Source organism: Silene latifolia, chromosome Y (assembly GCF_048544455.1).
Source record: "Silene latifolia isolate original U9 population chromosome Y, ASM4854445v1, whole genome shotgun sequence".
NCBI lineage: Eukaryota > Viridiplantae > Streptophyta > Magnoliopsida > Caryophyllales > Caryophyllaceae > Silene > Silene latifolia.
In genome coordinates, this window is record NC_133538.1 from 241,330,144 (window position 1) to 241,474,322 (window position 144,179).

The 144,179-nt window shown below is 37.6% G+C and overlaps 1 protein-coding gene across 1 annotated transcript; it reads right to left on the reverse strand.

Moving 5' to 3' along the window:
- Positions 1–98,063: 98,063 nt before the first annotated feature.
- On the reverse strand, positions 98,064–98,931 carry LOC141630344 (putative mitochondrial protein AtMg00860). The gene is made up of 2 exons (XM_074443178.1): positions 98,561–98,931; positions 98,064–98,133 (listed from the first exon to the last, which is right to left on the reverse strand). The coding sequence occupies exons 1-2, from the start codon at positions 98,929–98,931 to the stop codon at positions 98,064–98,066; spliced, it is 441 nt and encodes a 146-aa protein (XP_074299279.1).
- Positions 98,932–144,179: the final 45,248 nt, after the last annotated feature.

Genomic DNA, 144,179 nt, shown 5'->3' on the forward strand with positions numbered 1-144,179 from the left:
CACTCACTCGATCGAGTGACCTGTACTCAATCTAGTGACCCCTGTTTTGGGTCATATGCTTATCTTTTGACTTTGTTGCTTATTATGTTTAATTCAAAGGTGTTCTTTTGCTTCCTTGTGCATTGCTTTACATGTGTGTCGGTCTTGATGCGTAAGTTACTTAATCTTATGATGTAAGGAGTGGCACCTGTGGTGAGTATGATTTCGGTGGGGAGAAAATGAGTTATATGTGGTTGTGATAGGTTGTGGGAAAGAAAAGGAAGATTGGTTAGGCTTATTACGGCATGGAGCATGTTTTGTGAGATGAGTTGAGTGATATGATTGTGTGTTGAGTAAGGTAAAAGTAAGTGAATATGGGCAAGGGATGATGTGAGTTTAAGGAACGTGAGAATGAAAAGATTGAAAGGACGGATGTGGATAGTGGCAACTTGAGATGTGTAAAGAATTATGGAGGGAGATGGTTAGGAATCGTGTGGGTTAAGAATATATGTAGTGAAAGGTCGTTCTAGAGGGATTGAGAAGAGTGGTATATAGCGAACTTAATGGAGACATGTCGCGACGTGGATTTGTAGATAGTGAGTGAGTTTGGAAATTTGCATTATCAAAAGGTGAAACTAATGTGTGATTTCCTTGGGCAAGTAACGTTATGAAATGAGTTTTGGGATTCTAAAAAAAAAGGGTGATTGCAGATCAGTGTGAGTGATAGCATGAGGTAGTCTGGACTGATTATTGATAAGTGTGAGTGATAACATGATAAGAGAATATCTATAGTAAGAAAGAGTGAGATGATACTGATATGAAATAATGGGATTTGAGTTTTGGAGCAATGAGAAAGTAACCAGAGCACTAAAGAGTTAGGTAGAAGGAATAAGGACTTGAATCATTAATTGGTATTGTTGAGTGTAAAGAGATAAGAAGGATAAAAGCAAGCCGAGAAAGATGTCGATCGGAGTTATGTAATATAGAAGTCAGGAATCGTCCAGATGTATGATACTATCATGAGGATGTTAGTTAATGATTATACAGGAGTTTCAGGACAATATGATTAGTCCTGAGTTTCGGGGAATTAAGAAAAGTAAGAAGCCGGGTAAAGAATTTACATGATATGAGATCTTGGTGGTGAGTTGGGTGACGATGCAATTAAGGATGGAATTGGGAATAGTGTTGAGGTAATTTTTGTTGATGGATTTAATGTTCGTTATTTGGGATGTTAACCAAAGATAGGAAAGAAACCGTGATGTTTAGAGATGGGTGTAAAAGGTTTGTTATACGAGCAGTGGGGGTATTGTGGTGTTGTCACTAGTGCTTAAGGGTGATGATAGATAAGAAGGATAGCAATTCTGAAGAGGTTGATTTTGTAGAGGACGGATTGGTATGTATGTTTTGGAGGAAGTATAAGATGTGGTGATATGAGGCGGGTCCTAGTAGTTGAATATTAATGGTATGGATATACTTGGCAGGAGGTGATGGTGATGCGAATGGGAGAATATGTTATGAAGGGCATACGAGTTAAGCTCGGGCGAGAGGTAACCTTTATCATGTGGTAACTTATGTGATCAGGATTGACTAGTTGGATGTGATTATGGGTCTATGATGTGTATAAACGTTTGTGTGAGGTTCTGACCTCACGATAAGTGGTATGGTATGATAGTTATAAAGTTTTTATGTGAATGTTTTGTGATATATGTTGGGTACGGTGCAATGGTATGGGTGATATTTGGAGTAATTTGCCATGGCTAGTTATACTTGTGTGTGTGTGTATTCATGATATATGTTTACTCCGTGCAATGGTATGGGTGATATTTATAAGGTTGATATCTGTTTATTCCGTATAATATGTTGTGTTGTGATCTAGTAAAGCAGTTTTGAGTAAGTTTTCTTGTCCGAAAAATTATACTGAGTCAGTGTTTATGGGAATTGTATGTGGTTATGATGTCTATCGATGTGGTTGTTGTGCCTCGGGTGGTGATACGGGCACGGTACTTCGTGTTGTGATGCGGGTATTTTCGCGTTGCGGTGCGGCTGTTGGTGGCGGTGTTACGATGCCATCACTGGTTGTGGTGGATTAGGCGGGATGATTACGATTCGAGTTTCGAAAGAACATACCAGTTATACATAGATCATTGTTTTGTTTGCTGCTATTTTTAGTGAGTTTCAGTTTGGACAGATAGATGGTTGTCTTGTTTATTGATGTTTCGTACCAGTTTCAGCTTGGGTGTGAGGTAAGAGTATGATATGAAAGAGAGTTGTGTATGTTTCTGTTGCCGACATGGTATAGCGATATTCTGTTAATAGGACACTGTTGTGTGAGGTTGTTACAGTAATTTTGATCTTGTTTTAAGATGGGGCATTGGTAGATATAGTAAGGGCAAGTGAATGGTGGGACATGTGTTGTACTGATCTGAAAACTGCAAGTGGTTCATAATCTTTTATTGGGATAGTGAGTATAGAGTGTTGGAAATTAGTATCATGTTAAGTTAGGGATGAGTTTTGCGGTAATGAAAGAAAAGAACTTGAGGATCTAGTGTGAGTGTGTGTAATAATTGTGGATCGTGAGTTCTGAGTATGGAGATGAATGCAAGTATAGAGGACTATGTCGTTTTGGCGGTAATAGGGAACAGTTGAAGTTTTGGTTAAGCTAAATATTTTGGGGTATAGGTTAGGTGGTGTGCCGAGTGAATTGAGTTATGAGAACTGTTAAGTAAGAGAGCCTTAGATATAGGAATGGTGAGTGTTTAGATTATAGGCGGTTATCTATGACATGTGATGGTGATGAGGATAATGAGAAGATATACCTAAGGATTTAGTATTAGTGAGTTACTAGGACGTAACATTTGTCTTAAGAGGAGTAGGATGCGATAAAAGAGAGTTTCATGGTTGTGCATGTTGTAGTATATTTGGAAGTAGAGTGTTGGTGTAGCATAAAGGATGGATCTTTGTTGTGATTGATTTTATTAAAGGTCATGGCCGTGCTTGTAGTAGTGTGATGTTTAGGAGTGTGAGAATACTTCGATAGTGTTGACAGTTGGATGATAATGTTTAGGAGTTCGAGAGTGTTGACAGTGGGATGATGATGTTTATGAGTGTGAGTAACTTCGAGAACGAAGTTCCTTTTAAGGGTGGTAGAATGTAACATTCCGTTTGATGTTATGAGTGTCTTGATATCGCATTTTCTAGTGGATGATATGTTACGGAGCTAGCAGCGTTTGTGGATAGTAGTTGGTAGTGTTTGGAGTTGGTGTCGAGAGAGACTATGATGTAGTTGATACGATATCGTGAGCCGTGTTGTGGAGGTAGGCATAGTTGGTGAAGTTGGTGTTAAGAGTTCATGTTTTATAGGTTGGGGTATTGTTTTGAGTTCGTAGTTGCGTTGTTGTGTCTTAATCGAGTTAGTATGTTTGTTTTTATGTATGGGTTGAACTTCTGGGACGAAGTTCCTTTTAAGGAGGGAAGACTGTAATACTACGGTTTTCTATGTCTATGGGTACTCTATCGAGTGGGGCTTACGCAGTCAAGTAAGTATGTTTTTACGCAAAACAGTAGTCTGCCTGATGGGTACTCGATCGAGTACGTGTGGCACTCGATCGAGTAAGGGGCACTCGATCGAGTATGTCATTTACTCGATCGAGTAAGTGTGTTTTACGGCTGTTTTTGACGGGTTTTTTTAATGATGCGAATTAGTATAAAAGGATTCCGTCATCCTTCTTAATCAGTTTTCACTTTTCTAAAAACCATTCAAGTGAGTAAAAGAGTTACGTCGTTCTCATTCTTCGCGTTGTTAACAAATCCCCAAGGCTAGGAGTGTCGGATCGTCTTGTTCTTTACGCCGTTGTGATCCTTGTGTCGAGGGTAAGTTTTATATATAATTTTTATAGCGTTTTGTTAAATTTGGTTGAAGCTCTAATTGGGTAATTTCGGGATTTTGGGAAGTATTGTTGATGTTAGATTGTGATTGTATGAATGTATGTTTGATAGGAAGTAATTTCAATGAAGGACGATGTTGATTAGCTGATTGTGACGAGCTTAGTGATTGTTGTTCCAGGTAGGGTTTTCCCTACTCAGTATTAATTACATAAGTGTGGTTGGTGATTACTGTTGTTGTATATCGTATGGGCATTGGATTCTGATTTGGTGATTGTTGGTAGTGTTGTTTAATTATTGTTGTGTAACTGTCTGTGATCTTCGGGGCGCGTCCCTGGCTGAGTGGACTCACTTGCGAGAGTGGCTTCACGCCCTTGGTTCGCCCTCTGTGGAACCCGCCACAAGAGGGGATGTGCACATTAAGGAAACTTGGGTTTATCGCTCAGTGGTGATGAGCGGGGATTTGGTGGGTACGGCTGCGGTCCCCCACTGGTGGTGTGGAGTACTTGTTGCGATGGGTACTCTGGCAGGGCTACACACTTTAGTGTGTAGTCAGTTGTGTGGAGATTGGAGATGGAGACTGGAGATTTGTTTGAGCTGTTTGTGATATTGTTCCTTTATGGTTTTTGTTTTCTGTAATCAGTATTGACCCCGTTTAAATGTTTTAAAAACTGTGGTGATCCATTCGGGGGTGGTGAGCAGTTATTGAGCAGGTATGAGACGATGCGCATGGGATAACTAGGATGAGTCATCACGTTGCAGTTTTAGAAGTCTTCCGCTATGTCGAACATTTTATAGTTGTTTGGTAGTTGTCAGTTTTGAGAACCTTGTATTTCCTTTTAACAGTTTTTGGAGTTTGGCTTGTATTAATTAAACTTTATTGTCATTTAAATACTTTTCGTTATTGTCTATTTGAGTATCATTGCCTCGGGTAACCGATATGGTGACGTTCTCATACCTTAAGTGGTCCTGGTAAGGCACTTGGAGTATGGGGGTGTCACAATAATATAATACTATAATATATATATCTGATCACTTTTTTTTTTAATCCAAATTTTTTCACAAATATTGGACTCTCTATATTCGCTCGAAAAAAAAAGCTTCCTTTAATAATAATATATATATATATATATATATATAAGTGGTCGGATCAGGTGAGGCCGTTAATTATGGCTAGGCGGCCGAACTCATCAAATTATTTTATTAACTTGGGCGGACTAATTGTAGATTTGAGCTGAAAATTAGGGGTCATCACTAATCTTATCATTTGGCCCAAATATTTTGTCTATCTAAAATAAACTCTCTCTCTCTCTCTCTCTCTCTCTCTCTCTCTCTCTCTTATTCCGTCTACAAACTCCAAGCGTAAAGCACAAGCAAAACCGTTAGCGACGATTGTAGCGATTTCCAAAATCAAATCAGCAAGATCAATTGCAGCAATTTGACGGAAAATTGTTCGTATATTTCATCAAAACAACATACAAGAACGTGATTTGATCAATTTCAGAAGACTTTATTCGATTAATTTGCAGGTAATTTCATAATTTTGTTTAAAATTGAATATATTCAAATAATTTTGTTAATTCAATCATAAAGTGATGATATAAGGTTCGAATTTGATCAAATTATTGAGCGATTTCGTAAATATAACGTTCGAATTTGATCAAGATTGAGCGATTTCCTTTACCTAGCGATTTTGTACTACTTATTACATTGTTTTTGACCATTTTGCAGCTCTAATTGCTATGGAGATTGTAGATATCACAATAGTTGATGATCATAGTGCTATTGAAATAGGTATTTCTTTTTTCTGAAGCTCTAATTATTGTTTTCTATTTCAGTTTTAATTTGTGAAATTTTGCGGATTATATGTTTCGATGTTGTGAACCTTGAAGGTGATTTTGTGAATCATAGAGCTTCTTTTGTGAACTTATATGGTAATTTTGTGAGACTTGGTCATAAGTGATTGGCCTCGCCTATTTTGCTCTTTCTCTTATCTTGTGAATCTGAGACCTTGTTTAGTGAATCTTAAAGCTTGATTTGTGAACATAGAAGATGATATTCTGAAACTTGATCATAAGTGGTTCAAATCACGTACTTTGTTCTTTGCCTTATTTTGTGAATCACAACCCTTGTTTTGTGAAACTTAGAGCCTGTTTTCTGAAACGCAAAGTTAATATTTCTTAAACTTGGTCATAAGTTGTTGAAATCACCTATTTTGCTATTTCTCTTATTTTGTGAATCTTAGGCCTTGTTTTGTGAATTTTACAGCTTTTTTTGTGGACCTGGTAACACTCCCTCTGTTGTTAAAAGTTTGATGTATGTGTTTTTTATTTGAATTATTGTTAACCCGTGACATGATTAGTGAATGTGAGACGTGAGTTTGTGAACCTCTTATCTTCTTAGGTGTTGATTCAAATGTCAACACTGAGGGTAGTGTGACGCCTCGTGTCGGTTGTGGTGAGGGTCCTTGCTCTAATGTTGGTTCTAGTCAGGATGGTGAGGGTTCTACTGTCGTCTTCACAACCCCTACAATGCCATCTGTTTCCACGCCTACTACTTTGGTAACTTGCACACCAAGTGGCAGTGAGCAATGGATGAGTAGGATTGAATAGAACTTTACACCCGTGATTGGCAAAATATTTGTGGACTTAGAGTCAGCGATGATGTTCTATAAAATTTATGCTATTGCTTGTGGGCTTAAAGCAAGGAAGTCTTCAAATAAGGGGTTTCGTGATGGTATTATTCGAACAAAATGTATGGTTTGCCATCGTGAAAGTTTTAATAAGAGGAAAAGACGTCCTCCCCAAGCTGGTGCAAAAACAACAGCCGTTGAAAGTGGTGACAAAACAGAAACTGGTGCTAAAAGTGCAAAAACCAAAGCAGGTGCTAAAACCGGTATGAAAAAGGGTGGAGGTGCAGATGAGGCTGAGAGTTCCAATAAGCAAACATTTACAAGGATAACCAAAATTAAAATGTGGGGTTATGAAGCGATGATCAAATTCAAGTTCCATCAAAACATGTACAAGATTGAACAGTTCCGCGAGGGTCACAATCACCCACTGACTTTGGTGAAAAATTGGGCATTTGAGAAACTTGCAAAAAATATAAATGAATATAATATGAACGAATATCATAAGAAGTTGATTATCCTGAATTAGAGAGCGAATGTTGGGGCTAGTTTAACAAACAACTTATGCAAGGAGCAAGCAGAGGGCTTTGAAAATGTGGGAGCTTCCCTTATGCAATTCAAGAAATTCCAACGAGATGTGAAGTGTTTCATTAACGGGAAGGATTGACACATGTTCGTGTCACGTTTAGAAACCCTCAGTGAAATGAAGGGGTTGGAATTTGCATATGAAACAGATTCTGACAAAGCTTTGACAAGGATTTTTTGGACAGATGCGGAAGCGAAGAGATGTTACTCATAGTTTGGTGATACAATTTCATTCGATCCAACTTATGCAACTAACAAATATAACATGGTCTTCACGCCTTTCATTGGCATTGACAATCATAAAAATTCAATAACATTTGGATGCGCGCTTTTAACACATGAAGATGATGATTCATTTATTTAGGCATTTCAGTAATTTCTGAAATCAATGGGTGGCAAAGAAAAAAATTACATCATCACTGACCAAGACAAGGGAATTATAAATGCAGTTGCAGGTGTGTTTGTATATCAATGACTCCTACTTTTGTGAATCTAGTTATTTTTTTGCTTAATCTAGGGACTTTGTTTGTGAATCTAGTTATTTATTTGGTGTTTGTAAATTTTATTCTCGGTATGAAGCGGCATCTTCAATTTGGTTTAGTTTGGTCAAGCGTAGATTTCTTATCTTGTGAATCCTAGATTTTATATTGTGAAACTAGAAGGTAATATTGTGAAAGTTGGTTATTTTGTGAATCATAGAGCTTATATTGTGAAACCTGGACCTCATTATGTGAAACATGGCCTTCAAATTTGAGAAATCATTTAGTTATTTTTTTGGTGAATCTAGGGACTTTATTCGTGAATCTAGGGACTGTTTTTGTGAATTTAGTTATTAAAAAAACAATCTTGACAATAGATAATGTGATTTTGTGACTTGCACTCGTGTTCAAAAAACCAAGACATCGCTTTTGCATGTGGCACATTATGAAGAAAGTAACAGACAAGGTTTGGAGCACAATTTCCAAAGACACTGAATTCTTAAGCCGTCTGAACAATGTTTTCTGGAGCGACGACGTGGAGCTTGAGGAATTTGAAGATAATTGGGCTAATGTCATTAGCAAGTTCTCATTAGAAGGAAATAAATGGTTGATTGGCAAGTTTGCCGAACGAGACAGTGGATACCCAATTATTTCAGGAATGTGCCGATGGGCAAAATTTTAAAAACCACACAAAGATTAGAGAGTATGAATAGCTTCTTCAAGAGATTTAAAAATAAATATGGGACCCTCGAAGAATTTTGGATGAGATTTGAGAGTGCCATGGACCAACAAAGGCACAATCTGAAGGTTCTCGAAGCATAAAGCGACAATTCAATCCCTGAAACCCTATTCGGGTCAAACTAGAAGGCCCATGCAGTAAAGGTCTATACACATGAAGTGTTCTCTGAGTTCCAACAGAAGGTTAAAGTTTCGGTAAATGTGTGTAGTGTTTGTGGATACACCTCATCAGATCCAGTAACTAATGAACAGTATCGATCCGAAATACTCAGGGGGGGGGGGGGTGGTGAATTGAGTATAGATAAATATGCCCACTTTTTCGATTATGTCCGTATAAAACGTGTGTGTAGTAATTAGTATGAATTTATTGATCAAAACTCGATTGTATGTGAAATGAAAAACAAAACGAAACAAATGAAAGAGATGCAAAGGACACACAAATTTTTGAAGTGGTTCAGTTTCACAGGTCGAAACTTACGTCCACTATTCTCGATTAATAATTTTAGAACCTTTCTATAGATTACAAAATTATCAACCCACTCGTACAACAAACTCTAGTTGTAACTCAATTGAGTATCGTTAAATAGTCGATCTATCTAACTTACGTTAATGTAAAAGTGTTTGATTGTTCTTTTGATGTTCACACAATTGAACGTATAAGAAATAAATCTAAGCAGTGTTATCCAAGAACGATATCAATAAATGTAATTGACAAATGAAGAACTCGACTTTTCAAAATTGAAAATAAAGTAATACCATTTTAAAAGCGTTTGCAATCAAAAATAATTTTACTCTATTTGCGTGATATATTTGAGAATGTTTTATGCGTGAAAAGGCTTAACCCTAAATAGAAGAGTGAAGTTAGTATTTATAGAAAACGTAAACTAGGGTGTGAAAAATCAAAACCCTAGGGCCGTGTATTTTCGTGTATGAGAAGAAAAGAATTCTCCTCTAATATTTTATCTGATCTTAAAGAAATAATATCTTGGTAAATTATAAAGAAGATATGAAATCTTTCTTTAATATCTGTTACAAGATATATTCTCATGTTTATGGAAAAGATATCTTATTTAGATAATACTCCGTAGAAGAGATATGGAATCTTTAACAAATTATTATCAAATAAGATATGCTAAACTCTAACTTGCACAAGAAGGAAAACGAGAAGAGGATCATGACCAAAGTAGCCGTCCTCTTCCACGAAACCCTAGGTGGCACGAAATCCTAGATGGTTTCCCCTTTAGGGTTTATCATGAACAATAGTATATATTCTATAGAGCATAAAAACCCATAAGTTGTATTACAAACCATAGAATAATAACTAATTATTCATCCAATAATAAGTATAAGATATAATCGAAATAAATACTTTAGTTTATAAAAACATTTCGAAATATTTTAAGCTTTAAAAACCAAGTTCTTCATAAGTTATCCAAAGTTATAGTGAAAAGAGCTATAACCTTAGATTTGATTTAGTAAAGTTATAGATGAAATAGCTATAACTTTACTTCACCACAATCACATCTAAAGATACCATTACCGAATGACGACCTATACTATCTAATCTTCCTGGAGATCTTCAGTAGTTGGACATCTTCATATCTTGAATATAAGCTCTTCATCTTGAGCTTCAAAACTTGTATTTGTCTTTGTTTTGATATAACCAACAAGCTTTGTTCAATGCTCTTGTAACATACAAGAAACTATTACAAGTACCAAATATATAGACACAACATATTTTGTCATTACCAAAACTCAATAGGACATTTAACTAAATGGTCCAACAAATTTCCCCTTTTTGATGATGACAAGCCTCCTATGATTTGTGTCTAAAGGAGGTTCCCTCTCAATGTAATACCGTCATATTGTAGAAGGGTCAAATGCAAAGCAAGACAAATATATTCAAAAGTATGGCATCTTAGGACCTTAATAGACTAAAGGTCTTGACAAGAAGCAAGCTTAGGTAAATACTATAAATCAAGATCATTTCTTCCCCTTCTTGACATCATCGAAAAGACGAGAACAAGATATAAAATAACCAGAATAATATAATAAGAGGAAAGAAAATAAAAGCAAACACATATTATAGAACGAGAAAGTAATCAACATCTAACGAAGTTTACGATAATATGTCTTAACTAACAAACCAAACGATTAATGCCAATGGGCCGAATTTAGACAATGCCAAAATGAACCAAATTGACATAAGAGTGTTTAAGCCTATGGGCCGAATAAGAGATTATTATTGTTAAGACAAAATATAAACCGAAAAACAAGAAAAGCTTAACGGCGAGGATGATTAACGGTATGAGGGTTGACATAGCCGGGTCTAGTGCGGAATTCAAGGGATTCAAGATGACCAAGGCACAAACGAACATGGTTAGTTTGGGTGGTCAAACATGTATCAACGTTTAACACCTTGCGCGAGAGAGCCTTCGTAGCTTCGAAGATAAGTCCCATCTCCTCTCGCATCCTTCGACCCCCCATCATAATCACCGCTCTTTCGCTCACCAAATTTTCCATGGACGATGTATGACGAACCATGTTGTGAACAACCGTGTCGAAGTCCCTCCTCATTAGCTCGACCCATTCCTCTAATCCCGTAATCAAAGCAACAACTGCATCAATACCAACGGAGGCGTCACTCTATTTTGCCTCCCCTGACCTAGCAACAACATCCATCAACAACCTCGTCCGCGCCTCCATTTTCTCATTGATTCCAACCATAAGCTCCTCCAATTTTTTATCCATAGTCGCCAAAACATCGGACGACATCTCCTTAATAACTCCTTTTGAAACAAATACAAACTCCGGACCCATCACGCCCAATTTCATCAATTGTAAAAATTTATCACCCATTGTATCCCGAGTCATAACTCCATAACTCGCAACATCGATAACTTTCTTGACCTCCAAAAGACGAGATATCCACATGCCATAAGGCAAATCGTTGGTTGTGGATACCTTGTCCTTTCGAGCAAGGACACTAGTTTGAATAATCCGATGAAAAACAAGTAATGGAAGACTCACCTTTCGTCCTTCCAACAAAGTGAAAATGGTAACCATCTCATAACTCGATATTTTGTCACGACCACCACGTCTAGGGAGTATGATACTCCAAGGAAAATTGATGAAAAACTTTATCTTTGGCGAAAAAGACGCGGTCAACACATTACTATTACGAGTAGCATCTTTATCGAAAGATCACTTAATCACTATCTGAACCTCATCCGTCATATCACCCTATTCTTGACTTGGATTAAATTCGAGTTCATCATCAGGAACCGAAAACAGGGAACAAAAATAAGCAATAGAGATGTCGACTCCTTTTCCATTCACCACAGCATACATAACTCCATTTGACACTTCAACGGATGCATAGAACTGGATGATTTCAATGGGATAAACCGGACCCGAGAACTCACAAATTGTCTTCCATCCTTGAATGTAAGGAAATCCGAGAAAAATTGAAAAGCTTCAATTTTTCCATACCATTCACTTGGATAATTTCGACCTCCATGAATGCCATACTATAGCACTTGATCAATCAACCGTCTTTCATCTTTTATAAGACGGAGTTTATTCAAGCCCATCTCCGTTGCATGTGGCATATACTCTCAAAACATGGTCCACCGAACACCATCACAGACTACAACTCCACGATCAACCACCACCTCTTCATCGCCAACATTCACCTTCTTTTTTCCTTTCTCTAAGTTCCTCATTTTACCTCCAACACTAGACTCGCCATGTGCTTGGATTGCAAGGGGATGTTTTGGTTTCGGTTGGTTGAAGGAGGTGTGGTATTGGTAGTGGTTTTGTTGGATTTGGTGGTTGAACGAGTGGTAAGGGTGGTTTGGAGTCTTTGTGATGGTGTCATAATGAGGTGAGGTTGAGTGTTTGGCATTTTGGGTTTTTGGATTTTTGGGTTTTCGAAAAAGAAGAGAAGGGATGATGGTGATGATGAGTGACGTGAGGAAGGAGAGGTTATATAGTATACAAGATGTTTGACACTTGGTAGGATTAGGAAAGTAGGTGGTAGAATTATGGTAGGAGTGAAATTTGTAAAAATTAGACGGGTGGCACAAGGTAGTTAAAGGATTTTATTTCCAATTTTACAAAATATAATCTAATGCAAAATCTTAGATAATATATGATGATATTTTGATAAGATATTGTAAATATATGACAAGATATTTAGTATATGATATGGTAAATAATATGTGGAAATAACCGAAAATAGATTAAGAAATAAGATAGTGAATTGCGGAAATTTTGGGCCAAGATATTTTGTGAAGACGGAATTTGGTTTGTATTATCGACATAAAATATAAGCAGCCCATAGACGGAATATTCTAGTAATATAATAAAATATTTAACAATTATAAACTTGCAGCGGAATATACGGACACAGTCATATAATCTCGTCTAAATCTAGTCAGTCATAGAGATAAAAACAATATTTATGACAAGTTTAGTTGCCACCGATTAAACCAATTTCCAACCGCAAATTCTCAAAACGTTCTCTAGCCAATGCTTTTGTCAAAATATCTGCCTATTGTTTTTCCGTACTACAAAACTCAAGTCGTATATTGCCTTTCTCTACTTGGTCTCTAAGAAAGTGGTGCGTAGTATCAATATGTTTGGTATGCGAGTGCTGAGCGGGATTTTAGGATATAATTATAGCACTTGTGTTATCACGTAGAATAGGTACACAACCAACATTCACACCATAGTCAGATAATTGTTGCTTTAACCAAAGTAATTGAGAACATACGAAGGCGGCAGCAATATATTCAGCTTCAGTTGTAGATAAGGCGACTGAATTTTGTTTCTTAGAAACCTATGTTATGATGCATGGTCCAACAAACGTAGCGATACCGGAAGTAATTTTTCTATCAAGTGAACAACCTGCATAGTCTACATCTGAATACCCTATGAGATCAAAATTACATTCAAGTGGATACCATAAATATAATTTTGATATCCCAATTAGATACCTCAAGATTCTCTTAACTTTTATCATATGCGATTCTTTAGGGCACGATTGAAATCGAGCACACACGCATACACTAAACATAATGTCAAGGCGACTAGCAGTTTGATATAGAAGTGAACCAATCATACATCGACAAGTCATTTCATCGACAGACTTACCATCGTCGTCTAATGTTAATTTCTTATCTGTGACCATAGGTGTGGGCATAGAATGAGAATTTTCCATTCCGAATTTCCCGATTAGTTCCTTGATGTATTTTTGCTGGTGAATCATGATGTCTTCACAAGTTTGTTGAATTTGAAGTCCTAGGAAGAACTTGAGTTCTCCCATCATGCTCATTTCAAATTCCGAGGTCATCAAATCTGAAAAATACTTACACATTCTATTATTAGTTGAACCAAAAATAATAGAGTTATTTAATGGGAATACTCCAAACTATTAGGGTGCTTCTTAAAAAACTCCAAATTTTGATTTAAGTAGAAATATACCCGACTATTACACTCTTTTACTTTTACTAGAACAGGTGGAAGGGCTACCTGTTCTCCAGGTTTCATTTTTTTTTATAATCTTCTTTTTCTTTTCTAAAAGCACTTATCTTAAACTAATACACCATTAATCTGCTATCTTCTCCAAAACGCCACTGAAGATATTACCCTTCTTTTTCTCCTCATAAATCGATTTTCGCAAAGTTTACATAATGAAAGAGATAAATAAGATTTTGACATGCCAATTAGTTAAATAAGATTTCATACAGTACATGACCTTCTTTCTCACATCAGGCTCATTCTTTTTATAATACACTTGATTAGTAAAGATGAAAGAGTATGTCAATAAATCAGGTGACAACCCATGAATCAGCATTTCGTCGAACATCTTGAGTGCAGTGTTGAACTCATCCGCAATAACCAAAATGTTAGAGAAGATTATGATATATTCTAATACAAACCCATGAACACATCATTCATATAACATGTTCTTTTTGTCAAACCATGTTCCTCAACCAAAGCATCAATTAAGTCCAACCTCTTTAGAGCTATAATTACTTTAATTTTATAAGCAAAAATTGGTAGAGTCTTAGCTTTTCATCTATTTTTTTGGATTCGACTTTTCTCTTTTGGTAAGGGTAAAGCAGGTTTATGTAGTTCAAAAATGAAAAGAGGTTTGAAGTCAAAGGGTAAATGAAAGGATGAGAAGAGAGTAGTGGTAGAGGAGTTGATAAACTAAAATGGTAGGTTGGATTGATGATTAGAATCATCAGTGGAAAAATTAGAGGTAAAGAAGTTTCAAGGAGGAATTTAAAAGATGAGAGAGGGGATTTAAACTGAAAAAAATGCAGGAAAGTTTACTTTGTAACTAGAGGAGGAGGATGAAGTTGGTACTCTGTATAAGACTAAGCATAAGGAGGAAAGTGGGTCGTGCAATAGATTTTACCTACAACTTCAGGTAAAAAGAGGGACAATTCTATTAAAAGAGAAGGGGTACTGACACGACTGTCGCAACCCTATCAAAAATAAACCAACCGGCTCTAACTAATATAGCAGAGGTAAGTCGGGTATCGTACTCCACAGGGAGGCGGTCACTATCTACTTGTTATTATAGTCTGTCACGGTCACAAAATAGGGGGTTTTGAATTGTTTTCTAAACTACTGAATTGAATATAAAGCAAAAAGAGAAATAAGATGTGATCAAAAAGAGAGAAATATGCTAGGATGTTGGTTCACCATGATATCACACAATTCTGCTAAAGGTAAAGTCAGTCGGTCTGATGTGAGAAGGGTAAAGGAAAGGTCCTTCCGGTCCGCTATCCTCCCTAAAATACTACTAACTTAGCTTTCGCCCTCATTAGAGTAGTCTATTGCTCATAACAGGTCTATTCATTCCAATCTTCCGATCTAGGTCTGAATTTAACCGGGTTAACTAGTTTAGAAGCGTGCACTCAACTAAACGATTACAGTTATATTGCTATGAAACAATTTTCACAATTCTAACAAACTAACAGTAATAGAAGATAAGAGAATTAAAGGAGCAAAAGGAATTAAATTGAATAAAGAGAGTAAAGAGATTACACAAGTTCAATATCCGGAAAATAGAGAGCAAAGTAACGTCGTATGAGAAATGTCTACTGAATGATTAAGAGTAAAGTCTGAGATCATGAGGTCCATAAAACCTAATTAAGTCCCTCCTTTATATAGGCGAGATACTTATTTAACCTAAAAACGAAACTAGGATACTAAGTAAATAAGATTACACGAGAAAATCTCGCATCAAATAGAAAAGTGCTCGATCGAGTACTTTCAGACTCCTCGATCGAACACTCTTCCAGCAACACCTCTCGATCGAGTACTTAATATACTCGATCGAGGACCTCCAAAATAGCACCTCTCGATCGAGAACATCAGGGTCTCGATCGAGGTCTTCTCTGCATCCATAAGTACTCAATCGAACAGATAGGTCAGCAAAACCTCTCGATCGAGTATACTGCTACTGAATTCAGCAATAATCCGTTGATTTGGCATACAAAACATCTTTACGCTTCCCGAGGCAAAGGCAATCTTGCTCCAGTTCTTCCATCTCCAAAAATGCAGGCTAAAGGGACAGTAAAAGGCATGATTCTGCCTTCTTTGGTACATATCTACCATAAAAGACAAACAAACCAAAGTAGACTATTCGGGGGACATTTATAGCATAATACTACGTAAATTACATAGAAATGCATGCAAATAAGGCTTAGAAAGACTATGTAAAATGCACGCATCAAACCTTCCCAAACCAAACCTTTGGTTGTCCACAAGTAAACTATATGCAAAACTAATGGAATGGAATAGAAAACTCAGAGCTAGCTACAAGTTTTCCACTTAAACCGGTTTAATGCAAACAAATTGTTACTTATAGCATAAATTGTAAAATGCAAACGAGTTGTAAGATGTTTATAATAAAGCCGAACTGTCGACCTTGCCAGACCTTTAAAAATGGACTCTCACGGGTCACTCTTCTCTCATGAAGCAAAGGGTAAACATATGAATGTAAGAGAGAAAGAAATATAGCCGCTCACCTAAACTACGACCGACATAAACATGCATGCAACTAATATGATAGATAATTCTAGCTACCGTGGACATACACTCCAACCAAACAAGGTCCCGTCACAGCCGAGAGCTTACAAAACTATGGAAAAGTGAGGCAATGGGTAAGAAGGGCAAAACATATTTGGATATGTGAGGTAATAAGCCAAGCTAACTACCTAAACAGAACCAAATTAGACAATATCCACTTATAATCCATCTAAAAACTGAAACATAAACACCTTAACTTGGCATAGAAGCTCACTAACCAAACACAAACAACTCCTCATAAGATAAAGATAGGTGCATAGGAGTAAAACCGACTTTAGCAACTTCTTCATCTTCAGACTCCTCGTCATCTTCTGTTTCTAGATCTCCCCAACACGATGCCATCATGACTTGTTTAAATTCATTTTTGGTCTTTTCACGCTTATTCTTATCCTTTATTTTCTCCCATGAGAGACAGTCTATGATCATATGATCAGACTCTCCACATTTGAAGCATCCTCTATTAATTAACGATGTTTTTAACTCAGTTCCTTTCTTATTGAAGGATTTATTATTGTTATAGGACGGCTTTGTTTGCTTGTTTCTAAAGAGTTTGTTTTTGAAACGTCTAGCAAACAAGATCGTATCATCCTCAATGTCAGAATCAACGTTTTCACTTGCTGATGCTTGCAGAGCCATGCTCTTATTTTTACTTGGTTCAGCATCATCGTTATCTAGGACGAGCTTATAAGCCATGAGAGCTCCTATATGCTCTTGATAAGACAAAGAAGTAAGATCTCTTGATTCCTTCATTACTGTGACCTTAGGACGCTATTTTTTTGTCAGACTCGTAAGGACTTTTCTAGCAATGTCCTCAGATTCAAACTTTCTACCAAGATTTTCAATATATTTATAATGCTGGAAAATTGTGCACACATGCTATCAAGAGATTATTTTGGCTCCGTTGTAAAGAGCTCATATTTTTGAATCAGCAAGTCAATATGATATTTCTTAACAATTGTCGTTCCCTCATAAGCTAATTCAAGACCATCCCATATTTCCTTGGCCGAGGTACAAGAAGAAAAACGATCGAATTCATTTGACGTCATGTTGTTTTGCAGCAAGCTTATAGCTTTCGAGTTTTTCTCAACCTTCTTGTAATCAGCCTCCACATAGTCTTCTTCCTTTTTTCTCATAGTTAGTTCCTTCAGAAGATCTAACCAAAATTTTATTTTGTCCGTTTTGTATGATACTCCAGCACTCTCAATCATGTCCTTTTATATAATGTGTCATCATGTTTTTCCAAAGTCCATAATGCTTCCCATCAAAGACGGGACACTTAAGATACTTGGAATCCATTTCACATGTGTAAGGCAGCTGATTTAAAAGTAGATAAAATAAAACAAAGATAGAAGGATCAACCTCTTTGCGGTTAGGCAATCAAGAGCACGAGGCTCTGATACCAATGGAAGAGTCTATAGATCCGAAATACTCAAGAGGCCGGGGGGTGAATTGAGTATAAGAAAATATGCCCACTTTTTCGATTATGTCCGTATATGAATTTATTGATCAAATTCAACTAACTCGATTGTATGTGAAATGAAAAACAAAACAACACAAATGAAAGAGATGCAAAGGACACACGGACTTTTGAAGTGGTTCAGTTTCACAAGTCGAAACCTACGTCCACTATTTTCAATTAATAATTTTAGTACTTTTCTACGGATTACAAAATTACCAACCCACTCGTACAACTAACTCTAGTTGTAACTCAATTGAGTACCGTTAAATACTCAATCTATCTAACCTACGTTAATAAGAAAGTGTTTGATTGTTCTTTTGATGTTCACACAATTGAACGTATAAGAAACAAATCTAAGCACTATTATCCAATAAAGATATCAATAAATGTAATTGACATCGACTTTTCAAAATTGAAAATAACGTAATACCGTTTTAAAAGCGTTTGCAATCAAAAATAATTTTACTCTACTTCCGTGATGCTTGAGAATGTTTTATGCGTGAAAAGCCTTAATCCTAAATAAAAGAGTGAAGGTAGTATTTATAGAAGACGGAAACTAGGGTTTGAAAATTCAAAACCCTAGGGCCGTGTATTTTCGTGTATAAAAGATAAGAATTCTTCTCTAAGATTTTATCTTATCTTAAAGAAATAATATCTTGGTAAACAATAAAGAAGATATGAAATCTATCTTTAATATTTGCAACAAGATATATTTTCATGTTTATGGAAAAGATATCTTATTTAGATAATAGAAGAGATATGGAATCTTTAACAAATTATTATCATATAAGATATGCTAAACCCTAACTTGCACAAGAAGGAAAACGAGAAGAGGATCACGACCAAAGTTGTCGTCCTCTTCAACAAAACCCTAGGTGGCACGAAACCCTAGATGGTTTTCCCTTTAGGTTTTAGAATGAACAATAGTATATATTCTAGATAGCATAATAACCCATAAGTTGTATTACTAATCAATAGAATAATGACTAATTATTAATACAATAATAAGTACAAGATATAATCGAAATAAATACTTTAGTTTATAAAAACATTTTGAAATATTTTATGTTTTAAAAACCAAGTTCTTCATAAGTCATCCAAAGTTATAGTAAAAAGAGCTATAACCTTAGATTTGGTTTAGTAAAGTTACAGATGAAATAGCTATAACTTTACTTCACCACAATCACATCTAAAGATAACATTACCGAATGACGACCTATACTATTTAATCGTCCTGGATGTTAGAAATCTAGAATTCTTTACTAACATATTCATATATGTTGTTGTTAATTTAGTCATAAAATTAAATGGTGATCTTATGCATGCAAACAATAAAATAGTTAAAGAAGGAATCTTCATTCTTAATTTGTTATTTTCGGATCAAAGGGCACAAAAGAGTTCTCCTACTCTCTTGTTCTTGAGCTCTCCTTAAATGGATGAACAAAAGGATACAAGTATAGTATCCCTTCCAAGGAATAATACCCAAGATATACCCTTAATAAAATTAATATTATCAATACTAGAATAACATTAATCTAAATAAAATGACCCAAAAATGTTTTTGGTCCTCTCTGATTTCGGTTAAGAGGAGGAAGAAGGAGGAAGAGAATATTTTTATCTCTCTAAAAATATTTTTGATGAATGAAAAATGAATGAATTCTCTTTTGCATGTAGTGAATAATTATCTTATTGAGCAAAAGACCATTGGCTCTTTACAAGGGAAAACCGGGTAGGGTGTGGGAGGAAGGCCAATGCATGAGCTTGGTACTCGTCACAAGGGGCACTAGGTTTGCATGCCTAGTTATAGAAAATAATCCTATTTTCCACTATCTTAATTACCACAATATATATTGTTAATTACACCCAATATTTCGGTCCATTAGGAGATAAAATGGATTCCATTTTATCTTTGTCAATTTGTCACATGTCACATGTCATGTAAAATTGTTATATATTTTTAACATATTAAAAATCAACGCATTAATAAAAATACGTCATATACAAAATCGACTTAGTAATTCACAATTACTTGTACCAAAATAATTTACCAATTATAAATCACAACATCTTGTATTTATAATAATTCATTCAATTTCAATTGTTTCCTTAAACAATAATTTCATCCAAGTAATAAAACAATTCGATCACTTAGACCGTATCTTATTTAATCAGATTATAATGAGATACGTAAATTTTACTTCCAAAATTGTCCGTCAATTTTTCAAGTAATTTAATTAACTCGTAACGTTATACGATCAATTAAATGATCAATTAAGAGTAATATCCTTTAGGTATGACCTAGGGGATCAACTGATCACCACCGTCGCACGACAGTAATGTCAAACTCTAGTCAGCCAATCATTACCGATATGTGTAGACCAGTTGACAGTAAAAATTACTTCCCAATTGTATTCTTTGAAATGAGACTTAAACATGTGATCATTATGATCAACAGTTGTGATCGCATTATTGTCGGAGGACACATATTCCAACAATCTCCCACTTGTCCTCGACAAGTGTGTGTCACCAATTCTCTTGTCCTATTATTATCTCCCACTCAATGCAAGGTGTCTTTCAGGTCGTACTTGCAAGTGATCATATCGAGAGTGGTTTCCTCGATCTGGAGAATAACTGATTGACCGGACTTATCTATCATAGATACTTTCCGAGCGTGGCCACGCATTTCCAGTTCATTACTCCTCGAGTGGCCCTGAGATATTGTTATAACCCTGACTAGGGGTGGACAATTCCTATCACACTCATTCCCTTCGACTAGCCACAGCCATCATAACCCAAAATATGCCCATTTGACTCCATTTACGAAGGTCGTCGTAACACAAATCAAAGTTAATCTGAAACTGTGCCATCTTAGGTGAATAGTCTTTAGTCAAAAGAATCGACTCATTCGAATACTATAGTAGCTCTCGCCACGACCATGCTATATAAATTTGCCAGAACTCTATAAACGGTCATTAGGCCCGACAAAATGTTCCTAACAGTCTGCCTATGTGATCGACTAGTCATCTCACATGACTCTATGGCACTTGAACTTGCCATCAATCTCATCACACTCCAGTCACTTCGAGACGTCACCTCATATAAGTGACTACGGGCTAATACTATGTTAATCCGTGTTCACTTTAACGGGGTTCAATTGTCACTACAACCCGTTTGGATGTAACAATGTATAAATTAAAGATAAAAGACAAATGTGATTATGAACATGAACAAAAACAATACTTTTATTTCATTTCAAAATCTAACAAAAACTTGGTACACGTTTAAGTCCCATGGACGCAACATGTCCATCATGCTTGGCCTGCGAAAAAGGCTTGGTGAGCGGATCGGCTTTGTTGTCATCCGTCCCAACCTTACAAATCGCAATTTCCTTTTTTCAATGAAATCTCTTATTACATGATATTTTCTAAGTACATGTCTAGATCTATTACTAGACTTTGGCTCTTTAGCTTGGAAGATCGTCCCACTATTATCACAATAGAAAGTGATGGGGTCATTGGCGGTAGGTACTACTTTTAGACCTTCCATGAATTGCCTGATCCATACAGCTTCCTTGGCAGCTTCTGATGCTGCAATGTACTCAGCCTCCGTAGTTGAATCCGCAGTTACAGCTTCCTTGAAGCTTCTCCAGCTTACGGCACCACCATTGAGCATGAAGACGAAACCAGCTTATGATTTCATGTCATCTCTATCCGTTTGAAAACTCGAGTCCGTGTATCCATTAACACGTAGCTCAGTGTCTCCTCCAGACACTAGGATAGAATCCTTAGTTCTTCTCAAGTACTTAAGGATGTTCTTGACGGCTATCCAGTGACTCTCACCTGGATTTCCTTGATATCTACTCGTCATGCTCAAGGCATACGAGACATCAGGACGTGTGCATATCATGGCATACATGATTGATCCAACAGCGGAAGCATAAGGGATCGTCTTCATGCGTTCAACATCATGGGATTGAGAGGGAGATTGAGTCTTGCTCAATATCGTCCCGGTTACCATAGGTACCAATCCCCTTTTGGATTTGTCCATGCTGAACCGTCGAAGAATTTTTTCAACATAAGACTCTTGACTTAGTGCTAATATCCTCTTGGATCTATCTCTATGGATCCGGATACCTAATATGTGTTGTGCTTCTCCTAAACCCTTCATTTGGAAGTGGTTACCTAACCACTTTTTAACAGAAGACAACATTGGAATATCATTTCCAATGAGTAGTATGTCATCGACATACAAGATTAGGAACACAACATTGCTCCCACTAAATTTCATGTATAAACATGGTTCCTCAACACTTCGAGTGAAACCATTCTCTTTTATCACATGATTAAATCGATGATTCCAACTTCTAGATGCTTGCTTAAGACCATAAATGGATCTCTTAAGCTTGCACACTTTGTTAGTATTTTTAGAATCAACAAAACCTTCGGGTTGTATCATGTACACCTCCTCTTCTAAATGCCCATTTAGAAAAGCGGTTTTGATATCCATTTGCCATATTTCATAATCATGAAATGCGGCGATCGCTAACAAAATCCGTATGGATCTTAGCATGGCTACGGGTGCGAAGGTCTCATCATAATGGAGACCTTGGACTTGGGTAAATCCTTTTGCCACTAGCCTAGCTTTGTAGACATCATCATGTCCTTCTATGCCATTTTTTACTTTGAATATCTATTTGCATTGAAGAGGTCTTGCCCCTTTAGGCAAATCTACCAAGTCCCAAACTTGGTTTTCATGCATAGAATCCATTTCGGACTTCATGGCTTCAAGCCATAAGGAGGAATTTGGACTAGAGATTGCGGCCTTGTAGGTGGCGGGTTCGTCACTTTCTAAAAGCAACACATCAAGGGTTCCATCTTCTTCGATAAGTCCCACATATCGGTCCGGATGGCGTATAACACGACTCGTTCTTCTAAGGGGAGGAGAGACAACCGTGTTAGACGACGAAGGAACATCTTCTTGCGTCTCTATATCGGTTTGTGGCTCTTGAACTTCATCAAGTTCAAAATTTCTCTCACTCTGTCTCTTAGAAATAAAATCTCTTTCTAAGAAGACAGCCTCAGAAGACACAAACACTTTGTTTTCTTGAGGTTTATAGAAGTAATAACCTCGGGTGTTAGAATATCCTACAAAGGTGCATTTTTCGGATCTTGGGGCTAGCTTATTGTCATTTCTGGTTTTGACATAAGCATTACAACCCCAAATTTTCATGTAGGATAGATTAGGAACTCTTCCTTTCCATATTTCAAATGGAGTTTTCTCGGTGGCTTTAGTGGGAGAATTGTTCAAAGATCTTATTGCGGTTTGAATCGCAAAACCCCAAAACGAGTTTGGTAACTCGGTTTGACTCATCATGGACCGAACCATATCAAGTAGGGTTCGATTTCTCCTTTCGGCAACACCATTGAGTTGTGGTGTTCCGGGTGGAGTAAGTTGTGATATAATATCATGACTTTTCAAGTGTGAATCGAATTCAAGGCTAAGATATTCTCCACCACGATCGGATCGTAGTGCCTTAATCCTTTTGTTCAATTGGTTCTCTACTTCGTTTTGAAATTCTTTGAATTTCTCAAACGCTTCACTCTTGTGCTTTATCAAATAGATATACCCATATCTACTTAAGTCATTGGTGAAGGTTATAAAGTAGTCATAATTACCACGAGCGGTGATGCTCATTGGTCCACATACATCGGTGTGTACGAGTCCAATAGTTCACTAGCTCGTGTCCCTTTACCACTAAAAGGATTACGAGTCATCTTTACAAGTAGGCAATATTCGAATGTACCATATGATTGATAATCAAATGGTGTAATCACATTAGTCGAAATTAATCTTTTGATGCGATTCTCGTTTATGTGACCTAATCGACAATGCCAAATGAACGCTTCACTTGGGTCACTTGATTTGAGTTTCTTTGATTGAATGTTATAGATATCATTAGTCGGATTTGAGGTCTGTAAAATGTAAATGCCATTGATGGAAGAAGCTTGGCCTATAACCAAATCATTCCTTGAAATAGTACAACGATTGTTCTTAATGACAAAACAAAAACCGTCCATGTCTAGCATGGCGATTGAAATAATGTTTTTAGAGAGTGTAGGCACATAAAAACAATTATGTAAATACAACTCAAATCCATTAGGCAAAGCTAAAACATAAGTTCCTTTGGATTCGGCCGCTACTCGAGCTCCATTTCCAAGGCGTAGATCCACATCTCCCTTGCTAAGCCTCTTCACATCTCTTAAACCCTGTAAATGATTACAAAGGTGGGAACCACAACCGGTATCTAGTACCCATGTCGTAGTAGAAGTATAATTTATATCAATAACATAAATTTCCTTAGGAATTTTACCTTTTGGAGTAATGATTCCTTCCCTTATATTTCGCAAATATACGGGACAATTCCTAAGCCAATGTCCCATGCCATAGCAATAATGGCACTCATCATTAACTTGCTTGAAGTTTTTGACTTTCTTTCCCTTCTTCTTGAACCTTTTGCCCTTTGAAGCAATAACTTGATTGCTTGAGCTCCCACTAGTTTTGGCATCTTTATCTTCCAGAGACAAAGATCCTATAGATTGTATGAGGTGGTCTTCTTGAGACGGGCTCACACGGGATCTAGTGGTAGTGGGTGGTCTAGTAGAAGTGATGAAGTTAAGGTTTCCATCCGAACCTATCCCAAAATGAAGTTCTCTAGTAGTGTCGAAATCATTGTTGGAGCAAACGTCGTCAAAAACATTGTGGTATGACCCAATAGTTATCGGTGCGGTAGCGTTTGATGGATTCATTGTAATGAACTACAAGTATGGAGGAAAAGGAAATATTAACATTTGTCTTTTTAAATCATACTTGTAAATTAACAAAATATGAACATTTATATAGTGACTTCTACCCAACTATTATAAATGATTCCAAGACCCAAATTCATATTAACTTAGGCATCGGTAAAGCCGAAAACAAACCCTCATCAATATAACTCGGTGGATTAACATTTTAATCGATTCTACTTTTAGAACTCTTGGTCGATAAATTTTCATTAAAAATTATCTTTAGCCCGAAACACATCCGGCAACCCTCGAGAATACTTTCGTTGAGTTCAACCCAAATTTCGAATAAATGTGTCCATGATCCAAACTTACATCAACTTGGGCATCGGTAAAGCCGAAAACAACCCTCATATTTATAAATTCGGTGGGTAGACATTTATCACCCCACTTCACCAACGTAACAAGGTTTGTCTTACGGTAAAGCCGGCTCAACTCCCTTGCGAAACTGGTACTTCATGGGTTTCTAATTTTTGGTAAGGCTATATCTCAATTGTTTATTTTAGCGAGAGTTCATGTCAATTTATTATCTATCACGTTTTAAGTGAACTAAAGCGGTGAACTACGATAATTGTAATTGACATGGTCGATGAACTCGATAAGATGATAAAGCATGTTTTAGTTATGGCGATTTGGCGATGCATGCGACATATAATAAAATGCAAAGCATAAAATAAATCCTAGTATGGCCTTCCTAAAATAGAAAAACTATTTAACTATTACACATTCGGAAACCAACTCCATTGGTCCCTTGAACTTCGGTTGTGGCATGCATCTCGAGGTAACACCGTCTTTATGAATCGCCTTCTTGAAGAAATCCGTCTTTATGGAACTCCGGAATAAATAAATTACATAATAAATTACATAATTTCCTATTATACATTTGTAATTAAAATAAAAATAAATCTATTAAATTACAAAACGGTGATACGAGATCACAATAAATTACAACCGAATCGATATTCCCGTACATTTCGGGTAATATCAATTAAAAACTAAGGCCATACTAAGTAAAATTACATAATTTAAAAAACAATTACATAAAATAAAATTATGACAATCATAAAGAAAATGCAGCATTATAATATGTATGAACATGCCCAATTTTATGCTAAATCGCCTTTAAGTAGCCAATATCGTATATTACTCGGTTTTTACGGATTTGCGTGATTCAACGTTTTATAATCACAAAAATTACATAAATTCATATTTATGCATAAGTTAATTACCCTAACCTCTTAGGACTCAAAATTTAGTCTTCACTAATTATTTGACTATAAGTAACTCATATTTCTAAAAATTTGTTCATTAATGGACCCAAAATTACAATAAAAAACTATAAACTTCAAATAAATCACAAAATTTCAAATAAATTCAAACTTTGAAATTTAAACTCATGAACATTCTGGAAAAATACCATGACACTCATAATGTTCAAAAAACTTAGGTTAAATATTTCGAAATTTATCCGGAAAAACAATGTTGCGCTTTATCGGTTTTAATAAAAAATAATCATAAAAACATGAGAAAAATTATATTCATCAACTTTTCAATTTTAGATCTGAAAAAGATATTAAAATGCAACATGTGACATTTTTCCTTAGTCATGGAGTATGTTTTATTAATATTTCACTAATTAAATCACTATTTATGCTATTTTCCTTCAAAAAATCATAAATCATGCATAAAAACTTCAATATAGCCTATTATTTTACACACATCTTGTAAAATTGCATGTGACAACATACTAAATTTATATGACCAGATTCGAATTTTATCTCATATTAACCTATTTTTCATCTAAAACCGATTTTAAACATGAAAAATCCTTATTTCGAGCATAAGAAGTCCAAAAATTATGAAAATTTACAGATCATCTCAAAATAATATATGTGACAACATATGCAAAAATCACTGAAAATTTGAAGTTTAGCTAATTTTAGTCCGAATATGACATTTTATTCATAAAATCATATTTTTAATGCCATTATTATATAATATGAACAATAAAAAATCCATAAATTAACCAAAATATCCTCAAAACACTTTAGGACCAGAAACTTTAACATGCAAAATTATTTTCGTGATATATCATAATAACACAAATTAAACAAGTTTTATATGTTAATCGTATAACTCGGAAAAACTTTTAACCGATTTGCATGCAAACAACCAAGACTCTGATACCACTTGTTAGAAATCTAGATCTCTTTACTAACATATTCATATATGTTGTTGTTAATTTAGTCATAAAATTAAATGGTGATCTTATGCATGCAAACACTAAAATAGTTAAAGAAGGAATCTTCATTCTTATATTGTTATTTTCGGATCAAAGGGCACAAAAGAGTTCTCCTACTCTCTTGTTCTTGAGCTCTTCTTAAATGGATGAACAAAAGGATACAAGTATAGTATCCCTCCCACGGAATAATACCCAAGATATACCCTTAATAAAATTAATATTATCAATACTAGAATAACATTAATCTAAATAAAATGACCCAAAATTGTTTTTGGTCCTCTTTAGTTTCGGTTAAGAGGAGGAAGAAGGAGGAAGAGAATATTTTTATCTCTCTAAAAATATTTTTGATGAATGAAAAATGAATGAATTCTCTTTTGCATGTAGTGAATAATTATCTTATTGAGCAAAAGACCATTGGCTCTTTACAAGGGAAAACCGGGTAGGGTGTGGAAGGAAGGCCAATGCATGAGCTTGGTACTCTTCACAAGGGGCACTAGGTTTGCATGCCTAGTTATAGAAAATAATCCTATTTTCCACTATCTTAATTACCACAATATATATTGTTAATTACACCCAATATTTCGGTCCATTAGGAGATAAAATGGATTCCATTTTATCTTTGTCAATTTGTCAATTTGTCACATGTCACATGTCATGTAAAATTGTTATGTATTTTTAACATATTAAAAATCAACGCATTAATAAAAATACGTCATATACAAAATCGACTTAGTAATTCACAATTACTTGTACCAAAATTATTTACCAATTATAAATCACAACATCTTGTATTTATAATAATTCATTCAATTTCAATTGTTTCCTTAAACAATAATTTCATCCAAGTAATAAAACAATCCGATCACTTAAACCGTATCTTATTTAATCAGATTATAATGAGATACACAAATTTTACTTCCAAAATCGCCCGTCAATTTTTCAAGTAATTTAATTAACTCGTAACGTTATACGATCAATTAAATGATCAATTAAGAGTAATATCCTTTAGGTATGACCTAGGGGATCAACTGATCACCACTGTCGCACGACAGTAATGTCAAACTCTAGTCAGCCAATCATTACCGATATGTGTGGACCAGTTGACAGTAAAAATTACTTCCCAATTGTATTCTTTGAAATGAGACTTAAACATGTGATCATTTTGATCAACAGTTGTGATCGCATTATTGTCGGAGGACACATATTCCAACACTGGACATCTTCAGTAGTTGGTCATCTTCGTATCTTGAATATAAGCTCTTCATCATATAAGCTCTTCATCTTGAGCTTCGAAACTTGTATTTATCTTTGTGTTGATATAATCAACAAGCTTTGTTCAATGCTCTTGTAACATACAACAAACTATAACAAGTACCAAATATATAGACACAATATACGTTGTCATTATCAAAATCAATAGGACATATAACTATGTGGCCCAACAACAAAATTTGAAGTTTCAATGGTTTAGGACGCAAACTAGCGAAAGAGATATGCAGTTGAGTACAATAGGAGAACAATAGATGTAAGTTGAGGAAAAGTATTTTATGCAACCACATCATTTGGATTTTCTCGGAAAAGTTTAAGGAAATATCTGAGAAATACATTTTGTATAGGTGGAGTAAGAATGCACTCAGAAATCCGGTTTATGATTTGAATGGAAATCTTCTGGAAAACTGTGATCCTAAGTAGTAATAGTAAATTTTGAATGTCTCGGGTGTGGTGTGAGATTTACGCAACTGTTGGTATTGTGACACCCCCATACTCCAAGTGTCTTACCAGGACCACTTAGATATAAGGACGCCACCATCTCGGTTTCCCGAGGCAATGATAATCATAAGACAATACCGAAAAATACTTAAAAGTAAATAATGTTTAACATGATTACATGCCAATACCAAAACTGTTAAAAGAAATACAAGTTCTCAAAACTGTCTACTGCCAAAATACTATCAAGTGCCAGACACAGCGGAAGACTTCTAAACTGCAACGTGGTGACTCATCCCAGCTATCCCATACGCATCGTCTCATACCTGCTCAATGCAATAACTGCTCACCACCCCCGAATGGATCACCACAGTTTTTAAAACATTTAAACGGGGTCAGTACTATTTACATAAAAGTAAGCCACAACAAATCAAATGCCAAAACAGCTCAACACACAACAAACCCCAGTCTCCATAATCAATCTCCACACAACTGACTACACACTAAAGTGTGTAGCCCTGCCAGAGTAACCATCGCAACAGGTACTCCACGCCGCCAGTGGGGGACCGCCGCCGTACCCACCAAATCCCCGCTCTTCTCCATCGAGCGATAAACCAATGTTCATTAATGTGCACATCCCTTCTGTGACGGGTTCCACAGAAGGCGAATCAAGGGCGTGAAGCCACTTTCGCAAGTGACTCCTCTCAGCTAGGGACGCACCCCGAAGAACACAGACAGTTAAACAGTAACCACAATACAACATCAACAACCGTCTAAAACAATCAACAATATGAAACCACAACCGTCTGAATCAATCAACAATCACTAACTACAACACAATCACCACAAATCATGAAACTAATACTGAGTAGGGAAACCCTACCTGGAATGCAATCACACAATTAGACGATCTAGCAGCTGTCTCAAAAACTCTCCTCTACGAATCCTCCTCCTATACATACATGCATACAATTACTACCTTAACCACATAATCATAAAAACCCCCAAATCCCCAAATTAGGGTTTAACCAATATTAACAAAACAATATAAAACTTATACGTAAAGCTTACCCTCGACGCAAGGATCACAAAGGTATAAAGAATGACGAAATCCGACACTTCTAGCTCCGGGAATTGCTAATAATGCGGCGAGGATGATTCAACGTAACTCCAATTCCTCTCTTGAAAGTTTTTAGGTTGTAAAAGTGTTTTGAGAAAAGTGACGAAAGCCTTTTATACCATTCCCGCATTACTCACAAAACCCGTCAAATATCACCCGTAAAACCACTTACTCGATCGAGTAAGTCAGTTACTCAATTGAGTGCCCCTTACTCGATCGAGTGCCAAGCCTACTCGATCGAGTACCCTACAGGCAGACTATTGTTTCGTACACAAAACATACTTACTCGACAGAGTAATCCCCACTCGATAGAGTACCCAAAGACTCATAAAAACGTAGTATTACAGTCTTCCCTCCTTAAAAAGAACTTCGTCCCCGAAGTTCAACCCGTACTCAAAAACCAACATACTAACTCGATCAAGACACAACAACGTACTTAAGAACTCAAGACAAAACTCCAACCTACAAAACATGAACTCGTAACACCAACTCCACCAACTATTCCTACCTCCACACATGGCTCACGGTATCGTATCAACTACATTATATCTCTCTCGACACTAACTCCATACACTACCAACTACCGTCCACAAACGCTGCTAGCTCCGTAACATATCATCCACTAGAAAATCCAATATCGAGACACTCATAAACATCAAACGGAATGTTACATTCTACCACCCTTAAAAGGAACTTCGTCCTCGAAGTTTACTCACACTCATAACCTCGTCATCCAACTGTCAACACTATCGAAATATTCTCACACTACTAAACATCACACTACTACAAGCACAGCCATTTCCTTTAATAAAATCAATCACAACAAATATCCACCCTTTATGCTACATCAACACTCTACTTACAATTATACTACAACATGCACAACCATGAAACTCTCTTTTATCGCATCCTACTCCTCTTAAGACAAATGTTACGTCCTCATAACCCACTAATACTAAATCCTTAGCTATACCTTCTCATTATCCTCATCACCACCACATGTCAAAGATAACCGCCTATAATCTAAACACTTACTATTCCTATATCCAAGGCCTTCTTACTTAACCATTTCTCATACTTCAACACATTCTGCCCTCCATCCAACCTATACCATAAAATCGTTAGCATAACCAACACTCCAACTCTTCCACATTACCACAACACGACATACCTCTGTAGATGAAACACTTATCGCCAAAAACATAACTCACGATCCACACTTGCTACGCACACTCACACTAGGTCCTCAATTTCTTTTTCTTTTATTACCGCAAAACTCATTCATCACTTAACATGATACTAATTTCCAACACCCTATACTCACTGTCCCAATAAGAGATTATGAACCACTTGCAGCTTCCATACCAGTACAACACATGTTCCACAAATCACGCAACATTATTATGTAAACAAATGCCTCCTCTAAAAGAAGAGCACAAGTACTCTAACAACCTCTCGCAACTGTGTCCCACCAACAGAATGTTACTATATCATAACAACAACAAAAATATACACAACTCTATTCTACATCATACTCTACCCTCACTCCCAAGCTAAAACTATTAAGAAACATCAACAAACAAAACAACAGTCTATATGTCCAACCAAAACTCACAAGGAACAGTAGTAAACAAAACAACAATCTATGTATAACTGATATGCACTTTCGAAAACTCGTAGCGTGATCATCCCGCCTACTCCACCACAACCGGTGATGGCATCGCAACACCGCCACCAACAGTCGTACCGCAGCGCGAAAATACCCACATCACAACACGGAGTACCGTGCCCGGATCACCATCCGAGGCACAACAACCACATCGATATATATCACAACCACATATAATTCCCACAAACACTGACTCAATATAACTTTCCGGACAAGAAAACTTACTCAAAACTGCTTTACTTGTTAATAACACAACATATTATACAGAATAAACAGACAAGAATCTCATGAACATCATCATTACCATTTCACGCCAGAAACATGTATCATCAATACGCATACAAGTATAACTAGCCATGCCAGATCACCCAAACTATCACTTTTGAACATCATTCCATTAGTTTACCGTACCCAACATAAATCACAAAACTTTCATATAACAACTTTATACACATCATAGACCCGTAATCACATCCAACTAGTCAATCCTGATCACGTAAGTTACCATCTGATAAAGGTTACCTCTCGCCCGAGCTTAACTCGTATGGCCCTCATAACATATTCTCCCCTTCGCATAACCATCACCTTCTGCCAAGTATAACCATAACTTTAATATTAAACTACTAGCACTCGCCTCATATAACCACATCTTATACTTCCTTACAACCATACATTTCAATCCGGCCTTTACAAAATCAACCTCTTTAGAATGGCTATCGTTCTTATCCATCATCACCTTTAACCACTATTGACAATGTCACAATACCACCACTTGTTCGAATAACAATCTCTTACACTCACCTCTAAATATAACAGTTCATCTCCTATCTTCGGTTAGCATCCCAAATAACTATCATCGAATCCATCAGCAAAAATTACCTCAACATTATTTCCATTTCTATCCTTAATTGTATCGCCACCCAATTCGCCACCAAGATCTCATATCGTGCAAATCCTTTACCCAACTTTTTACTTTCCTTAATTCCTCAAAACTCAGATTAACATGTCGTCCTGGAACTCCTATATAACCGTTAACTCAAATCCCCATGATAGTATCATACATCTTGATGATTCCTTACTTTTATATCACATAACTCCGGACAACATTTTTCTCAGCTTACTTTTATCCTTCTTTTCTCTTTACATTCAACAATACCAATTAACAATTCAACTCCTTAATACTTCTACCTAACTCCTTAGTGCTCTGGTTACCTTATCATCGCTACAAAACTCAGATCTCATTATTTCATATTAGTACCATCTCAATCTTTCTTACCATCGATCTTTTCTTATCCTGCTATTACTCACACTTATCACAAATCAGTCCAGACCATCTCATGCTATTACTCACACTGACCTCCAATCTCTTACCCTTTTTTTAAGTCCCAAAACTCATTTCATACCGTTACTTGCCCAAGAAAATCACACATTAGTTTCACCTCTTGACACTACAAATTCCCAAACTCACTCACTATCTGCAAATCCACGTCGCGACATGTCTCCACTAAGTTCACTATATACCACTCTTCTTCATCCCTCTACAACGATCTTTCACTACATATATTCTTAACTCACATGATTCCTAACCATCTCTCTCCATAATTCCTTACACATCTCCAGTTGCTTGACAGGGCAGTCGTATACCTATCAAAAATAACCAACTGGCTCTAACTAATATAGCTAGGGAAGTCGGGTCGAATCCACAGGGAGATGGGAAATTGTCAGCTTTGTCTAAGTCCGTCAAGGTAACCAATTTGGGGGGTTTTTAATTGTGATATTCTAAACTAATGAGAGGATAAGGAAGAGAGAATAATATAATAAAGATTAACCAAGTAGAGAAAAACAGCTAAGACAGACGGTTCACCATAATCATTTAGTCAAGTAATCTAGGTCTCAGGTCAATGCAGATACGGTCTGAGGAGCAGTGAATATCTCCTTTCGGTCTCAATTCGCCCTAAAGCACAAATATCTTAGCTTTCGCCCTAACTATAATGCCCTATTGTTCTCTACTAGTCTCGCCTATTCCAACCTTTCGGTCCAGGTCAAGGGTCACTAAGATATAAATTCCTAATTGCGTCGACTCAATTAAACATATACAATTAATTGCAGCAGTTAACAACAAAGATTATACCAGCATTAACCCAATAAAGCGATTACTATCCCTTCATAATTATGGATCCCATATAGTCTTAGTAGAGGGGAATTAGCTACGCATCATCATTTAACTAACAATAATAACTAATATATAATCGAGACTAAACATGGTAATAAACCTAATAAAGATCGAATTAAAGTAGAGATGAAGTAATAAGAGGAGAATAGCAACACAAATGCAATAATTATGATTAAAGAATGAAAGAAGAATAATAATACCAATCGTAATCCAAATCCCAGTAGCAAAAGTGTAAAGCAAGAACAAAATCCAAGAACAGTAGCAAAGTATAGAGTAAAAGTCGGTGAGAGAGGAGAAGAGAGAGCAGTTACGTCGTTCTTTCCTCTACCTTATACGAAAAATCCATCTAGACCTAACCTATGGACTAATTATAAAAGCCCATACGAAAACTAGGCGGAAAAAGTTTATAGAAAGATAAACCACTCGATCGATTGGAAATAAACCACTCGATCGAGTAACTAGCCATCAAACCTCTCGATCGAGTGGAAATAAACCACTCGATCGAGCACTCCTTGCAATGTCTTCCTTTGTGTAAGCTTGAACTGCTCGATCGAGCAACTCCATTAAATAAAGCATTCAATCGAGTGATAAATCTACTCGATCGAGATATCTTGGCACGTAAGACATCAAAATACTTCCCGAAACTAGCTCACGCGTCTTCCAGGTGTTAGATTTCCAAGCTTCGTCTCCTTATTCTCCTTAAATTCATGCAATTGGGACAATATAGGCTCGATTTAGCCCCTCTTTAGTTTTTTCCTGCAAATTACATAAAACGAACCAAAGTAGAATATTCGGGGGTATTTGTAGCTAGATGCTACATAAATTGTACGAAAATGCGTGTAAAAATGAGGTAAAAACCTTATATAAAATACACGCATCAAATCTCCCCAAACCAAACCTTTGCTTGTCCCCAAGCAAAATATGAATGCAACTAAGAAATAACAGTGGAACGGGACCAACGCATCAACTACAAATCACCCACTAGAACCAGTTTAATGCAACAACTAACAAAGTGGCAAAAGAGAAGTGCAAACGAGTTAAATCAATGTTTCAGACTTACCGAACCGTCGACCTTGCGAGACTCAAAAGATATCAGACTCTCACGGGTCGCTCATCACTCAGAATTAGGCACAAGGTGAGTATATATGTGAAAGATAGAAAGAAGTAAAGACACTCACCTAACTCGACCTATAAGAACATGCATGCAGCTAACATGAATAAAGTCTCTACAACCATACATACGCATTCCAACCATACTAATGACCAAGACACATGCCGAGGACTTACATTTGGGTAAGTGAGGTAATGGGTAAGAAGGGGCTAACATGAATTTGGATATGTGGGGTTAATAGCCAGGCTAGCAACAACGGCATCCAAATTTGAACTGCATCCCAACTTCGTACTCAATATAACAAGATGAAACGGTGCAAAAACCAAGCACTCTACTCACGAAACACCAAAACAAACTCGTCAACTCCCCATAAGATATAAATAAAACATGGGAGTGAAAATCATTATACAATTTCTCATTTTTTCCTTCACATATGATTTTTCTTTCTTTTTCTTTTATTTTTCGTTCTCTTTTTTCTTTTACATTTTTTTTTCATCCATCATTTTTTTCTTTCATTCCCTTCAATTCTTCCACCGACTGCCGAAAATCAGATAAAATAACCATATTGCAATAAAACATTCCAACAACTACTCGTCACTAGCTCGGCTAGGGTAGGAAATATTATAGAAAGTAACTAATAGGACAAAAAGGCAATTTGGCTATGTGGGGCTCATGGGTAGAATGAAATAAAGGGAACTGCCTCTCCTAACATGTGTCACCATCCACAGACCGAATGCATATAGGTATTAAGAAGACTAGACTCATTCTTATGCAAATTGATGTTACATGCCTTAAAGAGAGTACTACTCACATCCTAGATGGAACCGGTCATGAATGTCACCAGTTTATAAAGCTCTAACCTCAGAATGTAATGTAGCTCGCCGATATAGGAGTCAAGTCTATTCGTTCAGATAAGAGAGAAACAAAAACTCGTAGATCATGCACATAATCATGCCAACTAAATGTCAAGAATATACAAGGCTCAAGTAAGGATTCAATGTAGCGTCAATGTTCAAACGTTCCGACTCAAATTAAACATGAAATTTTTTGAATTTTATTTTGAATTAATTAAAACAACAATGCATGCGAGAATAAATAAACGTGCAAGCAAAAATGCAAGAAAATCATGCAGACAGACACAGATATGGATGCATACCTCCCCAAACCAAACCGTACAATGCCCTCATTGTACCAAAAATAGGGAAAGAAATGCAAACTGAAGAGAAAAGGAGAAGTGGAGTCGGAAAACTTACAAAATGTCGTATAGAGGGACCTCCCCAAACCGACCATGAACATGGGAGGTCAAAGAAAGTCAAGCAGTAGCTCCATAGACGTAAAATAGCAGCTAGAATACATAACTGCTCGATCGAGCAACTTGGAACAGCTCGATCGAGCAAACTGGTATATGGAAGGACTCGATCGAGTAGAAAACCACTCGATCGAGTAAACGCGATTCTGGCTCTGGTCGATCGAGTAAGAAGATCTTTCGATCGAGTGAATAAAAACCAAAAAGTGCTCAATCGAGTAGAAAAACTACTCGATCGAGTAACTGGACCTGCAAAATACGCGTTAAAAGACAAGGAGAGCTTAAAAAGTTCGTAAAACAGCGTCTAAAGTTCAACAAAAAGCTAAAGAAAAATAAAGTGTTCAACAAAAGTACAATAAAACAGTCTGGGCTGCCTCCCGGAGAGCGCTGGTTTATAAGGTCCCGCACGACCTTTCTGGCATCAAATAACTGGCGCGTCAAGCTCGTCGAAGTATAAGACTTCAACACGATTGTCTGCTTCATTTGCCTCGTGGTAATGCTTCACATATTGCCCATTCACCTTGAACCTACTACCTTCAGAGTCTTCGAGCTCCACAGATCCAAATTTGGTAACGGCTGTCACCGTATAAGGACCACTCCACCTGGACTTCAGCTTGCCAGGAAACAATCTCAATCGGGCATTAAACAGCAGCACCTTTTGCCCAACATGAAACTCCCGAGGTAGAATTCTCTTATCATGCCATCTCTTCGTCTTTTCTTTGTATATGCGCGAGCTATCATAGGCATTTAGCCTAAACACTTCCAGCTCATCTAGCTGCAAAGGACGATTGTGACCACACAACTTAGGATCAAAGTTAAGCTCACGAATTGCCCACCAAGCCTTATATTCCAATTCAACAGGTAAGTGACATGATTTCCCATAAACTAACCTATAAGGTGATGCACCAATTGGTGTCTTAAAGGCATTTCTGTAGGCCCATAATGTGTCTTCTAATTTAAGACTCCAATCCTTCTGTGATTTAGAAACTACCTTAGACAAGATCTCTTTCAACTCGCGATTAGAGACCTCAACCTGACCACTAGTTTGGGGATGATACCCCAAACCACGCCGGTGTTGGACACCAACTTTAGACAGAATAGAAGTTAGTTTCTTTTCCTTAAAGTGCATTCCCCCATCACTAATGACGACCCTAGGGACACCAAATCGGGGAAATATGATCTTTTTGAACATTTTTATCACGGTCTTGGCATCACAATGGGGTGAGGCAATGGCCTCAACCCATTTCGACACATAATCTACAGCCACTAAGATATACCTGTTACCTTTACTAGACGGGAACGGTCCTTGGAAATCAATGCCCCAGACATCGAAAACCTCAACCTCTAGTATACCGTTTTGTGGCATCTCATGTCTCTTTGAAATGTTCCCTGATCGTTGGCAAGCATCACAAGCTGAAACAAAAGACTTAGCATCAGCAAACAAAGAAGGCCAGTAAAAACCAGACTGAAGTACCTTAGCCACGGTGCGCGATGGACCGTGGTGACCACCATAGGAAGAGGAGTGACAGCCTTCCAGGACTACTTTGGCCTCCCACTGCGGAATACACCGTCTGTAGAGACCGTCTGCATATTCCTTAAACAAATAAGGATCGTCCCGAAATATCGCTTAGCGTTATACGTAAAACGCTTCCTCTGGCGATGAGAAAGGTCGGGCGGCGGCTTTGCCACTGACAACGAAGTTAGCTATATCTGCATACCAAGGCTCTTGGTTAACAATAGACGATATAACAGCAATTAAAGTATCGTCAGGAAAAGAATCATCAATAGGTAGAGATTCTTCCCCTTCTTGTCGCGACAAGTGATCAGCTACAACGTTCTCAGCTCCTTTCTTATCCTTTATCTGCAAATCAAACTCCTGAAGAAGGAGTATCCATCTCAATAGTCGTGGTTTGGCCTCATTCTTAGCAAGGAGAAGCCTCAAAGCTGCATGGTCAGTAAAAACAGTAACTTCTGACCCAACTAGATAAGAACGAAATTTCTCTAAGGCATAAACTACAGCTAGCAGCTCTTTTTCAGTGGTAGTGTACTTCACTTGAGCCTCATCCAGAGTTCGGCTCGCATAGTAGATTGCATTCAAAGCTTTGTCTTTCCTTTGGCCTAGCACTGCTCCTAGTGCATAATCACTGGCATCACACATAATCTCAAACGGCAGGTCCCAGTCGGGAGGCTGTATGATCGGCGCAGAGACCAAGGCCTGCTTTAACCTGTGAAAAGCAGAAAGACACTCATCAGTAAACACAAAAGGGGCATCCTTAAGTAGCAACTGTGTAAGTGGTTTAGCAATTTTTGAGAAGTCCTTGATAAACCGGCGATAAAAACCGGCGTGGCCAAGGAAACTCCTCACCCCCTTAACATTGTGGGAGGTGGTAATTTTTGAATCACTTCCACCTTTGCTTTATCAACCTCTATTCCCCTATCAGAAACTAAGTTCCCTAAGACAACTCCCTCGTTGACCATAAAGTGGCACTTCTCCCAGTTCAGCACAAGATTAACCTCAATACAGTGCTGCAACACTTTCTCAAGGTTAGACAGACAGTTAGAAAAATCACTTCCATAAACACTGAAATCGTCCATGAAAACTTCCATAATAGACTCAATATACTCCGAAAATATCCCCATCATACACCTTTGAAAGGTGGCTGGGGCATTAGACAAACCAAAAGGCATCCTGCGATAAGCAAAAATGCCCTGAGGACAAGTAAATGTAGTCTTAGCTTGATTGTCTGGGTGTATAGGGATCTGAAAGAACCCAGAGTACCCGTCTAAATAGCAGAAAAATTTATGAGAAGCTAACCTTTCTACCATTTGATCAATAAAAGGAAGGGGAAAGTGATCTTTCTTGGTGGTGGCATTAAGCTGTCTGTAATCTATGCACATCCGCCAACCAGTCACTACTCGAGTAGGTATTAACTCATTCTTATCATTCTTAACTACAGTTGTCCCTCCTTTCTTCGGGACTACCTGCACTGGACTCACCCATTTAGAGTGACCAACAGAATAAATAATACCTGCATCGAGCAGCTTCATTACCTCAGCCATCACAACATCCTGCATCTTCTGGTTCAGTCTGCCCTGACCCTGTCTGCAAGGTTTGTGATCTTCCTCCAGCTCTATCCTGTGCATACAAATATCAGGACTAATCCCCTTGATATCGTCCAATGAATAACCCAGTGCTTTCCTGTTTTTCTTAAGTACAGCTAACAAAGAGGTTAACTGATCATTATCAAGCTTAGCACTAACAATGACTGGAAATTGCTCAGTATCGTCTAAGAAAACATATTTTAGATGAGAAGGGAAAGGCTTACGCTCTGGTAGCTTTAGCTCAATGGAGCAAAGAGTGCTAATCATCTGTTCCACTTGCTCTCCCTCAGCTTCGGTGAGTTTAGGCTCATCTAAATCATCAACATGCAAATCCAACACAGCGTCATCGTCGTCTGGGCTATCTGCACGCTCATCAAAAAGCATAAGAGCTTCTAGCGGGTCCTTCATAAAAGAACCCGACCAGAAGTCATAAATAGACTCGTCAATAATATCAACCGAATAGCAAGTATCCTCTATCATTGGCCGAGCCAAAGTACTAGGCAGACTGAAAGTGATCGCGTCATCCCCAACTGCAAGAGTCAAACGCCCTTGTTTGACATCAATGACGACCCCAGCTGTACAAAGGAATGGTCTTCCTAAGATAATTGGGGTCCGGGTGTCCTCAGCTATGTCTAAAACAATGAAATCCACTGGAATAAAGTGCTTGCCTATTTTCACAGGCACGTCCTCTAAGACACCTAAGGGCTTCCTAACAGATCTATCAGCCATCTGTCGGGTAATGTTAGTCACTTTAAGGTGACTCATGTTCATTTTCTTGCAGACAGATAGGGGCATGACACTGACACTGGCTCCTAAATCACAAAGAGCCTTATCAATAACCACATTGCCTATAATACAGGTAATAGAAAAGCTACCCGGGTCTTTCATTTTGGGTGGAGCCTTGTTTAAAAGCAAATTACTAGACTCTTCCATAAATGAAACTGTCTCAAATTCACTTAAATCTCTCTTACGCGTCACAATATCTTTCATAAACTTAGCATAAGTAGGTACCTGAGTAACAAGTTCGGTAAAAGGGACAGTTACCTGAAGGTTCTTCACAACGTCCACAAACTTACCTTACTGTCGCTCGATATTTGCATCCTTCAAACGACCTGGGAAGGGCACTCTGGTAGCAATGAGTGGACCCGCAACTTTCTCTTTACCTTTATCAGTGCGTGACGTCTCCACAGCAGGGGAAGATGACACGATAGCGGAATTAGATAGTAAAATAGGATCTCCGCCGCTTCTGGTACTCGATCGAGTACTTTTATCACTCGATCGAGTGATTTCATATTGAGAAATACTCGATCGACCACATTCCTCACTCGATCGACCATTCCCTTTTTCTGTCTTACTCGATCGAGCGTTTTTATCACTCGATCGAGTGATTTCTTCAGCAAACTTACTCGATCGAGTAAGTATATCACTCGATCGACCATCCTCGATTTGTGCACTGCTCGATCGACTATAATTATCACTCGATTGAGTGACAGGATGAATTAAATCACTCGATCGAGTAGATTTTTCACTCGACCGAGTGTCTGGAACACACGCAGCAACAATTTCGTCCAGAAACTCATCTATATCATCCTCCGGGGTATCTTCAGCTATCAAAACCCCGTCTTCTGGTACTTTTGGCTCTTCATGAGTAAGGCCAACTTGGAGATTCATTGCATTGGCTGAGTCGCATGTCGATAGAAGCTTGGCTTGGTCTTTCGCGAGTGTTAACTGCGTGACTTGTTCTCTCAATTCCGCTATGACAGTTTCTTTCTTATTGCACTTCTCCTGAAATTGTTGTGTTATGCTAAACATAAAGGATTTCAGTTCAGCAATTTGTTGATTTGCAGGAGGAGAGACCGGTTGCGGTGCTGGCATATAAAGAGTAGGAGTATTCCTTATTTCTTCGTACAACTGAGAAAAAGGAACTCCTTGCTTGTATTTATGATAAGCAAGGACACGCTCTGTACTCGCCAGTCATCCAATAGGGTCATTGCCCTTCCATACCACATCTACCACATCTACCACATACTCAGTAATCGAACAAACCTGAGCACTCTCGCCTGAAACTTATGTAATCTCCACATTAACTAGACTTTTGCTAGGACCTTCCAGTGCAGCAGCTGCTGACTCAATTACTTGCTCACTACCTCGGGGATTTCCATATTCAGAGATATGAATAGCCATCTCCTCAATGAGACGCCACCCTTGGTCGTTTTCAACATTCTTCGTGAATCTCTCCTTAGCTACGCTGTCAAGAATAGCTCTCTCGCTCCGATATAACCCATTGTAGAATTGGGTACAAAGGAACCATTTCTTGAACCCGAGATGAGGCACAGAATGGACAAGCTTCTTGAACCTAGTCCAAGCCCCATTCAAATCTCCAGTAGGTAGCTGCTCAAAAGAGCTAATCTGAGCTCTCAAGGTATTGGTGCGCTGCGGTGGAAAATATCGCCTGTAAAAGGCTAAAGCAAGGGAACTCCAGTCGGTTACACCGGCTGCCTCCCTATCAAGATCTCTCAACCACTCCCGGGCATCATCACCTAAAGAAAAGGGAAAGAGGGCTCTCTTTACTTTGTCCTGTGTCACCCCAGAAAGGGGAATGGTAGAGCAATACTCTGTAAACAGCTCTATATGCCTGCATGGATCTTCTTCTGGTACCCCCCTAAAGAGATTTCTCTCTACCAGCTGTATGTAAGATGGGTGGATTCCAAAGTTTCCCTGATCAGTAATGGATAATAGGAAACCTGTTGGAAGTGAGTCCACAGTAGGCTCTGAATGGCTAGCTAACTTAGGCATTCTGGCAAATAGATTTCACAAAGCAACAACTAACCTGCAAAGCTAATCAAAAAATTTGCAAAAATGAGATCAGTCTCAAGGAATAAATTCCTTGAGACGAGAAACAAACTTAAATAAAGCAACAAAATTACGCCACCTCCCCGGCAACGGCGCCAAAATTTGACAGGGCAGTCGTATACCTATCAAAAATAACCAACTGGCTCTAACTAATATAGCTAGGGAAGTCGGGTCGAATCCACAGGGAGATGGGAAATTGTAAGCTTTGTCTAAGTCCGTCAAGGTAACCAATTTGCGGGGTTTTTAATTGTGATATTCTATACTAATGAGAGGATAAGGAAGAGAGAATAAGAGAATAAAGATTAACCAAGTAGAGAAAAACAACTAAGACAAACGGTTCACCATAATCATTCAGTCAAGTAATCTAGGTCTCAGGTCAATGCAGATACGGTCTGAGGAGCAGTGAATATCTCCTTTCGGTCTCAATTCGTCCTAAAGCACAAATAGCTTAGCTTTCGCCCTAACTATAATGCCATATTGTTCGCTACTAGTCTTGCCTATTCCAACCTTTCGGTCCAGGTCAAGGGTCACTAAGATATAAATGCCTAATTACGTCGACTCAATTAAACAGATACAATTAATTGCAGCAGTTAACAACAAAGATTATACCAGCATTAACCCAATAAAGCGATTATTATCCCTTCATAATTATGAATCCCCTACAGTCTTAGCAGAGGGGAATTAGCTACGCATCATCATTGAACTAACAATAATAACAAATAGATAATCGAGACTAAACATGATAATAAACCTTATAAAGATCGAATTAAAGTAGAGATGAAGTAATAAGAGGAGAATAGCAACACAAATGCAATAAATATGATTAAAGAATGAAAGAAGAATAATAATACCAATCGTAATGCAAATCCGAGTAGCAAAAGTGTAAAGCAAGAACAAAATCCAAGAACAGTAGCAAAGTATAGAGTAAAAGTCAGTGAGAGAGGAGAAGAGAGAGCAGTTACGTCGTTCTTTCCTCTGCCTTATACGAAAAATCCATCTAGACCTAACCTATGGACTAATTACAAAAGCCCATACGAAAACTAGGCGGAAAAAGTCTATAGAAAGATAAACCACTTGATCGAGTGGAAATAAACCACTCGATCGAGTAACTAGCCATCAAACCTCACGATCGAGTGGAAATAAACCACTCGATCGAGCACTCCTTGCAATGTCTTCCTTTGTGTAAGCTTGAACTGCTCGATCGAGCAACTCCAATAAATAAAGCATTCGATCGAGTGATAAATCTACTCGATCGAGCTATCTTGGCACGTAAGACATCAAAATACTTCCCGAAACTAGCTCACGCGTCTTCCAGGTGTTAGATTTCCAAGCTCCGGCTCCTTATTCTCCTTAAATGCATGCAATTGAGACAAAATAGGCTCGATTTAGCTCCTCTTTGGTTTATTCTTGCTAATTACATAAAACTAACCACAGTAGAATATTCGGGGGTATTTGCAGCTAGATGCTACATAAATTGTACGGAAATGCGTGTAAAAATGAGGTAAAAACCTTATATAAAATACACGCATCATTGCTACTATCTGCATCCTTCCTTTCAATCTTTTCATTCTCACATTCCTTAGACTCATACCATTCCTTGCCCATATTCCCTTACCTTTATATTACTCAACACACAATGATATCACTTATCGCATTTCATAAAACATGCTCCATGCCTCAATAAGTCATACCAATCTCCTTTTTTTTCTTTTTCCACTATCTATCACGACCACATATAACTCATGTCCTCCCCTCCGAACTCATACTCACCATAGGTGCCACTCCTTACATCACAAAATGGGGTAACTTACGCATCAGGACCAACACATACGTAAAACAATGCATAAAGAAGCAATATAACACCTTTGAATTAAACATAATATGCAACGAAGTCAAAAGATAAGCAAATGACTCGAAACAGGGGTCACTAGATCGAGTATAGGTCATTCGATCGAGTTAGTGGCTTACTCGATCGAGTAAGTGAAAGTCAGAGACACGTAAAACAAATTACAGGGCTACTCGATTGATTAAGGGTTACTCGATCGAGTAACAAGAGGTGCACTTGATCGAGTGAGGGCCACTCAATCGAGTACCCTACGCATTTCTCAACACTGTCCAATTTTCGTAAAACGGTCATATCTCACTCGTTTCTTGGTCGTTTTAGGCGTGTGACCTATCATTAGAATCGTAACAGAACAAGCTATCACCTCCAATTAGAATCACATTAAAATCATTTATTAATCTCAAGTTATAACAGTTTAAAGACAACTTCGCTGTAATCAGACGACATAACTATTCGATTTTTCTCTTTCAAACAACTTAAACAACAACAAGGTAGACAAAAACAACTCAATACTCGTAAAATCACTATCCCTATCACATGTTACTATCTTCAAAAGCCAAGCAATAAACAACTCAATGCACATGTATCATTCAACTTACCCATCATATATTACCCGCGTGTTTTTATTCTATAACTTTACGTAAACAAAATCACAAATACATGACATCAAGTCCCCTTTTTACATGTTACTAGCATAACAACATCATAAAATCACTTTCATCATACAACATGCTTAATCATAAATCATATTATCATGCAACGATTATTCATCTTTTTCCACCAATTCATGTTGGGAAATGTGTCCTCAACAACAGTGCGATCATATGATTTAAATATCATTATTAAATCTCATTTTAAAGAATACAATTGGGAAGTATTTTTACTATCAACTGGTCCACACATATCGGTAATGATTGGCTGACTAGAGTTTGACATTACTGTCGTGCGACGGTGGTGATCAGTTGATCCCCTAGGTCATACCTATAGGGCAACACTCTTAATTGATTATTTAATTAATCGTATAATGTTACGAGTTAATTAAATTACTTGAAAATTGACGGACGATTTTGGAAGTAAAATTTACGTGTCTCATTTAAATGAGATACGGTCTGAGTATTCGAATTGTATCTTTTCTCAGATGAAATTATTGTTTAAGGAAACAATTGAAATTGAATGAATAATTATAAATACAAGTTGTTGTGATTTATGATTGGTAAAATATTTTGGTACAAGTAATTATGAATTACTAAGTCGATTTTTGTATATGACGTATTTTAATTAATACGTTGATTTTTAATATGTTAAAAATACATAACAATTTTATGTGACATATGACATGTAACATATTGACAAATTGACAAAAATAATATGGATCCATATTATCAAAATGCCGAAAGTTATGAAGACCAAAAGCCATGACCCCTCCTCTTGGTCCACACGTTTTGGGAACATCATGAGGTGTGGCTTTTCTTCTTCTTTTTGCCCTACATTGACTAATAAATTGATATGTCATGATTCATTTTATAAGCATGCTGAAAACATAAGTTTTTTGCGCAAGAAAAATCTTCCTCTCTTCTCCTTATCAAACCGTGGGATTGAGGACTATAGAGACCATATTTTTGGTTCAATTTTCTTACAAAATTAATATTATCTAGTATACATAATATTGGTTTTAATTAAGAGAAGCTTTGGGTATAAAGCCTTGGGAGAGATCCTACACTTGGGTCTTTGTTCATCCATTAAGGAAAGCTCAAGAACAAAAGAAAAGGAGATTTCTTTTGTGCCCATATAAACCGAAAATCAATGTAAGGACATGATTTCTCCTCTATTTTATCTTTTGTTTGCATGCATAAGATCATTAGTTAATTTTATGACAAATTAAATTATACATATATGAGTATGTTGTTAGGTATAAAGATCTACCTTTCCTTCAATTGGTATCAGAGCAATGGTTGTTTGCATGCAAATCCGTTATTGTTTTTCCGAGTTATATGATTAACAAACAAAACTTGTAAATTTGTGATATTATGATATATCACGAAATTAATTCATGCATGTTAAGTTTCTGATCCTAAAATGTTTTTAGGATATTTTGGTTAATTTACGGATTTTATTGTTCATTTTATATAATATTGGCATTAAAATGTGATTTTTATGATTAAAATGTCATTTTTGGACGAAAATTAGCTAAACTTCGAATTTTCCAGTGGTTTTTGGATATGTTTTCACATATATTATTATTAGATGATCTGGAAATTTTCATAATTTTATGAGTTCTTATGCTCGAAAAATGAATTTTTCATTATTAAATTCGGATTTAGGTGAAAAATAGGTTAATATGAGATAAATTTCGAATCTGGTCATAGAAATTTAGTATGTTGTCACATGCAATTTTACAAGAAGTGTGTAAAATAATAGGCTATATTGAAGTCTTTATGCATGATTTATGGATTTTTGAAGAAAAATAGCATGAATAGTGACTTAATTAGTGAAAATTGCTAAAACATGCTTCATGACTAAGGAAAAATGTCACATGTTGCTTTTTATTGTCTTTTTCAGATCTAAAATTGATAAGTTGGTGAAAATAATTTTTCTCATGTTTTTATGATTATTTTAGTTTAAATCGATAAACCGCAACATTGTTTTTCCGGATAAAATTTCGAAATTTTTTAACCTAAGTTTTTGAACATTATGAGTGTCATGATATTTTTCCAGAATGTTCAAGAGTTTAAATTTTGAATTTTGAATTTATTTGAAATTTTATGATTTATTTGAAGTTTATAGCTTATTTTTATAATTTTAAGTCCATTATGAACAAATATGAGTTAATTATGGTCAAATTATTAGCAAAGACTAAATTTTGAGTCCTAAGAGGTTAGGGTAATTAACTTATACATAAATATGAATTTATGTAATTTTGGTGATTGTAAAATGTTGAAATCACGCAAATCCGTAAAAACCGAGTAATATATGATATTGGCTAATTTAAAGGCGATTTAGCATAAAATTGGGCATGTTCATACATATTATAATGCTGCATATTTCAATTGTTGAATGTCTTTTATTTATATAATTTTTGAATTATGTAATTTTGCTTAGTATGGCCTTAGTTTTAATTGGTATTACCCGAAATGTATGGGAATATCGATTCGGTTGTAATTTTTATTGTGATCTCGTATCACCGTCTTGTAATTTAATAGATTTATTTTATTATAGTTACAAATGTATAATAGGAAATTATGTAATTTATTATGTAATTTTATTCATTCCGGAGTTCCTAAAGACGGATTTCCTAAAGATGACGATACATTAAGACGGTGTTACCTGGAGATGTGTGCCACAACCGAAGTTCAAGGGACCAATGGAGTTGGTTTCTGAATATGTAATAGTTAAACAGTTTTCTATTTCTAGGAAGGCCATACTAGGATTTATTTTTATGCTTTGCATTTTATTTATATGTCGCATGCATCGCTAAATCACCATAACTAAAACATGCATCATCGTTCTAATCGAGTCCATCGACCGTGTCAATTACAATTATCGTAGTTCACCGCTTTAGTTCACTTAAAACGTGATAGATAATAAATTGACATGACCTCTCGCTAAAACAATTAATTGAGACATAGCCTTACCAAATAGTAGAAACCATGAAAACCTATTTCGCGAGGGAGTGCACTCGGCCCTACCGGGGTACAAACCTTGTTACGTAGGGGAAGTGGGTGATGAATGTTAATCCACCGAATTCATGTTGATAAGGGATGAATCGGCCCTACCGTGCCCGAATTGATATGGATTTGGATCATGGACACATTTATTCGAAATTTGGATTGAACTCAACAAAAGTTTTTCGATAAGGGATGCATCGGCCCTACCGTGCCCTTGTCGGATGTGTTTTGGGCTATAGATAATTATTAGAGTAATTTTATCGACCAAGAGTTCTAAAAGTAGAATCGATTAAACGTTAATCCACCGAGTTATATTGATAAAGGATGAATCGGCCCTACCGTGCCTAAGTCGATATGAATTTGGGTCTTGGAATCATTTATCTAGTTGGGTAGAGGTCACTAGAAAAATGCATAAAACTTGTTATCTACAAGTATTATTAAAACGATAAATGTTAAGTTTTCCACTATTCCATTATCATATTGTTCTATTTCTTAACCACAATTCATATACGATATCATTTCGATTTTTTCAAAATCTCCATTAAAACATCGTAACTAGAGACAAATTTGAATTTTGCTTCTAAAACCTCATATGAACCATTGCTAAGGATCTCTTGCAAAGAATATAGATTAAAGTTATCTATTATCAAACAGGTTTTTGATTCTAGACTAACACATCTACTTACAATGGATTGTTTTTCATGTACTTAAAAGAATTAAGTACCTTGAAATGATTGTTTTGGTAATTAGTTTTGTCAGAATTCATAATTGACCAAAATAACGCAACCACCTTAATGAGAGTTTTTAAGACTAAAACGAACAAATGAAGAGTGTTCTTCATGAATTCAATTTTGCTTCTCAAAGAAAAGACTCATTGAAATGAGTGGGAGCATTCTCTTAAACCGTTAAGATGAGGACGAGGTTCAAGAAGTAAAGATTATAATGGAATTGATACAAGGTAATGTTAAAAGTAAAGTTGTTGAGAATGACGATACTAAACCTATCAATCCCAACCAATAAAGTTTCCATTGTCTTAAATGTTGGACACGAGAAAGGAAACTACTCCAAATTATTGAAGAATCAACAAGTTAGTTGTGGGACATCTAATGGGATCTTCTTCTTTAAATGTTTATTTGATTAAACATAAATTTTGCTAGTACCACTTCGTCAATATTAGAAACCAGTGGTGGTTTTCATCATTATGTTTGATACATAGGATGATTAGAATGTGACGACTAGCAACAATGAAGTCAAGAGATAGAGTCATTGTGTACTAAATCTAGTTTTTGGGTTTGGAGTTGTACTTAATTATGACTATTAAGTACATAAACTCTAAATAAGAATACAACTTGTTAAGATACAAAAGAGGTTTCACTTTTGTGACCCTATACACCACGATTTGATGTATGGCTAGCCCATTATCAAGGTGATTATATTCTAAACCAAACTAGAATGATATATCATGAAGATGATGCAAGACTCAAATTGGTAACCCAAGATTAAACCTTAAATTTTGGAATGATGAACGCAAAGAGTTATCGAGTACTCTTGAAACCATTAGATTGTTAATGGTATATGCGTATCTTGTATTCAAAGCAAGATGTCTCGTGCCTTTTGGTTGAAAAGGAGATCGAGGTTGTAAATCATTGATCCAAAATAGGTTGATCATTTTCTTTTACCAACGATTTAAGTTGATAAGGTAAATAGAGAAATCTTTTGAAGAAGTTCAAAGAGTTCAAGGAATCACGATTTAGTCGTGATGGGATTATCAAAGTGAAGACTTTGATATAAGCCAAAGGAAATGTGATATAGTATCACAAGTTAATCTCTCTTAGCACGCATTATGGAGTAATGTGTGGCTGGATAAGAAACCAAACGCCATTCGATATGGTTTGGATTTCAATCAAGTTACTTTGAGTTACTTGATCCTTTTGGGGATTTTATCATTTTTGTCTAAATTATTTTTCCACTAAATAGAATCATATGAGATATGAAATGGTAAGGGTACCATGTTTGTAAGTTTTCACAAGAAACAAATGCTCATTTTTCCTTATTATAATCACGAGTACACCGGGTTTGTGGCTCGTGAAGCTGTCTTTCTAAAATACAAGTTTATTTCTAGAAGACAGAGTGGGAGAAAATTATTCAAGAGCCACAAAGAATGTCATGTCGCAAGAAACAGGTCTTTCTTGGCTACATGAGACGTGTTGTGTAAGACGTTGTTTCTTTAAAACCTATGAGGTTAAATTCGTCACTTGTTAAAGATGATGAATTCAAGCTACTTTTAAGAAAGTAAAGAGCTTAGTTATAACTTACAAAAGAAATTGTTTGATTCAAGTTGATTACTTCTAGAAAGTAATGAACATATGACTTACATAAGAGTGTTTAAGTCACAACTCAATACAAGGCTTAGAGCCGTGAAAATCCGAAACAAAAGGGCTTGATTAGTGACAAAGGGTTTTGCACTAATAAAGAGAGATTTCAAAGCAAGATTGGTAGCAAAGAGTTTTGCACTGGTTGAAATGCTTAAGTCTATTTGGATCTTCTTAGGGATTGTATTTCATTATGAGGATATGAATACAGCAAGAGAATCTAAAACTCACTTCTTCAATTAGAAGGAATGTATTCAATACATGTCTTGAGTTTTGTAGATTCTTGCAATCCTAAGATAATGTGAAACTTAAGAGAGGGTCTTAAGTAGGACATCAATGAGTTAGAATCAATGTTTTGATCATGTTATAAAACTTTTCTCGATAAGACGAGAAGTTGTTTTTATACATGGAGTTTAGTGGGAGTTACGGAAATTTTATTTAGTCCGATATGTGGATGACATATTGATCATTGAGAATGATTTAAGACTTTTGGAGTAATATAATACATCTTTAATATCTAGATTTATGTAGATAAATCCACATGATATTAGCGTCAATAAGAAGTCTTATGTTGATAAGATTCATGACTAGTTCAATTAAATTGAACATATTTGATTGATTCCATTTGCTTCCGCTGCCGGATCAATTAAATGAGTAATGATGTATAACACTTCATATACTTTGAGTATGATGAATTGTTTTCAAAATCGAATTTAAGAAATCTTTATCAAGTAAGCCATGAAGATTACCCTTAAGTGCTTGCAGAAGCATTAAGGAAGTAAAGCAAAGTGTTTATGATGCAATTTTGTGTAAGGGTGTTACACAAGTGACAATTGACAATTGAGATTGCGCATGGTTTCGACAAAACCATAATCAAAACACATTAGGGTGGTTAAGAGACCATTATGGCTATGATAATTAAGAAGTAGATTTTCTAGAATCGTTCTAGGCAATAAAGAACAATGAGAGATATTTATAACGGAAATTGAGTACACTTGCAATCATGAGATGTGCAAGAAGGATGAGTCCCGCACACTGTGAAAACAGTGGGAGCTATTCTAAGGCTAGAGGGCCTATGTCTTGATTGGATCTCGACACGTACTCAGAAAGTTTTGTAATGCAAATGTATACATTACAAAGGAAAACGAGTATGTAGTAAGGTTGAGTAAGGTACAAGAAGTTGATAAAACCTACTAACCAAAGCCTTCTCAAAGGCTAAACATGATGAGTCATGTCATTTCAATTGATTTGAAATAAACAACTACGTACAAGATCAAATTAGATTATAGAATATGAAATAGTAATCAGGCATTGACTATTCATATGTGATAATCGCATTTGTCGTTCGAGTTTTTCTTTAAAAACTCCTTTTTATACTTTGTTGCATCCAAACGGGTTGTAGAGACAATTGAACCCCGTTAAAGTGAACACGGATTAACATAGTATTCGCCCATAGTCACTTGTATGAGGTGACGTCTCGAAGTGACTAGAGTGTGATGCGATTGATGGCAAGTTCAAGTGCCATAGAGTCATGTGAGATGACTAGTCGATCACATAGGCAGACTGTTAGGAACACTTTGTCGGGCCTAATGACCGCTTATAGAGTTCTGGCAAATTTATATAGCCTGGTCGTGGCGAGAGAGCGCTATAGTATTCAAATGAGTCGATTCTTTTGACTAAAGACTATTCTCCTAAGATGGCACAGATTTGATTAACTTTGATTTGTGTTACTACGACCTTCGTAAATGGGGTCAAATGGGCATATTTTGGGTTATGATGGCTGTGGCTAGTCGAAGGGAATGAGTGCGATAGGAATTGTCCACCCCTTTGTCAGGGTTATAACAATATCTCAGGGCCACTCGAGGAGTAATGAACTGGAAATGCGTGGCCACGCTCGGAATGTATCCAAGGTGGATAAATCCGGTCAATCAGTTATTCTCCAGATCGAGGAAACCACTCTCGATATGATCACTTGCAAGTACGACCCGAAAGACACCTTGCATTGAGTGGGAGATAGTAATAGGACAAGAGAATTGATGACGCACACTTGTCGAGGACAAGTGGGAGATTGTTGGGAAATGTGTCCTCAACAACAGTGCGATCATATGATTTAAATATCATTATTAAATCTCATTTTAAAGAATACAATTGGGAAGTATTTTTTCGTCAATGGTCCACACATATCGGTAATGATTGGTCGACTAGAGTTTGACATTTGCGTCGTGCGACGGTGGTGATCATTGATCCCCTAGGTCATACCTATAGGGCAACACTCTTAATTGATTATTTAATTAATCGTATAATGTTACGAGTTAATTAAATTACTTGAAAATTGACGGACGATTTTGGAAGTAAAATTTACGTGTCTCATTTAAATGAGATACGGTCTGAGTATTCGAATTGTATCTTTTCTCAGATGAAATTATTGTTTAAGGAAACAATTGAAATTGAATGAATAATTATAAATACAAGTTGTTGTGATTTATGATTGGTAAAATATTTTGGTACAAGTAATTATGAATTACTAAGTCGATTTTTGTATATGACGTATTTTAATTAATACGTTTATTTTTAATATGTTAAAAATACATAACAATTTTATGTGACATATGACATGTAACATATTGACAAATTGACAAAAATAATATGGATCCATATTATCAAAATGCCGAAAGTTATGAAGACCAAAAGCCATGACCCCTCCTCTTGGTCCACACGTTTTGGGAACATCATGAGGTGTGGCTTTTCTTCTTCTTTTTGCCCTACATTGACTAATAAATTGATATGTCATGATTCATTTTATAAGCATGCTGAAAACATAAGTTTTTTGCGCAAGAAAAATCTTCCTCTCTTCTCCTTATCAAACCGTGTGATTGAGGACTATAGAGACCATATTTTTGGTTCAATTTTCTTACAAAATTAATATTATCTAGTATACATAATATTGGTTTTAATTAAGAGAAGCTTTGGGTATAAAGCCTTGGGAGAGATCCTACACTTGGGTCTTTGTTCATCCATTAAGGAAAGCTCAAGAACAAAAGAAAAGGAGATTTCTTTTGTGCCCATATAAACCGAAAATCAATGTAAGGACATGATTTCTCCTCTATTTTATCTTTTGTTTGCATGCATAAGATCATTAGTTAATTTTATGACAAATTAAATTATACATATATGAGTATGTTGTTAGGTATAAAGATCTACCTTTCCTTCAATTCATCCATCATACCAAATTCTTCATCTAACAAGTGCATATGATACAATAGTAGACAAGTATATAAACTTATTATTTAAGTTTACACAAAAAAAATTATGCAAAATTATAGCACATCCTCTAATCACATGTTACTAGTATATACACATTATATATCATTCATCCTGCAACATCATTATTCATCACATATTATCACATATGAACTACTTCCTTTTTTCCACCACATCATTCATCATTCTCACATACTTTTCCAACTACTCCAACCAACATTGTGAACCAACTATCATTCAACATGCTTTCAACCAACAACATACAAAATCACACCGTTTCATGCCACACATCACTATATAGGTACACAATTCACAAGATAAACACATAGTGATCCCGACTCATATCCCATGGTGACCGGTTCAAAATTATAGGGCGAGTTCGCGACTTTAGGACGTCTCCTAAGTCTTTGCATTAGCTCCTACAACTTCTACCCGGGTTCATTTTATTTTGACTCCCTATGTTCATTAAGTTCATTGGTTACAGGTTTCAAGATCGTTGCTCTGATACCACTTGTGACACCCCCATACTCCAAGTGCCTTACCAGGACCACTTAGATATAAGGACGCCACCTTCTCGGTTTCCCGAGGCAATGATAATTATAAGACAATACCGAAACATACTTAAAAGTAAATAATGTTTAACTTGATTACATGCCAATACCAAAACTGTTAAAAGAAATACAAGTTCTCAAAACTGTCTACTGCCAAAATACTATCAAGTGCCAGACCACCCCCGAATGGATCACCACAGTTTTTAAAACATATAAACGGGGTCAGTTCTATTTACATAAAAGTACGCCACAACAAATCAAATGCCAAAACAGCTCAACACACACCAAACCCCAGTCTCCATAATCAATCTCCACACAACTGACTACACACAAATGTGTGTAGCTCTACCCCACTACCCATCGCAACAGGTACTCCACGCCGCCAATGGGGGACCGCAGCCGTACCCACCAAATCGCCGCTCATCTCCATCGAGCGATAAACCCATGTTCATTAATGTGCACATACCTTCTGTGACGGGTTCCACAGAAGGCGAATCAAGGGCGTGAAGCCACTCCCGCAAGTGACTCCACTTAGCCAGGGACGCACCCCAAAGAACACAGACAGTTAAACAGTAACCACAATACAACATCAACAACCGTCTGAAATAATCAACAATATGAAACCACAACCGTCTGAATCAATCAACAATCACTAACTACAACCCAATCACCAGAAATCATGTAATTAATACTGAGTAGGAAAACCCTACCTGGAATGCAATCACAGAATCAGACGATCTAGCAGCTGTCTCAAAAACTCTCCTCTACGAATCCTCCTTCTATACATACATGAATACAATTACTACCTTAACCACATAATCATAAAAACCCCCAAATCCCCAAATTAGGGATTAACTAATATTAACAAAACAATATAAAAGTTATACGTAAAGCTTACCCTGGACGCAAGGATCACAAAGGTATAAAGAATGACGAAATCCGACACTTCTAGCTCCGTGAATTGCTAATAATGCGGCGAGGATGATTTAACGTAACTCCAATTCTTCTCTTGAAAGTTTTTAGGTTGTAAAAGTGTTTTGAGAAAAGTGATGAAAGCCTTTTATACCATTCCCTCATTATTAACAAAACCCGTCAAATATCACCCGTAAAACCACTTACTCGATCGAGTTCCCCTTACTTGATCGAGTGCCAAGCCTACTTGATCCAGTACCCTACAGGCAGACTACTGTTTCGTACACAAAACATACTTACTCGACAGAGTAAGCCTCACTTGATAGAGTACCCAAAGACTCATAAAACCGTAGTATTACAGGTATGCTCAAAAGAAAAGATGAGTCAGATCTAAGAGAATTTGCCAAGCTAAATAAGGAATTCTGAGAGAAGTTGGAGCCAAACCCAATGCCTTTGACCAAAGATCGAGAATTGGAGGTCCTTCTCAACTGCAAGGCTCCAAAAGAAGTCAAGATCTTAGCACCTAAAGTCTCTACGAACAAAGGTAGTGGTAAAAGGTTGGTGAGCAGCAAAAATAAGGTAATCATGAAGGCAAAAAAACCAAAAATGTGGTGTGCTAAGTGTAAACGCATGTCACACCATGATAAAAGAAATTGTCCAAATGATTTTTAAGAGAATCCTCCTGAAAATCAAGTATGTATTATTCTACTCCTATCTTTTAATTTTATTATTACTTGAGAACGCAACTAATTTTTTAAATTATGTCCAAATATGTCTCATATTAATTATGTCATTGTAATATTCGTCAACTAATTTTTTTTTTAAAAAAGGTATCTAATTCAAGGTTTGACTCTTCACATAGGGAGACACATCAGAAGAAGAGAAAGAAGTCGAGAATGAAGAATGATGTAAAAGAGTATTCTTAAGCATCGAGAATAGAGATGACGATTGAAGAAGATAAGTTTTAACTACGTTTTATTTTCTTATATGTCCGAGTTATTTTAGTTTTGAACTTGAGCATTTGGTTAGATGTTTGGTTTTTATGTTGGCCAGTTGGTTTTGTTTAGCATAGGAGTATTCTTTTACTTGGTGATTTTGTGATTTCTAGATCTTATTGTGTGAACCTTGAAGGTGATTTTGTGACATGAATGGTTGATATTTTGATTTTTGAAGTTTCTTTTTCTGATGCTGTGAATTGTAGTGCTTAATTTGTGAAACTAGAACATGAAATTGTGAAACTTGGTCATGAATAGTTGATCTTCACTTATGATGTTTTTTTTACTTATTTTGTGAATCCTGGAACTTATTTTGTGAATCTTGAACATGAAATTGTGATTCTTGGTCATAAATAGTTGATCTTCACTTATGATGTTTCTTTTACTTATTTTGTGAATCCTAGAACTTATTTTGTGAATCTTGAAGGTGAAATTGCGAAACTTGGATCTGAATGGTTGAAATTGTTTCGTAGAGTTTTTAATTTCTTATAGCTTATCTTGTAAGATATTGTGAATCGTATAGCTTATTTTGTGAAAGTGGAAGGCGATATTGTGAAACTTGGTATTGGTGATATGTTTTATTTATGAAATTATTTTTTCCTTATTTTGTGAGCCATAGAGCTTATATTGTGAAACTAGAAGATGATATTGTGAAATAAACAAACAATGCAATAAGTCCTGCAAAACTAAGACCATTACTTCAAATATGAAACAATGTTGGTCAAGGGTATTCATCTAAAAACAAAACAACCAAGATTTTAGTTTAAACGAGAACAGTGTAAGATTGTGAGCATTACATTCTCGGCTACTCATATACACAACTCTTCAAAGTGTATTACACGAGATCAATGTAAGAAGAGACGTATACAAGACTAATCAATTCATGGTACCATTACAAACAAACAAGGTCAGATGGCCGAATTTAAACATTTCTATTCATCTCAGAAAAAGCCTGCTGATTCAAGAGACAGAAAAAGTATGTCCATAACTAGGCGGTTGAACGGACTCGGCTGTTGAAAACCTCAAGATCCATCTCAGATGGATCTTTTGCTTGCAAAATCACTTCACATCATCTCACCAACACGTAAAATTGTCTTATTAATGAAACTCCTATACCACAAAAAACAAGTAACAATATAGACTTATTTATGAAGTATTTGCTCAGGTTATCAACAAATGGACTTCGTATGTTTTTTAAGAAACGGAGGTGTACCTTTCTAGTATTTTTATCCCATTTAATAAGTTGCAACATTAAGGACTTTCGAAATTGTGGCAACTTCTGTAAAGGTAATAAATCATGATTACTATTTAGTAGAATTCAAATTAATGTATAGTTTCAAATTTAGTTTTGATGGCCAAAACTTCATGCATCGGATTAAGGTTTGATGTTCGTATACAAACGAACTTGGTTCCGGTTTCAGTTCTTACCTCAAAATATTCAGGGTTGGTCCATGAACTCTCATCATCAAATGCACTTAAAAACTTCAGCAAGTGAGATACACAATCATAAAAACACAGAACAACATTTCATTGTGAATGTATCGTGTTGAACTGTAAAGTAAACGATTTTTAATTTCCTGAAACAAAAGACATTAGTGACGAACATACCAATTTTTTTGTTGAGGGACTGAGACATTGGCATTTATGGACAAGTGCAAAAAATGCAAGGATTCATATGACGGCATACCTGTCAGAACACCTGCAACATTGTACAGTTGAAAAGAAAAAGGCAATAAAAGATCAACCGTTTTTGGGTTAATACTTTTACAACACTAAAGCTAGGCATATGCTTTACAATGTTTAGGGGAAAAAATTATACAATCTCTACGGCCACGTCGTTGTCAGGATCCACACATAAATACCTGCTTGACTCGAGGATGAAATTTGTTTTCTGTTCTAAATCGCACACATAAGCCCACCAATGTTGGTCTTTGTTCATAGGGATAAAAACCTGAGATAGTAAATGGACAAGACAAACCAATGAACAATACACACACTAACAAGTCTAAGTAAAGCACGACTTTTTTAGAGGATCAAATGAATAGATGAAGAGGGATCTGACCTTCCGGATATGACTGCCATCGACAGGAATGTAAGTGCTCTTTATATAGTTATTCCAAATGTACGGCTTTTTCTCCAGAGAAACTGTAACACCCCGGTTTATAAAAGAAGTCCTCGTCAAGACATTCCCTCATAAAACGGACTGTTACCATCTCGGTTTCCCGAGGTAGTGAATAACAAATTAAACTCCAAGGCAATTTATATAATATTTTAACTTAATTATTACAAATTCTCTTTTCAAATTAAATTACAAGAACTGACGTAAATAAAAGTGAAGTCTTCTAGATGATGATCTAGCTACTAGGTCGTCTGATCCAGTGTCTCACGCCCATCAGGCTCCCGTCCTATCTCTTAAACCTGTCAAGTCTGCTCCCCATAAAACGGTTCATCACAGGTGTTCACGAATACACAGGGTCAACCACGAGGTTGAGTAGGGAAAACAATGAAACAATAAATATGATATGCATGATACTCCGTCACCTCCATCGCCATCTCAACTCAATCTCATATCTCATATCCCGGACAACCCAGCCATACCGATCCCCGGTAGACTATATATCGACCGAAGCCGATCCGCCATTTCAACGGTGAGGACACCAGGGCAAGTCTGCGAGAACCCGCCTGGGCCTTATCACAACATCACATCGTATCTCAACATCGTCACTACCACATCGTCCTCCAACTCCAATGCATATGAAATGCTCAACAGTAATTAATGCAATGCAATATGTATATAAATCATCGAATCGATAAATCATAAAGTCATGCCGGTTACCCGATGTTGTGATATCATACTCAATACGATCAAATCGGTCAATCACCTTTCCGAATATAAATGATAACGTAAATCAACAACCAGGAATCAAGTCAACACAATTCAACTATGACGATAACGGAGACAAGTGTATTTCCCTACCTCAAAGTGCCAAAGCAATTCCAATTAAGCGATTAAGCGAGTCCGTAAAGTAAAGCAATGAATTTGATTATCGATCCTTCACGAATCTGTCACCTAGAACAATTATAATATTTATAATTACTAACTACTAAATATAGAAATCCCTCAAAATAGAAACTTTCCCGATATAGTAACTTTCCATTTTAACTGATCTCGACTCAAAATCCGTCTCTAATTATTTTAATCAACTCGGGAATTAAATTAAATAACCTATATGATAATTAAAAGATTAAACGAATCATTCGATTAAGAAAAACCCGAATCAAATATTGAACAACTCACAACCCGACTTAAACTCGTCTTTAATTATTTAAATAACTCGGGATTAGATTAATTAATTAAGAACACGACCCATTACGAAATATAACGATTAAATTATGAAAACCCGTTTTTAAATAACTCGGAAGTTAATTTAACTACTAAACACGATAATTTAAATAATAAAGAAAACGAATACAACCCGACTAAACACACGCCCTTCACTCTCACCCAAACTCACCACACATCGCCTGAACCACGCGTCCACCACGGCCGTGCTACCCACTTCAACCCCACCACCGCAACCAACCCCACTCGGTCGATCGCCGCCGGCGAGTCGAACTGGGGTCGCCAACCCGGCGTTCACCACCGAGCATCACCAACCGCCCTATTTCCTCTCCTGACCACCACCGCAGCCCAACAACCTTACATGACCAACCACCACGACCTTGCTCTCCGTCATCCCACGAACACCGACATCACAAAGACCACCGTCTCGACCTCCCCTAGTCCACGGTGGTGCCACCCAAAACCCATTGTCTTAACTCCCCGAAAACCCGTGTAATAACCCGTTTCTACCACCCATGTCGCTGCTGCCTTTTTCCGCCATTATCACCACCAACAACCACCCTAAACACCACCAATACACTCGCCCCTTACCACCCATTACCTATACCCAGACACCAACCACCAGCATCCCCACCCTAAGACACGAACAACACCCAAAACCCACGACATAAACAATGAAAACAGAAAAGAAATGTGACGTGCTTACCTTTCCGCCACCACAACAGCCACCACGGCCACCCTCAGACGTCGACAATAGCCCCTACCCCTTCTCTGCTGCGCCGTCAACAACCCAGGCACTCTCTCTCTCTCTCTCTCGTTTTGTGAAAGCGAGATGGGATCGAAGAAAAGAGGGAGGCGGTTTGAGGGAGTGTAGGAGGGAGGCGGGTTGACTGTTGAGGGATTAGGGGTACTATTAGGTTTAGGGTTAGGGTTAGGGTTAGTGTTTAGTTGGGCTTAGGGTTAAATGGGCTGGATAGTTATTGGGCCAGCTCAACTGATTAGCTCACACATCGAATTCCATATTAACCCGTCTTAATTAACTTAGCTCGATAACTTAACGTAATTATCGACTCAACAATTAACCTGATATAAATTAGTGATATAAAATGTATAATAAATAATATATAATAATATCCGTTTAATTTATTATATAATATCCATTTAATTTATTATATAAAATACGGGGTATTACAGTCTTCCCCCCTTAAAATGAACTTCGTCCCGAAGTTCGCTCCCGCACTCCAAACCTCGAAGGGTATAGCATATTGTACTTACGGACGTCACGCATTTCTAACACGGTTAACACACACTTTTGACACACCAATTAAACATGACAAACACGGAATGTTACATTCTGCCCTCCTAAAAATAAACTTCGTCCCGAAGTTTAACTCATCATTACCTAACCAACTAACTATCACTAATAACTTTCTGAGAACACAAAGGTATAGCAACTATATAATCATCTAAGAACACCGTCATCTTTAGTCTAAATTCCGATTCCAACTCAAGTAATTCAATAACCATGGTCTCACTGGACCGCAAACGTAACTCGGCGCAAAGGCCCCACAACTCAAAACTCAATACCAGTAGTTTAATCACACTCTCTTTTTTTTTTTTCACATCAACCAACTAACATAAGTAGGAACAAAACATGTAGAACTCATTTGTATAGGTACCCCACAACTAAACATCAACTTGGTCAACTATAATCTACAAACAAGTGCAAATTAAACATCAAGATTTTACAATCCTCCCCAACTAGAAACATGGTTACGTCCTCGTAACCTTTATTATTATAACAACGGTCTCAAACTACTGCTAACAACTTAGAAAGGATAAAAAGGTTACTCAACTCTCGCTTAAGTTAACTAATCCTTACCAAAGACGATCGATATGCAAGCTCTCTCAAGGAAGCTACCGTTACCAGTATAAATCATTAGTAATTATTCATATCACCAATCATTGTAATCTCATACTTTAGAAACATAGGGGATCAACCAACATAAGAAAAGAATTAGGGTCAACACTTGATAAATCGATTTATGAAAATTTATAACCTAATAGGTCCAATCTGACTTTCCTTTACTTAATTGTACAGATTTAGGTCAAGACACAAAATCACCAAAAAAAATGAAGACAACCAGTTTCGAAGTACTTATCATCCAAAATTATTTTACTCCTCACAACAAAGGGTTTGAGATTTATTCACGAATAACGAATGCACCTTGATTGGCAAATCTTACCAACTTATTGGTCGAGTCAAACAAGCGAGTAACCAACGATATTGTAAAGTTAACCTACCAGACTATCAATTATCATGGACACATACAACCAGACACTGGCTGGAAATCTCATTCCGAATTTATACTCATACGACACAAATTTAACTTCCTTTTTCAAAACTTTTACTTTCATCCTGGACGGTGAATAATTTTCTTAACATAATCTTATAACAGGGTCGTCATAGAATCCACTTACAGCTCACTACGAAACCGAAAATCAGATAAACTTAATTCAATTACTTTAAACATAACAAGCTTAGGTGTCGACTCACATATTGTAATTTACCGGTTCATCTTATTCAATTCAGTCCTATCTTTATTAATGAACGTCTATTACTTCAACATCAGGATTTTAGTTGCACTTCTTTACTCGATTATATTCACGGCTCAATTAAACGTAACTATAACGACTATCATTTAAAACAATGCATATCACGTGAATCCTAAAAAGGGTTATCCCATTATAATTGCCAATCTCATTATCATAAACAATCTTTATTAAAATATGATTGATAGTAACGACTCGAGAATATAGATATGTCGAATGTCGTGTTACAATTGCATGAATCACTTTAGCATTGTATGACGATATAATAACGAACATATTCAATAAGGAATAACGACACTGTTTATTATCATGTTATAGGTTTTAGGTTCAACTGAAATAATTTAATGTAATGAAATCAATAGGTATAACTATAGGTACACAGACTCTCATAAAGGACCTTAGATCTCAGATGACATCCTCCACGTGTGAACATTTAGACATAATCATTACTACCACCCATTTGTAAACTTTTAAACATAATTATTGTAAATATTCATGCGAGTATATTAGAACAATCACCTTAGCTTTTAACGCCATCAATTTTACCTAGGTACGACAATATAGTTTTATTATTCATATATATCCGGCCACTATGCAAATATGATATAAAGTATTACAACATGCCAAATGTATATAAAATATGCAACAACTGGACTCGTATAACATATTTCACCCTTGATTAGAAATCAATTTAAGCTTATTCAATTTTACTCATACTATCATGCCAACAATGTTATCGACTAAACTTTAATTTTATCACTGCTTAAGATACCTAACTACTGAACATGCGTGCTACTATCGTCATATAAAACATTATAAATTCACATTACTAAGGCTTATGTATTAATCAAACAACTGTATGAAAATTCAACCTAGAACACACATTTTAAATGTTTTGATTTACGTTGTAACTTCCAAAAATCACGAATAAATAACCGTTCGATTAAAACTTGATTCATATTATTTTTTTTTGTTTATAAACACAGAGAGTTAAAAACACAGGGGAAAAATAATTAGGTCTACAGCACAAGAATTTCATTTTTAAAGAATTTTACAACTCGGTTGGTCCAAACAAACATGTGACAGCTATTGGTTCAAAATTTGGGTCAGTTTGCAAAATTTATTATTCAATATTGAAACATCAAGATTTTTCGTGGCTTATTAATTTGAAAACATATACGAATCTTCTGATCGATGGAGTTGGAATTATTAAAAAATTATTAATACAATTTAAATGAGAATTTTTTTTTTTTTTTTTTTTTTTTTTTTCCAAAATCATTGGTTAAAACGTCACTGCACAGGAACTTCCTAACCACAGCTTACTAAAATATTTATTACTCCTAATCCGTATATCATATAAGCATGAAACCAACGTCAAATGAACACTAACTCACGGGCTATCTCTCGTAAAATTTTCATCCATAGGCAATAAACAGAAAAGAAATGGCAGTAAGGTCAATTAAAGAGTAACATCAACTAATTGAGTTTCAGCACTATGTCATTCATTTTCTATGTCCCAATTCTTACAACTATACTATCGATACTAATCCATCCTGACTTAAATCTCACACTGTACAATTCGTAACATCTACCCGATAGAATCCCTTCGCATCTCGATCTACCCCTTACCTTTAAATCACGATTGTTACGACTAAAAACATGCAATTCAATAGCGTTTCTTATTACTATCACAAGACTATACTAGCATGGCTTTGGGATCACATAACCGCATATTACTTAGTCATAGTAGTGCTATCAACACATCATTCATACAAATTACTTACCGTAGCGTTGTCCTGCAATAATCAATGTATCAATCAATTAACACTTAGGCAATGATATATGAATTTTCTGTTCAACCTCAAGCAGCTATTCTACCCTTTCTCTCGTATACACTCATGGTTTCCGGTTCAACTGAGAGGACCACTGGTTCGGTGTGAGGGGGCCCCTAACTCATACCTTACCTCAGTGTGCTCCTAACAGTTCTATCCCGGGGTTCATTTTATTTAGACACATCCTATGTTCATTGGGCTCATTGGTTTAGGCCTGAGGATCGTTCGCTCTGATACCACTTTGTAACACCCCGGTTTATAAAAGAAGTCCTCGTCAAGACATTCCCTCATAAAACGGACTGTTACCATCTCGGTTTCCCGAGGTAGTGAATAACAAATTAAACTCCAAGGCAATTTATATAATATTTTAACTTAATTATTACAAATTCTCTTTTCAAATTAAATTACAAGAACTGACGTAAATAAAAGTGAAGTCTTCTAGATGATGATCTAGCTACTAGGTCGTCTGATCCAGTGTCTCACGCCCATCAGGCTCCCGTCCTATCTCTTAAACCTGTCAAGTCTGCTCCCCATAAAACGGTTCATCACAGGTGTTCACGAATACACAGGGTCAACCACGAGGTTGAGTAGGGAAAACAATGAAACAATAAATATGATATGCATGATACTCCGTCACCTCCATCGCCATCTCAACTCAATCTCATATCTCATATCCCGGACAACCCTGACCATACCGATCCCCGGTAGACTATATATCGACCCGAAGCCGATCCGTCTGCCACCAATACAATTTGAGGACACAGGGCAAGTCTGCAGAACCCGCCCGGGCCTTATCACAACATCACATCGTATCTCAACATCGTCACTACCACATCGTCCTCCAACTCCAATGCATATGAAATGCTCAATGATAATTAATGCAATGCAATATGTATATAAATCATCGAACGATAAATCATAAAGTCATGCCAGTTACCCGATGTTGTGATATCATACTCAATACGATCAAATCAGTCAATCACCTTTCCGAATATAAATGATAACGTAAATCAACAACCAGGAATCAAGTCAACACAATTCAACTATGACGATAACAGGACAAGTGTATTTCCCTACCTCAAAGTGCCAGCAATTCCAATTAAGCAGTTAAGCAGTCCAGAAAGTAAAGCAATGAATTTGATTATCGATCCTTCACGAATCCGTCACCTAGAACAATTATAATATTTATAATTACTAACTACTAAATATAGAAATCCCTCAAAATAGAAACTTTCCCGATATAGTAACTTTCCATTTTAACCAGTCCTGACTCAAAATCCGTCTCTAATTATTTTAATCAACTCGGGAATTAAATTAAATAACCTATATGATAATTAAAAGATTAAACGAATCATTCGATTAAGAAAAACCCGAATCAAATATTGAACAACTCACAACCCGACTTAAACTCGTCTTTAATTATTTAAATAAGTCGGGATTAGATTAATTAATTAAGAACACGACCCATTACGAAATATAACGATTAAATTATGAAAACCCGTTTTTAAATAACTCGGAAGTTAATTTAACTACTAAACACGATAATTTAAATAATAAAGAAAACGAATACAACCCGACTAAACACACGCCCTTCACTCTCACCCAAACTCACCACACATCGCTTTGAACCACCGCGTCCACCACCAGCCGTGCTACCCACTTCAACCCCACCACCGGCAACCAACCCCACCCTGGTCGACTGCCGCCGGCGAGTCGAACCAGGGCTGCCAACCTGGCCAGTTCACCACCGAGCATCACCAACCGCCCTATTTCCTCTCCTGACCACCACCGCAGCCAACAACCTTACCGCAGCCAACCACCACGACCTTGCTCTCCGTCATCCCACGAACACCGACATCACAGCACCACCGTCTCGACCTCCCCCTAGTCCACGGTGGTGCCACCCAAAACCCACCTGTCTAAACTCCCCTGAAAACCCGTGTAATAACCCGTTTCTACCACCCATGTCGCTGCTGCCTTTTTCCGCCATTATCACCACCAACAACCACCCTAAACACCACCAATACACTCGCCCCTTACCACCCATTACCTATACCCAGACACCAACCACCAGCATCCCCACCCTAAGACACGAACAACACCCAAAACCCACGACATAAACAATGAAAACAGAAAAGAAATGTGACGTGCTTACCTTTCCGCCACCACAACAGCCACCACGGCCACCCTCAGACGTCGACAATAGCCCCTACCCCTTCTCTGCTGCGCCGTCAACAACCCAGGCACTCTCTCTCTCTCTCGTTTTGTGTGAAAGCCGAGATGGGATCTGAAGAAAAGAGGGAGGCGGTTTGAGGGAGTGTAGGAGGGAGGCGGGTTGACTGTTGAGGGATTAGGGGTACTATTAGGTTTAGGGTTAGGGTTAGGGTTAGTGTTTAGTTGGGCTTAGGGTTAAATGGGCTGGATAGTTATTGGGCCAGCTCAACTGATTAGCTCACACATCGAATTCCATATTAACCCGTCTTAATTAACTTAGCTCGATAACTTAACGTAATTATCGACTCAACAATTAACCTGATATAAATTAGTGATATAAAATGTATAATAAATAATATATAATAATATCCGTTTAATTTATTATATAATATCCATTTAATTTATTATATAAAATACGGGGTATTACAGAAACTTTCTACATGTGACAAAAGACAATTTGTCCAATTTTATAAACCAGGGCAATTTTAAGAAAGCAAATACTTGAATATGAACATCTAAAGGATTTGATGCTGACCATTACTGTCGTTGGCAAGTAGAGGATATCTGTTAGACCGAGTGTGGACTTAATTCCTAACATATCAATGACCTAAAAAATAATATTTGTTAGGAATGAAAGGTGAGCAGGAAAAGGAAAATGATAAGTATACTGCTTACTTGATCCATAACAAGGCCATGCAGTCAAAGGGTCTGCAAACCCGCTCTTGTGACTTCCATCCACTCCATGGACACAATAGGGTCACTTAAATATTGATAAAATGAAATTAGTAGATATATATCACAATAAATAAGGGGAGGTGAATTCTCTTGCGCTGATGACTGAAGTTGGGGAGGTGAATTCTCTTGCGCTGGCTGATCAAGCTGTTGGGAGAGATGCTGGAATGTCCCAGGATGCTGCTGACAGAGCTCAGGAAGCTATGGCAGCTGAGGATGTGCAAGTCAAAAGTGCGGTAGACGAAATAGGGGTCAACAAAGAGGAGGTGCAGTGGAGGTGGAGGTCATTAATGTGACCGATAATTAAGTATTTTTATTTTTAATGAACTTTTTTGGCAGTCTGGCCCAGAGGTGGCAGACTTGTAAGTTTTCAAACTTTTTCTTGGTTGCTCCGCCAGGGTGGCGGTTGAACTCAAGGGCCATATTTTGGCCACATTTTGGAATGCCCCATGCCTTAATTTCTGGCAAGTTTCAACTTATATTTTGTGTGCTCGTTTTTAGGTTTACTTAGTTTAGGAGGTTGCTGTGTCAGCCTGCTGGCCGATTTAGGCTAGTCTTATCATCCTGAAAAGGCTGACTTTCTGACTCAGCTAGCTACCGTTTCAGCCTGATGGTTGATTTAGGCATATGTCGCAATGTAAGGAGGAGTGGATGTGTCAACCTAAGAGGCTGATTTAGAGCAGTCTGGTCAGCCTGAAGAGGCTGGACCAGACCAAGCTAGCTGCCGTGTCAGCCAGATGGCTGATTTAAGCGTATACCGCAGTTTTGGACTACTTAACCTTGTTCATGACGCAAGGTGTGTTCATCACGCTTAAAGCCAACAGGGGCATAATTTAGGCAAGTTTATCGTCATTCTAGGACCAATGGGACGCTGCAGGATTCTGGTAGCACAGAGATCCCTACGTTCCATGTATGTGCATGCATGCTGGGGCCCACATTAATTGCGATTAGTGCGAGCTACGTCCAGGGGGTGGTATCAGGGGTAGCTGGGTAAGCGTGTTTAGCTGTCAACCAGGCTCCCTTTCGTATGTTACACAGTCCGCCTGGTGAGGGTGCTCCTTGTGGAGAAAATCGGTTAGGCATGTTGGAGTGCCATGTGCCTTGTCACCCCGCGTTGGCAGTTGACAGTCCTGTTAGATACCCTTTCAACGTACCATAGACACTAGGATTCAGAGTGATGTACCTAGAGAAGCCTGAAAACGGGAAAATCTATTAAAATGATGTGAAGTACATATCGTCATCTTATGGGGTACCAGAGCAATTGTGGTCCCAGAACGCTGCCAGACCACACCATCTAATAGCAGTTTAAAATTTAAAATAGTTAGAGACACCAGAAATAGGAGTAAAATTGGCAGTATGCCTACTACCGGATTTTTATTTTAATTCCAAAATGATTTGGCTTTTAATAGTACACCATTCTGAAGGCTAAAGTCTACTTATTATTAAAAGTAATATCTCTTCAGGTGAAGTATGTTCCATGGGCGTTGTATAATTTGACCGTCCATAGTCATCAGTCTGTATGCACCATGGCCAACAACTCCTTCTACCTGGTATGGTCCTTCCCATTTGTAGGCGAGTTTACCTGCCTTTCAATTCTTAGTGTTTTGAAACACTTCTCGGAGAACCAGGTCTCCTACCTCTAGGAGCCTGACTTTCACATTCTTGTTGTAACTTCTGGCCACTGACTGTTTGTAAGCAGCTACATGTATTTTGGCGCTTGCTCGCAGCTCGTCGATTGTGTCAAGGCTTCTGGCCATCTCTGTATTATTCAGTTCTCCTGTCATATTTCCATACCTGTGGGTGGGAAATAGAACTTCTGATGGGATGACTGCTTCTGCGCCAAACACCAGGCTGAAGGGTGTTTGACCTGTCGCTACCTTTAGTGTCGTTCTATCTGACCATAATACTAGTGGCAATTCAACTGCCCACTTTCCTCCTAACTCCTGTAACCTCCTTCTCAGATTATCCATGAGGATTTTGTTACTGGACTCAGCTTGCCCGTTGGACTTTGGGGTCCTGGGTGCTGACTTTTTTAGGGTGATGTTCCACCTGGCACAGTATCCCTCGGTGTCGTTGGAGATGAATTGTGAGCCATTGTCACATATGATTTCTGATGGGATACCAAACCTCCAAATGATGTTTCGTTTTATGAACGAAATGACTTGTTTGTCCTTTACTTCTGTGAATTCTTCTGCCTCTATCCACTTGGAGAAATAATCTGTCATCGCCAGCATCCATGTCCTGTTTCCTGTGGCTCTTGGCAGAGGTCATACTATGTCCATGCCCCATGCCATGAATGGCCAGGGGGAAATGATAGGATGCATGGGTTCTGCTGGCTGACGGATCGTTGGTGCTGAGCGCTGGTAGGCGTCACATTTGCGTGCATATTCTGCTGCATATGCCTTCATTGTAGGCCAGTAGTATCCCTGCCTGAGGTCTTTATTTTCCAGACTCCTGCCCCCTGCATGGTTTCCACATTCGCCACTGTGGAGAGCATGTAACACAGTCTGTGCTTCTTCCTTGTCCAGGCACCGTAAGTAGGGGCCTACCAGTGATTTTCTGAATAGCATGTCGTCAATAAGTATGAACCTGGAGGCCTTCACTCTCAAAGCTCTTATTTCTTTCTTGTCATTTGGTAGCTTGCTATGACGCAGCCAGTCTAGGTAAGGTGTGCGCCAATCCCAGTCATCTGCCTGTTCGGCTGTTTGGTCAGACGGCTGACCGGTTGGCTGAGAGTTCTCACCTTCCTCTGTATCTGCCTGGACTCCTTCCCCGTTCTGTGAATCCTCCTGTTCACCTTTATCTATTTCATCTGCTTTCTGGATGGAAGGTTCTAGCATGTGTGCTATTGGAATGCTGGAAAGTTCTGTTGGTTTGAATGTTGCCCCCGGAGTTGCTAAGGCATCTGCTTCCACGTTCTGGTCTCTGGGGATCTGCTTAAGCTTGCAAGATCCGAATTTTTGTTTTAACTCCTTTGCTATTTTTAAGTATGCAATCATCTTCGAATCTCTGGCTATGAACTCATCATTCACGTGATTGACTATTAGTAGAGAGTCATTGGATATGCGCAGGTGCCTGACTCCTAACTCTAGAGTTAACTTCATTCCTAATATCAAGGCTTCGTACTCTGTTTCATTGTTGGTTGCTTTGAATTCACATCTCACCACTTGTGCTATCAGGTCTCCCTGAGGTGACCGCAGGATTAACCCTACTCCTGCCCCCCTTTGGTTGGAGGCTCCGTCAATATGCATCTGCCAGACCTCTGCCTCCTTGTTTCCTCTTAGGGTGAGGATTTCCTCATCTGCCAGATTTTGGATGGCTAGGCTGAAGTCTGACACGAAGTTGGCCAGTGCTTGCGATTTGATTGTTGTTCTGGGGTCGTACTGGATATCATACCCACTGAGGTATACAAACCACTTTGACATTCTGCCTGACAGTTCAGGCTTCCTCATGATAGATTTCAGTGGGTAGTTGGTCACGACATGTATGATGTGGGACTCAAAATAGGGGCGCAGTTTGCGAGATGCTACTACCAGTGCTAATACGAATTTTTCAAGAGATGTGTACCTGGTCTCTGCGCGTGATAGAGACTTGCTTACGTAGTAGATCGGCTTTCGCTTCTATTCCTCGCTCTCAACGAATGAACGGCGCTCATCGCCACCTCTGTGACGGCCAGGTATAGGAATAGCGATTCTCCTGGTTCCGGCTTCGACAGTAGTGGTGGGTTGCTGAGGTAGTGTTTCAGCTCTCTGAAAGCTTGCTCGTGATCCGCGGTCCTCTCAAACTTCTGGATTTTTCTTAGTATGTCGTAAAACAGTCTACACTTATCTGACGATCTTGAGATGAACCTGCTTAAGGCTGCTACCTTTCCAGCTAATCTTTGAACATCCTTAGGCTTTTCAGGTGACTCTAGTTGTAAGACGGCTTTGATCTGCTCGACGCTAGCTTATATTCCTCTTTGAGTTACAATGTAGCCTAAGAATTTGCCAGAGGATACCCCGAAGGTACATTTAGATGGATTTAGCTTCATTTTGTATTCTCTCAGGGTGTTGAATGTTTCTGCCAGATGCTGCATGTGGTCCTTGGATTTTTCTGATTTTACCACCATGTCATCAATATATACCTCCATAGTTCTTCATATCTGCTCTTTGAACATGCGGTAAACCAGCCTTTGATATGTGGAGCCTGCATTCTTTAGGCCGAATGGCATGACGTTGTAGCAATATATTCCTCTCTCAGACATAAACTTCGTCTTCTCTTGATCTACTGGATCCATCTTGATCTGATTGTATCCACTCCATGCGTCCAGGAATATCAACATCTCATGTCCAGCTGTCGCATCTACCATTGCATCAATATGAGGCAGCGGGAAGGGATCCTTAGGGCATGCCTTGTTGAGATCAGTGAAGTCTACACATACTCTCCACTTCCCATTCTTTTTAGGCACCACCACCACATTAGATAGCCATTCTGGATATTTTACTTCTCTTATTTTCTTTGCTGCCAGCAGACTATCTACCTCCTGGTTAATCACCTTGTTTCTTTCTGTTGCAAAATTTCTTCTCCTCTGCTGGATGGGTCTACACTTTGGGTCCACACTAAGCTTATGCGTTATGATTGACGGATCTATTCCTATCATGTCATCGTGTGACCATGCAAAACAATCCATGTTATCCTGCAGGAATTTGACTAATTGCTGTCTCAAGCTTCCCGTGCATCCTGCTCCAATTAGCACAGTTCTTTCTGGGTGCAGCTTGTCCAGGTTGATTTGATCTAGCTCTTCCGCCGGGGGCTCGATGTATTCGTCCTGGACAGGTTGCTTCTGTAATTGCTATGCGGGAGGGCTGGCAGTACATTTTAGTGCCTTCTTATAGCAGCCTCTAGCTTCCTCCTGATCTCCTCTTATTGTCTTTACTCCCCATGGTGTGGGAAACTTTATGCATTGGTGATATGTTGAGGGGACTGCTTTCATCTGGTGTAGCCACGGCCTTCCCAGAATGACATTATAGGTGGAAGGTCCGTCTATAACCAGATATCCGACTTGCTTGTTGACTCCTCCCACATAGGTTAGGATGACTATCTCGCCTAGTGAGTTGGTTGTCTCCCCACTGAAGCCTACTAGCGGAATAGTCTTCTTCTGCAGATCCTTCTCGTTGAATCCCATGTTTTCTATGGATTTTAGCATGATCAGGTTGACTGAGCTGCCTGTATCTAGCAGGGCCTTTCTAACTGTGCAATTGGCCATTGATAAGGTGATGATAAGTGCGTCATGATGTTCTCGTTCTTCGTATGTATCTCCTTCATCAAAGCTGACAGCTGGTAACTCGATGTGAGAAATTCTTCAAGAATTTGCTGGCCTATCTCCTTTGGTCTCGGTAGCACGTCTCTTAGCTGCTGAGTATGTCAGCCCACTTAGGTCTGAGCCGCCTGTTATCACGTTTATGATTTTGGTGCATGTGGGTGGGGTTGCAGGTTTGGTGGTACCTACCTTATCATGTTGCTTGCCCCACGTGGTAATAGGTGGCTCAGCTTCCCTTGTTCATATAGGCGCTTGACCTCTCTCCGTAATGTGTAGCAATCCTCAGTATTGTGCCCAATATCATAGTGGAATTCACACTTCTTTTTACTATCCTTCCTCCATGCTTGTCCTTCTACTGGTGGGTTGGGCCACCTGACTCCATCTCCCATTTCCCTAAGTGCCTTCAGGATTTGCCCGACACCCGTAGTGAATCCATATTCTACCAGAGTAGGGAGTTGCTGATTTTCCTCGATTCTGTTGACTCCCCTTCCATATGGCATGTACCTCTCGTCCTTCTTGCTGGTGGTTTGCTTTCTTCCTGATTTCTCCACGACTGAGGTACTAGAAACACTTGGTGTATTAGGTAGGCTGGCTCTGGCTAGGATGTCTTCTTCGGTCGATTGCGGCAAATGCTTTTCTGTCTTGCCTCAAAACTATGGCAGGGATGCATAGTCAGCTGCTTGTATAACTCGGAGTCATGGTGGAGGCCTCTTCTAAAGGCTTCTACTGCTGTCGAAACGTCGCACGCTCGTACTGCTACCTTCACATTGTTGAAACTAGTATTGTATTCTCTAATGGTCTCCCCTGCCCCATGGACGATTCTGTACAGATCTCCTGCATGCTTCTGCGGCTTCCTGCTGCTTGCGAATTGCTGAGTGAATGCGTTCACTCATTCATCAAATGTGGATATTGACCTGTTAGGTAGGATCACAAACTATCGAAGTGTCGGTCCTGTTAAGGTGGATCGAAATCCTTTGCACATGCAAGCCTCCTTGACTTGCCCTACGGTTGTCACTGTCATCATCTTCTGCTTGTACTGGCTTATATGGTCAAAGGGATCTGATGTGCCATCGAAGAGAGGCATATTTGGATTTGTGAATCTCTTTGGCATGGCTGTGATGGATATGGTGTCCACAAATGGTGAGTCGGCATAGTTGTCTAGTGCTGCTTTCTCGAGTGGGGGTGGCAGCCCTGGGACCCTGCTCAGTATTTCTTTTAGCTCAGTACTTCGATTTGTTATCTTTGCTGAATACGGGGTCTTTGTCTGTTTTCTTTGGTTTAATATCCCACCTCCTGTCCCGGGCTCTTGAAGGTTCTGATGTACTCCGGCGGCTAGAGGGGTTGAAGTGACGATTGTCTCCTGCTGCCAGTTCACTTGCTGGTTTCACTCGGATCCTGCTCCAGGTGTCTGATCAGTTGTTGTGAAACTGCTGATAGGGATACCACCTGTTTGCGTCTCCGCACAGCTGGCTGATGGCCAGGTGTCCGGTGTGAGGTATCCCAGCCCTTGTGGGGTTATTCTTCCATCTGTTGGTACTGTAGTCAGGTCCAACCTTGTTACCAGTTCGGCTGGTATCTGTCGGAGTGAATTTCTGCTACCTGATGCCCCCTGTGTCAGATCTACTAGTGGAGACCTTCCTTCCTCTGCTATGCTCATCGGGGTGGCAGACTGTTGTTTCAGGATGTCCATCTGCGCCCAGAGCTCTCTGTCCCTCTTCCTTGCTTCGGCTTCTGCTTTCTTCTGGTCTTCTCTCATATTTTCCATGGCTTTCTAGAGGTTCTCCACGCCAGTGAGCAAGATTTGTGTGGGACTAGGTGGCGGGGTGAGGCCCGAGCTTGCTGCTCCCTTATCTGATCTGGCTTAGGTTGCAACAGCGGGAGTCTTAGGAGGTAGTGAGGTTTTTGCTGTTGGTGTTGTTGTCGAAATATGTCCGGGAGCCTGTGTTGCCACTGTTGATGCTGGATTTTGAGTAGAAGTGTGTGGTGGCGACAGTTGTCTGCTCCCTGACACGACGTCCGATGCTTTCTTATCCATCGTGTATTTAGAGTATCAACGATTGACGACCACAATGCCCCGCGGTGGGCGCCAAACTGTTTAGGTATTTTTTACCGAATTGATTGATCCGGGTCAATGCGGTCTTACTAGTTGGGTAATTGTATGATCGTTAGTATGATTATGTCTAAATAAGGAAATAAAGTACGAAATATAAATTGACACGTAAGATTTGGTGACGCGGAAAACCCAATGTGGGAATAACCGCGGGATGGATGGTACCCTGCCAAATATTGCACTATTCTTGAATGGGAGGATGATTACAATTAAGGCGTAGTGCTAATCTTGCTGGCGTGAGGTATCGAGCTCGTAAGATCTTGGATGATTGTATGCGTGTGTATGTGGATGAGTTGATATCTTGATGAGAATCTGGATGCGTGAATGAATGTATGAGTGTATGAAGGTATGAATGTCCTCCTTTAATTGCTCCTTTGGGTATTTATAGGGTAAGAACCCTAGGCATGTCCTACCTCGATTATGGAAAGGAAATATTACTTCTATGACAACTCTTTCTATATTCAGTCGTCTCCCTTAATTCTCCCTGATCTCCCTGACTCCCCATTTCCTAATTTCAGACGCCTCCTCTGACGGGCTTCTGTCTTTTCCTGCGTGCATGCCGGCCCAATGCTTTATTCAATCACGGGCTCTTTTCCCCCTTATCACTCTTCCCATGATCCATTATTTTATCAAGTGGACCTTCTATTTATTGTGCTATTTTTAGCCCAAACATTGTGAATGTGTTTAAATTTTGTGAATGTGTAGTTTAGGACTTTATTTTGTGATCGCATTTTAAGTGTAAGAACTTATTTTGTGAAACCAGTAAGGTCCTAAGTACACTACACAGTCACAAGCTAGGATTAACAAACACTATTACAATTGAGCACTTGGGTCACGGTTAAATTCGCGGCTAAAGTGCTTTGCCACGAGAATACCTTTCGTGGCGCAAGTGGCCGTGGCAAACAAATAGCCATGGGAAAAACAAATACGTGGCTAGAATTGAATGTTTAGCCACGGACTGTCTCGTGGCCAATAACTCCCGTTGCAAAGAATATATTCCCGTGGCAAAAAAGTAATTTTCGTGGCCAACAATATATATACAAAAAATAAATAAATAAAATATAAAATATTTTTTTTTCACCATTGAAATATTATCATATATGGAATCGTGACAAACTTGATACTTGCCTTGCTAGTTAACTTGACTCATTCGAACATTATTTTTTTTCACCAATCATGCACTTATGTGCATCCGAGAGGCTTCCCAGAAGATCACTCATCCCAAGACTACTCTCACCTGAGCACGCTTAACTTTGCAATTCTTATGATGAGATACCGAAGTTGATAGTTAACTTTGTTGGCATAATTAGAACTTTGAATCCTTTTAAAATAATTCTTTTTATCTTTCAAAAACTATTTACTATTATTTAATTGAAAAAGTATTACATGAGTTACATATTTTCGGGAAAAAATATTATTTTGGCCAAAACACTCAAGTTTTCGATATTAACCTCTCGACTAATGATTTTGAAATCATTTTTTACCCTTCTCAGCAAAACTATTTTCTCCAGAAGTAAATTCATCGTGTTTTCCTAATTTTTTTTTTCATTAATTTATCAACATTCTTATTTTAATTTCTATTTTAACCATAATTTTCTCTATTTTTTTATGTAGATTCTATTGTATGACCGCCGTACATGGGACGAGAAAATTTTGACCATTTTTTTTATCAATAGTGAGCACTTTTCATTGCAAAAAAAAAATGATCTTTATTTTTCAAAGTAATCACTATTAACCAAAAAGTGGGCACTTTTCGATAAAAAATAAATACAGAAAAGGCCGTCATTCAACAAAATTTCTTAATTTTCTAAAGTGATTTCTCTTTGTCATTCTTGATCGTTTATTTCCTCAATTTTTTTCACATTACTTACCCAAGTGGTATTAAATTATTAAAATCTCTATTTTATTTTTCACCTTGATGCGCTCATTTTCAATAAAACAAATTGTCATCTATAATTTTTTTAATATATATTTTTATCTTTTTTATTGATTTGTTGGAGATCATTTTTTACTTTCATTTATTAGCATACTTATGTTTTTAATCATGTTTTAATCTAATTGTCTTTTCTTTTTTACTCCTAAAACACTACCCCAAATTTATTTTTACCAAGTAATTTTATCACAAGTTGAAGTTTTCTATATATATCTTAAAAAACAAGTTATAAATCAATTTTTGAACGAGACAGTTTGACAACACATTAGTTTTAGATTTCTCAATGGTAGGTGATAAGCAACTTACATACTTAATTTGATATGCTATATTTTTAAATGTGAAATAGTTAAGAATATATTATTCAAGATTATAAAGTTTTAACAAAAAAAAACACATTAAGAGAAATTAACGACTTCAATAAACAGAACTAAATATTTAGATACGTTTCTTAAATTAGCGATGTTATGAAAAAACCATGAAACAAATTTTTTATTTTTTAAAAAACAAATTTTAGACGATACAAATTTTCTTACTTGTGTATAATTTTACAAAAGTTGCAAATAAGTAAATAAAATAATACTAAATATTTATTAAATTAATCGAAATATTTTCAAAAATTTTATATTTAGATTTATTTTGATATTATCTATATTATTAAATTACAACATAAACATATCTTGATTCAAGTTTAGAGAGATATTCACCACGGGTATGTATTAATTTGTGGCTTAAAAAACTATTTGCCACAGAACAATTCGTGGCTATTTATAATTTCGCCACGGATGTGACATAGCTCGTGGCAAGAATGATTATTAGCCACGGCTATAGCTTAATCCGTGACAGAAATGACTTTTTGCTACGGGAAAAATTCTCCCATGGCATAAATTTTTTTTGTGTAAGTTAGTGAGTAAAATTTTTCCCGTGGCTAAGCAAAATTTAGCCGCAAATTACAAATTCCCGTGGCATAATTCAAAGCGCAAATGTCAAATTGTTGTAGTGAAAAAATGAAGTCCTACTATCACAAAGTTAACTCATATGGTCATAAGTCTGCAGTGTAGGATTCACAATTTATAAGTCACTACTTTCTATTTTCTAAATAACCAATATCTCCAGAATAGCATGATAGAAGACTGAGAAAGGGTAATAAATCTATTTCACAAAGTCAATTTTTAAAATCATTGTCGTTAAGTTTCACAAACCTTAAGTGTAGGGTTCACAAAATAAGGTCCTACTTTCACAAAGCAAAATGGATTGCCAGTAGACGTGTCGTAGGTTGTGTATAATCACAATAATTAACAGATGTGCCTTTCATAGGGTGGCTGACTACCAATTTCTTGGTTCTAATGTCGAAAAAAACACGAACGGTGGGCATGAGGGAGACATGATTGGAGCGAAAATCTGAAAAGAAGACAAGATGTACAGAAAAGAAGAAAACAAAAATGAACTTAAGTTGAAATATAATTAGACCAAATCAAAAACTTACTAATTGCACTGTAGAAACATCAGCATTGGCCAGACACTGGGGAAAAAATGGGAACATGTGTCAGTAAAGGTTAGGAGTACAACATGTAAAAAAGTCTTGGATATAGTAAAGAGTACTGAAACTAACACTGTCATTGGAATAGGGCACAAATAAACAAAAAGGAGAAACTCGTGATCTGAAGCTCTCACTACTGTTTAGGATCTCACACCAAGCATCTATAGCATGAGAAGATAATTGATAACCTTCAACCACACTCTTTAAAACGCTCCTTGTCAATGTCTGACTTTGAGATTCGAAAAGAATCTCGCTACACTCAAAAATTGAAAGCATTGGTTACACGTTGAAGTAGTAATAATTATTACATAAAGGGATGCATACGATCTAATATACAGTCAAATATAGCAACATTAGGATCTATTAACTTCCCCATTTAACTGTGCAATACACAGATAAATGGGGAAGTACCTTTCATCATGTTAAGGGAGATAAAGGAAATCCAAAATAAATTATTTTATGTAATGTATTTAAAATACCTTCCATCATGTGATTCGCCAAGGACGAAATCCAAGATGTTTTTCTCGACTGCATTCAAATCCCTAAGAATACTAATGTTTCTTTGGAGATACGGAGATCAATAGAGCTCCGCTGAAGCTATAACCCTTTTAGAACGAACATTGTCGGAACATTGTCAGGAATATCGTTAGGAATATCATCATAATTATCCTCAAATGGTAATGGAGATAAAGGAAATGGGATTGGCGCGTTATTTGGGGTCTTACAAGGAACACTAATTCCCTCATCTAACGGTGAGAAACGTTGCAAACTACGACGAATGTACTGTCGAGTGACAGATGGTGTACTGACTGTTGAAACAATTGGAGTATCCGGTAGAACCATAACACTGGGATAAGGATGATCATCATCTGTATTTGCTACCACAGGATTATCTGTTACAACAATTACCGCTGGCTGATTGACAGGAGAACATATGGGAACGGTATGAATAGAATCAGAGGGAGATAACGGAAACAAGTTCTTTGGATTGTTCAACATGGGCGTTGGTTGAGAATCAGGATCAAGAGAAGATGTGGCAGGTTCAGATGGGGAATCCAACAAATGATCATCAAGTGGTAGCAGCCTGAAACTTGGGTATTCTGGATTTGGTGGTGAACGAATATTTTTACAATGCTCACGAATATTTCTTAGTTCGGGCACTTGCGGACCTCATAGATGTATTGATTGGAAAGCTTCATCCATAGCTTCCAATGCCCCCAATAATTCAGCCTCGGACCACCCTCAAAATCTCTCCCCATTCTCGTTGACATTATCCATAATATTTTGTACCACTTTCTCCTCGACATTCTCTTCAACAGTATCCAGATTTTCTACCACATTCTTCATATTGTCTTTAACAATTTCCACAATATAACCTACCACTTTCCCTTCGACATTATCCTTATCGACATTCTCCTCATTCTGCACATCCTCAACATTAACCTTCTCAACATTCTCCTCATTCTCCAAATTCTCCTCATTCTCCTCATTGTCCTCTGGTTGGGATAAAGTGAACCCATCGAAAATACAATCTAAAGCTGCCACTATTTTAAAAATTGTTACCGAGGAAGGTAGTTTGCTGGGAGCTTGAATAGCAAGCGACTTGTAATCCTCCAAATCTTGAGCCATTACCTCTGCGAAACGGACAAGTTTATAAAGAAAGTCAGTATTACAATGACTAGTGCCTGGATTTTCTCAAGATTATCCAGTGAAGGTGCTTCAGATTGTAGTTTTTGTTGAACTGTTGATTTCGAAGAGTGCACAGGCTCACTCTAAGAAAGATGCACATTGCATGTGGCATTTGGTGGCTGGTGCCAATTGGAGGCTTAACAAAACCCTGACCGAAAGCATTTTTATCTTTCAATTCATCCTTAATTCTCTTCGAGATAGCTTCTTTGGTCCAATTAGACAATGTAAGAAATTTTCTACTAACCAAGCGTGCTTTATAAACGCAACGATCTAAATAGATGAATACCAAGACCATAATTGGTCCACCAAACCAATTTTCCTTGACATGTTTAGTCTTCCTCCACTCCTCCTCTTGCCTGGTCAGCCAATTTCCTTTTAATGAAATTGCACCAATTAAAATCAGAGATCAAAGCAGTGTTTGCCAAACTTTTAAGAAGTCTTACACTTGCCATATTGCCTTTCACACCACCTAAAAGACTGGAGAATATATACATTATGAAATTTCGCTTGAAATCGTCTCCACCATCTTTTTGTGTGGAGAGTTTGTTCAGGATGTCTTTGACCTCAATTGCATCGTGTCTATATTGACGTTTGAAGTTTTCCAAGAGAGACAGATAAAGAGGACACTTCTCTCCGTGTATTGCTTCATCAAAAACTCTTGAACCCATTGGTATGCCCATGCAAAGATGTATATCCTCCTCTAAAATAGAAAGTTTTCCAAACAAACATCCTTTAAAGGGGTCGTAGTTTAAAACTAGCCAATAAGCTAAGGTACCGAAAGCCATATCAGTTTGAAGGAGTAAGAGACCACCAAATCCCATTTTTATAACTTCTATATGCTTATCAGTTGGTGGACACTTCTAATTGTTGATGAAACTGTAAAACCCAGAAGGAGACATCCGAGTCCTCAAGGAAGGCAATCTCTCTTTGTAAATCCTTTTCTTTTCTATAGCTAGTTCTGAAGTGGTAGTTGGTTCAACAGGTGCAGAATCCTCACTACCGTCCTCCTTGCTAACAGGCCGTTGTCGCTTCATACTAGCTCACTTCATACTAGAGGTGGCCTCGTTAAGTGAACACTATTATTCACCAAGGTAGGGAAAACATCATAACTAAACAATTTCAGACATAGAAGTTCATGTTGCATAAAAGCACATTCCAGTTTCATGTTGCATACATGACTAAGTTTCACAGTATTACGTACCGGCTTCACAATAGAAGCTCTGAGAAATAAAAGAAGCATAATTAAATACTCGTAAGAAAACATGGCCAAGCATTCAGGCCAAATTCGAAAGTATAAAGAGTCTAGTTTCACAATATCGCCTCCCAGCTTCACAAAAGAAGTTTTAGGATTCACAAAAGCAGGAAGAGAAATTATTATGAGAAAGAGTACTAGCATTGAGTACAAGGATCACAAGTTAGTTTCACAATATCGCCATCTTGTTTTGCAAGATCACCTTCTAGATTCAAAAAGAAGTTCTAGGATTAAGAAAAGCAGGAAGACAAATTATTAAGAGAGAGTACCCGAATTTAGTCCAAGGATCACAATTTAGTTTTACAATATCGCATTCTAGTTGCACAATATAAGTTCTAAGGTTCACTTTTAAGAAAGACAAGCCTAAAGGGGCCGAGTGAAACTAGAGGGGCCGAGTGAAGTCTTTTTTGGGGACAGGATTAAAACTAGGGGCTGGGTATCCTAAAACGGGACGGGAAAGGGTTTAGGAATGGATTAGGCGGACCGCTATAGCGGATCCGCCTAATCCAACCCTAAACCCTTTCCCTTACTTCTAATTCGAATGGCCGCAAGACCAAAAGACACCCCAGAGGGGCCAAGTGAAACATTTTTTAGGGACGGGGTTAAAATTAAGGGGCCAGGTTTCCTAAAATGTGATGGGAAAGGGTATAGGGTTGGATTAGGTGGATATACCATTTCCCTTCCTTCTTATTCGAACGGCCGCAAGATCAAAAGACACCCTAGAGGGGCCGAGTGAACCCTTTTTGGGAGACGGGATTTAAACTAGGGGTTGGGGATCCTAAAACGGGACGGGAAAGGGTTTAGGGTTGGATTAGGCAAACCGCTACCGCGGATCCGCCTAATCCAACCCTAAACCCTTTCCCTTTATTCTCATTCGAATGGCCGCAAGACCTAAAGACACCCAAGAGGAGCCGAGTGAACTCTTTTTTGGGGACGGGATCTAAACTAGGGGCTGGGTATCCTAAAACGGGAGGGGAAAGGGTTTAGGGTAGGATTTGGCGGATCCGCGACCTCCAACCCTAATCGCTTTCCCTTCTTTCTCATTCGAACGGCCGCAAGAACAAAAGACATCCTAGAGGGGCCAAGTTAAACCTTTTTTGGGGACGGGATTTAAACTAGGGGCCAGGTATCCTAAAACGAGACGGGAAAGTGTTTAGGGTTGGATTAGGCGGATCCGCCCGCGGATCCGCCTAATCCAACCCTAAACCCTTTCCCTTATTTAACGGATACTAGGCTCAAAAGACAACAGGTCACTTCATAGTAGTTTGCTTCCTACTACTGAGGAAAACCTTATTATTCACCAAGTCAGAGGTCAAAAACCGCAAAACTAAATGATTTCACACATTCGAGTTTATGTTTTATGAAATCACATTCTAGTTTCACAATAGAAGGAGGCTCACAATATAATCTTCTAAGTTAACAATAAAACATATAATTAAAAAACAAAATAAGCTCGATGATTTACAAAATAAGGAAAAGAAACTTCATTAATAAAACATATCATCCATACATGACCAAGTTGTACAACATCCAAAATGTAAAACAAACAGCTAGATAATTATAGTAAAGAGTTGCTTGGTACATGTAATTATACAAGAGTACTACCAGAGACTAAAAATAGGGCAACTTTAAAACCGGAACGGTTAAAAGCCTAAGTAGACAGACACTATAATGGCAAAAAGTGGTACAAACTTGAGCAGTTGAGCTATATATCGAGCAAAAAAGGTAAATCTAAATATGATAAAGTTGCCCTAGTTTCTAAGTGTGTTTCAATGGCAATTGCTCTGTCACATGCTAGAGATGGTGTAGCCAAAACATGAAGCAACTCATTTACTTATCCGATTGCAATATCGTCAATATCATTAAGGTGGCGTCTTTGTAAAGGATGTTTTTGTTGGCGATAATGCAGGAGGAACTTAGCTGTCATATCCTCCGTCAGATAACACTTGCATCTTTGTTAAATTATTCTAGGACCCCTGCGAATAATCCTTACAACATTGATATCATTGATATGTAGCAAAAGCCCATAGGTAACTTCAATGCGAGGTGGACTTGGCTGTAAGAGAAAAAGTTGAGACCAATTTTTACAGACAATCGCCATGTTTGCCTTATCTTGGTAACGACCAACACGTTTAAAGATGTTATTCATTAGATCTTGATTATTGAAAACATCATGTTGGGCGTGATAGCGGCTGCTAGTTAGGTTAACTTTCATTAAGGGATCAAATGATAAACACATAGACTGTTTCTTTGCTGTTACATAATTCTCGACAAAAAGTGCTTTATCTTTAGGTTGAATATTGACCGTCCACCCCTTGCACCAATGTTCCATAGGTGTATGTATAAGTAATTGACTAGAAAAATGATAGGTACCTAAGGTAGAAACAATACAATGACCTTGAAGCATCACAAATTAAACTCTAGAATTAAGAAAAGCAGAAATAGAAACTCTTAAGGAAAAAATTACAACCATTTCGTCCTTTGAGAATATCACATTTTACTCTAACAAGTCTGACACCCACCCATTGCACTAATTTTCCATAGGTGTTGAAGTATATGTAATTGACCAGACAAATGACATGTACCAAAGGTAGAACCCACACAATGACCTCCAAGCATCACAAAGTAAGCTCTAGAGTTCACACAGGCAGAAATAGAAACTCAGAAGCAAAAGTTTAGAAACATTCAGTACAAGTATTCCATCCACGTTTCATGATATCACTTTCTTATTGTACAATATTTTCACACTACGCCAAATCTGGCAATCACTAAGGAGCGTATCACACCGGTTTAATGCATTTAATAACGACACTTAGATTACCGTTTTCCAAATATTGGCGGAAACCTAGACCGCGCTAATAGGAATAATGGTTTCCCTCGAAAACCGTTGTTACTATAACGTGACAACGGCTCCTTAACAAACCGTTGTCAAAAACGTTTAACGGTTTTCAAAAACTCGTTATAGAATCACTTTTATTAACGGTTGTTAGAAAACCGTTACCAGTTTAAAAAAACGGCATTTCGAAAACCGTTACTAAATTAACACCATCAATGGTTTGTGGTACCCATTGTTATGTTATAGCTACGGGTTTTTTGTAACCGTTATTATTTTCTATTATGAAATAATTGTTTTTAAAATCAACCGTTGTCAGTATCTGATTAGATAAATATTCAATTTGAGCAATAATATTCAATTTCACCAAAATAATTCTATAAATATGTCTTCATAATGTTTTAGGTCAAATTCTAAATTATCAAACATTTACTCTTTAATTTCTCTCTAATTTCTCTCTAAAAAAATGGCTTGTGTATCGGAGGTACAATCACATTCTTGTTACGCACAGCCTTTTACTTGAATTCTCCATAATCTCCCAGTTCATTATGGTGTGAATGAAAAGGGTTTAAACCCTAATTTTGGGTGGTTGTCGCAAATGCTTCATGACTCCGGTTTCACCGCGGTTAAAAAAGTGCACCCTGTGTCTATAAACAAGCAAGGTTTTGTAGGCTTCGCTTTTATCATGTTTGATGAAGCCATCTGCCATGATAGTTTTTGTCATGCAAGAAAATTAGTGGCCAGATTTGCGGGGAAAGAGAACTTCTATTCGGATGATAAACAACAAGACCCTTTTCTATGGGTTGCAACCCATCTTGATCATCATCTGCTGAAACATAACAGGAAGCATCACATTCTTGTCACTGTGCCTATGTCATGGGAGAAAGAGGCCATTTCACCTGCGCTTCCCGGTGATAATGAAGGGTCGATCTACGACTTGCTCTATACCGAAATTCATGATGAGTATCCTAATACTTCATCAGATTCTAATAATTAAGTCTTTAATTATTATCTGGCATTATAAGTTGTATTTGGATTATGGCCTGGTGGTGGTTTAAATTAAAGTTTAATTATTTATGTTTTTTGTTACTCCATCCTCTGGAATTCAGAGACAATATCAAACCTGAAAAATATCTAACTTTTATTATAATAACTTAGGTTTTAGGAGTACATTAAAAATATCAAGCTAAAGATATTTATCGCGTAAAACAAGCGTTGACAAGCGTGAAAAAGCAAATGTGTAGTGTGGAGTAGAATAGAGGGAGTATATTTTTTGTTACCCCATCCTTGTGAATTCAGAGACAATATCACCATATATGTCTCTTTCACCTTCAGCCCAATCCACAGAGTCGTTTTCCCATTCCAACGGCATTGTCCCCTGCTCGGCACTGCGACCTTGGCGGTGCAGAATCGGAAGTAGTAGGAGACGGTCAGATTTATTCGCAACCCATAAATATGGGCCTACGCGCTGATCATCGTGATCAAACCAGAGTCTCGAAGAGTCATTGATATAGAATGCCCGCTCAAGTTTGCGAGCCTAACGAAAGCATTCCTGCTCCTCACCCCCGCCAAACTCGATGAGGGCGCACCGCCCGAAGCCATCATGTGCATCATTGTCCGGGTAGATAGTTTGAACCAAATTCAATCCGGCTAACCAAATCAAACCTATTAACCAGTCAAGGCTATATGACAGTATAGCCTTTCCATGCCCATCCTCTGTATACGGGAGATTGTGAATGACGCACGTAATAGGTTTAGCGTACATATTTCTACTTGGGGGTCCTGCAAGAGGTTCATATGATGCTTCATCATCATCATCATCAGCGGATGAATAATATGAACCACTATAAGTTGATGAACTTGACGACATAATCGATGTGGAAAATTAATGGATGACTTAACAAGTTAAGAATTGGAAAGTGGAAACGGTACAAGTTAAGATTGTGAAAATTATAATTCTACTTTTAATGAGTTTGGGCTGTATTGGAAATGGTATAATAAATAATAAGAATTGGAACCCGTATAATAAGATAAGAATTAGAAACTTAACAAGTTAAGAATTGGAAAGTGGAAACGGTACAAGTTAAATAAGAATCGGTTAACTCTACCGTGTTAAACATATAAACTTACAACGACTACCCAAAAAACCGTAGTCCAATGAGTAAGAACACAACGGTTATCAAAAAACCGTTGTCCAATTAGTAAAAACAAAACGGTTATCAAAAAATCGTTTTCCAATGAGTAAAAACACAACGGTTGCATGCCCTGTAATTTTTGTGATTTGACTAATACATGCCTTGTAATTTTTACTTTTTCTGATTCAAATTTGCAGTATTGATTGATTGACCATATGTATAACACAAAATGATAACGGTTCTTTGTTAAGCCGTTGTCATATTACATATATCAACAACGGTTGGACAGAACCCGTTTTAAAATAAATTGTTTAATTATTTGTGATTTTCCAGTGTTTGTGATTTGACTAATGCATGCCCTATAATTTTTACTTTTTCTGATTCAAAGTTGCAGTATTGATAGTTTGACTGTATGTATAACACAAAATTATAACGGTTCTTTGTTAAGCCGTGATCATATTACATATATCAACGACGGTTTATTTAAAGCCGTTGTCATATTACACCAATAAACAACAATTTTTTTATAACCGTTGTAAATACAGATCCACTGTAAAAACTGAAAAGTTTGTGGTTTTGCCAATGCATGCCCTATTATTATTGGTTGTTTGACCATTATTCACCTCATGCATGCATTCACAATTAATAGAAGTTTGAATGTAACATATGGACGAAATTAATCTAATTAATTATAGCTTTATTATACTATAAATAGCATCACATTTGCAGTAATAATAAGAATCACTTCATTATTACTAACCTTTCTACTTTACTTTTTAAATAATATACATATACATACATATCATAATTAAAATGTCGTCGTCTTCATCATCCGCAGTCACACGTCCTCAGGAATCGGTAACCCGCTATATAAACCCGATTACGTGCATAATTCACAATCTCCCAGTCATACGCGATGCTGCTGGGAAGCCAGCTTCTAAGTATCTTACCCCATTGAGGGACACCCTCATTGAGAATGGGTTTTCAAATGTTAGGGCAATTCCCCCGGCTTGGATTTCTGGTCGTGGGTTTCTTGGATATGCTCTAATCGAGTTTCGAGGGGATGGTCTTGATGATTTTCGCCAAGCAAAACAACTCGCTGCAAGGTATGCATCACGTGACCATCAAAGGGGCAAAAGTGATTTTATGCCAACGACCCTAAGGATCGTTATGTACACGCTGGGCCTTACTTATGGGTTGCCACCGCTGAGGACGCTCATCTGATGAGAAGGTTCATTTCGTACAGGTTTATTAATGTACCGAAATCATGGGCAGATGAAGAAGTAACTCATTTTGATCACCGTCTTGATGCCGATGTAGTAAGCTTGATTTATAATCAAGTTTATCCTCAGTACCCACCACCTAGTAAAACTCATGTTAGGGTGTTTAATTAATTTACTTAGTTAGCTGTTTGTTTTTGTGGTTTTTTATTTTTTATTGTTTTTCCTTTTTTTCCCCTTGTTGTACTATTTTTTCCTCTTTATTACATGCAAATGCTTATTAACATAGATTTTAAATAATTTGCGAACAGACAAATGAATGAAACAATAATAATGATTTAGGTTACGTTAATTACAATAAAATATAATATAATGACAACGGTAGTGCATAAGAACCGTGTTAGAATATAAACACCTCTAAAAATAAATGGAAATTGGAAAATATGAGTAATATAACTACAACGGTACTATAAGAACTGTGTTAGATTATGCAATTGCTGAATAACATAGATTTTAAATAACCTTCTTTCATTATTTCATTCTTTCTCTCTCTCTCTCTCTCTCTCTCTCTCTCTCTCTCTTATTACTCAAATTATGTCACGTGGTAGCTCTTCTTCTTCCTCTATTTCAACAGGGACATGTAATTGCTCAGTTCCGGCAGCATTGCGGACTTCTTGGACTTTGCAAAATCCGGGAAGAAAGTTTCTTACTTGCAAATTCTATAATCCCGTGAATAAAATGCGTGGATGCAATTACTTCAAGTGGGTTGATGAACCAATGACTGAGTGGCAGAGGAAGGTTATAAACAGGTTAATGAATGAGAAAAAGAGCATGGATATCGAGATTACACAAATGAGAAAAATACTACATCAACTTGAAGAATCAAAGCAGGGAAATGACAGTGAAATATTGAAGGCAAAAGAAGAATGCAAGAAGTTAACCATGGATATCGTAGAACTCAAAAATAATGAGGCATGGGTTAAGTTAATTGTCAAATTTTTTCTTCTAATTTTTATTTACCTAGTTTATTATGTATGGTGGTAGTTTGTACTCTTTATGTGTAAACTTGTAATCCTTTAAATTAATGGAAATAAGCAAGATTTTCTGAGAAACATATTGTAATTAGCTGGCATATACCAAATGATGCTTTATTTCTTGGCAGTAAAATCAAACAAAATGAAATATAAAATAAAACGGTTATACCTAAACCGTTGTTCAGGACGTATACAGTTATAACGGTTTAGGCCGTTGTTATGTATATAAAAATGATGTTTTATTTCTTGGTGGGAAAATCAAACAAAATGAAAATATTTAAGACAACGGTTATTTCTAACCCGTTGTAGATAATACCAATCAATTACGGTTTCAAAAAAAACCGTTGTCTGTTTGAAAACAAAATACAACGGTTTTTTTTATACCGTGTTTATTAGTTTCAAATAAACAAGGTCTTGCAAGTGTTGTATTATTCACACATATATACTCTGAGCTTCCCCTCCCCCACATAATATCCTCAAACACTGAGCTTCCCCTCAACCACCAGCCTACCCCATCGTCGTCGCAGTCATCGTTCTCATCGCCATTGCCGCCGCCAGATCAATTTCGGATTCTCCTCTTTAAAAAAGTAATAAACCCTCCTCTCTAGAGATTTGTTTGTTATTATAATTATGCATTGTTATTATTTGTTTATTAATTTATGCTTTAGATATGGTCGAAAAGCGGAAAAGAAACGATGAAAATGCGTCAGGCGACGACTCAGGTGATGAGAATAATTTGTAACACACTACAGGTCGAATGCGCCACAGGGTTTCCCTAGAAGCAATAAATTCAAAGATACCTAATTATTTACAATGGGATAGAGATACGGGGCTGCCATATGGTGAGAATGCTGGGTATTTTGCGAGTTGGATTGGTTATTGTGTAAGACAGTATGTGCCTCTCGGTATGCCGCGTATTAGTGAATTGAGAAAAATACGGAACACCATGCTAATAAACAGAATAAAGGTATGTATATACAATAACAAATGCTTTAGCTGAAATTAAGTTACTACTTGATATGTGTATTAGCCGAAACACTTGTACCAACTATGCTCATCATATATGCAGTTAGCTTACGTTGTCCCCGAAAAGTATGATAAGTACCTTAAAAAAAGACATGGGAAGCCCTCAGTTCTTGGAAGTTAAAGATTACTTAGAACCACTTGTTCAACAAGGAAACCAGGGAGATGAACAAGAAACCACCAACAAAGAAGTATCCGTATGTCAGTTAAGACCATTGCAATAGCTATATCGCTTATAAGCAGCCTGACAAGTTTAAGGTAACTTAATAATAATAAGTAAAGAAGTATACTCAGTTTAGTGTTTGGTCATACTTATGTTTCTTGATACAATTTATTTGATGAAGGCTATGAGTGAGAGGAACAAGGCGAACATTTCAAAGAAAAAGACCGTCTTTTACGGCTCCGGAGGTGGTTATAGATTGATTAAGACAAAACTTGTAAGTACATAATTCTTATAGTATTAGACTATTAGGTGTTTTAGTCGGATGTTATATATGTTCATAGTAATCATGCATATTTTGAGAGGGTATCAATGTGACGAATGAATTGTAGGCAAAGCTTGGAAAATTCAGTCGTCACGACGCTTGGGTGGAAGGTCACACTCCTAAGAACGGAAAGACGAAAACTGAATATGATAAGGACATCAAAGAGAATATTGTAAATTTGACTTAATATGTCACTCCCTATGGCACACTGGTGGTCGGAGTTATATAATTCTGAGTTGCTTAATGGTTTTTTATGTATGTAGAGGATCTGTCAGAATGAGGTACAGGAAGGAAAATGGAAGCCTCAAGGACATGATGACATTCTTGCTAGGGCAATCAGCAAAGCAGAGCATCCAGGTCGTGTGAGAGGGGTATCGACGGATGTTTGTATCACTAAGTATTTTGGAAAAACTACTCGAAGGATGATGAGTGGTGATGATTCCAAGAAGGTAATCGTATAAATAATGTATTTGAACCAACGTAATTTATAACTATATATGCTGACATTAATTTCTACTGCACAACTATAGAAAATAGCCAGGTTGATGCTGAGAATGTTGAAAACTGGGGAAAAGCCATCAGAAGAAGAGTTGGATATGGTTCAAGATGTCATAAAGGAAGCAGAGGAGGGGGAGGAGAAGAAGGCGGAGGAGGAGGAGGAGGAGGAAAAAGAGGTAATAATATTTATTTCTTATATACAATATGGTATATGATTTGGAAAATCAGTACGTGTTATATGGACAAGTGTTAATGTACAGAAGGAAGCCGAGGAGGACATGGCAAGGGAGAAGGAAATGGCAAAGGAGACTGAGGTGGGAGCCGAGGATCGATATCAGGCAGTTGAAGAGGAAGAGGAAGCCAAGAAGGCCATGACACAGGATGAGATTGAGGTAGTTGATGATAAGACGTTCTTCTCAACACCGAAAAAGGTAATAGCTGCTAGTTTATAATTATTCATCTCAGTACACGTTTTTTAATTATGAAATTTATTAAAGGTAGTGAATGTATGTGTACTAATTAATTAAAGCTGTCGTAAAGGGCGTTTGAAAGGTGGCTTGTTGTCTGTTCTGTTTAGAAGGGAATCAGAAAGTTGCTGTTACCAGGAGATACGTGTTCGCTTACGACCGGCTTCAACAAGTTAAGGTTCATGGTATACCCCTTCGTGACAAATGCAGGAAAGTGGAAGTGTCCCAATTATATAAAGACGAGTATGGGGAAGTAAAAGTACCATTTACTAATGAGGAGGTCACTTATTTGAAAGAGGCCCTAAGTTCTTATGTGTAATGGCCTAACAACCTCATCAATGTTGTCATCCCCGAGGAACCTATACGCAGAAGTTAATTATTACTTGTTCTTTAAATATATTAGGGTACAAATATTAACATATCGTAAGTACTTTAATCTTTACATTTGCAGAAGCTAAGCAAAGCCATGGCGGCAGCTAAAGCAATTACTACTACGTCAACGGAAAAAGTCACCGAAAGGACTACGTCTTCCCCAAAAACAAACCACATGACATACAATATAAGCCAGCTACGAAAGTTATGCAGTCAAGCCTGCTTATGATTCTTATTATGAATCGTGTGAATATAAGAAAAAAATGAAAACTACTTCGCTGAAGTCTTTGCACAACCTGGCTGTAAAGAGGTCACCTAGAGGGGATGTAGTCATGATTAACATTGAAGAGGAAATTATGGGCACAGCTGATATAGCTGTACTAGACCCGAAGTAACCGATGGAATTTGTCGACCTTGACAATTTAGATGTTGTTCGCATTTTGATTTGGATGAAGTAAGTTTTATTAATAAAACTATTTAGTCATTTTCATTTATAAATAATGATGTTTGTTTAAATTATCAATTACAATAACATTCTTCGTTCTATGTGGCTTAATAGGTACCTGAATACTCAGTTCGCTGAGTGGAAGGTCCCAATTCATGCCTACGGATTCTTGACTCCTAAGGCGTTCTCTGTGCACAGAATTTCATACGAAGAACAAATCAATAGTATCGCTCGTCGGTTGATGTCGACTAAAAAACTATAGCTTGCCCCCTACAATGAGAATATGTATGTATACGTGATTATTGTAATGAATCACGGTTCTATAAATTTATTATTAACATGCTTACATGCGTGTAAATGAACTAACAGTTCAATGTCCCAAATTGAATAGAAAGCATTGGGTGCTACTGACAATCCAAGTGGAAACAAAAACAGTGTACTGGATTGACTCTCGCGAAGGCAAACCCTCTGACAGTTGTCAAAGGATGATAACTGAGTAAGTTTACAACCTTCAATAATGTCACTTGTTATTGTATGACTTGAGCCATGTATATGTAAATAATAATGGCAAATGTGTATATTTATGAATTAGTATTTTTGAAGCAAAAAAAAGATTATGTCCACTTGGGAAATATGAAAGCAACACTGTTCCCAATTTTATCATGCCATTAGTAAATGTATTCTTAATAATTACTCGTATCATTTAATTTATGTTTATACAAGAGGTTGGTTATCCAATTCAGCTGATTTGTGTGATTTATATAATAGTCTCATAAAGCAACAGACGACAAACAATGCGCCTTTTACGTTTGTCAGTCCATGTGCGGAAAACTTTCTACCATTCCAATACGGGTTAGTGTGATTTAAAAACTATTTCGGACGTAAATTAAGTTCAATTCTGTATACTTCCATGTATTATATCTATTTTTATTATGTATATTTTGAATTGTAGTTTCCACTAATACTCAACAAAGCCCCAGACTATTCGCCAGAGGACATTACCCAGTTGAGAAATATGTGGGCCAGTTATGTTGTTTCATTAGCGGAGTCTCAATAGTTTGCTCATGATTTATGTACGTGTGTGTATAGATAGAGCCATTGTGTATTGGCTTCTTTTGTTTTTTTTTTTTTTTGAGGAAGTTGTGTTTTGGCTTTTGATCATCCTATTTGAACTGTTTTTAAACTGGGTTTAATTGATCACGGGGTGTAATATTTTGATGCAGGATTGAATTTTTACAGTGCACAGCTGCTGGAATGCTATTTTTCAGCAGCTGCTGAAAAAATAGCATTTCAGCTGCTGCTTAAAACGCTGCTGAAAAAATAGCATTTCAGCAGCTGCTAGAACAAGCTAAAATCATTTTTTTTACAAAAATAATTAAAAACGATAACGGTTAAAAACAACCCGTTGCAAACAAATATTTGACAACGGTTTTATTTATATAAATAACCGTTGACATATTTTCCCTCCCATTCAAAGCGCCAAAAATATAAGATAACGAACGATAACCGTTGTCGAGTTCAAAACTTTTACAACGGTTTATTTAAGCAGAACCATTGTCAAAGTTTCATCAATAAAAATAGATAACGGTTACATACCATTGTCAACAGATAAATATAACAACGGACTGGTAACGAAATGAACCGTTATCATATATAATATTTAACAACGGTTTTGGAACGATAAGACGTTGTCAATGGTAAACTACGACAACGGATTTGAAACCGTTATTAAGATTTAATAATGGTTTCTTAAAAGATTTTATAACGGTTCTTGAGTTGTGATAACAATATTATAGATCCGTTATTGATGTTATATAACGGTCGCGATTAATTGTACAACCGTGTTATATATTTAACAACCGTCGTTGCAATAACGGTCTCGTGTTTCTATTTAAAAACAGTAATTGCATTATTTGACCGTTATTGAAGGTCTTATTTGGCGTAGTGTCATCTAGGTTCACAATAGAAGCAATCGGGTTAACAAAAGCATAGAAGTTCATGTTTCATAAAATCACATTCCAGAGAACTGGAAATAAAAACTGATAACAAAACAACTCCAAGAAGTTAGTCCAAGTTTGACTATGTCAGATTCTTGTTTCACAAATTAGCTTCCGAGTGTCACAACAATAGATCTAGGATTCACAAACTCAGGAGAAACAAAAAGGTTTAATTAAAGGATGACTGACATTAAGTCCAAGTTTGAAAATAGTTTTACAAGAAGGTACTAAAATTAACTGAAGTGAAGGGAAGAGAAAGATGAAACAAGAGAAAAACTCAGTGAGTAAAGTGATTTATTAAGGTAATAAAGAGGAAGGACCTTACAAAGAAGTGGAGAAATCGACTTCAATTGATTTTATGCGTTCATACTGTGCTCGATTATGATCAAGAACGATTAAAACCTGCATTAAAACAAATTAATAAGTAATGAAAGTACAATGATAATGGCGAAAACGAGATAAATCAGAGAAAACGGAATAAGCAACAAAATCAAAATCTAGTAATGAATCGAGTGAAGGAAAATAGAAAAGCAAGAGCAAAACTGAATAATTAAACTAATTAAAAAAGTTTATAACTAAAAATTTAACTAAATAAGCAACAAAATCAAAATCTAGTAAAGAAACGGAAAGGAACATACGAAGAATAGTAGAAGTCGACTTCAATAGATTGTATGTGTTCCTACTGTGCTCGACTATGCTTAGAAAACGATCAAAACCTGCATAAGAATAGCGATTATTGTACAAATTAAATAAGTCGATGGAAAATTAGGGTGAAAAATACAGAATGATAATGGAGGTCGAAAAGCTAAGTGAATTGAAATGAAGATTAGGTGATCAAAATTACCTAACTTCTGGATGACAACGGAGGTCGGAAAGCTCAGTTGTAATGGCGGAACGGAAGCTCAGCGATAAAATGGCGTCGAATTATGAGTGAATGGCGAAGACGGAGCTTAGCTGAAGATAAGCTGAAGAGAGAGAGTGGGAACAGAGTAAATGCGACGGAGTAAATGATTGAGTATGAGGGGAAATGTGCAGTTTGTTGGGGTTATATAACGGGACACCTGTCAACATCTGAGGAACTTGTAGTTTTTAAATCTGACGGTTTAAGATGGGTACAACTACCTCACCCTAAGAAGGGTGCCTTACATGATTCAATTTCATATATATATACTCCCTCTATTTTTCTTTATATGACTTTCTCACATTTCGAGACACACACTTCTCTCTTCAATATCTCTCAAATTATATGTTTAAATATAGTGATATGTATACTCATATGAAAGAGTTTTTCATAAGTAATCTAATGGTATAATTTTTATAATTTTTTACCAAATATTTTGTTGTAAATATTAAAGTCAAAGGCTCGTCTCGAAAAAACAAAACGTCATATATTAAAAAGTGGAGGGAGTATATATATAGGATCTCGTGGAAACTGATTTAAAAACCAAAACAGATTTACACAAATACACGCGATGACATTCTCTCCCCTCACCTATATTCTACACACTCCCTGACATTAATTATTCCAAACCTTTCCCTCTGACCTTCACAAACAGACCTCTTCTCGTCGACGTCGGACCACAAATCAGAGCTAGAAAACGCCGACAACCTCACCGCGACCACCTATCTTCCAATCTACTTCCATTCTCACTGTCCTCACATGCTGCGAGCGTCGGCAACCAAAGTTTTCTGCAAACTCGTCGATACCACCACACCTCTTACAACGAGATCGGCACACCACATGTATCCAATCGAAAATCAATTTGTACAGGTGAGCCATTAGATTATCGGCAATTTCTGTACTAGATAATGGGTTTGTTCGCCGGTTGTCACGAAAAGGGATGGTGGATTGGTTGGTATGTGATATAATGAGCGACGGTTGTTGAGTATTTTGAAGAAATTGTTTGCGTTGTCAGAGTACGTCGGAGTAATTATCGTTGTCGGCTGAATACGCCCCGAGTAATCGCCGGCGTGGATTTGGTGATTGTATGTAGAGCTAGGAATGGCTTGTTTTGGGGTGATGGTGGTCATCGTTGTGTAAGTGCTGGTGGCCGATGACAGAGGAAAATGTTGATTGGCTGACTGTGTGGAGATGTGCTTGGTGTGGAGCGAGTGATGGGGAGCCAGTGGTCGCATTGAGTCAATGTTAGCGTCAAGAAGGACTGATGTGGTGCGCGGTGATGTAGCCGTCGTCATTATTGGTAGTTATAAAAGTCGTCGGCGTGGGTTTGGAGTGGCTGACGGCGTCGAGAGGTTTTCACGAAAAGGAGATGGGCGGCAGGTGATGTGGTGGTGGTCGTGGTTGTGGCAGTTCATAGTTCGGGGCGGATACATATTAATACTCCAAAATACACATATTATATATGTACCTAGGAGTATTCATACATGTATCTAGTAGTGGGGGATGCTGATGTGTGGGGATGCTGATGAAACACCCTTGGACACACTACATGTCATAGCTAGCAAGCTGTGTGAGAAGCAAATTTATTTGGGCAAAGTAGTCCGTAATGCGTAACAAGGAGCAGCACCAGCATATTATAACAATGAAGTTGGGCATTGGACTTAGTTCTTCCTTCCTTGAGACGTGCTGCTTTGCACATCCAATAAGCTTCAATTCTAACACTAACAACAACTTCAGAAAGGCTAGCATAAGTAGTTATTCTTGTTAGTTGTTATACACAAGAGTACTAAGGCTAGGAAAGTAGGAATGTTAGTTGAAATATACCTCGGTAACTTCTAGTTTTGATACTTATAAATGTTCTCTTGTCCAACACAATGGAAATTACCGTTACTCGCTAGTTGGAACATGCCTCAGTTATTTTAAGTTGCTAGATACATATCTCTAACTAGCTATATACATACCTCTAACTAGTTAGATACACTTTTTTAAGGTCCTAGATACATACTTTTAACTAGCTAGATACACTCCAATAATTTACTATATACATATCTCTAGCTAGCTTGATACATTCTTTTAAGTTGATAGATAGTTACTTTTACCTTGCCAGATACACTCCGTTAAGTTAAATTAATCTACCACTATAACATTCACTACTAGAAGTGTAATTTGTAAATAACCCCCATTTATGTACTAATTTTTACAAATAACCCCCTTATATGTCATTTTTTACAAATAATCACCTTAAATCTAACTTAATTCAAAATTTTAGCACCTTACATTGATTTATTAAACCCGATCTATTTACGATTTTACGACTTAAACTTAACTAAAATACCTAAACTACCCTTTACTTATTAAACACCCTACCTATTTTAATTCATAACCCGCCAAAACCCCCAAATCAATTGAAATCATAAAACCCCAAATTAATTGTTCTCTTCAATAACTACTCCTTCCTTCCTCCTTTGACACCAACTTCCTCAGTTAACTTCTTGAAAATCAACTTCCTCCATTAACACCAACTTCCTCAGTTGTATATGGGCTTATTTTACTAGAGTAGAAGTTAGTTTTGCATTAGGTCACAATTTCCTATGAGAAATATCTTGAGCTCGGTTCTTCATGGATTAATATTCGCGCTGTCTGAGCTAGTGCTTATCAACTACTTGGGGAGAGTGTCATTCCATGTGGTGCTAAAGCAGCAACGTATGGTATCCCTTCATGCATTCATATTTGCTACAATAGGCGAAATCGTGGACAGAAGAATTTAACAAATGGGATTAGAAAGAATTTTTAACGGTGACAAAGTTCATATTACATGTCCTCGACTCCTCGTTTAGTCATTTGGAGTGCGCTTACTTTCTAAGAAAGCGTATTGGGTGCAACTGGAATTCTATTTGTAGCCTAGACGATGGTCGCGGAATTGCTTAATGCTATCAGGGTGCCTATGTGTCACGGTCCGAAACTTTGAGTCAGAGCGTGACGCGCACTTTTGTTTAAACACTCGACAAAAATGAAAGCGAGAGCGTTAGGCACTAGTGTTTGTCAAGCACTAGGCACTCGTAATCGATCTCGGGTTGTGGGTGTCGAAATCCTAGTCTCGATCAACACACACGGGCTTGTTAGTGAAGTGAAGGCAAGAGTCGTTCACAAGAAAGCAACAACAAGCAATAAGAAGGAAACTTGGTGGGAAGCAGATGTTTGATTGACTAGTACTCCCCAAAGAGGGAAATTTGATAGTTACATCCTGGTACCAGAAAACATTGAAAGTGCAGAATAGCGATACACCCATTTAGGTAAAGAAAAAGCTAATGCTAACTATGCTATATTAGGAAAGTACTTACTAAATATATACAAGAGGAAATGAAACTACATAGCATAAATAAAACTAAGGGTTCGAAGTGTACGGATCGTCACACTCTCCCCCATCTAATCTGTTGTTAGTCCTCGGCAACGGAACTCTTCAAGTCTTCAAGGCTGGATTAGTGGTGATGTTCTTTGGAAGTTGATTGGAACGGATGTTGGCGCGCTTGCTCTTGTTGCGGGTTGGATCTTCAGGATCTGGATGGTACGACTTCAAGCAGCTCACATGGAAGACCGGGTGACACTTCATCCAGGCAGGGCGGTCAAGCTTATAAGCAACTTCCCCAATCCGCTTGATCACTTGGATGGGGCCTTCATACTTTCGCACCAGCCGCTTGTCTCTTCCCCTAAGAAATCTCATCTGCTCCTTGTTCAACTTCACCATGACCATGTCGCCGACCTTGAACTCTCTTGGCCTCCGGTTCGCATCCGCCTACTTCTTCATGCGGCGGGATGCCTTCTCCAAGTAAGCGCGAGCAATCTCAGCATTGACATTCCATTTTTTAGCAAACTCGTGAGCTTTCTTCGTCCGGCCACCATAAGAATCTACAACAGTGGGAGGCAATAACGGTTTTTGACCTGTGACAAGCTCAAACGGGCTCTTGTTAGAAGAGGAGCTCGTTTGAACATTAAAACAGAACTGGGCAACATCTAGGAGGCGCACCCACTTCATCTGGGTTGCGCCCACAAAATGTCTCAAGTACTCTTCCAACATGCTATTGAATCTTTCCGTCTGGCCATCTATTTGAGGGTGGTAACTTGAGGACATCCGAAGTTTAGAGCCCATGAGCTGGAACAATTCTCCCCAAAATAATCCCGTGAAGCGAGAGTCACGATCACTGACTATACTTCAAGGTAGTCCCCAATATTTCACAACATTCTTGAAGAACATCGTGGTCGTCTCTTCATCACTGCACGTCTTCGGAAGAGGAATGAATGTGGCATACTTCGAGAAGAGATCCACAACGACAAGGATCACACTGAGAGCCCCTACCTTCGGTAACCCAGATATGAAGTCCATCGAGATACTTTCCCATGGACGAGTTGGTACCGGTAAGGGATTTAGTACCCCCCCCCCCCCCCTCCCCCGGCTTCTGTTTCTCTCCCTTGTCTTGTTGGCAGATCAGACAGGTCTTTGTGTACTCCATTACATCATCCTTCATCTGCGGCCAGTAATAGCTTCTCTTCAGTAGGCATAAGGTTCGCTGCCACTCCGGATGACCTGCCCACAATGTATCGTGGCACTCTTGCAAGAGAATCTTTCGCAGCCCTGCCGCTTTTGGAACAAAGATCTGATGTCCCTTCGTGAACAAGAGGCCATCCTCCATCCAAAATTTGCGAATCTTCCCTTCGGTGGCTAATCTAGCTTGTCACTTCCAAAATACCGCAGCATCTCACTTGTTGCGAATCTTCCAAAATACCGCAGCATCTCACTTTTTGTCACTTCTTCACCTTAGCCTGAATCCTCCATCCACATCGAACTCTGCCAACAATTCTTGCCATCTAGCTTGTCGGTTGTTCAGCTTGGGCTGAGTCAAGAAGTGAGATGCTGCGGTATTATCAGTCTTGACAACGAACTTTGATCCCAAGAGATAATGCCTCCATCCCCGCAAGCAATGAACAATATCTAGGAGTTCTTTCTCTTGTACCGCATAACAAATCTCGGCTCCATTAAACTTTCTGCTCTCGAAAGCCACAGGGTGACCCTCTTGGAGTAGCACCCCCCGAGGGCGTAGTCAGATGCATCCGTCTCAACTTCAAAAGGCTTCGTGATATCCGGCAACACCAAGACCGGCTCCTGTACCACCGCTTCCTTGAGCTTCTCAAATGCTCTGTTCTTGTCGATAGACCACTCCCACTTATTATCCTTCTTCAACAAGTCGGTGAGCGGGAAAGCAATTTTCAAGTACGCTCGGATGAATCTTCGATAGTAGTTTGAGAGCCCCAAGAAAGAGCGGAGTTCAGACACATTCCTTGGGGTTCCCCAGTCCTTGATAACGGCAATCTTCTTCGGATCCATCTTCAGTTTGCCTTTGCCCACTATGTGACCAAGGAAATTCACTTCGGGTTAGGCAAATTCACATTTCTCTCTCTTCACGAATAGGTGGTTCTCTCGTAGCTTCGCGAACACCAACTCCAAGTGTTTTACGTGTTCAGCCAACGAGCGACTATATACAACGATATCGTCCAGATATACCACCACGAATTTGTCCAGGTACTCGTGGAAAACATGGTTCATCAACGTACAAAAGGTTGCAGGGGCGTTTGTCAAGCCAAAGGGCATGACCAACCATTCAAAAGACCCATACCTCGTCACACAAGCAGTCTTCGGCTCATCTCCTTCAGTAATTCGAACTTGATGATAACCAGATCTTAGGTCGAGCTTGGTGAAGTATACAGCGCCTTGTAATTGATCGAACAAATCCGCTACCAATGGGATGGGGTAGCGGTTCCTCACCGTCAGCTTGTTCAGAGCCGGTAGTCGATACACAATCTCAGACTACCGTCCTGTTTCTTCTGGAAGAGCACAGGGGCTCCATAGGGAGCTTTGGAAGGTCGTATCGACCCCGAGCGAATCAGATCGTCTAGTTGTCTTCGTAGTTCCGCTAGTTCGGGAGGCGCCATCCGATATGGCCCTCGAGTAGGAGGTCTTGTGCCTGGGAGTAATTCAATTTGATGATCTACCAAACGTCGGGGTAGCAGACTCATTGGTAGTTGATCAGGCATCAAGTCCTTTTTGTCCTCTAGCACCTTCTCTACTTGTGGTTCTACGTGTAATACTACGGTTTTATGAGTCTCTGGGTACTCTATCGAGTAGGCCTTACTCTGTTGAGTAAGGGTGTGTTGTGTCTTAAAAATAGTTTATGACCTGTTGGGTACTCGATCGAGTAACAGTAATACTCGATCGAGTAAGGGAGCACTCGATCGAGTACCTAAGGTACTCGATCGAGTAGCCCGGTTTACGGGTAATGTTTTGACCGGTTTTATTAATAATGCGGGAATGATATGTAAGGCTTTCGTTACTTTTCTCAAAACACTTTTACAATCTAAAAACCTTCAAGAGAAGATTAGAAGTTACGTTGAACCATTCTTGCCGCATTATTAGCAAATCCCGGAGTTCGAGAGGTCGGATTGCATCATTCTTTACATCTTTGTGATCCTTGCGTTGAGGGTAAGATCTACGTACCGAATTTGTTATATTTAATTAAGTTTCGTTAAACCCTAATTTTGGGAATTGGGGATTTGTGGTAGTTTTGTGTAATTAGTGATATATGTGCTATTGTGTTAGGCGGAGAATTGGTAGAGGAGGCTTTTGATATCATTTTGTTGAGATCGTCATTGTTTTGCTTTCCGGTAGGGTTTCCTACTCGTATTAGTCCCATAATGCATTCTTTGGCGTTGTGTAATTGCTGATTATTATCGTATTGGCTTTATGACGGTTGTTGATTGATTGTTGTTGATGGTTGTGATTGTTTGTCTCTAGTTCTCGAGATGCGTTCTCGGCTGAGTGGAGTCACTTGCGGGAGTGGTTTCACGCCCTAGTTTCGCCCTTCGTGGAACCCGCCACGGAAGGGGATGTGCACATTAATGGGACAGGTTTATCGCTCGATATGATGAGCGGGGATTTGGTGGGTACGGCTGCGGTCCCCCACTGGCAGGGCTGGTCCAGTGGATAGTTGGTGACGGTGATTGATTGGAGTGGGTGATTGTGTGTGACTGTTTGAGCTGTGTTGTTTACTGTGTTGTTGGTTATATAAATTGTGTGATTAATCGACCCGTTTAATGTTTTAAAATGTGGTGATCCATTCGGGAGTGGTGAGCGATTATTGAGCGGGTATGTTATGACGCGTATGGGATAGCTGGGATGAGTCATCACGTGGCAGTTAGAAGTCTTCCGCTGTGTCAGACGATGTTTTATAGCTTTGATAGTTTTAGCAGTAGACCGTCTGAGAATCTTGTAATTCAGTTTTATAATTTTGGTTTTGATCATGTAATCACTTAAACTATATTTACTTTTAAAGTACGTTTCTTTATTGTCTCATGATTATCATTGCCTCGGGTAACCGAGATGGTAGCACTTCCAAGCCTTAAGTGGTCCTGGTAAGGCACTTAGAGTATGGGGGTGTTACAAAATGGTATCAGAGCGACGATCCTGAAACCTGTAACCAATGAATCTAATGAACATAGGGAGTCAATTAAAATGAACCCGGGGTAGAAGTTGTAGGAGCTAATCCAAAGACTTGGGAGACGTCCTAAAGTCGCGAACTCGCCCTACAATTTTGAACCGGTCACTATGGGATATGAGTCGGGATCGCTATGTGTTTACCTTGTGCATTGTGTACCTATGTAGAGATGTGTGGCATGAATAAGTGAATGTATGTATGTGGAGAATGGGGAATGTGTAGAAAAGATGGTAATGATGTGATTTCGTAAGTTATTGATTGAAAGCATGATAGTTGTTTTACGATATGGTATTATAGAAATATGGAAAGAAAATTTGTTTGATTTGAGTTATACATAGAGTTATGTATACATATATGTTGTTGGTAGTGTTGTACGAGTTTTTATAGCTGAAAGTTTGAGTAAGAGCATGAATAATTGGTGGAAAAAGATGATAATTGTTGCATGATAATATGATATTTTTTTTATAAAGCATGTTGTATGATGGAAGATATTTTATAAGGTTGTTATGCTAGTAACATGTGAATATGATACTTGATGTCATATAATTTTGATTTTGTTTACGTAAAGTTATATAATAAAAACATGTGGGTAATGTGTGATTGGTAAGTTGAATGATATATGTGCATCGAGTTATTTGTTGCTTGGCTTTTGAAGTTAGTAACATGTGGTTAGGGATACTGGTTTTATGAGCATCGAGTTGTTTTTATTTACCATGTTGTCGTTTAAGTTGTTGGGAAGTAAAATCAAGTAGTTGTGTTTTCGATTATAAAGAGGTTGTCTTTAAACTGTTATAACTTGAGATATATAAATGATTTTAATGTGATTCCAATTGGAGGTGATAGCTTGTTCTTTTACGATTCTAACGATAGGTCACACGCCCAAAACGACCAAGAAATGAGTGAGTTATGACCGTTTTACGAAAACTGAACAATGCTGAGAATTGCGTAGGGTACTCGATCGAGTAGCCTTGGTACTCGATCGAGTAGGCGGCACTCGATCGAGTACGTTAGTTACTCGATCGAGTAGCCCTGGTGATTTTTTTTACGTGCTTCTGACCTTCACCTACTCGATCGAGTAAGTACCTTACTCGATCGAGTGGCCTGTACTCGATCTAGTGACCCCTATTTTGGGTCATATGCTTATCTTTTGACTTTGTTGCATATCATGTTTAATTCAAAAGTGTTATTTTGCTTCTTTATGCATTGTTTTACATGTATGTTGGTCTTGATGCGTAAGTTACCCAATATTGTGATGTAAGGAGTGGCACCTGTGGTGAGTATGAGTTCGGTGGAAGGACATGAGTTATATGTGGTTGTGATAGATAGTGGAAAAAGAAAAGGAAGATCGTTATGGATTAATTGAGACATAGAGCATGTTCTCTGAGATGAGATGAGTGATATGATTGTGTGTTGAGTAACGTAAAAGCAAGTGAATATGGGCAAGGGATGATGTGAGTATAAGGAACGTGAGAATGAAAGGGTTGAGAGTAAGGATGTGGATAATGGCAACTTGAGATGTGTAAAGAATTATGGAGGGAGATGGTTAGGAGTCGTGTGGGTTAGAAGTATGCATAGTGAAAGTTCGTTTAAAGGGGTTGAGAAGAGTAGTATATAGTGAACTTTGTGGAGACATGTCGCGAGATGGATTTGTAGACAGTGAGTGAGTTTGGGAGACTTGGTTTATTAAGAGATGAAACTACTGTGTGATTTACTTGGGCAATTAACGGTACGAAAGGAATTCTGATTTCTAGAGAGGTACAAAGGAGATGCAATTGTTTGAACAGTGAACGTTGATTTTATGGATAGATTAGTGGCAAGTGTGAGTGATAGCATAGTAAGAGCAGATCCATGGTAAGAAAGAGTGAGATGATATCGGTATAAAATAATGGAATTTGAGTTTTGGAGCAACGAAATGGTAACTGGACTACTAAAGAGTTAGCTAGAAGGAATAAGGAGTTGAACTATTGATTGGTATTATTGAGTGTAAAGAGAAAAGAAGGATAAAAGTAAGCTGAGAAAAAAAAATGTTGACCAGAGTTATGTGATATAGAAGTAAGGAATCGTCGAGATTTATGATATTATCATGAGGATATTAGTTAAGGGTTATATAGGAGTTTCAGGACAACATGATTAGTCGTGAGTTTCGGGGAATTAAGGAAGGTAAGAGGCCGGGTAAAGAATTTACACGATATGAGATTTTTTTTGGTGGAAAGTTAGATGACGATACGATTAAGGATAGTATTGGGAATAATGTTGAGATAATTTTGTTGATGGATCCGATGTTCGTTATTTGGGATGTTAACCAAAGATAGGAAATAAATCGTGATGTTTAGAGATGAGTGTAAGAGGTTTGATGCCCGGACAGCGGTAGTGTTATGGTTTGTGACTAGTGGTTAAGGGTGATGGTATATTAGAAAGGTAGCAATTCTAATGAGGTTGATTTTATAGAGGCCGGATTGATATGTATGGTTGTAAGGAAGTATAAGATGTGGTTAGATGAGGCGGGTGCTAATAGTTGAATAGTAATGGTATGGTTATACTTGGCATGAGGTGATGGTTATGCGAATGGGGGAATATGTTATGAGGGGCATATGAGCTAAGCTCGGGCGACAGGTAACCTTTATCGAGTGGTAACTTACGTGATCAGGATTGACCAGTTGGATGTGATTACGGGTCTATGATGTGTATAAATGTTTGCGTGAGGTTCCAACCTCACGGGAAGTGGCATGGTATGATAGTTATAAAGTTGTTATCTGAGTGTTCTATAATATATGTTGGACACGGTAATTTAATTGAATGATATTCAAAAAGGTAATAATTTGGTTGATCTGGTATGACCGGTTATACTTGTATGTATTCATGAAATATGTTATTCCGTGATGTGGTAAGGGGATGATATTCATGAGGTTATTATCTGTTTAATTCATATAGTATGTTGCTTGGTGATTTAGTAAAGTGGATTTGAGTAAGTTTTCTTATCCAAGAAGTTATGTTGAGTCAGTGCTTATGGGATTGTGTAAGTTATGATGACTATCGATGTGGTTGTGGTGCCTCGGGTGGTGATCCGAGCACGGTATTTAGTGTTGTGATGCGGGTATTTTCGCACTACGGTGTGGTTGTTGGTGGCGGTGTTGTGATGCCGTCACCGGTTGTGGTGGAGTAGGCGGGATGATTATGATTCGATTTTCGAATGTACATACCAGTCATACATAGATTGTTGTTTTGTTTGATGTTGCTTCCTGTGAGTTTCAGTTTGTGCAGATAGACAGTTTTGTTATTGATGTTTCTTACCAGTTTCAGTTTGGGAATGAGGGTATAGTATGGTAGGAAAGAGAGTTGTATATGTTTTCGTTATTGTCATGATATAGTGATATTCTGTTGATGGGACATAGTTGTGAGAAGTTGTTACAGTAATTTTGATCTTGTTTTAAGATGAGGCATCGGTAGTCATAGTCATGGCAAGTGATTCGTGGAACATGTGTTGTAATGATCTGAAAGTGGCAGGTGGTTCATAATCTTGTGTCGAGATAGTAAGTGCAGGGTGCTGGGAATTGGTGTCATGTTAAGTTATGTATGAGTTTTGCGGTAATGAAAGAAAAGAACTTGAGGATCTAGGGTGAGTGTACGTAACAAGTGTGGATCGTGAGTTATGCTTTTGACGATGGGAGTTTTATATAGTTTATATAGAGAGGTATGTCCTGTTGCGGCATTGTGGAAGAGTTGAAGTTTTGGGTTAAGCTAAAGATTTTGAGGTATAGGTTAGGTGGTGTGACGAGTGAATTGAAGTATGAGAATTGTTTAAGTAAGAGAGCCTTGGATATATGCATGGCGAGTGTTTAGAGTATAGGTGGTTATTTATGATATGCGGTGGTGATGAGGATAATGAGAGATATAGCTAGGATTTAGTATTAGTGAGTTACGAGGACGTAACATTTATCTTAAGAGAAGTAGGAAGCGATAAAAAAGATTTTGATGGTTGTGCATATGGTGGTATATTCGCAGTAGAGTGTTGGTGTAGCATAAAGAAGGAAGTTGTATATTTTGTGGTTGATGTTGTTAAAAGGCCACGGTCGTTCTAGTAGTAGTGTGATGTTTAGGAGTGTGAGAATATTTCACTAGTTTTGATAGTTGGATGATGAGGTTATGAGTGTGAGTAAACTTCGAGGACGAAGTTCCTTTTAAGGGTGGTAGAATGTAACATTCCGTTTAATGTCTATGAGTGTCTTGATATTGGATTTGGTAGTGGATGATATTATGGAGCAAGCAGCGTTAGAGGATGGTAGTTGGTAGTGTATGGAATTAGTGTCGGGAGAGTTTATGATGTAGTTGATACGACATCGTGAGCAATGTGTGGAGGTAGGAATAGTTGGTGGAGTTGGAGTTATAAGTTCATGAGTTATAGGGTGAGGTTTTGTTTTGAGTCTTAGTTGCGTTGTTGTGTATTAGTCAAGTTGGTAGGTTTGTTTTTATGTATGGGTTGAACTTCGGGGACAAAGTTCTTTTTAAGGAGGAAAGACTGTAATACTACAGTTTTATGACTCTCTAGGTACTCTATCGAGTAGGCCTTACTCTGTCGAGTAAGGGTGTGTTGCGTCTTAAAAATAGTTTCTGACCTGTTGGGTACTCGAACGAGTAACGTTAATACTCGATCGAGTAAGGGGGCACTCGATCGAGTACCTAAGGTACTCGATCGAGTAGCCCGGTTTACGGGTAATGTTTTGACGGGTTTTATTAATAATGCGGGAATGATATGTAAGGCTTGCGTTACTTTTCTCAAAACACTTTTACAATCTAAAAACTTTTAAGAGAAGATTAGAAGTTACGTTGAACCATCCTCGCCGCATTATTAGCAAATCCCGGAGTTCGAGAAGTCGGATTGCATCATTCTTTACATCTTTGTGATCCTTGCGTCGAGGGTAAGATCTACGTACCGAATTTGTTATATTTAATTAAGTTTCGTTAAACCCTAATTTTGGGAATTGGGGATTTGTGGTAGTTTTGTGTAATTAGTGATATATGTGATATTGTGTTAGGCGGAGAATTCGCAGAGGAGGCTTTTTGATATCAGCTGTTGAGATCGTCTGACTGTTTTGCTTTCCAGGTAGGGTTTCCCTACTCAATATTAGTCCCATAATGCATTGCTGGTGTTGTGTAATTGCTGATTATTATCGTATTGGCTTTATGACGGTTGTTGATTGATTGTTGTTGATGGTTGTGATTGTTTGTCTCTGGTTCTCGAGATGCGTTCTCGGCTGAGTAGAGTCACTTGCGGGAGTGGCTTCACGCCCTAGTTTCGCCCTTCGTGGAACCCGCCACGAAAGGGGATGTGCACATTAATGGGACAGAGTTATCGCTTGGTATGATGAGCGGGGATTTGGTGGGTACGGCTGCGGTCCCTCACTGGCAGGGCTGGTCTAGTGGACAGTCGGTGACGGAGATTGATTGGAGTGGGTGATTGTGTGTGATTGTTTGAGCTGTGTTGTTTACTGTGTTGTTGGTTATATAAATTGTGTGATTAGTACTGACCCCGTTTAATGTTTTAAAAGCGTGGTGATCCATTCGGGGGTGGTGAGCGATTATTGAGCTTGAGATATGTTATGACGCGTATGGGATAGCGGGATGAGTCATCACGTGGCGATTAGAAGTCTTCCGCTGTGTCAGACGATGTTTTATAGCTTTGATAGTTTTAGCAGTAGACCGTCTGAGAATCTTGTAATTCAGTTTTACAGTTTTGGTTTTGATCATGTAATCACATAAACTATATTTACTTTTAAAGTACGTTTCTTTATTGTCTCATGATTATCATTGCCTCGGGTAACCGAGATGGTAGCACTTCCAAGCCTTAAGTGGTCCTGGTAAGGCACTTGGAGTATGGGGGTGTTACACTACGCATTCAGCAAAGGTGCCTTCTTTCATGGACATTATACACAAGTATGTAGGCTCTCCCTTTTGAAGTCCCCTCTTCAACTGCATTGCCGAGTGGAGTGGCCCCTTTTGCTTTCGGTCAGCTTCAACAGCTTTCACAATACATGGTTTTGATCCCACCATTATTAAAGACCCATTGTGGGGCGCCAGAAAGGTCGGGGTTCGCTTCAGAAAATCCATGCTGAGGACGATCTTGAAGTCATCCATCGGGATGCTGGTGAAGTCGAGCTTCCCCGTCCATTCGCCCATCTTGATCACCACTTCTCTAGCCACACCCTGAATCGGCGAGGCTTTGGAGTTGACAGCTTTCATGCTTCCTCCTTCTCGGTTCAACTTCATTCCGAGTCTCTTCGCTTCGTCGGGGGTGACGAAATTATGGGAGGCCCCTGTATCTATCATTGCTCGAGTAGCCTTTCCATTGACGTTTATCTCCACGTACATCAGTTCCGTGGACTTGGTCTCGAAGCGTTCAACGCCTTTGTCCATTGAGCACATCATGTGGACTACTCTCATTCGAGCCATTTCTCCTTGCTCACTGGCCTCATCATCATCGCACCCCTCTGCATCATAGCCTATCCCCTCGGGATTCTGTTCTACCGACATCTTGGACAAATTCTTCTGGTGAGGGCACTCGGACATTCGGTGCCGTCCTCTACAAAGGAAGCACGCGAAGGGCTTCCTAGCAGTCGACGCTTCAAAATTACTACCCTTAGAAGAGGTTAGAGTGGAATTCGTCGGACCCCATCTCCTATTATCACCTCCGGGACGGAACCGACTATTACCCGTAGAGGGAGGTCTTGCTTGTGAAGTCGTCTCTCCAAACCTTTGGTTGCCTCCGCCCGTTGCGGCGAATCCCTTCTTCAGGGAGGTTTCGCGTTCCGTGTAATAGTCAACTAGCCTTTCAGCCGCTGTCATCGCAGCTGAGAGGGACTCGGGTCGCTGTCGCATGATTTCTCGCTGAGCCCACTCCTTCAAACCATCAATAAACTGAAACACCCGATCCTTCTCAGTCATGTCCGCTATCTCCAAAATACAAGCTGAATACGCTTTCACATAATCACGAATCGAGCCTGTATGTTTCAAGTTCTTTAATTTCCTTCGAGCTAGGAAATCGGTGTTCTCCGGGTATAATTGCTCCTTGAAGAGTCGTTTGAAATCGTCCCATGACTCTAGTCTAATGGTCCCTGCCTCGATCTCAGCATGTTTCGAGCGCCACCATTGTTTAGCGTCATCCGTTAGGTACATACTCGCGATACTGACCTTTAGACCTTCGCCGAGCGCACTCACTCGGAAGTATTGTTCCATGTCGAAGATGAAGTTATCGACTTCTTTCGAATCTCTCGCCCCACTATACTTGAGGGGTGTAGGTGGCTTCACCTTAGGAGTTCCACCAAAACTCCCGTCCGCGGCCATTTTCATCAAGGTATTGCACATGTTCTCGAGTTGCTCGACTTTTTCATAGAGATAACCCATATCCGAGTTATACTCTTTCGGAATCGCCTCTTCGACGGCCACAAGGCCTCTCATGCCCCTCTATGGACTCGTCTACGGCCTCGAGGCGGGCAGCATGCCCCTTTACCGTCTCCTCAACTACTTGGTGAGTACTCCCCAAACTCACAAAGAGAGCCTCCAAGGATGGAATTTTCTCGTCCATCAATTTCTCTAAAGCCGCCACTTTGGCCTTAGTGTCACTTTTAGTCCCACTCGGTTCTACCGCCTTTGTTTCCATCGTACACAGCAGCCCGTCAAGAAGACCGGGCTCTGATACCAAATGTCACGGTTCGAAACTTTGAGTCGGAGCGTGACGCGCACTTTTGTTTAAACAATCGACAAGAATGAAAGCGAGAGCGTTAGGCACTAGTGTTTGTCAAGCACTAGGCACTCGTAATCGGTCTCGGGTTGTGGGTGTCGAAATCCTAGTCTCGATCGACACACACGGGCTTGTTAGTGAAGTGAAGGCAAGAGTCGTTCACAAGAAAGCAACAACAAGCAATAAGAAGGCAACTTGGTGGGAAGCAGATGTTTGATTGACTAGTACTCCCTAAAGAGGGAAATTTGATAGTTACATCCTGGTAGCAGGAAACATTGAAAGTGCAGAATAGCGATACACCCATTTAGGGAAAGAAAAAGCTAATGCTAACTATGCTAAATTAGGAAAGTACTTACTAAATATATACAAGAGGAAATGAAACTACATAGCATAAATAAAACTAAGGGTTCGAAGTGTACAGATCGTCACACTATATCAAGCATTGCAGATTTGCTTTAATTATTACTGGCGATTTGAGTAGTAATTTGTCATAACAATACTGGCACTCTCCAAATTTATTGTAAAAATCAATTTTTACTGCTAAAAAATTGCAGTAATTGGTAATTTCTTTAATAATTACTGGCGACAGAAGCTTAGTTGACTGAGCAAGTTGGCGTTAGTGGAGGAAGGATGGAGTAGTAATTGAAGAGGAATAATTAATTTGCGTTTTATGATTTCAATTGATGTGGGGGTTTTGGTGGGTTATGAATTAAAACAAGGGTAGGGGTGGGTAACAAGTAAGGGTAGTTTAGGTATCTTAGTTAAGTTTAAGTGGTAAAGTCTTAAATAGATCGGGTTTATTAAAAAACGTTTTCGAAATCAATGTTAGGTGCTAAAATTTTGAATTAAGTTAGATTTAAGGTGATTATTTGTAAAAAATGACATATAAGGAGGTTATTTGTAAAAATTAGTACATAAGTGGGGGTTATTTACAAATTACACCTACTAGAATGAAACGAATTCAAGAAGGGTAAAATGTCGTCAATTGAGTCCGAAAACATGAAATGAGAAATATAAATTTGAATTAACAAATGAAATGAGAAATAGAGCAAAAAATGGTCAATATAGATTTGAATTAATCACTCAGCTACAACGTACATAAGAGTAAAATATTCAATTGTTAATACCATCACTACATGACTATGAATTTTAGGAAGGCACCTTGTAATGCAGATAAATAATGGTTCAGGATATACTGCCAAAAACCGAAACTGGAGCCCCTGTTAAATCTTGTTGTCAAACCAATTCACCATGAGAAAATCACGTTGTCACTCTTTAACTTCACTTCAACATTATCCAATCACCATTAAATACCACCAAATTGGAACTCGAAGCTTGGAACTGAATCCTGAACCCGTATTGAGCAGAATTTGAGCCGACAAGGCTCGAGTTGTTCAAGCTCGATGCAAAAAAGACAGCCCAGATCAAAACCCGACATCCGGGCTCGTCAAACGCACCTCCATGGCGTTTTGACTTATCTCATTCCAGTCAATTCAACCAAATTGATTTTGTTTGTGCCCCTATACAGCGTTCATATATATCATCTTTATTCACCATCTATCCATCACCATTGATCCAGCTTGAGCATTAAAATCCGTTCCTGCCTCAGTTGAACGAACCAGCAGCAGCAGCATCGCCTCATCTCCGAGCTCACACCCCTGCACTCCTCTGGTCAGCACCTTCCCTACAAGTCACCCACCCAAATTAACCAACTCTGAACAAATCCACATCTCACCATATGATACAAACTCCATCATTTATGGACCAAATCGTCTCTGTCGAGATCTAAATGCCAAATAAATCTACAATATTATGCCGACGATGGGGCTAAAGATCATCGCCGATGAATGGGATGAATAAGGTTCGTCGGAGCAGCTCACCGTGGAATTTAAGTGACAAACGGAGCTCCGAAATGGCGGTCGACGACTAATGTTGGTGGATGGGATAGAGATAATTGAAATGGCGTTTGACCAACTCTGCGCCGCCGGTCGTCATAAAGGGATGGTGGTGACGACGTGTAGCCGGAGGTCCGGTGTTCTGGTCTCCGATGGGAGTATGTGGTGTGGTTGATATAGAGATAGAGGGAGATATGTGATTGAGATTGATGGGGTAGAAGTCAGTATAGTTAAGGTGTATAAGTTTGACTTTGGTTATTTAATTAGTCTGACTATTTTAAGTTAGTTTGCACAGTTCGCATCCTACTTTAGTTCGCACAGGATCCCGCCCCTATATATATATATATATATATATATATATATATATATATATATATATATATATATATATATATATAGGGAGAGAGAGAGAGAGAGAGAGAGAGAAAGAGGGAGAAATGAGATCTTGTGAGTTTGGTTTATTATGGTGAGTTTGTGCTCTGATAGTAATGTATTGTGTCGGTCTAAGAGGGTGATTTTATCACCCTCGTGTCTTTTAATATGGGTCTTTTGGTACACTTTTCCTAACATTTGGCAATTGGTTATGTGGTGGTAACTTGTGCACTTTAACTCGGTTGGGCACTCAATCCTTAATGCATGGAACCCGAGCGGCAATAGAGCACCTTTCAAAGGTCAAGACAAGGCACAAGAGGATCACTTGTAACCCGAAAACCAGTTGGGAGAAGTAGGAATGAAGACTAGAAGAAATGAAGGCAATTGAAGAGGTCTAGCTCGTGGAAAATAGAAGTCCAAAAATGCGAGCACTGTGCGCGTTGCGCAAAACAGAGTCAGTGCACACTATTGCGCAGCAAGAACAAAGTGCTTGCGCGACTGCGCGGCTCTGCTATGCGGGTTTTCTAATCTTCTTTTTGGGCTTCTTAAGTGGAAATCTTTCTAGGTTTTCGTGAAGCCCTATAAATACCCGAGAGTTTGAAGACCTAAGACATTCACCTACCATCCTATCATCTCATCTAATCTCATTTTGAGGGTTCTAATCTTGTAATAATTTAGGGACTATTTCCATTCAAAGTTGTAACCTTTCCTTATTTCTTTGGGTTTTGAAGACTATGGAAGGCTAAATCCTTCACTTCTTGGTGTAATTCATCCAAAGTCTCCAACTTTGGTATTATAAGACTCTTTTAATCTCCTCTTATTTATCTAATGATCTTTCCTTATGCTTAATCTTCATGTTGAATGAGTTTATGTTTGGGTTGGCCATCCATGCTTCTTATTTGTTCAACTATTGCAAATTCTAGAGAAATGGTTTAATCTATCTAGGATTGTTTGGAGCAAGCTTATTGTATGTTGATTTGGTTTAAAGGATTCATGCAATAAGTAGGAAATTTCATGTCTTTTCTCATTTGTATGGTTTAATCTTGTGAGAATTGATCTTAGCTTCTTGTCTTGGCACAACTCTTAATGCTCATGTTTTATTTGCACTCATGGTTTAATGAATTGTTGATTAAACTTGGAGGACATGCATAGATGGTTTAATTTGTGCATGTTATTATCTTGATTTGAAAGTATTGGGTAGAAATTAGGAGGAGAATTATTAAAGAGTTAAACTTTACCATTGTTGGTTACAAAGGAAGAATTGCACCAAGTTCTCTTAATTATTGAATCATCTTACTCACCAAGTGTTTGTTATATTGCTTGTTAGACTAAGATTGCAAATTTTACTTTGTTTCATGTCACCAATCAACTCAAAAACCCCCTTTTCATGTCTCTCTATTGTTTGCCATTGTGAATAACCATTGTTTGTTTATAATCTTGTCTTTAGTAGTCAATAGTTTACAATTCAAGTTTTTAGTCTTAAATCCGTTCTCTTAGGTTCGACCCTTAATTCCCTTTACTACTATTCTTAATTGCATAGTGTAGAGTTGAGTTGGGTTTATAAATTGTTAATTTGATAGGTTAATTCTAGTATTTTACGACACCTAGTTTTTACCGCTATCAAATTTTGGCGCCATTGCCGGGGAAGGGCAACATAGCTAAAGGCTTGATTGTTAAATTGCATGTTAGTTATTTCTCTTCTCTTTGTTTTGGATAAGTAAGTGAAAGTTCTAACTTGTGTGTGTAGTGCGAAGGTTTATGTTTAGTTCTCCACAACACGGTGAATCAACCCCCGTGGAAGAGGACGCTTTTGGAGCATATTCGTGGTTATTTACTAATCCTTGGTACCAAAGAGCACAAAGAGAACATAGAGTAGAAGAAGCACCTTTAGAAGCACCTTTAGAAGAACCTATTGAAGTAAATCCGATTGAAGTAGAGTATCCCCCTATGGCGAATGACACAAGAACCATCCGGGAGATACGAGCAAGGAATTATGATGAGGAACCCTTGTGTATCACCTACCCCCCTCTAGGAGCCAATGCAAATTTCGAACTAAAAGGTTTCTTTATCCGTCTTGCCTAAGTTCCATGGCCATGCGAGGAATGACCCAAACCGTCACCTTTCGGAATTTCACATGATGTGTGAAGGTGCTATTCCGAATGGGGTGACGGAGGATCAATTCAAACTACGGGCTTTCCCATTTTCTTTGTTGGATTCGGCCAAAGATTGGCTCTTTTATCTTGATCCGGGATCTATAAGAACTTGGAAGGAAATGAAGGCGGCTTTTCTTGAGAAGTACTACCCCGATGCTCGTCACAACCGTGCTAAGAAGGCCATTACTACCATAGAACAAGACCTCAATGGTGAAACCATGTATGAGTATTGGGAGAGGTTTAAAAAGTTGGTAGCTCAATGCCCATACCACGGATTGAGCGATGATGATCTTCTTGTGAACTTCTATGAAGGGCTAGGCCAAGATGATCAAAGAATGGTCAATTCCGCTACCGGAGGAGGGTTGGAAAATTTTTCCATAGTGGATGCCAAGGAAATCATTGAGAGACTTACCTCTACTACGAGGAATTATGGAAGAACTCAAAAGGGGACAAGGAATACTTCTTTAATGGGAACCTCTTCCTCATCTACTCAAAACCTTGAGCAAAGTGTGAATGATTTGACTCACTTAGTGAAGAATATGATAGTGAACAATCCAAACAAGGATGGGGGAAGGGGAAATCAAGTGGAATGCAACTATTGTCAAGGTTCTCACTTGGAGGAAAATTGCCCCATCATGATTGAAGAAGGAATTGGAGTGGAGAATGTAAGTGCAATGGGGTATGGGAATTACAATGCTAGGAATCCTCAAGGGGGAGGATACTACAAGTATGACCCTAGTGGCAACAATTACACTGTTGGGAGTAGAGACAATCCTATACTTGGTTGGGGTGGTGACACCTCAAAGAGCTTTGTGAATGGTCAATTCAACCACTTGAGGGACCAAAATTCCCGACAAGGTCAAGGTTCAAATTCTCAAGGAAATAGGAATGGGAATTTCAATCAAGAAGGAAATAGGCATGGGAATTTCAACAACCAAGGTAGAAATCAAAACCAAGGTCAATCATCCCAATTTGGCAATCAAGGTAACAACAACAATTATCAAAAAGAACCAAGTGTTCAAGACTTGCTTAAGAACATTTTGCAAGAGCAAGTCAAAACGAACAAGAGGCTTGACAAGATTGATGCCGACAAGAATGTTAGTGATGCGAAGGTTGCCAACCTTGAAGTCCAACTTGGCCAAATTGCCCAAGAACTTGCCAAGAAAAATCAAAGGACCTCAACTTCTATTCCCTCCACTACATTTTCTCCTAGAGAGAATGCTAGTGCTATGACATTGAGGAAGGGGAGAACTTTAGAATACCCTCCCAAGAAGAAGAGAAGGGGCAAGTCACAAGAAAGGGTTATTGACATTGAAGAGCAAATTGAAGAAGAGCTTGTGGTTGAACAAGAGAAAGGATCATCTTCAAAAGCTAATGAGGAAAAAGAAAAGAGTCCTTGGAGCATTGACAAAGGAAAGGAAGGAAGCACCAACAAAAAGGATCAACTCAAAGAGATTGAACAAGAGTATGAACCGGAGGTACCATTTCCTAGTGCCATCACAAGTCCCAAGAAGTTTGATAAAGACACCGATCTTTATGAGACTTTTAGGAAATGTGAGGTCAACATCCCTCTTTTTACTATCATTAACACTGTTCCTAGGTATGCAAAGTTCCTCAAAGAACTTTGCACCCCTAAACAGAAGCCAAGGAAAGGAGTTGAAAGAGTCACGGTTAGTAGGCATGTCTCGGCTATTTTCAAACAAAATCTTCCCAAAAAGTGCGATGATTCGGGCATGCTAACTATACCGTGCTCAATTGGGGGCAAAGCTTTTGCTAGAGCTATGCTAGACTCGGGGTCCTCTATTAATGTCATGCCTTATTCCATTTATGAGACCTTAGAATTGCCTCCCTTGTCTAGGACCAATGTTGTGATCCAATTGGCGGATCGTTCCACAATTCACCCTAAAGGTCTTGTAGAAGATGTGTTGGTAGAGGTTGATAAGTTCATATTTCCGGCCGATTTTTATGTTTTGGACATGGAACCGGACTCTAAGGCTACACCCCTCTTGCTAGGGAGGCCTTTTATGAGAACCTCCAAAACCAAGCTTGACATGTATGATGGAACTTTGACCATGGAATTTGAAGGGAAAGTTTTGAAATATAATGTGTATGAGATGATGAAAAAGACCGATGATTTGAGTTGTTGCTACTTTCTTGATAAAATTGAACATTTGGCAAATCGAGTTTACCAATTTAGTCAAAGGGACCCACTTGAGGTGGCCCTCACTAACAATGTCGAGAAGGAAGGGTTGCGGTTTTTGTTGTCTCATGATGTGCAGGAAAATATAGAGGCATTGGAAAAGAAAGAACCACTAGAAGAATTAAAGGAAGAAAAAGAAGTGAAAGAAATTGAAGAGGAAATGTCGAGCACATGCGCAGCCTGCGCACTCCCCATGCGCAGCCTGCGCAATCCTACGCAGCCTGCGCAATTCCCAGCTCATCCGAATCATGTTTTTCTTCCTATTCTTATGACAACCCATCCAAATTTCTTCCCCTAGAGGCCTCCCTTGAAAGACCACTTCCATACATCATTAAACCATCCACCCCCAATCTAAAACCACTCCCGGACCACTTGAAATACGTCTTTCTTGGGGCAAACAACACTCTACCCCTCATAATTTCAAACCAACTTGAGAGTGATCAAGAAAGGAGATTGGTGGATGCTTTGCACAAGTACAAGGAAGCTTTCGGGTGGAGCATTGCGGATCTAAAAGGGATAAGTCCAAGCATTTGCATGCACAAGATCCGTTTGGAAGGGGAAGCAAAGCCGGTTTGGCAACCACAAAGAAGATTAAACCCACCAATGATGGAGGTGGTGAAGGAAGAGATCATCAAGCTACTCCAAATGGGAATCATCTACCCCATTAGTGATTCTCAATGGGTAAGTCCCACTCAATGTGTACCTAAAAAGGGTGGTGTGACGGTAATCGAGGGCAAAGAAGGAGCTTTAATTCCCACCCGGATTCAAACCGGGTGGAGAGTTTGCATCGATTATCGCTGCCTAAATGCCGTGACTTTCAAAGATCATTTTCCTCTACCCTTTCTAGACCAAATGCTAGAGAGGCTAAGGGGAAAGGAATTTTATTGTTTCTTGGACGGATATTCCGGATACTTTCAAATTCCCATACGTCCGGAGGATCAATCCAAGACAATATTCACATGCCCTTTCGGAACATATGCATACCGAAGGATGCCCTTCGGTTTGTGTAATGCTCCGGGTACATTTCAACGTTGCATGGTGAGTCTTTTCTCGGATCTTGTTGAAAGAGTCTTAGAGGTCTTCATGGATGACTTCACCGTCCATGGAGATAGTTTTGAAGCTTGCTTGGACCACCTAACTATGGTCCTATCACGATGCACGGAATCACACCTTGTGTTGAATTCCGAAAAATGTCACTTTATGGTTAAAAGCGGCATCGTGTTAGGTCACATAGTCTCAAAGAGAGGGATTGAGGTAGATGTGGCTAAGGTTGAAGTGATAAAAACCTTGCCATATCCTACTAATACTCGGGAGATAAGGTCGTTCCTAGGACACGCGGGCTTCTACCGTCGATTTATTAAGGACTTTTCCAAGATTGCTTACCCCTTGTGCAAGCTTTTGCACAAGGATGTGGAGTTTTTTTTGATGATGCTTGTAGGTTAGCATTCGATAAGTTGAAGGAAAAGCTTGTAACGGCCCCGATAATTCAAGCTCCAAAGTGGGACCTCCCGTTTGTAATCATGACCGATGCTAGTGATTATGCCCTTGGCGCGGTTTTAGGCCAAAGGGACGGGAAGATTGCTCATGTGATACAATATGCTTCTTCACTCTTGAATGATGCTCAACGGAACTACACCGTCACGGAAAAGGAATTTTTAGCGGTGGTGTATGCCATTGAAAAATTTCGGGCTTATCTCTTGGGTGCCAAGGTCATCATCTATACCGATCACAACTCTATAAGGCAACTTGTAGACAAGAAAGACACCAAGGCAAGGCTCATGAGATGGGTGCTTTTGTTGAGCGAGTTTGACATAGAGATCAAGGACAAGCAAGGGAGTGCTAATGTGGTAGCCGACCATTTGAGTAGGCTTCACATCAATGAGGATCTCGTGAAGACCATGGGAGTAGTTGACGGTAGCTTACCACATGAATCTCTATATTCCATGAAGGCCGTTGAGCCTTGGTATGCCAACCTTGTCAATTACTTGGTAACCAAGAAGTTTCCCACCTCACTCTCATCAAGTCAACGAAACAAGATCAAGTCCGATTCTCGATTCTATATATGGGATGACCCATATCTATGGAAAATGTGTCAAGACCAAGTCATCCGACGTTGTGTACCGGATGTAGAAATCCCATCCATACTCAAACATTGCCATGAGTACGCTTGTGGGGGTCACTTTGGGCCTCATAGAACGGCACGTAAAATCCTTGAGTGCGAGTTCTATTGGCCCAAGTTGTTTAAAGATGCTCATCTTTTCGTCAATACTTGTGACAAATGCCAACGGGTTGGCAACATCTCACGACGAAACGAAATGCCCCAACAACTAATGCTCTATTTGGAGGTTTTTGATGTGTGGGGGATAGACTTCATGGGTCCATTCCCCAAGTCGGATGGGTATCTTTATATCCTTTTAGCGGTGGACTACGTTTCAAAATGGGTCGAGGCTATACCAACTCGGAATGATGACGCAAGGACGGTTTCTAGCTTTGTTCACAATAATATCTTCTCAAGGTTTGGCTATCCTAGGGCGTTGATAAGTGACCGGGGGACTCATTTTTGCAATAGGATTTTGGAGGGATTGTTAAAGAGGTACGGGGTCATGCACAAAGTCTCCACCGCCTATCACCCACAAACCAATGAGCAAGCGGAAGTTTCCAATCGGGAGATCAAGAATATCTTACAAAAAACAGTGAACCCCGATAGGAAATATTTGAGTCAAAGGTTGAATGACGCTCTTTGGGCATACCGCACCTCTTACAAGACACCCATTGGTATGTCCCCATATCGACTCATTTATGGGAAGGCATGTCATCTTCCTTTGGAAGTGGAGCATAGAGCTTATTGGGCCATCAAATCCTTCAACCAAAGCATAGATGATGCGGGGCTCCATCGGAAGCTTCAACTTCAAGAAATTGAAGAAATCCGTCTTGACTCTTATGATGATGCCGCCATATACAAAGAGAAAGCTAGAATATGGCATGATCGAATGATAAGTCGGCGGGTTTTCAAAGAAGGCATCAAGGTTCTTGTTTTCCAAAATCGGTTAAAGTTGTTCTCCGGGAAGCTAAGATCAAGATGGGTTGGACCATTCATTGTGAGCAAAGTCCATCCTCATGGAGCGGTCGAAGTTGAGAACCCGAGCACGGGAAAGACAATTAAGGTGAATGGGCAACGGCTTAAAGAGTATCATGAAGGCATGGAAGCACAAATTGTTGAACAAGTCACTTTGGAAGACCCCATTTACCAAACTTGAGCATGAGAAGCACTTTGTCGAGCCATCGACGTTAAAAATACGGCACAAATTTGTAAATATTCTATCCCAATTTAATTGCTTTCTTAGCATAATTTATTTCCGCAATTTATTTCCGTAATTTATTTCTTTTTTTTCGCATGTTAATTTTCGTTAAATTAATTTCATTTGCATTGACATGTAAAAAGGCACTTGAGGTTTGTTTAATGATATAGTGATTTGCAAGAACCCTCTTGGAAGGCGTGCCAAAGAGGAGATGAGAGTCGGGTTTAATAGACAAGATCATTGGAAGAAGTGTTGAAGAAGGAACAAGGGAAAAAAGAGCAAAAACTTGGGCTAAGGAACGAAATTGCAATTAAAAGAACCAAGAGCACAAATGCGAAGCTAGGTGCACTCACAAGCATAGGCCTTGCGCAGTGCGCACGATTGTCTTGCAGAAAAAAACTGCCTTGCTTGCAGTCTATAATCTCGGTTCTTTATCTTTTCTTATCCCGTTTTCAATCATCATTATTTACCAAAGCTTTTTCGACCAACTTCCCCAAAACCTCATCTCATTCACTCCAAATGAAACCAAATCACCTTTTATCATCAACAAACCTCCTTCTCATCACCAATTTCTTCACCAAATTCGTCCTTGGAATCAAAAACACCATCAAACCTCCTATTTTCTGACAAAAAGCCTCCAATTTCCCAAACCCTAGAATTTTTCCGGGTTGATTTGAAGCTTTTTCAAGTGGATTTCTGGGTTACCAAGGGATTTTTATGCAACTTTCCTCTTCATTCAAGCAAGTTTTGGGAATATTCGGGAAGGTATAACAAATTTCTCCACTCTCTTTGTTTCCATTGATTTAATTCACTTTACTTTGTGTAGTTGAGTTGGATTCTTGCTTGTAATTGTTATTTGGGGATTGTTGGCAATCATTTTCTGTTAGGGAAGGCAAATATTCAACAAAATTACCTTAGCTACACAAGATTGTGCTAGTGCACACAAGGTGTTTGTTGAATTGCCCCTTAGAAAATTTTTCAGATTTTTGGTTGTTTTAAGTGGTTGTTTTTGAAATTTTTAAAAGAGTACAAGATGGTTTTTGGTCTTGGCAAGGGAAAGTCTAAGAAGAAGGGTGAATCCTCAAACCAACCTCCACCCATTGCACCACCCAAACCTTTTAAAGGGGATGAAGGGTTACCAAACAACACCAAGACTTACTTTAAGTTCCTTGAGAGTAAGCCCTTACCGATTTCAAAATTCCTTCACCCGAGGACCTTGAGGGACATGGGGATCTTTGACCAAACCCTTGCCTTCCTCACCAAGGTGGGATTAGAGAGGTACATGAACCTCCAACCTCATACATACTCCGCCTATACCTTGGAGTTCCTTTCTACCATAGTAATCACGGGGGAAAGAGGGAATGAAAGGGTGAGTTTTAGGTTAAACAAGACATGGCACACTCTAACCTTTAAGAGGGTAAGGGAGATTTTGAGGATCACCAAACCACCTTCCCCCATAAACCTACCGGGTACGGCCTTGGACGATACTTGGTGTGCACTCACGGGGAAAACACACCGGACAAACAATGACAAGATCTCCTCAATCACAAACTCCCCCCCCCCCCCAATCCGGATTCTTACACGTATGATTTCGTGCTTATTCTTTACGATGGGGGAACTTACCAAACTCAATGAGGGGGTCCGTGAGTGCATTTGGGAAATGTTGCCCGAGGGGGAGGGGGTACCGGATTGGGCAAGGCTTTTTGTGGTTGGTGCATCAAAGCACAGAGAAAAGAAAGGAAGCATTAATTGTGGAGGTTTGGTCACTCTTTTTGTGGCTAGCTTGGTTGGGGATATTCCGGATGAACAACCTCGAGTGTGGGGGAATCACCTTTATAATGAAGCGGGGTTGGTGGAGACCCATATGATTCAACCTTTGGACACGGTTCCATGGAGTTGTCATTGGTTGGGGGAAGGGGGTACCCAATATATGAAGCTACCTCTGAATGGCCCCCTTCCAAGTAGGCCAAAAGCCCGGGATTTCTTTTGCCCCGCCGAGGGCAACCTCCCCAACCCACCCCCACAAAGAATAAGGAAGAGAAGAGCGGTTGAGTCTTCCCAAGGCCCACAACAAGAGGAAGAGAGAGGTTGAGATAATTGAGGGGGGATTCCATGAGACCCCACACATTCCTTCGTCCTACCAACCGCCTCAAGACACTCCTATGTTTGAGGCCGGGGGTTCCTCAAGTCCACCTTTAGCACAATGGCAACACCAAATGTTCAAGTACTTTGAGGCGACCCGGAGGACGTTGGAAGCAATTAGTGGGAGGGTTGAGAGCTCCCATTCTTGGCAACAACAACAACAAGCGCCAAGATTGGAGAGTTTTGATCAATTTTGGAAATCTTTTGAAAAACATAAAAGGTTGGGAGATGAGGCCGAATTGGCCCAAAGGAAAATTCTTGAGGGGATTGCCAAGAGGCAAGAGGAGTCTCTTGCATGGCAACAACAAAGTGCCAAGGCTTGGGCGGAAAATCAAGCCATGTGGCAAGAGCAAAACAAGTGGCGTGAACAAGTGAGCCAACAATTTGGGGTGCAAAACGAAAGGCACCACCAATACCTTGAGGACTCTTACTATGACGCTCAAGCCCATGAAGACTCCTTTGGCCTCATTCAAGGCCTTTTCGGAATGACTCTCCACCACAATGAACCAACCTATCAACCCACCATCAATGAAACTCAAGTCAATGCGGCCTACATAAGGGCCCAACAAGAAAAAGAAAGAAGAGAAAGAAGAAGAATGAACCGGGGGGCATATGAGCAAGGCGAAGGCTCGGGCCCCTCCAACTAAAAGTTTGAAGAAGTTGGCACTCCCTCACATTAAGGACAATGTGAAATTTAAGTGTGGGGGAGTGAGAAATTGTAACATATGTAAATTGTCTTTCAAGTCAATGCAAATGCAAAAAAAAAAAAAAAAAAAAAATTGAAAATTCCGGCTAGGTGAAAACCCACAAGGGTGGGCACCTAGGCAAGATTGGAAAAGGTGGTCGAGGACGGAATGAAAACCCGAAAGGGCATTCCGGGCAAAATGAAGAATCGAGTTGCGAGCCATCGATGAGAGGAAAGGAAAAAGCTAAGGTGAAAACCCGAAAGGGCACCTTAGGCAAAATGAGGGATTTTCAAACAAAAAAATTGAAAAATGCAACACCAAAAAGATGGAGGGATAAGAAGAGAGCAATAAGGAGGGTCTTGGAAGGAGGTTAGATTTAGGATTTAATTTCTTTTTGAGTCAAAGAAAGTTGTTTCAAATTGGTGGTTTTTCGTGTTGGCTACTAGGTTGTTGATCTTTGTTGGTGTTTGGCCAACTTAGTAGCATGACTTGCATTGCTTGGAGTGATAAGGAGGTGATATAAGGGGAAGATGAATGAGTTGGAGGATTGTTTAGGTCACTTTGCTATTGCCTTGGGATAAGGCAAGAGTGACCATTACTACCTTGGTGATATAAGAAGGGTGGAGTTGCGTGATGAGTCGGCGTTGGTGGTGTGTCGTGTCCGTGTTTGAGGGAGAAATAAGGCGGGGGAGTGAGTGAAGAGTTGTGTCAAATTTGAGTCAAGTTATTTTCCTTTTAATTGGTGGTTGTGTTTTGAAGGAGATATAAGAAGGAAAAGGAAAGGGAAGAGTGATCATTCTCTCCTACACTCTCTTGTAGACTTCATGGTTGCTTGTTTCGGGTTTTGCTCGGGACTAGCAAAAGTCTAAGTGTGGGGGAGTTTGATAGTAATGTATTGTGTCGGTCTAAGAGGGTGATTTTATCACCCTCGTGTCTTTTAATATGGGTCTTTTGGTACACTTTTCCTAACATTTGGCAATTGGTTATGTGGTGGTAACTTGTGCACTTTAACTCGGTTGGGCACTCAATCCTTAATGCATGGAACCCGAGCGGCAATAGAGCACCTTTCAGAGGTCAAGACAAGGCACAAGAGGATCACTTGTAACCCGAAAACCAGTTGGGAGAAGTAGGAATGAAGACTAGAAGAAATGAATGCAATTGAAGAGGTCTAGCTCGTGGAAAATAGAAGTCCAAAAATGCGAGCCCTGTGCGCAGCCTCGCGCAAAAAGGGTGTGCAAAAGTGCGCACTATTGCAGTAAGAACAAAGTGCTTGCGCGGCTGCGCAGCCTCTGCTATGCGGGTTTTCTAATCTTCTTTTTGGGCTTTTTAAGTGGAAATCTTTCTAGGTTTTCGTGAAGCCCTATAAATACCCGAGAGTTTGAAGACCTAAGACATTCACCTACCATCCTATCATCTCATCTAATCTCATTTTGAGGGTTCTAATCTTGTAATAATTTAGGGACTATTTCCATTCAAAGTTGTAATGTTTCCTTATTTCTTTGGGTTTTGAAGACTATGGAAGGCTAAATCCTTCCCTTCTTGGTGTAATTCATCCAAAGTCTCCAACTTTGGTATTGTAAGACTCTTTTAATCTCCTCTTATTTATCTAATGATCTTTCCTTATGCTTAATCTTCATGTTGAATGAGTTTATGTTTGGGTTGGCCATCCATGCTTCTTATTTGTTCAACTATTGCAAATTCTAGAGAAATGGTTTAATCTATCTAGGATTGTTTGGAGCAAGCTTGTTGTATGTTGATTTGGTTTAAAGGATTCATGCAATAAGTAGGAAATTTCATGTCTTTTCTCATTTGTATGGTTTAATCTTGTGAGAATTGATCTTAGCTTCTTGTCTTGGCACAACTCTTAATGCTCATGTTTTATTTGTACTCATGGTTTAATGAATTGTTGATTAAACTTGGAGGACATGCATAGATGGTTTAATTTGTGCATGTTATTATCTTGACTTGAAAGTATTGGGTAGAAATTAGGAGGAGAATTATTAAAGAGTTTTAAACTTTACCATTGTTGGTTACAAAGGAAGAATTGCACCAAGTTCTCTTAATTATTGAATCATCTTACTCACCAAGTGTTTGTTATATTGCTTGTTAGACTAAGATTGCAAATTTTACTTTGTTTCATGTCACCAATCAACTCAAAAACCCCCTTTTCATGTCTCTCTATTGTTTGCCATTGTGAATAACCATTGTTTGTTTATAATCATGTCTTTAGTAGTCAATAGTTTACAATTCAAGTTTTTAGTCTGAAATCCCTTCTCTTGGGTTCGACTCTTACTTCCCTTTACTACTATTCTTAATTGCATAGTGTAGAGTTGAGTTTGGTTTATAAATTGTTAATTTGATAGGTTAATTCTAGTATTTTACGACACCTAGTTTATCTCTATCATGCTCACACTCTTATTGTAGTGTTATTCTTAAGTTCTTATGTTTTTCTCTAATTTTCTTATTATGTTACCTTTTTTACTTTTTTCTTTTAGTACCAGTTGTTTTTCTGGTGATACTCTGATTTTTTTTTTACTTTGTTTTTTTACCTCGTGTTATTATGCTGTTATTGTGCTTTTCTCTTTTTTTTACCACGTGTTATTGTGTTGTTATTGTGCTGTTATTGTTGTTTTGGTGTTATTGTAATGTTATTCCGGTGTCACTTTGCTTTTTTTTACTACTTTGATTTTTTACTTTTATTTACCACATGTTATTGTGCTGTTATTCCGATGTTAATGTGATGTTATTCCGGTGTCACTTTGATTTTTTTTACTCTTTTTTTTCCGTGTTACTGTGCTGTTATTATAGTGTTATTATCGTGTTATTGTAGTGTTATCCGTGTGTTATTGGAGTATTATTTTGTTGTTATTGTTGTGTTATTGTACTTTAATTTTTTTACGCTTTTTTTTTACTAGCTTTTGTGACTACAAAAAATGTGTGAAAAAATTATGGTTTTACCCAAAAATCATCAACACCCTCTGCCACTTTATGTTCTTCCGTCTTTTTTAATACCCATTGACCAAAGTGTCAATTTAATAGAAAGTTCCTCAATTTTCATTACCCAACTACAAAATTCAACCATTAACCCACCTCACCATCTCCATTTTCATTACCCAACTACAAATTTATACATTAATTAAACAAAGACAATGATATATTGACATTAACCCACCTCACCATCTCCATTTCACTCCCCTGCATCCCCACAAAGCAACCATGGCTGCCCAAGAACTCAATTCACAGCCTAGTTTCGAAACCGACAACAGACCAACATCGGGTAACCGCATCTCCTTCGTATCACCCTTCATCACCAATACAAAAATCACCCTGCCATCTACACACCAGTTTTTGCCACCAAGCACCTCATTTCGGTGCCGAAACCAACCCCCTGCTGACTTCGTTGACAACCAGCTCCGTCACCAAACTCCCTCCATTATCATTCACCATCCCTTCCTTCACTAATACCATTAACGGACCACCTGGAAACGAGGAGCACCTCCTTCAATCTCAACACACAAGCAGCAGCCCGAGACATCCCACCATCAAGGCTCCATTCCCGTCACATGTAGTGCTCCTTCTCAGCCATTCACCATCACCATGGCTGTCACACCTCGACATCGTCGCATCTCCTCTATCAACCCACACCTATTCGTGCACATCACCATGGCTGCAACCGAGAGCCCACCACCGCATCAACCAGATGCGATTTAAGACACCGAATTCGATGATGATAATAACTATGATGATGAATGTGATGATGACGACGAATTCGATTGAAGACTATGAATTTCATTCGAGAAAAACATGAAGCCCTGAATTTGAGTCGGCACCTGGTGAAATTGAGATGATATTCCTTACGATACCATTTTAAATCAATTTTGTGACCCTAGATCATCAATATCGCAGTAACAGTATTTTTAATAATTTCTTTTTCATCGCAGCTTGAGTAGTTTCAAGTATTTAATCGAGAAACAGTTCATTCAAATATTTAGTAATTAATTGGCTTGAATCAAAAGATAGAAAAAATCAGAAGAATAAGAATGTGATTGAGAAGATTGATTGTGAAGAAAGTTATTCTAGTGATTTTGGGTTTTTGAGTTTAGTGAGCGGTTAGAGGGAGGATTATAATTGATTTTGGTTTGCTATTGACGATGCGCTGTAGATCTCTGTGTTTTTTACTTAGTATTATTAAATTCAATCTTAACTGTTAACTTATTCTCATCCAATGGTTGAGATTTGTGAGCATAAACTCACCATAAGAACCAAACTCACTGGAGTATATTAGAAATGAATGGTCAAAATCTAATCTTACCTGTCATATAAAATCACTCTTGTAAGTTTGGTTTCTTATGGTGAGTTGTGAGTTTGTGCTTTGAAATCTCCGCCACTAGATTATATTAGAGATGAATGGTCAAGATCTAATCTTACCTGTCATATAAAATCATTGTCATTTACTTATTTTCTTTTTTTCTAATGTTACTCTTTTTTTTTTTTACTTTAATTTTTTTTATCTCCTTTTTTTTACCTCGTGTTATTATGTTTTTTTCCTCTAATTTTCTCATTATGTTACCTTTTTTCCTTTTTCTTTTTGTACTAGATTTTTTTTACTTGAATTTTTTTTTACTCTTATTTTTTACCTCGTGTTATTATGCTGTTATTGTGCTTTTTTTTACTATGATTTTTTTCTCTTTTTTTTATCACGTGTTATTGTGCTGTTATTCTACTATTATTCTGCTGTTATTGTGATGTTATTCCGATGTCACTTTGATTTTTTTACTACTTTGATATTTTTACTACTTTGATTTTTTTACTCTTTTTTTTACCACATATTATTGTGATGTAATTCTGGTGGTATTGTTATTTTGCTGTTATTGTGATGTTATTCCGGTGTCACTTTGATTTTTTTTACTACTTTTTTTTACCACGTGTTATTGTGCTGTTATTCTACTATTATTCTACTGTTATTGTGATGTTATTCCGGTGTCACTTTGATTTTTTTTACTACTTTAATTTTTTTTCTCTTTTCTTCCCCGTGTTATTGTGCTGTTATTGTTGTGCTCTTATAGTGTTATCCGTGTGTTATTGTAGTATTATTATGGTGCTATTGTTGTGTTATTGTAGTGAAACATAAAAAAAAGAGAAACCTAACAATTAATCAATAGAGAAATATAAAAAGTATCAACTGTCCTCCGTCACTCAGAAAGTAGGTGAACGTCGATGTATATAGCTAAGTAACTATGCTGCAAGTCTGCAACTATGAGATGGAGGGTATAATTGTATTTACCAATAACCCAGGAGATTTTGTAGTAGCCTTTGTCAATAATCAGTTTTGTACAAACGGACTCTCAAGTGCTTGTGCATATCATGAAGTCTAATGATTCCATTATAGCTCATTATCATCCAGAATGTTAAATGATCTAAACTAGCTGTGCACTGAGCAAGATGAACGCCTGGTTATGATGAACAGCTGACCCGTTATCCAACCGGTTTTGGCTTCTGATAAGTTCTCCAAAGATATAGGAGTAACCATTGTAGGTTCTGATACAAATGTGTCTCCCACTTCGGTTATTGAATTTGAGAAACAGGAGGAATTACCCTCGGTTTCAGTTTCCCCAAATGGTAACCCTGATTTATGTAGTTCGGTTACATTTGATGATTTGAATGGCGGTTTTGAATCTGGGGAGTGGTCAGGTTTGATAAATAGCTCCGCTGAGTTGGGCTCTTCTTCCATTAGCCATGAACATTCACGGGATTTGGGCAGGGCAGGCCTAAGTTTGTGCCCATCTGAATACTGTGAGAGCTTTCACAAATTGCAACATCTGTCAGAAGTTTCTGAGGCGTCTGTGGCTACAGCTCACTGTTTGGACAACCTAGATTCTCTTCACTTGAATCTCTCCTCTAAGTCGGTCTTGTCTGCTGATTATTTATCTTCATCAGTACAAAGTTATAACTCGATTTCGAAAAAGGATATGACCAACTGTCCCGCTTATGACCAACTTGCTCCAATCAACCACAAAGCACCTGTGCGCCTGCCTACTCCTCCGATCGAACATGAACAAGCCATATTTCTTAGACGAACAACCACCATTTCCTCGTCGCGAACTTGGAATCGAAACCAAGTCACCATGGCTGCCCTCCGTCACTTCATTAACCACCAATTACACAAGAAAAAAACCAAATGGTGGTGCAACAATGGCATCCGAGTTGACTCAGCAACAACACGCCTAAATGGCGGCGATTCTAGGCCCCGATCCAAGTCAGTTCGAGACCTCAAACTCACATTTAATGTCAAGAATATCAGCAATAATTGAGCTCAATTTACCATTAACACCGGGGCCAAGCCCACCAATGGAGACCAATTCACCATACGCCGCTGCCTCTTTCGTCCCAGCCAATACAATTGGTCATAATGAAGGAATCAAACCTGCAATCAAACCTGGGATCTAAATTAAGGTTTGAAAATAAAACCTGGGATCGAACCAGGTAAACGAAGGAATCAAAGGTTACAGTAGTAAGCGACAAGTTCGTGCTTGAACGGTTCATTAATGCGTTGGAGGTACAGAAATATGAGATTCGCAACTTTTGTGTTGAACGCCATGGATGAAGTTCTCGTGTTTGATTGATTGTTTTTTCAATTAAAAATGGGGATTTTTTTGGATGTAAATCATGGATCCTTATTTTGAAGAGAGATATCAGATATGTGCTTGGGTGATAGAACGACATGTTTTGATGCAGACCCTTTGTTTTATTTTTTTATTTAATCTCAGTCGTTGGTTGTCTTCATCCGATGGCTGGTTGAGATTTCAAACTCACAACTCACCGTAAGAACCAAACTCACGAGATCCCGCCTATATATATATAGGCGGGATCTCGTGAGTTTTGTTCTTACGGTGAGTTGTGAGTTTGGAAAATCTCAGCAATTGATTTAAGGGAAACCAACGCCTGAGATTGAAACTAAAAAGAAAAAAAAAGCCTGACATAGTATATCGTCTTTCTTCCCATAATTCTATCTTCATTCTCCTTCCACCTCCAAAACAAAAAAACCCAGATTTGGGTAAAAAACGATGAAAAAATAAAAAATACCTAGAATTTTGGGCAAAATTAGTATACTAGCAATGATATCTCCTGCAATTTCACGAATTCTACCATTAAATTCAACATTATCGTCCATTTTCGACATTTTAAGTTATTTTCTACTCCAATAGAGAAGTTTTGGTAAGAATAATTAAGACCATCTTAAGATAAGTAAGAGTATTGCATGTTCATGTTTCTTCGATCTGAAATTTATGTCTAGTTGTGTTTGTGGAGGTGGTTGAGTGAACAGGAACAGCCACTTGAATCCATCATTGAGAACCCAGTGAGTTTATGGAGTATAGTAATTGGATTTTCTGATGCCTGTATTGTGAACACGGAATTTGACCACTAAGTTTAACAATCATAGGTGTTCACAACCGTCCGAGAAAAGGTTGGAAGCAATCTATACAGATATGCTGCTTTAGAGACTCGAGCAACACCCGGACAACCATGGGTCCGAGGATGGGATGATATGAGCAAAACCCAAAACAGCCCTGCCTCAGGAAATCAGTAGCTGTTCAATGCATGTCACTTGTAAATTGATCTGTGGCTTTAAATCTGTCACCGCCTCAGGGCAGTGAGCCAATGATGATGTATGTTTAGTTCTTTGGTTTCTTTGCAAATTTTAGTTAAAGTCAGTGTCATCTGTAAGAAAAGCCTAATTTCCATAATCAGTTCAAGTGAATTCATTTGTGACCAGAAGTTCGCGTTATCCATAATCTGTTCTTGTTAGATGACAAGGTTCGTTGTGTCTATGACCAAAATTTCGCATTATCCAAAAGTTCGAGTACATCTTTGAATAACCTATTTAATTAATGTTTGCTGTGCTTTTAAGTCTAATTAGTATGTTAAGAGATAGATTCGCATAATAAAATTTGTAATGACTCGTTTATTGAAATAAATAAATTGAGTTATACGGAATATTCAACTAACTAAATGTTTGTTTGAATTTACAATAACATGTTACATGATGTAAAAAATTCACTTAAATAATATCGCACTATCGAGTTGTTCGCTAATTTGGGGTTAGTGAAATCTTGCAAACGGGTTTGAACACAATTGTTGCATTATCCGTCACTCTACTGAGATTAGGGTATGGTTATCACTTATCAGTAATACTCTTTCAAGTCTTGAAACTTTGTCACATCAGTTTTTCACTAACTTTTATGATTTTTTTATTGTTCAGACTCAATTCAAACTTTATACATTATCCGTCAGACTTACATCATCCTCTACTTTTTCACTTCACTTTTTTTTACAAAAAGAAATGACACATAAGATCCATTTATTGGATAATTTCCATCTCACTCAAAAGTCTTTGTTAAAGTTACAATAACACCAGAATAACAATACCACCAGAATAACAGCACAATAACACGTGGTTAAAAGAGTAAAAAAATCAAAGTACTAAAAAAAACTCAAAGTGACATCGGAATAACATCACAATAACACCGGAATAACAGCACAATAACATATGGTAAAAAAAGAGTAAAAAAATTAAAGTAGTAAAAAAAATCTAAGTGACACCATAATAACATCACAATAACACCGGAATAACAATAACAGTAGAATAATAGCACAATAACATATGGTAAAAAAGAGTAAAAAATCAAAGTAGTAAAAAAAATCTAAGTGACACCGGAATAACATCACAATAACACCAGAATAACAGCACAATAACATGCGGTAAAAAAAAAAGAGTAAAAAAAAATCAAAGTAGTGAAAAAAATCAAAATAGTAAAAAAAATCAAAGTGACACCGGAATAACATCACAATAACAACAGAATAACATTAGAATAACAGTACAATAACACGTGGTAAAAAAAGAAAAAAAAAATCAAAGTCGTAAAAAAAATCAAAGTAACAGCAGAATAACATCACAATAATAGCGGAATAACAATAACAGCACAATAACATGTGGTAAAAAAAAAAGAGAAAAAAAATAAGTCGTTAAAAAAATCAAAGTAAAAAAAAGCACAATAACAGCATAATAACACGAGGTAAAAAAAAATAAGAGTAAAAAAAATCCAAGTAAAAAAAATCTGGTACAAAAAGAAAAAGAAAAAAAGGTAACATAATGACAAAATTAGAGAAAAACATAAGAGAAAAAAAAAATCAAAGTTAAAAAAAAAAAGCATAATAACACGAGGTAAAAAAAAAAGATAAAAAAATTAGAGTAAAAAAAAAGTAGCACTAGAAAAAAGAGAAAATAAGTAAATGACAGTGATTTTATATGACAGGTAAGATTAGATCTTGGCCATTCATCTCTAATATAATCTAGTGGCTAAGATTTTCAAGCATAAACTCACAACTCACCATAAGAAACAAAACTCACAAGAACCTAACTCTCTCTCTCTCTCTCTCTCTCTCTCTCTCTATATATATATATATATATATATATAGAGGAAGGATCAAGTGAGTCCACCCAAATTCATTGAGTCCATGAGTCCTCTTAAGGGCCATTGAAAAGATAGGATGGAGGGCTAAGATTGAAGAGGAAAAACAAGGGATTAGTGCAAAAAAGATGGGATTGTTACTAATTAATTAGTTTCCCTCACTACCAACACTAATCAAACTCTAATTTCACTATAAAACCATTCTTTTTCCACTCACTTCTCTCTCCTATCACACAAATATCATCCCTCAATCTCTCTAAAAACCAAAAAAATCCAAAAATCCAAAAAAATTCAAAAACCAAAAAACAAAAAAAATTCCCTCCTCTTTCACCCCCGACACCCACCACCCCGCTGCCCCACAACACCCACCAACCCACCACCACCATCAGACCACCCCTACACACACCCGACACACACAACCCGCCAGAACCGCCAACAACCAGATCCGCCACTCACCACCGCCACCCTCCCTCACAAACTCCTCTCTTCCTCTCTCACCAACACCACCGCCATCACACCACAACCCCACCCCCGCCCGCACGCAGCACCCCACCACCAATTCGCAGCCCCCCACCACCACCACCATAACATCCTCATTTTTTCCACCACACAAACACCCGACACCTCCTCACCATACAAACACCGCTCCACACGCGCACATCCCGCTTCCGTCGCAACCATCACCGCTTATCACCACCCACCCTCCACCATCAACACCACCCACTGCCGCCACTTCATCCTTTCCTCTTCCAAATCTGACCACAACAACCACCACCACCACCACTACCATCCAACCGTCACTAGATCTGAAAAATAAATAAAATTTCAATTAAAAAAACAAAACATTTCGGTGAAGGGCGTCTGTTTCTCCTTTCCCCTTCTCAGATCTATTGTTGTTGTTGGTGTAGTGTTGCAGGCAATGTTGTCATTCCGTTTTGTGTTTATTATGTTATACTCGTAGTCCGTATTTTTTTTTTCCTTTAATGTCAGATCTAATGCTACTTTAAGTGTGTTTATTCTTCTTTTTCTTTCTTTTAAAAAAATTAATAATTGGTGGTACCACACTTGTACGTGGTATTGTGGGTTTTGTAGTGGTGATGGGCCCCCTTCCTCTTTTTTCTTTTGCCTTTCCGTTTGGTGTTAGTGTTGGGTTACATAATTTTTTTTATTATTATTTTCATTTGTTATTGTGGGTGGTTAATTTTTAATTGCGTATCTCGTCTTTTTTTGTTTTTCTTTTTTAATCTATAAAGTTACACTCTCGTGATTTCAGATCTATATATTTTTTTGTGTTATTTTAAAGTTACACTCGTTTTTCTTTAAATTTACACTTGTATTTCCTCACATTTACACTCGCATTTCTTTACATTTACACTCTTATGAAGTGTAATAAATTGTTGATCTTATTCGTAGATCTAATAAATTTATAGTAGATTTTTGAAAAAAAAATCGTATTAACATGATTTTTATTCTTAGATCTAATAAATATATTAATTTTACATTTACACTCATATTTCTTTACATTTACACTTATATTTCTTTACATTTACACTCATATTTTTTACATTTACACTCATATTTCCTTACATTTACACTTGTATATCTTTACATTTACACTCATATTTCTTTACGTTTACACTCATTTTCAGATTTACACTCGTATTTCTTTACATTTACACTCGTATTTCTTTACATTTACACTCATATTTCTTTACATTTACACGCATTTTTCAGATTTACACCCTTATTTCTTTACATTTACACTCGTATTTCTTTACATTTACACTCATAATTTTTACATTTACACTCGTATATCTTTACATTTACACTCGTTAAAATTATATAGATTTGCACTCATATTTTTTGTGGATATGAGTTGGTGGTGGAGGACGACGGTGGTGGTGTTTTTTGGTAGTCGGACTAAAGTTTTACTCATAAAGGACAAAAGTTCCACTTATAAAGGACCAAAGTTACACTCAAAGGACCAATTTACTCTTAAAATACTACATTTACACTCGTAAAACATCACATTTACACTTGTAAAATGTTAAAATTATGTAAATTCAAAATTTCAGTCATAAAAAATCAAATTTACACTCTTAAAAAGTTACATTTACACTCGTAAAACATCACATTTACACTTGTAAAATGTTAAAATTATATAAATTCAAAATTTCCGTCACAAAAAACCAAATTTACACTCTTAAAATGTTACATTTACACTCGTAAAACATTACATTTACACTTGTAAAATGTTAAAATTATGTAAATTCAAAATTTCCGTCACAAAAAATAAAATTTACACTCTTAAAATGTTACATTTACACTCGCAAAACATCACATTTACACTTGTAAAATATTAAAATTATATAAATTCAAAATTTCCGTCACAAAAAATCGAATTTACACTCTAAAAATGTTACATTTACACTCGTAAAACTTCACATTTACACTTGTAAAATGTTAAAATTATATAAATTCAAAATTTCCGTCACAAAAATCAAATTTACACTCTTAAAATGTTACATTTACACTCGTAAAACTTCACATTTACACTTGTAAAATGTTAAAATTATATAAATTCAAAATTTAAGTCACAAAAAATCAAATTTACACTCTTAAAATGTTACATTTACACTCGTAAAACTTCACATTTACACTTGTAAAATATTAAAATTATATAAATTCAAAATTTCCGTCACAAAAAATCAAATTTACACTCTTAAAATGTTACATTTACACTCGTAAAACATCACATTTACACTTGTAAACTGTTAAAATTATATAAATTCAAAATTTCCGTCACAAAAAATAAATTTTACACTTTTAAAATGTTACATTTACACTCGTAAAACATCACATTTACACTTGTAAACTGTTAAAATTATATAAATTCAAAATTTCCGTCACATTTACACTTGTAAAACTCATACAACATTACATTTACACTTCTGAAATCTAAAACTCAAAACTGATTAATTAGGGGCTAGAGAGAGAAAGAAAAATTAATTAGTGTATAGAAATTTGATTAGTGGTAATTTTTTTTGGTAATTTTCAATCTCAACCACCCATCTCAATCCAACCATCCACATTTTTTTCCTTTTCTTTTTAATGGCCTTTAATCAAATTAATCTCAACCATCCATTGAGGCCATCCAATGGCCCTTAGAGGGACTTATGGACTCAATTTGAGAGGAGGACTCATTAGATCTTACCTCTATATATATATATATATATATATATATTGTTGTTGGTTTAAGTCGGTTAGTCTAACTAACTCTAACTAACTTTCTCTATATTCCACAAATAATAATGGAATAATTAACTTTGCAGAACACTCTTAGCCATTATTATATTATAAACTTCTCTGGCACTCGCATTGACAATAGGTTATATATTATTGGTTAATGTTTAATATTTAGTCCCTATTCTTTTTGGCTGAAAAAAGAGCTAAATTGTAATTAATGGAGATAAACTTAAGGGTTATTTCATAACAATAATTCATCTTATTGGTGATCTGCAATAATCACTCCATCCTATCAATAATTTCAATTAAATCCAACCTAAATACAATACCTTATAATAACAGCTGATATTTTATGATGTTTATGAGTATCAAATAAACCATGTTCTTGATTCACCACTTGAAAATATTACACATAAACTTCACATATACCAACTAGGTTGTCCAAAACTATCAAATATTCCAACCTAAACTTCAAAAAATATCAGCTAGTTCGTTATTAGAAGGTATGGTGTTTAGGTTGGATTTAATTGGGATTATTGATAGGATGAAGTGATTATTGCAGAACACCAATAAGATGGATTATTGTTATGAAATAATCCTAAACTTAATTGAAGCAAAGTAAGAATTAATTTTTGAAGAGAGGAGTTAAACTGAAATAAGAGTTAATCTGTGAAGCGTAGTTTTTGTATCCCTGCCATGGCTGCCAATCAAGAAACTTAGGATCAGACGATTAGTGATACCATGGCTTGGTTGGATTATTTTGTTAGGAAAATCTTTGATGTTTATATATTTGATACTCGTATGATACACCATACTATTATTTTCAACTCTTGTGCCTATAATAAAATAGTTAGATATTTTATTATCGTTTTGTCCTACTTATTAAGAAAACTTCAGGTTGATTTCGTCATTATAAGAAATAGTTGTGTGGTTATTATGATTTGCTAAACAGCCCAACAGAGGAGTAAAAAAAATTTAAACTTGTATGAGAAAATATTCCGTTATAAGTCAAGTCAAATTCGAATTTAGAGTCCTATTATATTATTTTTTTTGAGAGGTTACATGGAGGTGGATCATGTCTTTTGTACGAAAAGTTGTTCTTAGATGCAATCTTATTTTAACCCCGACCTAACTGTAATATGTATTTATCTGATCTACACGTGTTCTACTCGACCTGAGCGAGACATACTCCCTCCGTACTATTCATTTGTTTAAATTCGATTAATTTGCTCCTCACAAAGGGATTAAATAACATATATTGACAAAAGATATGCATATTTGCCACTATCGTGAATATTGAATACATTAGGTGACTATAAAAAAGAAAATCTTCTTAAAAAATGATTGCATGTACGCATAAAATAAGCAAGCTAAAACAATTAACCAAAAACTAAAATATGTGGAACTCTAATATTGTGAAAACACGTACACCATTGCATTCAAGATTTCAAGTATTCAACTAACTATATTTCATCATACACAAATTCTCGTTATAGACGGACACTATCCGTCTATACGTATAGACGAATATCATTTCCTCTCATAAAATACCCATTTGCCATAAAATGGGAAGCACATGGAGGCATGGCCGTCCCGGAGATATCGGGGGCCCTGTGCGAACTTTCATCTTGGGGCCCCAAAATAATTCAGTAAGAGTAAAAATACGGAGTAATATTTTACCATTGTAAATTGTTACCTGTAGTTCATACAAAATATCATTATAGTAAAGTCCAATTCAGCATTACAAAATACAAAATATCACTTGAAAAATAAGGCTCTTTTTGTATTCTTTGAAAGTTGAAACCCATTGAATTTTTTAAGTTTTGAAAGACATTCTAATAATTAGTTGTTCATAATTAAAACTTCTCCAACAAAATGAATTCTTCTCTATTTGTTCTTATTTTGTTTTGGTTGTATTTTTTTTACTCGTCGTAACTTTAATACGGTAGCTCATTCGATTGATCATTACTATCCGTGGTCACTAGGGCGACGTGCATGGTCGAATGATGTACCTAATGACATTGTGGCTTTAGCGGAGAAGGATTTGAATGATATGGTATAAAACTCTCTTGTGCGTATTTAAAAAAAAAAAAATTAGTGAATAAAAAATTAGTGAATAAACACCAAATAAGAACATATTGATAACAGGACATTAAAAAATAATTTGAGTACCTGAAATCGTAAATTAAATCGAAAAGTTGTCATATAATGCAATAATCCAAGTACGGAGTATCCAATAATAAAACAATTTTAAAGTTTAAAATTGAAAAATACAATAAAACTTGCTTCTTATACGAAAAAATCAGTCTCAAAGTTATTACGGAAATTAAAAATTGTTTGTTATTCCATAAAATTGTAAAAAAAATATTTCAAATTGGGTAGGAATCTAATCAGACATATTTGGGGAAGTAAAACGTTTTTATTTTTTTGGGAAATGTCTGCTAGAAAAGAGGACTAATTAAAGATATTAAAGATTCTGAATTAATAATAGTAGTAGTTAATGTTTCTACTCCATATTACGCCGCTTTACTGCCATTGTATTCTGAGTTTCTTTTCTTTTTCTTTTTTTTTAAAAAAAACTTTACTGTAGACGGATGGATTGGCCCCTAAATTTTTGGGGGGCCTGTGCGGTCGCACGGGTTGCACGCCCACAGGGCCGGCCCTGCATGGAGGTGCCTCACCTTGTCCCCCCTACCCATTTTATTAGAGGCCTTTACCCGTCTGTTCGCCCCGCCCCGTCTATACCAAGACCTATTATTCATCGTAAGCTAACTATTAATTTGATACTCCCTCCTATTCTACGTAATCTTCCCTATTTTCTTTTTCGTCGATTCACATAACCTTCCATATTTCTATTTTATGTGGGTAGTGTATTTATATGGTCCAAATCTAACTCATTTTCCATTTAATTATATGTGAGGTAGTGTGTTTCCCTTAATCCTTGTGCCAAAAAGGAAAGGGGAAGGTTATGTAGAATATGAGGGAGTATTATTCTTTCTGATGATTTTTTTTTGTTGCTTAACAATTAACATCATCTGGAATTTCATGTACCTTCGTACGTTAGTAAGATACACAGAGTACAAAAATAGACTCATAATAATTAACGATCTTGTATGAGAATTCGTGGAAGTCCAGATACTTGTGAAGAATAACTACGAAGTATAATTCACAAAAATCCAATATACTAATTTGAATATAAGGTTATAACAAAATATATACAAAAAATATATTAACAAATACAAATATGCATAATAACTTAATAAGTGGCTTCTTAGTGGTTACTTATCTATCCTCAAGTTGTTCCGGTAATCTCAAGAATCTCCGTAATATGAAAAAACAAAGATTTAGGACGTAAAAAGTAATTCAAACTAACAATATATAATGAAGTAACATCTTACAGATAAAAGATGAAATATAGCAGAGAAACAAATAAGAACTTATGTGGGGTGGTACGTGTAGTTGTCGACTTACCATCGATACTATAATAAAAACAAACTAATGTTATTATTGATGTTGCAATTATCCAAATTCTTTCCTCCTGATTGTTAAATGCTACATTCATTGTTTCCTGAAAAATCACAAAAAATACTGTATATAATTAGATTTCATAATATATAAGTATTAGGTGTAACAAAATTAACGTGATGCATAAAAAAAAAAAATTAAGTTCATGTTTAATTAATCTAGGGGGATGGGGATATTATAAAGTTAACGGCAGACATTCATCATTTGGTTTAAATACTAATATTTTCTAATCAATTTGGCTTGCATAAAAATACACGTAATAGAATTCTATTAGCTTTACAATTTCATCTATATAGTTGCTTATGTTCATAATGTGATAAAATTTATTATTCTCCAATCATTAATTATTAATTTACATCTTGATCATTATCTCTAAATTAAAAAATATTTTAGGTAGTTTCGGAAACTTGGGGTCTCTGTAATTACTCGAAAAAAGCTTCCTTTAATAATATACAAGATTTAATGCCCGTGCGATGCACGAGCCACTTGTAATATTCTGTCTCTTGAACCACCGGTGAATGCCAAGTTACAAAATAACCACTATAAATGTCAACTTCTGTTTACAAAGAGACTCGATGCAACCTCCAACTCCAAACTAACTAAGTTAGTCATATCCTAATACATTTCTAATTTACTAAAAACACTCGAATAGTTAAAACTAATTCTACGCAATAATTATTATTAAATTAAATTCCTTATGATGAAAGCTTTCATATGAGTATACTCCGTACTTCATATATGATTTCTTGTATTTTGACATTGAAAAGAAAAATGAGCGTCTCGAAAAGTGAGAATAATGTATTCTGTATATAAAAAACAAACAGAGGGAGTAAATCAACATATGACTAATAAAACAATTGAGTTTGATTTTCTTTTTAACTGATTGTTTTATTATTAGACGTATATTTATTTTTAAAATTATAAAAGTCAATAGGCATTGGGTCTTTGTTGTATTTAATGGAATCGTCTTGCGAATTGCGTTTATCAAAGTCCAAGTTTAGTATAGGAAAAACTTATTCCATTATAATTTAAGAATGGAAAACATGCTTTGCTTCTTGCGAATTGCTTCAGTGTAGTCGTTGGAGTGTTTCTGAGCGTTAGAAAATTTCATAACCAAACAACCTATAACTCAACATATCTACATCTCGAATCCGGCCTTTTGTATCTTGAAATTGAGATGGATAATGTTAAATAGTGCTCCCTCCTATTCTAAATAACTCTCTCTATTTCTTATTTCGTCTATTCACAATACTCTTCCTATTTTCTTATTTGACAAACTTTTATACTTATTTTAATCACACACCCCACAACAATACCCCACAATACTCATACTTTATCTTATTTTAATTACCTTACGGTCCTTATCCCACAACAATACTTATTTTAATCACCTTATCCCATAAAATACTTATTTTAATCACATAGTGCCTTCCCCTCTCCAATCTCCTACCCACTACAATACTTTACCATATAATACTCCCCTCCCTTAATTCCCGTGTCCTCCATGAAAGGGGAGGATTATTAAGAAAAGGGGAGTATTCCCTTTCATGCACTTCAAAGGTAACATGGAGTCACTTTTTGTGAGAGCAAAAATGGATTCATGTTAACTTTGAAGTGGATGGAAGGAAGAACTAATTTGAGCTACAATAACTCAATCGTTACCATCAAAATTCAGCGTTACAATTTACCAGACTTACCTTACATCACTTCCCTACTATACCAAAGTATTCCATAGACGGGGACACTACATATAGAACCTCCGATTTACGATAACACACCGTGAGCCCTTAGCTTTAAAAGCTGACACCAAATGCATGTTGCGTTTTCAGGGGTTGTTTGGGTAGAAAGTAATATCTGGTTAAACGGAGTGGTCAATAGCAACGGGTCAATATCAGAGCAGATGAGTTTATACATATATACACACGCAAAATAATGTATAAATGAAATCCTCTTATTCTTTGACAAATATAACAATCGTACGGACTCAAATTTTTAGTCACACATTTCCTGCAAAACATCATATTTGTATTAGCCACTCTCTCCATTCCACTTTTTTTTATCCAATTTCTAAAATTTGTATGGTGAATGGGTGGACAATCACTTTGCAATATAAACTCATTTGACCTTCGTAGTACTCCATAATTATAACTCACTGAAATTTCAAAATAATCATGTTAAACATGTGGGATAGAAAAATATACAAATTAATTAATCAACAGTTCAACACCTAAGGTACACCCACACAGCCGTTACGAAACTAATTATCCGTGTGGTTAAAGAATTCAATATTGGTCCTTTCCGAGTCCTCGACGGTCAAAACTCTTGCGATAAAGACGAAGATTAATCGGTAAACCTATTTCGGAGTATAATCAAACAAATATAAGAATATGTTTTATGCGTAAAAAAGCTACGAAATAATATACTATAAGGAGGGGTAGAATGCTTGCCGTTTATTCTAAGCTATGATAAAGAAAGGAAAGCATGGAGAGACATTCAGTGATCCGAACAACTATAATAATCTCGCAAGTTAATAACATTAACAATAACCTCTTGAAGCGTCTTTGATAATAAAGTTAAAAAGTCATTACCTTTATGGACATAATTCTATAGCTATCAATCTATCATAGCTACCGTGTCATATAATCGTCAAACCTGCAAATAAATTGCCACGATTAGATCCAAATAATGATAATAATTGCTCAGTATATGAAAAAACACTCAACCAAATGGAGATATAATACACGCATTACTACTATTACAATGTAAAAACACATTCATTTATTGATTAAGAAAATACTACAAATAAAATCATAATAAAACGTAACATGAATAAATAAAATCATAGTGAAAGGTAGGTAAAGTTGGTGAGAATTCGTAAAGGGGTATTTATATACAAAAATAGAGTGTTAATTTGATATAGTAGTTATTTTATGCAAATAGGATTCCTGTGGTGCTGTGGGGGTAGAGTTTTATTTTATGTAAGTCATGTTCTATATCTCCTCCTACCTTACTCATACGTAATAACAATATTATAATGTCATATCATATTATCTAATGACATAGGTTAGTTACATTGTTTTATATTAATATTAATTAAAATATTAAAATATTAAAATATTGCTTACAGTCTTTCATAAACATTGGACTCTCTATAATCGCTCGAAAAAAGCTTCCTTTATTAATATAGATAGATAGATATATAGATATATACTAGATTTAATGCTGATGCACGGGCCACTTGTAATATTACAGAGTTTATAGACTGATGAACATCACGTTGTAAAAAAACCCCTACAAATATCAAATCCTACTACTATGCTTTCTACTCATTTATCTTAAATTCTCATATATCGTGGAACCCCATTTGATACCTTAAAGGTAATAATTCATGTCAGTTGACCCTGTTGTCATTGACTTGTTGAATACCATTTTTATCCAATTTAATACTCCCTCTAATCCAATCCAAACTACCCGTTTGGATTTTTACGGTCTACGAGACGATACTTTGACCACGTTTTTCTTCATTTATATATTTTTTTTTGTGTAATACTCCCTCTAATCCAATCCAAACTACCCGTTTGACTTTTTACGGTCTACGAGACGATACTTTGACCACGTTTTTCTTCATTTATATATTTTTTTTTGTGTCGAAATTATAATTTTCTGAAACCTCTTTTTATCACAAACGTAAATATGTCAATTTTACGTATAAATTTTAAAAATTTGATTAAATATAATCGGCGTCAAAATTTAAAAAGGTTGACTTTAAAAAGTGGGTGGGTAGTTTGGATGGGATTGGAGGAAGTATATATATATATATATATATATATATATATATATATATATATATATATATATATATATAGATTTAGGATCCTATGAGAACCCCCCTCACAAGAGAATCATGAGAACCACTATCCACCGTCAGATCTAACCATCCAACGGACCAAATCTTATGCGAGTGAAGGGTATTTTTGTCTTGCATTTGGTTTAAACGCTTCTTCTCCTATCTTCTCTATTCAGTCTTTTTCAATTTCTCCCTAATTTCATGTCTTTTCTCTTACTTTGACAATAGTTGTTTCAATCTATATTCTTTTCCATTGTCATTAAGGTAAGAATCATTGAATTTGTTCTTCAATTTTTTGTTTGAATCACGATTCTTTGTATTATCATATCATTAATTATATTTTTTTTTTACCAGTTTTCTTGTTCTTATTTGATTTCTTTGGTCGTTTTTACTCATTAAATTGCTATGTATTGTATTTCGCAAGTGATTTGTACTGTTCGTTTCAATTGTTTTGCCTTATTTTTTAGGTTTTTATCTATATTATTGTAGTCATCGTTGCTAATTTCACATCTTATGTATCCTGCCACAACTGTTGAATTTTCCGACATAAATTTGTTTTTATAATTCGGTGATTCCCTTAACGTTTTGAGTTTGAGAATGCTCAATTGTGCTTGTAGAAGAACTTATGAGTTATGACATAAGTAAAAGCTTTTGATCAGTACGAGCTTTTTTCGATCACAAATTCTCATTTGTGACGGACATATCCGTCACAAGTTCCGTCACAAGCTTGTGACAGGTCAAATATTATCCACTTGAGTAGGTAAAGACAAACACTTTGTAATTCCCTAAACTTGTCTTATCTACATAGGTGTAAGATACTTGACCGCATAAGCTTGTGACGGATATACCCGTCACAAAGGGACTTATTGTTTTTCGATTGGAATATTAGATGAGGGTGACTTTAAAGTTGGTATGAGGTGGTGTATTAGTTTTTAAGAAGATCATAGTTGCTCCAAATAGAGAGCAAGTTACTGACAAAATATTTTGTCAAATTGCAATATATTTTGGTGGAATTATCTTTTTGCTGTTTGCAGGTATTTCTTATTATTAATGCATGTGCAATTCAATCTTATTATTAATGCATGTGCAATTCAATCTCACTGTATGTACATTTCATAAGTATAAGAAATTTTAGTTTTATGCTTTAATTTATAGGTTTATCCATATAAATTTGTGCTTTGGTTGTGTTTTTCATTATCTTCTATGGATACTAAAATCAAGAGAAAAAATCGTCAAGTGTATATTGCCTACCAATCATGCCGATACAAGCATAAACCAATATAATTGTCTTCTTATATTGATGAAAGCTTGATTTTATTCTCATTTTCATATTTGCTTCTAAATCTGGCTAATACAAAGTGAGTTCCAAATCTGGTTAATACCCAATCTGTTAAATTATATTATGTACTTATGGTATTACAGTTCAGAATCTATGGTGTTTTTGTCCAGAACGTATGGTTCATGTGCTCTAAACTTTCATTTGTAAAGCTTGATTTTATTCTCATTTTCATCTACTTGTTTCCGTGTAGGATTATATTCATAAACTTGTAGTCAAAACCAAGGCTACTGCAAAGTATACATTGTCTTTAGAATCCTTGATACAAAGTCATCTACGCATCATATCTGAAATTCCGGACGTAAAGAAGTTGCGTAACGTGGAAATGAAGATGATGAATAAGCCATATGATGAAGCAAAATGCTCTTCTCAAATCTTTAAAGTTGATGATGTTAAGAAAACAATTGCTCCAAGGAATGTAGAACTCACACTAAGTTATTCTATGCCTACTAAATTCACTTCTAAGATCACGTACTCTAGATGATTTTGTTGGTAGTGAAGATGTTTAGGCGTCTTGTCATCTGCACATAGTGGAAAGTACTTTTCAGTTCCTTGTGGTAGAATATTGCAGGTTGATGTGGATAATGTAAGAATAGATGAATAACTTCATATTCTGATTCCATTTATTAATCTACACAATTCAAAAAATAGAATTTAATTAGTACATCAACTGTTACAATATATCAAATGTTAATATGAACGTATGCTACAAAATTTATGAACATGTGGTACATAAGTTCTGAGCCTTTACTATATACATCATGTTTTTCAGATAGCTAACAATAATTGTGAAAACCACATGAGAAGATAGATCCGAAAACATTTAACAACACTCAGTACATTGTATAACAACTTAGAGATGGAAACAAAATAGCTATAGCCTATAAGTACAACTTTGAATAATTGTTTCTATAAGTTCTTATCATTTATCGCACGAAATACCCACAATATTTATCAAATGTTACTCTGAACATATGGTACAAATTTTATGAACATGGAATACATAAGTTATGAACCTTCAGTGTATAAATCAGTTTTTTTTATATGACGAGGGGGTTGAGTCCCCCCGGACCCATGCATTCTCGCACCACCACATGGACCATGTAAGCCGCCCCTTTGGGGGCTACAGTGGCCAAGTGATCATCGCCTCAGCTGGTAGTCGAATTCGGGACTTCTCA

Bases quoted from the DNA above. Each gene is read 5' to 3' on its own strand.
- LOC141630344 (XM_074443178.1), bottom strand. From the start codon at position 98,931: ATGGATCCGAAGAAGATTGCCGTTATCAAGGACTGGGGAACCCCAAGG. The intron at 98,134-98,560 runs GTACAAGAGAAA...CATTGTGGGCAG, and splicing joins GAGCCGAGATTTGTTATGCG to GTCATCCGGAGTGGCAGCGA.